General features: G+C 44.9%; 6 protein-coding genes and 1 pseudogene across 8 annotated transcripts in view; 4 read left to right on the top strand and 3 right to left on the bottom strand.

Moving 5' to 3' along the window:
• Positions 1 to 17171, top strand: part of LOC119446328 (probable ATP-dependent RNA helicase DHX37) — a 27712-nt gene extending 10541 nt beyond the window's left edge. The window contains exons 10-26 of the mRNA XM_037710739.2: positions 948 to 1180; positions 3235 to 3421; positions 3957 to 4064; positions 5081 to 5205; positions 5329 to 5425; positions 6552 to 6617; positions 6702 to 6780; positions 7207 to 7400; positions 8549 to 8596; positions 9819 to 9975; positions 10307 to 10427; positions 10830 to 10893; positions 11406 to 11520; positions 12818 to 12955; positions 14417 to 14585; positions 15504 to 15601; positions 17019 to 17171. Coding sequence (XP_037566667.1) covers positions 948 to 1180; positions 3235 to 3421; positions 3957 to 4064; positions 5081 to 5205; positions 5329 to 5425; positions 6552 to 6617; positions 6702 to 6780; positions 7207 to 7400; positions 8549 to 8596; positions 9819 to 9975; positions 10307 to 10427; positions 10830 to 10893; positions 11406 to 11520; positions 12818 to 12955; positions 14417 to 14585; positions 15504 to 15601; positions 17019 to 17101 — 2082 coding nt within the window. The 3' untranslated portion in view covers positions 17102 to 17171. The remainder of the gene's footprint in view (positions 1 to 947; positions 1181 to 3234; positions 3422 to 3956; positions 4065 to 5080; positions 5206 to 5328; positions 5426 to 6551; positions 6618 to 6701; positions 6781 to 7206; positions 7401 to 8548; positions 8597 to 9818; positions 9976 to 10306; positions 10428 to 10829; positions 10894 to 11405; positions 11521 to 12817; positions 12956 to 14416; positions 14586 to 15503; positions 15602 to 17018) is intronic.
• An 880-nt stretch (positions 17172 to 18051) lies between these two features.
• On the bottom strand, positions 18052 to 32874 carry LOC119446327 (fructose-bisphosphate aldolase). 2 transcript variants are annotated; one of them, XM_037710736.2, is made up of 7 exons: positions 32716 to 32874; positions 30449 to 30573; positions 28061 to 28327; positions 25329 to 25489; positions 23448 to 23706; positions 22283 to 22482; positions 18052 to 19706 (listed from the first exon to the last, which is right to left on the bottom strand). In XM_037710736.2, the coding sequence occupies exons 2-7, from the start codon at positions 30558 to 30560 to the stop codon at positions 19611 to 19613; spliced, it is 1095 nt and encodes a 364-aa protein (XP_037566664.1). In that variant the 5' UTR covers positions 30561 to 30573; positions 32716 to 32874; the 3' UTR covers positions 18052 to 19610. The 2 variants fall into 2 exon arrangements, with proteins under 2 accessions (XP_037566664.1, XP_037566665.1); XM_037710737.2 differs by having other exon boundaries at positions 18052 to 18386.
• A 14-nt stretch (positions 32875 to 32888) lies between these two features.
• On the top strand, positions 32889 to 38762 carry LOC119446326 (rRNA methyltransferase 3, mitochondrial). 2 transcript variants are annotated; one of them, XM_037710735.2, is made up of 5 exons: positions 32889 to 33486; positions 33580 to 33824; positions 34097 to 34258; positions 35822 to 36025; positions 36986 to 38762. In XM_037710735.2, exons 1-5 carry the CDS (start codon positions 33263 to 33265, stop codon positions 37414 to 37416), a joined length of 1266 nt encoding a protein of 421 aa, XP_037566663.1. In that variant the 5' UTR covers positions 32889 to 33262; the 3' UTR covers positions 37417 to 38762. The 2 variants fall into 2 exon arrangements, with proteins under 2 accessions (XP_037566663.1, XP_037566662.1); XM_037710734.2 differs by having other exon boundaries at positions 36983 to 38762.
• An 8091-nt stretch (positions 38763 to 46853) lies between these two features.
• On the bottom strand, positions 46854 to 85745 carry LOC119446324 (piwi-like protein Siwi; annotated as a pseudogene).
• A 4745-nt stretch (positions 85746 to 90490) lies between these two features.
• Positions 90491 to 102399, bottom strand: LOC119446323 (malectin-B-like). Its single transcript, XM_037710732.2, has 4 exons — positions 101822 to 102399; positions 100489 to 100668; positions 96569 to 96626; positions 90491 to 92968 (listed from the first exon to the last, which is right to left on the bottom strand). The coding sequence occupies exons 1-4, from the start codon at positions 102173 to 102175 to the stop codon at positions 92727 to 92729; spliced, it is 834 nt and encodes a 277-aa protein (XP_037566660.1). The 5' UTR covers positions 102176 to 102399; the 3' UTR covers positions 90491 to 92726.
• Positions 102400 to 102633: 234 nt separating this feature from the next.
• LOC119446320 (protein phosphatase PTC7 homolog) lies at positions 102634 to 118990 on the top strand. Its single transcript, XM_037710730.2, has 6 exons — positions 102634 to 103087; positions 103416 to 103595; positions 108473 to 108671; positions 112542 to 112665; positions 113205 to 113334; positions 118660 to 118990. The coding sequence occupies exons 1-6, from the start codon at positions 102844 to 102846 to the stop codon at positions 118773 to 118775; spliced, it is 993 nt and encodes a 330-aa protein (XP_037566658.1). The 5' UTR covers positions 102634 to 102843; the 3' UTR covers positions 118776 to 118990.
• Positions 118991 to 121436: 2446 nt separating this feature from the next.
• On the top strand, positions 121437 to 139620 carry LOC119446321 (14-3-3 protein epsilon). The gene is made up of 5 exons (XM_037710731.2): positions 121437 to 121685; positions 128449 to 128648; positions 131740 to 131846; positions 132873 to 133216; positions 136895 to 139620. Exons 1-5 carry the CDS (start codon positions 121622 to 121624, stop codon positions 136948 to 136950), a joined length of 771 nt encoding a protein of 256 aa, XP_037566659.1. The 5' UTR covers positions 121437 to 121621; the 3' UTR covers positions 136951 to 139620.
• The last annotated feature ends 3646 nt before the right edge of the window (positions 139621 to 143266 follow it).

Raw genomic sequence — 143266 nt, 5'->3', positions numbered from 1 at the left:
CTCTCTGCGCATTAACAAGCATGGTGTCACGCACTGCACAAGCAAACATGAACACATCTCACTCGATGACCGTGGAAACTTGCTGTCAGAACCCTATGGTGAGGAAGTGCGGCAGCAGCAGTGAGCGAATTGACCTTCGTGCTGCCGCTCGCATCAAAGTGAACTATGCTGCGAAAACACAGTGCACGGTGGACTGTGCCCTCGTCATAGATGGCTTTCAAGATACCGCGGCCCCTGTGGGCAGGCATGCGCGCTCAGAGTAAACGCACCTCTCCCCCTCGAGCCTTACGCGACTGAAGACAGTGCGCTTCCTTCCCGCTTTCCTCCCTTGCATGTGCGAGATTGAGACGCAATCACCGGCTCACCCTCGCACGCTTTCACTCGCACATATAGCATACAGCGCGCGGCGACGATTTTATTGCCCTTGGACTTTATACAGAAGCTCACGGCAACAGCTACGGCAGCTAGAAATGCACCTGGAGTGTCCAGATAATTCCTATCGCAATAAAATTGTTGTTTTAGTTATAGTGCGGTACCGCTTATAGTGCGGATATTCGCGACTCAGGTGACTTACGTTATAAGCAGTAATCCTTTATACACTGTAATCCTTTATTAATGGTGGCTTTTAGTTAAAGATAAAGGTAATGTGGTCATGCAAACTATTAACAATTTTAAATGAGTCAATGAACTGTTGGTAAAATATGCAATGGGAGAAACAAGAGCAGTGAGCAAAACATTTTTCGTTGTTTATGTGTTCAGATTTTTAAGTGATAGGTTTTGTCGAGCAGCATTTTATACACTTGCCAGACTTTTTCATGGAATGCGTCCTCTGAATATTGATTTGATTGACACTGAGCAATCGCTCACTTGTGACTGGAAATGTATAAATTTGTTTCTTCAAAAAGAAAATTAAAAAGAAAGACTGTTTATACTCTTTTCTTTTGTAGGTGTGCAAGATCCACCAACAGTTACCCGAAGGAGGCATCCTAGTCTTTGTCACAGGACAGCAAGAGGTCCTGACATTGTGCCGGAAGCTGAAGAAACGGTTTCCTGAAAATCATGGGTTTCACGGTCAGGATGGGGGAGATCCAAACCAAGGTTTCAGTGAGGTCAAGAAAGCTGGAGGCAGTGAAGCTCCTCCAAAGGCTGAGGCAAAGACCAAGGGTGTCAACCTGGATGAGTGAGTGCCCGCTTGCTCTAATCAAAGTCGGAGCACCTGTTGTCCTGATGTTTCTGGGTGTACCGAGATGTCATTGAAAGGGCCCCTCACCCAGGCCGCGTAGGAAATTTTGGTTGTACACTGGACGTTGTAAAGCGCTACGCAGGGAGCATTCTGCGGTGAGAATTTTCAAAGATGGTTTAGTAGTAGCCGAGCTAAAAGCAAATCAAATGTCGTGAGGCCATGGTGCGAGGAGGTGTGCTTCCCTCATCACAGCAGAGGCTCTCTCCCATTGCCTTAACCATCACCTTCAAGTGACACTCCCCTTCCTGTCTTCTTCATACTGGAGCCGATGGCTCAACTCTGTTTTAAAGCCACGCTTTCTAGGTGAACCCTCCTGGACTTTGCTGACCGTGGCTGCTTCTGCTGGGTGCTGCTGTCTTGCCGAACAGCTTGTCTTGCCGCTCTATTGCCGAATTGCCTTGCACAGCTCTATTTGTAATACCGCTACAGATGTGCCGGTGACTGGCCTCATTCTCTACAGAATTCCACATTGAAAGAACAAACGGTTCCTAAACATTTTCACTGCAACAGATGTACGCCTTCAAGCGCATTTCTTTGTTAAAGTGAAGCTTTCTCTGCCTTCTTTTCTGGGGTTTGGCACGTCTGCTCGGTTAGCTTCTTGCCGAGTAAGGTGTGCTGGTACCATAGAATCATAGATAGTTCAACAGTAACCAGGGGACGTATTCTGCGACAATCACTTTCGGCTATAGTATCGCCGTCAGGCAGGCACTGATTGGCTGGCTGAGCACTGCGTCACGTAAAGGCGATAGTATCGCCTAGGCAATCCTCACAGAATACGACCCCTGGACTCATTCCAGAGAGGAAAAGTTGGTTGATCCCAGAGACGTTGTAATCCGCGGTCGGGTAGATAATGTGGGTCGCTGAAGGGGTTTCCACATCATGCTGATTTTCTGGGAACGTATGCAGTTTTATTGTCCTGCTTCTTGCATGGAACATTAAGAAGATGGTTTACACAAAACCATCTCAGCATTTCAAGGGAATCCACAAGTCCGCACTGCTGCTGGCTGTTTGTGCACTATGAGCATGTGATGCTGAAGTGCCACGCATGTAAAATCATCTGGTGAGCTGAACACTCAGCTCTTTTGTAAAAAAATGGTGCATGGGCTTCTTTATTTTTTAAATTTCAGCTGTTTTTGCATCATACGTAAGTGCAATACTTTTCAGGTATGATCATCACTGCCTGGTCTATCGTATGTCCCAGCTAACGTTATCCAAGCTGTTCAAGGAAAAAAATTGAAATAATAAAGAAACACGGTGCAAGATACGATCTTAAGACCTACGGTGTTCAGTCGTCAGACCTCTGACGATCGAACACTGCAGGTCTTCAAATATATTTATATATATATATATATAGAACACTTAACAGTTTCCAATGCCCATATCAGGTGAGGGGAATACTCTAAAATAAATGGAAACATTCTTTTGGCAGAATTGTCCTAGTAGGTTTGTGCAATCTCTTAGCTCATGAAAGTGTGTTGCATAAAGCTTTTGGAACATGACGTGACTGACACTAGTAAGGTATATGTCGTTTCAAGTTACTTTTTCTTCAGGCAAAACATCTGAAGTTCAGTTTTCCAAGCTTTAAAAGCATAGTTCAGCCTAATTATATTTTATTGCCATCAGAACTACAGTTCCTGTTGAGCAGTGGCAAATGCTGAAACCTACTTAATAATGTTACCATTGAATGGTTTATTCATGCCTCCAAGTCATTTCACTAAAGTGGCTGTTTGGGCATGTTGGTGTGACATGATTAAGCTTCTAGCACACACGACGAGGCCGAGAAGCAGACATGAAACGCACACAGCTGCGCTCGTGTTTTTCAAGTCTACTTCTGGTCCTCGTCTAGTGCGCTGAAAGCTTCAGTCAATCCAAGCAAGTGCCTGGCATTAGTCCATTCGTATGACATATTCATCCACGGCGAATATGCAACTCAAACAGGGTGTCATGAACTTGTCTGTAATGCCATATCTCGCTTGTTGTTATCATTGCAGCTATTCTGTGGTACCCCTAGATGAAGGGCAATTGGAAGAACTTGTAAAAGACAATGATCAGGAGGATGGTGACCTCTCCTCCTCTGAAGAGGATGACCTCATGGAGGAAGTTGCTCCAAATAAGAATGTTCAGCCGCTTACTGTTCTTCCGCTGTTCTCCTTGCTTCCCTCAGAAAAGCAGGCCAAGGTTTGTTCCTTACTTTTTCCTTAATTAAATTTCTAACAGTTTTCACCAATGTCATTATGCTTGGGATGTTGAAAAATAGGGGGAACCTACTTGGACTTACGAACAGCTGTTTCTTTGTGTTTAAGATAAACAGCAGCCTCTTTAATTGTAGTGTTTATTGTATTAGAGATGGGGTGCATGCAGTTTAAAGTATACTTGAGGCTCTGCTTTCACTTTGAAAGCATCATCAGCAATCTCGTGCTCTGAACTTGTTTTCGATACAGTATGTGGTAGTTTTCATACTTGTGATACCTTGCTTTACTACTATAAAAGCTGTTCTTATCACTTTTTCATGTCTAACTAATGACAGTCAGGAAGGCAAATATTTTTTGTGCAAACTGAAAGAAATCAGGATTGTGAAAAGAAGCGAAGGCATTTGTAATATTCCTGCGGCCATTCATCCGCGTTTGCCATTTCCTCAAGCAAATATTGATTTGCTCTTGTGAGGTTCTCATTGTCGTGGTGTTATTGACAATAGCACTTCTGATGCTTGCAGGTGTTTCAAGCCCCACCAGAAGGCACCCGGCTATGTGTTGTTGCAACCAACGTTGGTGAAACATCCCTGACCATTCCAAACGTTAAATATGTCGTGGACTCTGGCAAGGCAAGATATTGGAAATTATTGTCTGCTAATTTTTCTTTTGCTAGCAGTTCTTTCTGTCTTCAGTTATTTAAATATCCTTTCACGGATAAACAAACAAAGCTGTATAGCTTTGTTTGTTTGTTTGTTTGTTTGTTTATATGTACATTCCGATTTTATTATTTCTCTTTCTTTCTTTGTCTCTGAGCATACTAGTCAACATATTCAACTTCGTCTCAGATCGACAAGGTTCTTCTTAGTCACTGTTGGCAGCTTTTTCTGTCATGAAAACTTTCCTCATACAGTTGTGGAAAGCTCAAATGTATAGATTAATTTCATAGTCATTGTGCCTGCCACGCATGGCCTTTTTTTCTAAGATCATTTGGCTGCATGAATCTTTGTTTCATTAAAAATATTCTGTGACTATCTTAGTGTTTGACTCCTCCACAGGGACGAGCGATTCGGTTGAAGTCTGCCTGTGTGGGAAACTGCTTAGCCTTGCATCCAGTATTTCTGCCTTGTAGCTACTTCTTTTTATACAAAACTGCAGGCACTGTTTTGCATGCGCTTCTCCTTTCTTGTTGTTCACTGTTAGTGACACAGTGTTCACCGACACATGTATCTCTGGTTTCGTATCACAGTGGTTTATTTGGGGTGTATTCTGCTGCTTGCCCGCTAGATCCTAAGTTTATGATGCACAGTGGTTATGGCTAATGGTGTCCATGCCTCAGAATCAAGCTTTTATTCTTTTTTTTTTTTTATTGTTGCTACAAAAGCTCTCTAGCTCTTCTGTGTTTTAAGAAGACGTCATCATCGACTGCGTATAGGCTTTCCTAGACCTAGGTGCCATTCATAAACTATGAAAATGAAGTTTCAAATGAATTGTTCTGAGAGTAATTGAGCTCGTGGGGGTTTCTCCTTACATTGCAAAGATGAACTTAATTAGTCTTGCTTTTCAGAAGACAGTCACATTGTTGGTGCTTGTCTTGCTTGTAGAATCGTGACACTCACATAAATCGAGGGTGCAATACTTTTTCCAGGTGAAAATGCGTGTCTACGACAAGGTGACCGGAATATCTGCTTTCCTCATATCTTGGGTCTCCAAAGCGTCTGCCGACCAAAGGGCTGGCCGAGCGGGCAGAACGTGCCCTGGCCATTGTTACAGGTCAGCAAACCCGTACCCCCCTCTCGTCCTTGTGCGTGTTTCTAGTTTGTCACAGCCAGATCACAAAAGCTGAAAGAGCTTCGTCTCTCACTCTTTTTCTCTCTCCTTCTCTTTTCACCCAAGGTTGTACTCATCAGCGGTGTTCAACGATGAATTCCAGAAGTTCACACCACCTGAAATAACGCGAAGACACGTCGAGGACCTAGTCCTACAAATGAAGGTTCGTTTTTACGCCTTTCTCCGAATTGGTTGGTCATGGCTCTTTATGGATGAGGGTTGGCTACAGGCAACCAACAAAAAAAAGATGTATATATATATATATATATATATATATATATATATTTAATTTTTTTTCTTGCTGAGTTTCATTCGTAAGTTAAAATTCTTTGGCTAAAGGTCTTTGGCGAACGCTGAATGACAGGCAGTGAGGGTCATTTATTGGACTAGGCCAGGAATGCAGGGCATGTAGGAAGAAGTTTGGTGGACGACAAATTTTTTTGAAAACGCAGTCAAAGAAGAAAGACAGATGCAAAATCCCTGGCTGCACTGGTATCACACAGTTAATGTAGAGGAAATGCAATGTGCATGTCTGTTTCACCTGGATGAGAACTGTCTGTACAAGTTCTTCACAAAGCCATAGGTAGTTTGGGGCAAAGCTCAATTTCAAAGCTAACTTTTGTGCTTCAGTGCATAAAACAGTGTTTTCTTAAAAGAAGTAACTGGAACACCAATGCATTTCGTCGGACACTTTGAAAATTAATATCTCGAAACTGGTGCAGTCCTGAGAATTCCTTCCAAGTGGATATGCCTTGCGAACTCACCGGCTATAATTTGTAGATTGAAATGTGTGCTGTAAAGTAATTTAATTAAACAGATCATTAGCATAATTATGTTACTTAATGAAGTATTTAGATTTCTCATAGAACTAAGGGTTGTCTCATGGAGTAATTTTGACCCCGCCGTGGTTGCTCAGTGGCTATGGTGTTGGGCTGCTGAGCACGAGGTCGCGGGATCAAATCCCGGCCACGGCGGCCGCATTTCGATGGGGGCGAAATGCGAAAACACCCGTGTACTTAGATTTAGGTGCACGTTAAAGAACCCCAGGTGGTTCAAATTTCCGGAGTCCCCCACTACAGCGTGCCTCATAATCAGAACTGGTTTTGGCACGTAAAACCCCATAATTTAATTTTAATGGAGTAATTTTGATGAAGGGTTAGAATTGTGCTATGTGCCACAGGCAAACATTTCAAAAACACCCGGCATAGTCACCATGTGCTATTGCGTGAAATATGGGTTTGCACATATGGTATAACTGATTTCATAATGCCTGCTCCTTACATTGACAGGCGATGAACATAGACAAGGTCGTGAATTTTCCCTACCCCTCACCGCCTGATAAGGAAGCTCTCAAGGTAAACTGTCATAATCAGTTACATTTTGCTGTGCTTTTCTTTATGCTTGAGGTGTATTCACAATGGCACTCTCCTGTTTTTCAGGCCGCTGAAAAGAAGCTCATCCTCATGGGCGCTCTGGAAGAGCTTCCCAAGCCAACGCGTTTCAAGGATCTGCCAAATTGTATGCTTGTTTCATTTCCTTCTTGCAGCAGAAATGCTTGGTAGTGTTTCTTCTGGGATTACACACGACTTTGCACTCTTCCCGGTGAAATGGCAAACATGGGATCTACACGGGCCCTGTTTCCTATGAACTGTGTCACACTACGACTCATCTCACGCCTGCAGTAGGGCAGGAAAGGAGACTGTTGGCATGTTTTGGCATTGCCCATGAAGAAGGCATGGAGCGTTTCAGTTATTCGTTGTAGAAGTCCCTGAAAGCTGTGTGAACCTTCAAGCATTTATCGTGGTTCCTTAGTTGCCCTTGCTGATGTCCACTTCCTATCTTCTCCGTCTTCCTCCCCTCATTGCCTTGGCAACCCGCTCCAGCGCTTCCAGATTCCAATTGATTTGGGTCATTTCTGACTCCTACATTTGTTGTGCCTTCCAGGGGAGTGGAGTGCACGAATTACACCCCTGGGGCGCGCCATGTCGTGCTTTCCTGTGAGCCCCCGCTATGCCAAGATGCTGGCCCTGTCGCACCAACATGGTCTGCTGCCTTACATCATCGCTGTGGTGGCTGCCATGACTGTACAGGAAGTGTTCATCTCTATGGGGTTCTCCTCTACGGAAGGCGACAAGCAGGTACTATATTGTTTGTATTGCAATAGCAATTACATGGACACTCCAGATGCGTTTCCGCCGCATGCGTCATAATGTTCCCTATAAAGTCCAGGTACGATAACATCACAGTCGCACGCCATATGTTGGTGCGAATGAAAGCGTGCGAAGGTGAGCTGAGAAACATGGTAGCTCAATCTCGCACGTGCAGGGGAGGAAGCGCACCCTCTTCCATCGTGCAAGACGGGGAAGGGAGGGAAAGGGGGCAGCAGCATGTGGCACGGCTGAGCGTGGCCATGTGGGACCTATCTCGAAAGCGATCTGCGGTGGGTACGGATTCTGGGAGTGCCAAGAACTGATGGCTTGGTGTGAACTGTGTTCTTGCTGCTTAGTTCGCAGTGAGGCGAGAGGCAGCACAGAGTGCAGTTCACTTGCTGCTGCTTCTGCTCTTTCTCACGCCAGCGTAACGACAGTGAGTGTCCGCAGTCATCAAGTGAGATGTGTTCATGTTTGCCTGTGCATGCGTGACACCATGCTTGTTAATTTTAGTAAGTGAATGTTTATAAGTTTATACGGCTGATAAAACTACTATCCTTACTTCATGCAGCTGTCTAATAATTTGCCATCGCAATCGATACTTTGCCTTTCGGGCGAAACTGCAGCTTTTTGCTGTTGTTGGTGGTAGTATTGTGTTTGTTTCCATGGGGTTTTCCTCTACAGAAGGCAACAAGCAAGTATGTTGTTGTTTGACAACAGGGTGCTAGAGGGCTTGTTTTGCTACGACTTTTCTTTTTTTCTCTAGCTTCTTGAATTTGACCTCTGAATTGCCTTGATTCAATTGTAGTCCTATAAATAAGACAAACATTGCGTTGTGTTTTTTCTCTTGACTTGCCGCCTGGCACTGCTTGTTTGGACCCAGAGTCTGTATTCACAAATAAATTAACAAACTAATAAATTTCATACTGCTCTTTATTCAAATGGAAGCTGCGTTGCTGTATCATTTAACACATGCACAAACTGAAACACAACCAACAATATTCCGAGTGAAATTGCATATGTGCCTGGTAGAAAAAATGGATGAAACTTTCATGCGTGGACCATTGTCAGTAAGCTTACAAGATTAAATAGCAGAATGATGTATACACCCTGAGCTTTTTCTTTTTTCTTCACAGGATAAACAAGCAAGGTGGAAGAAAGTTCGAGAAATGTGGGCAGGACAGGTAAGCACATTTTGCCACACCCGCGTTTGCCAGCTGAATTGCCCGTAATGCTAACTGGGTTTAAGATTAATGTGGCATGTTCTATTGCGTAAATGATGTTGAACCTTGTGATTCTGGTATGGTAGCTCCTGATTGGCAAGAGTTCTTCCTTTTGTTGTCAACAGTGTTGCATTGATAACTGTGTTGCCCATCGGTATTCGTACATTCTAACATTCCACTGGTGTATGTGCATGAACACGCACATATTCATAATGCATACCTACCAACTCTCCCAAGCTTTTCCCTGAGCTTTACGAATTTGGGCTCGTTCTCCGATTTTACTAATGTTGCATAGTTTTACGAAAAAGTTTCTATTTGTGAAAATGTTTTATAGGCTAAGGCATAGCAAAATGTTTTTTAATTTCAGTTCACACATGCCTAAAAATGTATATTCTGGCAGGAAAAATGTCAAACGAGGTTGTCAATTGGATTTTTAAGACGGCTGATTTTTTTTGGACCTGCACAATTCCTGTGGTGCCACTGCCTACCCCTACTGCTATTCTGTGACGACAATAACCTAAATTTAGGGGTGCAGGGCGTCCAAAATTCACTCCGAGATCTCACTCAAGCCAAAGGGGATGGTGGCTTGATGTGTACGCCCAATGTTGGAGGTCACGTGACAAAGTGCGCTCTCGGAGAGTAGAGCGTGCGTCTTCACTTCTAAGCCCAGCTGTGCTCTGCATGGCTGGCTGCGCGGCTGAGCACATATGTGGCCTGCATGCCATATCTTGGAGGTAGTCTGTGGGCTGGTGCAAAGTTTAAGGGTGAGCCGAGATGGCTGGTGGCTTCATGTGTGCTGTATTACACTCACCTAGTATTGGAGATTACGTAATCTCAAGTTTCCAAGACACGGTAAAGTAAGACACAGCTCGAAGTGTTCGTTCCCTGCTGATGGTGCTTTTCATCATGCCAATGTTGTGACAGCGAGTGTTCAATGTTGTCGAGTGAGATCTGTTCATGTTTGCCTGTGGCTGCGTTACATCATTTTTGGTAATTTAATTAAGCAAATGGTTACTGCAATTTATAGAGCCGATTATTCTTGTAGTTTAATGCTTTCCTATTGCTTTGCCTTTCAGGTGAAACTGTGACTTTTTTTTGTACAGTTGAGACTAACAAGAAATTGAGCCCCTTGGGTCCTCTTATTCTTCTGGCTCACTGCAAGTAATCTGTTGTCTTTGCACAGGGTCATTCTCTGGCACTTGGGGATGTCATGGTGTTGCTCAAAGCAGTTGGTGCATCCGAGTTTGTCGGCTGCACGGCTGGGTTCTGTGAAAGCCACGGTCTGCGTTACAAGGCGATGGTGGAGATCAGGAAGCTTCGCATCCAGCTCACAAACGAGTGTATGTTTCTTACTCTCACCATAATTGTTTTTCTGATAAAACACTGTTATGTCCTTGCAAACTGTTGTAGGTAGTAGTAGTACTAGTAGTAGTAGTAGTATCAGTAGTCGTAGTAGTAGTACTTGTACTTTCTTTTTGTAATTTGGCACATACCTAGTGTGCAGGACCAGCGAAGAAGCAGGTAGTACAAAGAGAATAAATTAAGATAAGGAAAGATAAAAAATAAGAAGGAAAACAACTTAAGCTTAGGCAAGTTGATGTCAACGAAAGCAACCGGGGATCGTGGATTTATAGCAGTGTCTGCTTTTTTGTTCTTTTGTGGTTTCTTCAGTGAACCTACTCATTCCCAACCTGAACCTGTCAGTCGACCCAGCCATGGAGCCACCAACAGACCTGCAGGCGAAACTCATTCGTCAGGTTCTGGTCATGGGCTTCAGTGACCACATTGCCAAGTATGTGGTATGACTATCGCTGGACCCTTCAGCTTAAAACTTTGATGAGAAAAGAAACGTTTTTATTGTTGCTACAGATTATTTGGATTCGAGCAATGTTTCTGACCTACGCTCAAGTGACAAATAATTTTGATTCGAGCAGTGTTTCTGACCTACGCTCAAGCTGCCTTAGCCAAACTTATTTCGTAAATCAATAACTGTGAAAAGCTCTTAGTGACCTTTCACTCCTAGTGCACAGTAGTGTAAATGCATTTTGAAGATGCTGTATAATGAAAAGCTATTGTGGGAATTTGTTACCAAAGGAAAAGGGATCACTTCACTTTCTCAAGTTACCTCGACATTTTGTCTGTCTGCATATTTGAGCTCTTCTTTGTCCCCTCCCTCCCTCCTTTTTTCATATAGGAAAATGACGGACGAAGAGAGGTGCAGTCAGACAGAAAACATCATTGCAAAGAATGCCTATAAGGTGAGACATGCAAATTGTGTGCAAGCAGCTGTGTGCGTAGCTGTAGAGTTTTGCGAGTGGCTCAGTGAGTTCTGCGCACATGCGTTGTTTCATTACTAACTTGAGCCCCGTGTAAATACTTCAAGTGTGCTTCTCTGCAATAGACATTTGCCCATCTAGAGGAGGCACTGGCCGTGGTGCAAATGAAGACGAAATGCTGGCTGCAGATGCCGGGGCTTGTCTCTTCCGCGAGGTTTCAACACAAGAACCACATCTACATTTTCGATGTTACGAGACAAGAAAACTTTACTCGTACCCGTTATTGCGAAGATGGCTATGCTACCATTAGTTCGGCAAACTGCCTTGCAGGAAGGTTAGCTCTACAATTATGAAAATGGTCAATTGAGCGCAAACAAAAGTTTTCGCAGGTTACGGCTACCGTTGGTGCCCTGTGTAGGAATAATATCTGCAGGCAGGCATTGTTTGTTGTGCTTTCTGTCTTTGTTTCTTAACGCTGTACTTTCACCACGCAGAGCATGGAAGTAGATGGCCCCGTGTTCATCCATCCCAACTCTGTGCTGAGCAGCAAGCAGCCGCCATTTGTTCTCTACCAGGAGATCTTTGAGACAACCAAGATGTTTATGCGAGGTGAGCACGGCAACATGTGGAAGCACCTTCAACCAAATGTTTGCGCTACTTCACATGGCTTGTAGGGATAGGAACAAGCCGTGAGGGAAACGCATATGTGAAATCATAAAAGCGAGGAAACAGCTCTCTTTGATCAACTCTTTTGGTCGTTCTGAGTGTTCATGTTATTTTTGCCTAATTCATTGCATTTTGCTTAGGTTAGGCTACTGTACTGCACATTTCGTGCAGGAGACTTGCTCCAAAAGTCTACCTTGGGACCTCTTCTGTTATCTCCGACTAGTAGTACATTATAACGAAGTGGAAGGGGCAGCCAGAATTACTTCATTATATCCATTATTGCATCTACTGCAATAGGAATCTGCAATAGATGAGGATTTCGAGGGGTATTTTACTTACTTCATTATAGCCTGTTTCATTATAATCATGTTTGCCTGTACATGCTTTTGTAAAAGCTCAGTTGATGCAAACCTTAAAGGGGCCCTGAAACACTTTAGTAACTAATCATAAAATGGCTCACAATTAAAGTATGTTGTCCCATAAATCTCACGACGCAAATATTTTTCGAATCCTTCAGCTATAAGTGGAGTTAACGCACCCATACCCGGCTTCTTCTTTCTTTTAATCTTTGCTAGCACGCTGGAAGCTACACAGTGGAGAAGCTAAGAGGGCAAAGCCCCGGACAAAAGTCGAATGTCATGGCAACGAAAGGGCTCGTCGCGGCCCCCCGTGGCAGCCATGGTAGTCTACGCTACGCGGCCCGCCGCTGCAATCTTGGAGGCCACATGCAGCAGACGTGGCTACACGCAGTGCAAAGATGAAATTGTTTTTCTGTCTTTTTGATATCGCAGACATACATATTTTTTCATTTGTTTAACTCAAAATAATAATTGTGTTACTGAGAATGTTCTCGTGATCACGAAATCAGCCAATAGTGTTGGTCAGCCAACTGCTTTCGATGATGACATTGCTGATTTGAGAGCAAGCGTATGTTCCCTGCTTTTGACACGAGATTGTAAATTCCCTGCTGCATGTAGTGCAATAATATTTGGCTCACATGTTCACAGGAGCCTCGGTTAACAGATCGGCAATGTTCTTTTGATATGTTCAAAAAGTGTTTCAGGGCCCCCTTAACATTCGGCTTAGTACATGCACAGTTGTATGGAGCTGATAGGGGCTGCCAATTGCTGCATCTGTGCACCTTGATACACTCCAATAGGTGGCTGCACCAGACTCCACGTGTAGTCCTCACATGCATTAGGGAGATGCATTCTTATTTCTCAATTATTACATCTTCCAGTGGTCGCAGAAGTGGAACCCGAGTGGCTGCCTGTTTACGCCCCAAAGTACTGCACATTCTCGTCTCCTTTGGAAGATCCACCGCCACGCTATGACCGCAAGAAAGACAAGCTCCTCTGCTCTGTGACATCAACGTTCGGTGAGAAGTCGAGCCTTGGCTCTTTTCTCATGTTGCCAACTTTGTATAAGCAATCACTGCTGTGCTTAGTCCATGGACTTTCATTACTGCTCCAAGTGGCACTTGTCATATGTGGAAATAAAAGAGAGCTAGAAATAAATCAGTCGAACTTCAATTGGTAAACGTGTTTGTATGTTAAATGTAGGATTGCAGATGCGCCATACTCTGTAATAGTAGTAATTTGACCTTATTGGTTCAAAATTTTGTGAGGAATAGGACAAATAAAACACGAACTGAGGAATGCCTCTTACGTGTGTCACAGGCATTGTGTCCTTCCTCAGTCCATGTTTTATTTGCGCTATTCCTTGCAATATGTCTACTTACAAGCTTTGTCTACCTCTGTGATCTAAGACAGTGTCTTTGTGAGAGTATGCATACAAAACAAACCAGTTTTACACTAGTTTCTCATTTTGTTATGAAAGTTGCTTTAATTTTGTTGCTCTTTGTTTACCACATAAGTATTACAGGTGGTCTCACACAATGCCTCAAGCAAACCTTATTGTTTAAAGTGGAAGTCAATGGCACTACACTGCTAGTATCTACCAGCTTAAAAGATTTTGCGCTTTATTGATATTGCAGTCAGAAATGAAACTGGGTGATCTTAATGATATTTATTTTTATCTTCAACCTTGTTACAGCTGCTATTTCAAACAGTATCGTGCTGTTGCTGATTGGGCCACAAATTTTGTTAAAACGCACATCAGTGTGAAAAATATTCCATTTGTATCATAATTATACATCTTTAGGTCATTTCTGTCCCCTTTGATTTAGGTGTTGTGCCTAGGAAACCTGTTGCTCATTGCTCTGTAAACCTTTCCTGATAATTCGTTCTGTGGCAGTGAGTGGCAAAAAGAAATGTCTTGCAATTAAAAGCTACGCCCCTGCCCAGCTATTGACCACCGGTGAACAACACAGAATAGCTATATCAAGGATTATGAAAGAGGCTTAGCAAAGGAGGAGTTCTGCTTAATTCAAGCAGCTTATCTGCCTTACATAATTATCATATAATAATCTAATAGATGTCACCCAGCTATTGTAAATGGCCTTTTATTGATTATCTTGATAATGGACGTTTCAATCGCTTCCTTACTTCGAACACTAATCGTGGGCGCTAGATTTGGCAATGTAAATGAGCCTGATGTAAGACAAACACGTCGTTGGAATTTATTTGAGGCGATTAATTATATGCTGTGCAGCTACGAGTGATGTGTAAATTTTAGTAATTTTCATCCTATGCAATGTATAATCTAATGCAAATATATATTGTTTTGAGCAAGACATACGCCATGCAAATTACCGCAGTATTACATCATTAGTGCAATGGCGTGTGCAAAACAGGCTGTACCTGCCTGCAGTGCAACACTCTTCCTTTACTGCTTCCTAAGCACCAGCGTTGAATGGCTGCCTGCGTGCTCCTTACAGGGCCCCACACATGGCAGATGGAGGCCGTGGAACAGGAATTCCCCGAAGGCCTTGACAAGTTCCGGTGGTTCGCACGGTTCCTGCTTCAAGGAGACGTACTTCCCTTTTTCAAAAAGTACAACAAGCTACTCCTGTCGCCGCCCATCACCATGATCAAGAGTTGGGCACGGTCAGTTCAGTCAGCAATAGGTTGCCGTGTTATTCAGCAGTGAGAGGGTGCCATGCTGAACCTCGCGGCTAGGTTTTGCAAGAATAGAACAACCCCTAGACCATTTTATTTTTGATCTATTGGTGCTACCACTAGTGCATATAAAACACATGATCAGAAACAGTTGCATATATGGACAACACAGCATACCAGACATTTGAGAATAGCTTGCTCTTTGTTGAATTGGTTTATCTAATTGGAGCACCCTGTGCATCTGCGCTGAATAAAAGCTAATCAATTTCACTTACAGGTCGCACACTAGACAAACTGCTGTAATGAGGATGATTAGTGTTCGACATCGTAACAGGCAAGCTGTGAATAGCTTGAGAAATTATTCATCACCATTTTCAAGGAGCCAAGCTAGATGATGCATAACAGACACAGAGGACGTGGAGCAGCCACAGAACATTTCCCAGCTCACTTCATTAGTGTTTGTCTTATATCTCCTAAAATCTTCAGGGTAGTGATGGTTGAATGACTAATCTCGTATTCAACTCTGCCGAACAGCAAAGCTTGATGATGTACATACCCTGTGATCAAATTTCCTCCATCATGTTGCTACCACTGCTGTTTTGACTCCATTAACCTCGGAGCAGGTGGCCCATTTCAGAGGCCTGGCGTTCTTTTTTTTTTTTCACTCTTTTTTTCTTTTATTTAGAGTGCTGTCTCAAATAGGTGCCCTTCTCAGCTGTCACTGATTCATACGACAAAAGCCAGGACAGCTCTTGCACTCTGAAGGTGACCTTTGCACATGTGCCAGGCGTGCGTTCGTGTTTCCGCATTTGCCACAGGGAAGGGTCCCACATCTAAGAATAGTGTGATCAGCACTACTGTGTGTATTGTTGAATTGTTGACTCCCGTCCTTGGGTTTGTCTCTAGGTTGCAGCCCCGAACCGAACACCTTCTGCAGGCCTTGGTTTCCCAGTCTGCTGACTCGAGACAGAAGTTGTGCGACTTGTGGGACAGAGAGCCGAAGTGTGAGCACCCCTTCGTTTACCTACTATCTCCTTCATCATTGAGTATGCCTCAGTGATAATTACAATCATACTGACCCTCAAAACATACTACCAGTGCGACCCTCGAAACACATTTTCTTTAGCTTATCTTACACCTTTGTCACGTTGACAAATTTAAGCATGATTGAGTTATAGCAAAGCAAGCTCGGTGAGGATACAGTATTGATGGCAGATGGTCATTCAAGTGTGTTTGCCTGTTGTTATACAATGTACTTGTGCTTCAGTCATGCTTGAAAATTTTGAACTGCATGTGTGACATTGCATCCAACATATAGTAGGACGGCTGCATAGCATTAAAAAATGCATAAGGGGCATATTTGAGCACTTCTGAACTCTTTGCAAGAGATATCTCTACCACATTTTAACTTCAGCTCTCCATTTGATAGCTGTTAAATCCTCTAGGTTGCACCAGTGTGTCTAGTTCATGACATGCCACAAGTTATTGGAACAATTCTTCCCGCTTGCCAGCTTCCTCGCTCACATGATCCGCTTTCCATTTGTGCATAGGGTTGCTGTTTTTGGCAGCGTTCTTTTACTGCATCCTCAGTTCCTGGGCTGCAAGACCTTTCTCAGTATTGCCAGACCTCCTTTTCATATGCCATTTTCTCTTGCCACTGAAACGGCTTCATCAGTTACTCCTCCTTGGAAATTTAGTTCGTCTCTTCGCACTACATGGCTGAGGCATCCCATTCTTTCCTCTTGAACCATGGCTGCGGTCCCCGTCGCCCTCACCAACCTTTCATGATCTCTTTCCTTGTTGGGGTTGCATACGTGGTTTAGAATGGCACATAGGTCTATGTGCACATCTGTTAAAATACATATGTAGTAACTTTGTAAGCTGGCTTTTTTTTTTTTTCAGCAGGCAGACATAGCAAACCTGATTTTGAGCTTTCAACTGCTATGCAGTAAAATGGTTGCCGCTATTGCCAGGGGGCAATGCAGCCCTTCAGATTTCAGGCGAGGTGTCAAGCAAAGTAACTTTACATATTCTCGCAAACTTTGTGCAGGGAAGCAAGAGCTAGGGCTTGCATCAGCCAATCGGTAACAAGAGCCAGTTGTGCATTCAGAGAAAGGACTGCAGGGGCTTGCCTATTGTATGCCAGTGATCCTTCTGTTCATTCAGTGTTGTGCGGAGGGTGATCAGACAAACAGTGGGGAGTGCTGCTTCTGGTTGGTTGACGAAACCTGTAGCTTCTCCTGCAGTGTGCATAGCTGGTGGAACGGAGTATAGTTTTGTGCATGTGCAAATTTCATTGTGTGTATCCCAGACAGTTCGGAGTTCTTTGGATTGCTGCGATTTAATGCCGATTCAGAGTCTGTGGTAAATCCGATGTTTAGCAGTAACCATTCTTTTTCTCTTTGCATGGAAATTGAGCAGACCTGCTGAAAGAATACCTGGAGTGGATACAAGAGAGTCTTCACAATGAAGTCGCTCTAGCATGGCCTCCAAAGCCAAAGTGAACTTGCTCATGATCTACCTTCACGTTTCATGTACATAAAGAAATAAATTTTAAGTTATTGTTTCGAAAAACATGATGCAAGCAGTTTTCTTCTCATGGGCATTAACCAAAGCTTTGCAAATGCTGGTGCATGGCATGGTTCTTGGAAAAACCCACAACAGGAAAGCCCAGTACTGGTGCAGTATGTGCACACTGAGTGGTAACCAGAAGCCATTTAAGTGAATGGTTCACTTGAACCAAGACCAGTGCACTGACTATTTCAGGACTACGTGTTAATGGACCTTGCAAGGGGCCTTTTAGTGAAGCTATACCTAACGAGTCGGGATTGGAGTCTCCATTAAGTAAGGCAATTTCATGTCGACCAGATTCATGTCGACCAGTTCATCCCCGTAAGAGCCAATATCAGGATCGAAATAATGAATCTTGGCCCATAGAAAAGTATGGATGCCACCTGGGGCCATTGTTGAGAATTAAGTTAACAAAAATCAAATTAGCCAGAGTCTAAATAGAAGTTACTGTTTTATCACCTTCGGTTCTATGGAGACAGCCAAGCTGCCAGGGGCTTGAAAGTGCAGAAATGAAATGAGCACTGCTAAGCTGGTTGTAATGCAAACGAAAGAAAACTGGCAATTTCCTAATGTATTTATTTTTCAGGGCACATGCACTTGTGTGAATTCTGTTGCAGTGCACAAGTGTCAGCAATAAAGAAAGTGCACAGCAATAAATCTGCACACAGATAACACCATCTGCCCTTTGTCTAGGGCGCCAAATAGTGTTAGGCTTTTCTGCTCAACCAGCGGTGTTCACACTTTTGTAAATGTGCCAACACATTTGCAACATGGAACACTTGTTGTGGAGCTCTGTACACTGAATTGGTCTGCTCCGACAACAAAACCCCGTGCATTTTTTGTAATAGACCGCCTGCAGATGGTCCATAAGAAGAGAAAAATGTGAGGACAACAACTCAACTTTTATTGTGCACAGCACATCAGCTGTTTTGGCAAACACCAAATGGCACTAATATTAGGGCAATGTCCAAACCACACAGGGGGGAAACAATTTAGATACGTCTAAAATTGGGAGCACGGAAGAGGAGACGGGACTACATACTACAGCTAGCCAAGAGAGAGAAGAGACTTCCGTCGAGTTTGTTACACCGACACCGGACATGATTGAATGGGAGAGGGGAGCGCTCAGTACTCGTGGTTTTTGATAAAGAGGATCTCTGAGGCAGCCGCTCCAGTAACACCGCCGCCGTACTTTCCTAGAGCAGCTTCACTGCAGGCCTGTGTCGAAGACAGAAGACATCACAGCAGCTTATAAAACACTGTCACTGTCACTCTTCAAAGCATACTTGGTGTAACTTCATATAAAATCACTATCACCGGCAGGCACTCCACGCTACACAGAGAAGACTGCACACTTCTCACAACAGCATATTCTGGAAGTATACCGTAAGTACGCAGATGGCAAAACAATTCCGTCACATACTCCAGGTGATTTGCTTGGCACGAAGCTCATAGAATATGTACTCTATAACATTAATGAAGACAGGAGCAGAGGCTAAAAAAATCAGTTTCTGTACACAATTTCCTTTTTAAACAAAGGACCTCAAAAATCGAGGTATGGCAAGAAAATGCAAAATAAAGTTCTCAAGAGGAAAACGATGCCAAAAATGGTTCAAGAGCTCGTAAGTAAACAAATATTGCACACATCAATAACATCTTTTTAAAAGTGCATGAATACATATTGGTCCGCTTTGGTGCAATAAACAAGGCATTGCAAAACAAGCATACGGCAATCAAAAAAGAGCGGCGCCTAGAATGAGCATGCAGCACATGCAAATATCAAGCTTATTATAATGCTGCGAAAAACATGCCGACAGTGTTGGACATGCCAAATTCTCACAATCACAGAAACAAATTTCTAAAACAGTTTTAAAAAAACTGGGCAGGAGAACTTTTTGGATAGTATGCAATAGACAATGCTGTCGAGAGGAACAAACTGCATTTAGAAGCAAGGCCTCCATTGCACACTAGGTTAACAAAATAGTAGCACAAATGCATGTAATATGTCAGTAGACTATGAAACACCATAAAATGTACACAAATCTGAAAACAAGGAGTGCAATTTGCTTTGCGGTGACAAAGGGCTCCATGCATCAAGTACAAAACATACCATACTAGTCACAAAAGTAACATATCATTTAAAGATGCATCAACTTTATCAATAAGCCATGCAACTCTACTAACAGTTGTTCATTCTATTTAGCAAAATGGTGCTCAGGGAAGCAGTGCAGCTACAGAAAGGGTGGGCTCGCGTGCATAAAAAAAAAAAAAAAGGAAGGTCGTACAGCAGGTAAAGTTGCAGACGTCAAGAACTAAAGTTAACAGAAAAATACAGAGTGCTTCCCCAACCAGAACAGGGAACAAAGAACAAATTCAGGTAGGCAAAAAGTAAACAGTGCCGTCACTCCAAAGATTTGAGGCCGTGCCAGAAAAAAAGCGAAATCAGTAGGAGTGGGTGGGGACAAAGTTGGAGCGATCGGCGACCAGGCTCTGAATGGAACCAGGGGTGTACAGCCCTTGGCAAGCCAAGTGGTTAGCCTAAAATAAATTGAAAATAAAAAAAAGGAGGGGGGAGGGTGTGGGGCAGGGAATGTGGTGAATAAGAGGAAAGAAAAACGTGCATTACTAAGACATTCCTTTGCATTTCAATGAAGTTGGACAGCCAAGGCTTTAGTAGCCATCCCACTAAATTAGCTGGTTGTGGTGAACCTTCCCAATTGACATTGTTTTTACGGCTAAATGTGCACATATGACTCCAAAGTTGTGGAAATTCACCTGTCCCGTTTGTATTAAGCCTTCACTTTGTTCTCATACCATTGAACCTAGTTTATAACGTCACACCTAACACTAAAATGTCTTCATTACATCCTATATTTATAATTGCACATACCAACATTACATACATCCAGAATGTGCCGTTTCTCTTGCTGTGTATCTGACATTTTGCCTACCGCAAGACATTTTGAGCTGTGAGTGAACTATTCGCTTTGCTGTAACCAATGTTTCCAGGAGCTTGTATTTTTGGTTTTCTTATAGCAGTAGAATGCTTATCCAAATAAAGCATGGACAAGCAAACTTTAGGTTTACTCCATTATATCTCATAATTCTTCATATTCGTTTTTGTTAGAGTTTTAACTGTAAACTGCAGCAAGGCATACAGGCAACTGCCTAAGCATGACCTGCACGTTTTTATACAGCTTACTACCGAGCACGCACGCTGAAATGCAAACATGCAGCATGCGAGACTACCGTGCAACTGTCACGCTATACTGCTTGCAGCACACCAACATGCTACATTTGGGCTGAAAACTACGCCAAACAGATACAATGGTTTTAGAATTTCTATGCTACTGATAAAGCCATGACTTTTGCATAAGTCTAGGCAATCATGAGCTATAAGTTACGAAACTGATAAAAATGATAGAAAATGTTCACGAAAAAAAAAAAAAAGCTAGCAGTACGATAGCAATAACTGCAGCACAGCAATTAGCGATTAATAAGGAGTGCTGCTATTTTTATACAGTCGCCGACCGATAAATCGGACACCTATAATCCGGACATGCTCGGTAATGGCCCCGTAGACTTAATGTAAAGACGACTGATATTTCGGACAGCCGCCAGCTCTACATTCGATTATACGGCCGTGTCTTGGTCGCAGCACTACGCCTCACATTAAATTACAAATGCTGATCGTGGAGGCTTTGCCTTAATTGTGAGGTCGCATCAACACCACGATCATCACATCCTATCCCAGCGCATGGCTCGCTCTCGCCGTGCTGTTTGTTTAGTTGGCGTTCCAGACAGCGCTCTGCTGGCTTCAAGAAGTCTTTATCGTAAAGTTATCGACAGGCTGCAACAAATGGCACCAACGGTCTCCTCGCAATCTGGCTCTGAATGAGTTAAGTCGCAGTCCGAATGACCCTGACTCCGTAACTGAAGCGCCTGAACTGTCGCCTTCCACAACGAGCTCAAATGCGGACATCATTGATGACCTGCTAGGCTGCGGTGTGCCGAACTGAACGGTGACGAAATAATTGAGCAAGTTCTCCCACCGTGAAACAGCGACTAACTCGGATGATGTCCCGCGCGGATCTCACTCGAGCTTTTGCAGTCCTTGCATCAGCGTACAGCGACAACAGAAAACTGGCAGAAATGTAGGTGCACTTAGTTGCACGTAAGCGAAAGTGTGTGCAGCAACGAATCGACCACTTATTCCTTGCACAGGGGCATTAAAAAGTAAATAAATTATCTTTTTTTGGGCATATTCGTTTTTTCGGACATTCGATAGTTCGGACTAATTTACGTTTCCCGTGAAGTCCGAATTATCGGTCGTCGACTGTATAGCGCTATTTGCGCTAATTTTCTCTCACATGTGTACCGAAATCTAAAAGCTCTATTATGCAAGTTCACCTGCAAAGTCTATATGACTTGAAAGATTTCAAAGGTGGTCTCAACAACTGAAAGCCCACCCACATTTAAACAGCTCTCATGCCATCAGAACAAGTCAGCATCCTGTTGAAATATTGTATGAAATACAAGAGATGCTGTGAAGCCAGTTTTCGTAATACACCAAGAAATTAGGCTTCTCTATTACAATCCTAAAATTTTTTTCTTCGAAGTTTCCCCCTCAGATGAAATTGTTACACTAATGTCCACTAATATGCATTACACCAGGGTAAGTTTTATATTTTCAGAGATGTCAAGACAGCCTTTGGGGAAACTTACTGCTAAATTATCAAACATAATTAAGCTTATACATAATAATTTCAACAGGAACAGCAGGAAATCACTATGACTGCAGCAGACTGAAGTTTACCATTCATAAGCAATGTTGCTTTAGGAAATATGAACTCATTCTAACCAAATGGCCATTAAATGATATGATAAAATACCTTTAACAGTTTGAAACGGCTGTTTCTAGCATTCTTTGATTAGCCACAGTCTCTGGCTGTTGTCCAGCACACTTAACACATCTAAATTGTTTTTCATGTGTATGTAGCTAGTTACCTAAACTTTTTGAAGATTTGTGTCACTGCTGTCGAAAAACTTGCAAAGCGGGCAATGTCATACCATGCAACAGAGAGTGGCATGCGACACCAACATGCTCGACTCACCTTGGCACGCTTCAGGAACTCTTCCTGGCCTTGCTTGACGTTGCCAGTCTTGCCAGCCCAGGCTTTCAGGGCACTGGCTTGCAGGGCACGGCCATAGCTGAAGGTCAGGGCCCAGGGCTTCTTGCCGGGGTACTTGTTGATGGCATCCAGGTTGACGGATGCCTCCTCCTCAGACTGGCCTCCAGAGAGGAACGTGATGCCTGTGCACCCAAGGCAATGAGATTGTTTACTACGAGTTTCGCTGCATGACTTAACTGAAGCCACATTTAGACTCGCGGTGGAAAAACGGCACGAAAAGTGGGACCAGAGAACATAACTAGGTGCCGACTATATATGCTGAGCAAAAGAAGAAAGAGGGCGCTAGAAACTAACCATAAACCACATTATATGTTCTTGACGAAAAACAAGAATGTTCAATCATTGCATCGCAAAGATAGCTAAACCCTTTTTCAAGTAAGATGACCGATGGCAAGCTGACACAAAGGCCCCTTGCAAAGCACCATATAGATTTCACTAGCGCACCTCGCGAAACCTGCGTAAAATATGCATCTGGTTGACGAGGTTCACATCCACATTTGATGTAATGAATGGCCAAATTGCTGTCCGTTGTCAACTTTATTATTAGCATGCAATTTCAGACCCTCTTGCAGTGCATCTAGGTTCATCATCAGCCTGTTTTTGTGTCTCCCGCAAGACGAAGGCCTCTCCGTATCTCTCGTCTTGTGCTAGTCGATTACAAGTTGTTCCTGCAAATCACCACCCCTTCTAAATTTCTGGCGTCCTCGACTGCACTGCCTCCCTTGGAACCCATTCTGCAACGCTAATGGACCACCAGTTATCTGCCCTATGCATTACACGGCCTGCACAGCTCCACTGTTTCCTCTTGATGTCAACCAGAATATCGGCTACCCCCGTTTGCTCTCATCTATGCCGCCCCTCTTTCCGTCTCTAGTTACACTTAACGTTTTTCGTTCCAACACTCGTTGCGCGATTTATAACTGTTTTTCAAGCTTCTTTAGTAACATCCAAGTTCTTACCCCACATGTTAATCCATTCATTGGGCACTTTTCTTAAATGATAGCGGTAAGCTCCCTATCATGATTTGGTAATGCCTGCCATATGCCATGAAAGTGGAAGCTGCCATGCAAGTGAAAGCTGTACACACCGGGAACGGCAGCTGGCACAGTCCTCTGCAGGGTGGTGACGGTGGCACGGGCCACGTCAGCCGGCGTGTACTTCTTGGTGCAGCTCTGCCCGGCGGTAACCATGTTGGGCTTCAGCAGAGTGCCCTCCAGGTAGACGTGGTGGTCGTTCAGGGCCTTATACACTGCGGCCAGCACCTGCTCGGTGACCTTCTGCGCCCGGTCAAGGTCATGGTCTCCGTCGGGAAGCACCTCAGGCTCCACAATGGGCACAATGCCCGCCTGCAGCCAAAACAGAACCCATGCTATACAACTCGGCACACAACGAAACTTTGCTTTAGCACAGCAAATTCTGGTGCTGACTCGCAACTCGGGTCCTTTGCTTTCTACGCAAAGTGCACCGGTGATCTTGCTGCCACATCGCCAAGCCCAGTGGCGACACGAACATGCGAGATGAAGACGCTATACAGCGCCGTTGAAGTAAGCCACTAATCTCCAAGAATTTCCCTTGAAGTCAGAAGTACTACCACAAAATCTGCACAACCAAGTATGTTATTGTGTGGAGTGTCTAACAAATCAAATCTGACAAACAAGCTTTACTGCAAAGCACCAAACAATGAGGAAGAGGTTTACCATAGCACGATTAAAAGACAGGACAAAAGAAGACACACAGGAACACACATGGCACTGTGTCTTTTGTCCTGCCTTTTAATATAGTGCTACGGTAAACCTATTTAAGATGCGTTACCAACAAGCCCACACTGCAACCTATGAGGAAGAGGCAGTTTGCCAATTGTCAGAAAAGGAGAGCCTCAAAGCAGTAGCGCACCCAGGATCTGTGCCAGGCGGAAGGGGGGGGGGGGGGGGTTGACAGTGTGCTAATACCATCTAAACAGCACTAATTTAAATTTCTTCACGGGAAATTGTCAAAAAATTCGCTTTTTGCGAGTGTGTAGACGATTGCGCGTCTTGCATCTTAGTTGCAGTACTCAAATGCGCAAGGAAAGAAAAGGGGTTAAACAAAAGAGGGGGTTAAATTGGCCTCAGGGGGGGGTTACAACCCCCGCTGTGGTCGATTACAAGGGGTTACAACCCCCCTTTATAATAAGTAGGGAACTGTAGCTTCCACAGATGGTGCCGGCAGCCCGTAATACTAGCTGGATTATCAAACCCCCAAATTCGTTTTATAGCCCACCTTCCAAAATAACTTTATGCAGGCAAACATTAAAAGCAATTTGATAAACATACAGGTATGCATTTCTTTCATACATCAAGCAGTGTTTCTTCCCATGTAGTAGTGAGAGGCAACATGATCTATAGGGAACTTGCACAAAACCATATTACAGACATCGAAGAATGGTCTTGTGTTTTGACAACCAAGCTCATAATGTCACACTCCACATATCATTAAGTGCACTTCCTCATCTACAACGCACTCTATGGTAAAGCTACTTCATATATTACAGCTCTGGGCCCAACCGCGCTGCCAAACAACTCTTGCTATGTGTGTAGTGGCCTGTATTCCTTAAAGTTGCGCATTTAGTCTTCGTTCATTTAGGTCTGTTCTGGTCAACACCATGCAGTGCCAAAGGCTTCTTTCTGGGGTTTTACATGTCAAAACCAGTCGTGTCAAATCAAGTGTTCTTTGTGAAATCTTTGCGTTTTCAGTATATGACATACTATATTTTTCACACGAGCACAGGCAGTGTGCTGTGGTTTGCTGGTTTCAGAAAGGGGTCATCCGCTTGGTGGTAAATAGATTGGGGTCTTTCAAACGTGTTTCACCATTATTTTTTTGGCCCCGAATGCAAGCAAAGATAGAAGTCTTTTATATCACTGCCAATGTACGATTCGAGTATAATAGCAATCTCGGAGGAAATAGTGAAACAAGTGAAGAACTGAACCTGTTGGCAGCAGACGGCGTAGCGGGCCAGGACATTGGCATTCTCCAAGATGGAGAGGGGCGACGGGCAGTGCGGGCGAATCTTGAGCACACAGCGCCACTTGGCGAAACGGCAACCATCCTTGCGGTACTGGACGCACCTCTTGGTCAGGTCATCAAGGCCTGCAGCAAAATTGCAGAAGCATAATTCCTCACCAGTGCACTATATTCTCGATATTGTTATACATTTGTTTAGCAAGAATCTGCGCAGTCTTTTTTTTTTTTGCACATCATCGACAGTATCACATTTTTGCAGTGTATAATTTCAGTACTTTAAGTATTTGTATTTTGCATGTTTTACTTTCATATTAGCACTGTGTAAAAACTATGTTCCTTGCCCCACTCTCTATGCAATACCCTCCGAGAGCATAAACAAAAATGAAACGTGCAGGCACCATAGATGCTCAGTCACTCAAAAGTGGGGGGTTGAAACCCAGAGGAAATTTATGCTTTCACTTAGACTGCAATTAAGATAAAATGACCTTATAAATTATTAAAACTCATTCTGGGGAGAAGATGCCTCTAGAAACTGCTACAAGAGGTGGTGGAGTACAATAGAGTCTGTACCGAAGCAGCTATCTATGCCAGACGCTGATGATAGGACTACCACAAGGGTAAGAGGCGATGGGCATTATCTACGATAAGGAAAAGCACACAAACACTGCCGTCTGTAGCACCTCACTCTGCCATCTGGATGGCCTCTAGATAAGATGAGGACACAGTGGTTTCTAGGAGAGCCCACGGATATCAAGTTGTACTAAAGCCATCAGCACTCTAGGCTCCTCCTCTGAAATGTCTCAAGGTCTGGTCTGGTCGACATCATGCAGTACCGAAGGCTTCTTTCTGGGGTTTTACGTGCCAAAACCAGTTCGGATTATGAGGCACGCCGTAGTGGAAGCCTCCGAATTAATTTTTCAATCAGAGATGTAGATTACAACAAGACATCTGCTCGTGCCAGGAAGAATAGAACAAAGACTAAATGCACAACTTTAAGGTATACAGGCCACTACACACATAGCAAGAGCTGTTTGGCAGTGCGATTGGGCCCCTGTGACAACTCTACAGAGACCAATACGTAAGCAAGACAGTTCTTCCAGAACACATTATAGTGCTCTAGAAGATACCCCAACAAACCTGCAGACCATTTCATCCACTCATATGCGGCATGCATTTCTCAGCAGTGGGCGTACATACTACTAGGACAGTCGCAGCAAGGAGCTTCCATGAGCATTATATTCCTCAGCACATTCAGCCAACAAGTAGTGAAAGTTGCTTGTTAACGATCCAGCAATTGGGTAGCAGATGACATACAACTGCAAGCAAGCAAGCTGCTGTCTGGAAGACTTCGAAGTGTCAGTGGTGACAGGTGCAAGTGTGCAGGATTTACATAGCCTGCCTCTTTACTGACCTCTTTTCACAAGTGCCCATGTCACTTAAGGATGCAAGACTGAGTTGTTATAAGGACACACTTTCTGAATGATTTAGAAGCCTGTTTCCTTGCCTCTTCCTATTTTTTTTTTATTTTTTTTTATAATTGCACTGTTGGCACTTTGCCACCTTTCACAAAATAGCCACAAATAACCTCCTACAGTGATCTGTCACCCGCAAAGCATTTACACAGCAGCTAGTAGATTCAAAACACTACCTACACGAACTACTGAATGAATTAAACAAATCTCATGTGCAGCAGCCAGTCCGACTTTTTTTTTTTTGCTGTGGCACAGTACAAAATGTTCAAAATGACTGCAAGACATGGCTGAAATTAATTACTCTAAGGTTTTTAAGCGCCAAAACCACGATCTGATTATGAGGCACGGTGTAGTATGGGATTTCGGACTAATTTTGACACACTTGGGCTTCTTTAACCTTCTTTCATGTACACCTAAATATACGCACATGAGCGTGTTTGCATTTCGCCCCTGTTGAAATGTCGCAGGGATCAAACCCGCGACCTCAAGCTCAGCAAATAAAACATTGCTTTACCACAAAAAAGTTCTGTGCATCACACAATGCTAAACAGAATTTTAAAAAAAAGTTCACCAGCCCTTCCCCCGTCAAGAAAATGGAGGTAAGCGAAGCTTCTGGTGTCTGTACCTGACGTACTACTTTTCCTTCCCTTTCGTGCAACTTTTCCTTCCCTTTCCTGCAACTTTTCCTTCCATTGCATTGTACAATTTTCTGCTCGTCGCCGTTGTCGCTTGTATTCGATGTCTACAGTTTGCTTGGCGGCATGCTGCATTCGCCCGGCATTGCCGCTTGCATATCTTTGAAATTAAATTGCTTTAATATTAAATCTGTCTATCACGTAAGACAATGAATTGCTCATACCCCCGTGAACGCGGCCTCCCCATTAAGACGACAGAAGAGAAGTGAACGCTGGAATGATGAGCTGCAACAGCGCCAGCTGTGGCAGAAGACTACGAAGAACGCGGGAACAAGGGCACGAGCACGTGCCGAGCTTGAGCGCAACCTGAGGGGCACCAACAAACCAGCTGCGGACGAAGACGACAATGCTCGAGCCTATGCTGATGATACCGCATACGTGTACACCGACCCCAATGCAAGTGAGTCTATAAAGCTTCGCTTAAAAGAAAGAAAAACTTTACGTGCATTTAGCATCATGCAAGACCGACTTGTGTACGGACATCTGCACAAAACAACAAACACGGACTGAATGCAAGATAATGTACACACCCTGTGTGGTGCTCTCATCGTCAGTGCCCATCAGGGGCACGACACCTTTGTCCACCTTGATGCCGGGGATGATGCCGCGGTTTTCAAGGATCTTGACAAACGGAGTTCCATTGTCTGCCTGCTGGTAGAGTGTTTCGTGAAACAGGATCACACCGCTGATGGCACTGTTCATCTGCTCATTAGAGGTGAACAGCAGCTGCCTGTACTGGCGCCGGTTCTCCTCGGTGTTCTCGACACCGATCCCCTGCAGCCGCTTGCCCATGGTGGCTGTTTGTGGGTACAACGAGCATGCCAGAATGAGAACTGGTAATGCTGAAGACTGAACACGGTGTAAACAAATTACAGTGAACTCAGATTATGCCACCCCCTGTTCAGTCAAACCATTCCTTTTTTTCCAAATTGAAGCAAACCATTTATAAGATCCGTTTCTTTTGACAACACAATTCTACTGGCAAGCATTTGTAAGGCTGACTGAGTAAAAAGTACAAATATGTGAAGGTATGTAAAACTAGAGTTTAAAAAGAAATACAAGTGTTAATTAAAAATTGGGGAAAATAAAAAGACGGGAGAAAAAGGTGAAAAAGAAAATAATAGACCGATCCCACCGGCCAGTTTCAGGACGCCACCGCTGCCGCGGTGCATGCTGGTACTTGTAGTCATCCGGCCGCTCCAGCCGCCCGGAGTGCCTGTGCGCCCTGTTTCCGAACGCTTTTTGGCAATTTTTATGGTTCGTACTTGAGCCATCGTGCGATGGGAGAATTGACCTGTACGTTCCTGGGTGCTACAACAACCACACAAGGGACAAAGGCTTCGGATTCTATGTGTTTTCTAAAGAGCGAAAGCTTCGAGAGACGTGGATCCAACGGATTAATAGGTGGTACTGGTAATACACAGCGCGAGAAAAAACACGGGGACGAATAGCGGCCGCATTTCGATGGGGCAAAATGCTAAAACATCCGTGTACTTAGATTTCCCGGAATTTATAGATTTGTCGATTATCGATTAGCTATTGATTGGCTATCGATTACCTATCGCAAGTTATTGGCCACGTATTTGGGCTAGACTAAGCATTACCAAGCCATCCCCAGCATTTCTCGAATTTATTGATTATTGATCGATTATCGATTAGCTATTGATTGCTTATCGCAAGGTATTGGCCACGTATGTGGCTAATCTAAACACTACCAAGTCATCCCCAGCATTTCCGGAATTTATTGATTATTGATCGATTATCAATTAGCTATTGATTGGCTATCGCAAGGTATTGTCCGCGTATTTGGGCTAGGCAAGCACCACCAAGTCATCCCCAGCATCCCCTGAAATTTATTGATTATTAATCGATTAGCTATTGATTGCTTATCGCAAGGTATTGGTCACGTATTTGGGCTAGGCTAAGAACTACCAAGTCATCCCCTGTATTTTCCGGAATTTATTGATTATTAATCGATTATCGATTAGCTATTGATTGGCTATCGCAAGGTATTGGCTACATATTTGGGCTAGGCTAAGCACTACCATGTAATCCCCAGAATTTTCCAGAATTTATGATTATTGATCAATTATTGATTAACAATTGATTGGATATTGATGACTCCGCGATCATTGGCTATTGGCATTTTTATGTTAAAAACGCCGCCTAGCTTACCCAAGAGCTTCTAGATATCGCTGTTACCGAAGTCTGCAAGTCGTGCGCGAAACCCCTGTAGGTAAGCATCATTAGGGCACGAAGGTTTCGGCGCCGCATTTCAAACCTGTCTCCAACAGGTATACAAATCCTATTATGTCCGTCGCTAAGCAAACATAACGTTGCAGTCACCAAGATGTACGTGTGCAAAAATAGTAACGCAAAACGACCGCGTACAACAAACAGCATATACTACACACAAAGCTTGAACAAATACGATACTCAACACGTAATTAATCAGCGGGTAACAACCGAAATGAAAGAGCAGCAGGCACTTTTCAACGTTCGCCTCGCATGCTACAATGAACAGCCGATGTCATTTCCTAAAATACATGAATTTTTCTCGGTGGAATTTTTCTCGGAGTCGCAGAGATGTCTGCGAAGCTCGTGCGCTGTACTCAACGAGCGCGGACAGCGGTTACAGTGGCTGTACCGCGGTGGTGTGGGTGACCAGTTGACTACAACCAAGATGGTGACAGTGCTACTTCCGGAAAACCGGCGCATGCGCAGATCGGTTGGTGGGATCGGTCTATTAGAGGCCTGTAACGTTATTGATCAGAAATTAAAACAAGAGAACTGCAATACCAGTTCATGACTTAACAAATCGTAAGCAGAAGGAAGCAAGGCAACCGTTTTACAATGCACTGCAGGTACAGGGACTATCTTACGGGTAATCTAATCTCAATGTGCCATGATTCACTCACATGTGCTCTCGTCAGCAGCTAAGATGCCCTTGCCAGGTGCTACTATGGCCTCGGCAGTGGCCTTGAGTTCCTTCATCATCTCGGGAGGAGGGTAAGTGAAGTGGCCAGCCATCTTGTGCTCTTAACTGCAGGAAAATGTGGGCATTACAGGTCAACACAACATATAAGAAACTCTGTAGAGACAAACTCGCAAGAACATTCCTACCAGTAATGTTGCCAGTGAGTGAGTGCAACTCCTTGGTATATTAAAGCTACAACCGTAGACATAAGGTTACATCAAATCACATTTATCACATTTTCGAATGCGAGCACAGTGCTACTTTGGCTGCTGTGTGCCACTCCTTACGTTCGGTGGCAAATAGGTTCACATACACCGCCTTCTGTGTAACAATTGCATCATATTTTGCGACATAAAAATAGAAGGACTAATCTTAAGTCGAATAGCACGGTGCGTAATTAGTTCGTTTTCTATATGATGCACCATTTTTCTGTCATGAATGCAAGCAGTGAAAGTATTCCTAGCCTTTGTAGAGTTGCCTTCTGGGCATGAAACGGAGTGCAGTACCACTATTTGACTAAAGAAAAGAAACTGGGTAGCTGTATGCAATGCACAGTGATTGTTGTTGTAGCAGAGTATGATAAATGCATACAACAGAAGGAAAAGAACTGCTGCATTCATTATACTGGACTTCCGTTCTTTTTTTTCTTTTTCCTGGAATGCTTTCACACCAAAATTAGTACATTCTAGATAGTCCCCTCATAAGAGGGCACGTGGTGCATTTCAGACTTTTCAACAGTGATTATAATCACTGTTGGGGAGCTATTCATTTCAGAATAACTTTTTGCTCAGAAATCTGCACAGATAGCTTCAAGACTCTCGAAGCAGAGTTGGCAAGGTCAGTGCCCTACTGCAGTCTGAAGCACGGCATCAGTTAATGCCAAAGTCCTCGGTGGAAAAATAAAATAGATGTCAACAATAGAAACACGGCCTATGCCAAGAGAAGTGAATCCTTGAGCCAGAGATCCCTGTCAAGCCTTAAAATAGAAGGCCTTAGGAAAAAGCCTTCACATTAACACCGCTGTTAACTTCCTGCCCTTCCGCGGGTATCAGACGAAAAAAAAAAAAAAAAAAGTTTAGAAATGAATGCAGCGTACTCCAGGTTAGAATAAACGTAAATAAATGTTCACCACAACCATCACATTAATCTGAAGCGCTGAAACAGCTTCAGTCCACCTTCGCTCTCCGGAATGCGCTCGCACCAGTCGCGCAAACAGGCGCCGAGGCGCGTAATTCGAGGTGAAACTGAAAACGCAAACCTCCTCAACAGCTAGGCGCATCAGTTACGCGCCCACTTGTAGTCGAGATCGTAAACAAGATAAACTAAGTTCCCTCAAGGTCACCTTGGACGTCAACTCAAATGGCCTTTGGCCCTTGCGCAAGCTATCGTCGCCTTACAACAATCGTAAAATGGACGAGACGCAACAGCTTGAAACTCTGCCAAGCCAAGCGCGGCCACGTCTAGTACGCGAGCAACGACCTGGACTAGCTAAGTAAAACACTGCCGTTATGCAAAAGCACAAGCCAAAAAGGCGCGCGCCCGCTAAGCTTACCGAGCGATGGTTGGCTAGAGCCAAATGAACCAGACTGGTTTTAAACCAGCTCGGGGCAGCTGGTTATCTGCGCACTGAACCTTGATGTTTTATTTATTGAAGTCATTTTATTTATTAGCTAGACATAAGCGCTAGTTCCGTGGCAATGCATATGCAATGAAACGCATCCTGTTGCACATACAGTAGCAAACGTACCTTTATTCGGAACACCTAAATTTTTGATACGATCAAGGAATAAAGCGTCCAGATCTAGTGTGTTTTATGACTGAGGAAAACCTGGAGGTTTGTTTCGGCGCACGTACTCACGTCATCTAATGTGAATTCGAAATGCCGCAATGTTGCACAAGATCGAAAAACAGCTATGCCAAACAGTCCGATATCACGCGCATGTCGCGCGTAAAGAAACAGAAAATGCGCGCACTCTGGAAATTCCACAAAACGCGTGTCGAGCTTTCATTTCGCAAATTAAGCAAGCCTGCGAGTCGTCAAGGTCTCGTGTTTGGTAACACTAGAGGGAAGTGTCATTTCCGAGAGGCAGAACGGCCGATCGGCTCGCGAGATCGCGTGCGTCGGATTCGAATTCCCCTAGCCGCTCGCAGTAAAAATCGCCCGCAGATGCGAAAATCGGGACCCGAACGGCACCGTCTACCACTCACCCGACGTCGAAGCTCGCGAAAGCACTTCACGGGTTGAAAGGAGTCTCGGCGAGCTGTCGAAGTTCGGCTGGCTGTAGCTGCTGCCGCGGAAGCCCGTTCGCCAGATGCCCAAGGTGACCTGTGCGAGCTGCACTAGTACCGCAGGCGAGGCGAAGAGATAGGGGGGCGGGGCACCAATCACGCGCCACCACGCGCTGATCCCGTCGCTTTCTTCCTCAACCGAACGGTGTGATCATTCAACCGACAAAAAATGGTCATCAACTCTGGCGTTTTTCAGGAGGAACACGTGCTGAGTCGCGCTTCGTAAACTGTATTTCTGACCCGACACAAGAAAGCGCGCTGTAGCTTTCTAGTTTCGGTTTCAGTTCTGCTTTCCATTCAGTAGTCAGCCAGATCCACTATAATCCAAAATGGCCGCGCTCATTCATGTGCTTAGCAGCATGCATACACTGTGAACTGCGTAAACTTCAGTTACGCGAGTCATACAAGTCGCCACTCTTGACAGAGACCGTATAAATTATTTTCACGAACGAGCATTTCTTCAATCATGGGGTCCCTTGGAAGAAGCGTGTCTACCTTTATTACGATCTGTACTCAAGTTCGGTCGGGACCCTCCGTCCAGTCGGTGCGATTTCGTCGAAGGGGTTTTGTAAGAACGGCTCAGAAGGTCATCTATCCGACTTCGAAAACAGAAGATACAAGTAAACCGGCAAGCGAACCTATCTGTGGGCCACGATACATCAAGTTAGGCAGCGACGACGACGAATTCGCGTAAGTACCGCAGTCGACTCTTGAAGGCGCGCGATGGCGTGCCACTTTGCCTCGGTTCAAAGAACAGACTGTTTTGACGTAATGCTGTTACAGGAACACCATGATGCAGCTGAAGATGAAGCGCAGGAGGGAGAAGCTAAACAAGGTCCTCCTGGAAGGAAAGAGATTAATCGCCGATGCGCTGAAGGCCGGCGTTGAGTGCGAAAGCATTTACTTCACACTTCCGGAAAACATAGAAGGACTGCCCTTGGAAACTCTAAGGGAAGACCAAATAAAGAAGGTATTCTACAAGAAGATGAAAATTTGGTCCGACATGACAACTTGCCCTGGAATAATGGGTACGGCATTTACCCTGTCTCTAACCGCGTTGTTTGGGAGTTGGAACAGGGCGCGCTGCACACTACGTGATTAAACTGGAGACGGTCGACCAAGCTCTGATACCTATTCAAACAATCCTCTTCGACACCGTTAAGTCTGAAAGTTAGAATTACCCAAAAGTACTTTGCTGGTCCTAAAAGTACATTTTGTGAGCGCGCTCAGCCGAATGAAGCACAGCTTTCCTGAACTGTGTTAATGCGTGTACGTATGTACAATCGTTCTCTTATTCCAGGTGTGTTCAAAAAGCCGTCCATGGACCAAATCGAGATTCAAAGAACAGGAGATACAATCCCTGTAAGCGTGATTTTGGACAATGTTAGAGATCCTGGAAACATGGGAACACTGATCCGAACTGCTGCAGCTGCGGGATGTAGCCAGTTACTGCTTTCGAAAGGTAAGTGGTTATTAGGGCAGAAGTTGGGCTAGCTGGACTGTGATTTGCTGGGAAACTGTAGCAGTGTAAAGAGTTAAGGGCAAAGACACAATGTGTTTACACATTACACTTATCGAGGAAGGGGCTGATGAACTGCAAGTGAAAAGCAGAAATGCACGGAGGTGCCTATTTTACACAAACACACCGGAACAAAGCATTTCATGGTCTGGTGAAATGTTTAATGAAATAGACGTTTTGGCCGACAGTCCAGCCTTCATCAGAATACAATTCATGGCATCAGTGCAGTTAATATGCATATGCACACTGTTACACAAATTTCATGTCACGGTTTTCAGATCATTTCCTTGTGTTTGGGCCGTTCTCTATGGAAAGTTATTAAAACTTGCTATGTTGAGTCTTGGGTTCCATTGCAATTTCTTTATACCCGAACAAATGCTTTCAAAATTCATGAGATAACAGGTGACCACCTAAGAATGCAGTGGCAAATGCACCGCTGTCGAACTCGACATAATTTTTATAGCTCCACTAGCCAATTACATTTACTCATTTCGGTGACATTCCAGTGAGGTCAAAGTTCTTGCAAAATCAGTGTCCCCTTGGGAAATACTACATTTTCGAGCACGGAGGCATGGAAGACACAGCACAACAGTTTTTTTCATGAAGCTAGTGCTGAATTCTTAGGTTGTCGCCAACCAATATATTGGTTCATTCAAGGTAGATGAGCAACACTCACAATATGCACCTTTTCTGTTGCATATTACAGAGAAATACTGAGGAACCTTTGAATGGAACACTGCAAAAAAAATCTTTCAAAGTGAATTTACCATGTCATTTTCATTATTATGGAGGCTGTGGAAGCAGTGGTGCATTTACTTATGTTTTCAAGCGCAGTAATAACTTTGTGTTGCTTGCAGTAAGAGTACTTCATTTTGGGTAATATTGGAAATATTCATGTACAAAAATCCCATCACCATTGAAGCTTTCCCTCCCAAGTTGTGTAATTCACACTACTGGTGGGTCTCTATACTTAGTTCATATATACCGGGCAATGCTACGAAAATTAGTGCGACGTTTCTCACTGCTCACATGTCTGACCAAGAAATAGTGCTTCTAACATGAAAGATAAAGGTATGTGTCATGTAATTGGATGTAAAATTAAGTCTAATGCTTTTTTTTTTGTTTAAAATTACGACTTAATTATTACATGCAAGACATCACTGATCTGAATATATTTACCACAGAACAAGAGGAGCGAAACATTTCTGCAACCGGCGACCACAGCTCACCGCTTGCACTCGCAACCAAAACATATCGTCACATAATGGAAGCGCAGAAGTGCACAAATAATGCGTAATTTCATATAACATTACATCTAGAATTTGTAGTTGTAATATGTAGAGTAGTTAATTTGCAGAGCATTGTGGGTACAAAACAATTGCACTGTGTACACCTTTCACTGCACAACCTACGTAGCATGTTGGCTGCTATGCTGAGTTACATGTATTTATAGTCTTTGGCGTGCATAATTTCAACTTGTGCATTACTCTGTCATAACTTCTGCAGGCTGCGTGGACCCATGGGAGTTGAAAGTGCTACGTGCTGGTGCCGGGTCACATTTTCGAATACCAATATACAGCGGCATAGCTTGGGAACACATGCCAAGCTACGTGACCCCCGAGACGCCAGTTTACCTAGCGGACCACCGCAGTTTTGAACCTGCTGGGGCACGCAGACTATTTGCAGAGAATGACGACGAGCTGAACGAAGGTAGGTCTTGTACAGTCACTGTCATACTTGTGCCAAACACACCTTAATAGGAAACTTTAGCTTGGGGGCTCCTATCTATATACATTGGAACAGTTATCTTGTAATCAAGAGCGCGGCTGGCCATGACTGTGACTAAGGCCTGCTGGTGTGAACTGCAGGACCGCACTGTTACCACAATATACACCTAACAGTGAATGCACCCCACTTACCATTTGTGTGCTTGTGATCACTACTTTCACCTAACACCTGTCCAGGGTAGCATGCCAGGCCGACCCGCCGTGGTTGCTCAGTGGCTATGGTGTTGGGCTGCTGAGCATGAGGTTGCGGGATTGAATCCCGACCACGGCGGCTGCATTTCGATGGGCGCAAAATACGAAAACACCCGTACTTAGATTTAGGTGCACGTTAAAGAACCCCAGGTGGTCTAAATTTCCGTAGTCCCCCACTACGGCGTGCCTCATAATCAGATAGTGGATTTGGCATGTAAAACCCCATAATTAAATTAATAATTAATTAAGCATGCCAGGCCATCAGTTTTCCAGCTTTCATTAAATGATGGCATCTCTCCCTCTCCTATTTGCCGTCGGACTGCAGGTCAAAAATGAGTTCCCAACTGCCTGCAGCAGGTTCTATAATCCAGTTGTTGCGACTTGGGAGACTTCCTGCTCGTTGTAAATGACGCAGAACCTGCAGCGTGCTGCGCCTGGGCACGACTTCAGAGATTGGGTGGCGGCTGCAGCATGCTGACAATCTCCGAGGCCACGTTTTGAAACTGGCATCATGTCTGCTAACCATTAGGTTCACGCATTATCTGCTTAGGTGCTATAAAGCAAATTTGTCTTTGCCTCTTCCTTCCACTTTCCGGGTGCTGTCTTGCTGAGTAGACTACTTGCACCACTGGGTGTGTGCAACTTCATTGCAGTTGACCTTTAATTACTACTTCGCTCCATTATGCAGAAGAAGCCTCTGACAGCAAAGAGGAGGAAGATGACGACGAGGGGTCTAGGTACAGGATTGAGACTGCAGACGGACGGAGGCTGACAGTGGATAAGTCGTATCGAGACGTGGACGAGCTGGAAGATTGCTCGGAGGTCGGAGTGCCCCATTACGAGTACACCGCTGCGAAGTACACCAACGTGCCGAGTGTTCTTGTGGTGGGAGGAGAAACGCAGGGACTCAGCCTCCAGGCTCACAAGCTGGCCGTGGACTGTATTGGTGCGAGAGTACACGTGCCAGCGAACAACGGCATTGACAGCCTGAACACAGCGATTGCAGCGTCGATCATTCTGTACGAGATGCGGAGACAAATGCTGTTTTCATCGTCTGGCTCCGACCATAGTAGCAAGGAGGAAGAAACAAACAGGAGCCAAAGCGCCCATGGACATCTGTAAAAGTCATGTTTATTGTAGTGGTTGCATATGCCATTGTTAGAGCAAAATCATGTACTTTCGTAGCTACCTAAACGCATTATCGTTAACAGCCTTTTCAGGCTATCAAAGCAAAGCCAGGGAACTGAAACGTTTCTGCTAAAAACATTCATTTATTTTGTTTAACGTGAGAATTGGAGTGTTGCGATAAAAGGAGGGGGGGGGGGGGCAATATTCTTGTGTCGGTAGGGACAGTTTGTACATAGTAGTTTTTAGTTTGCGCTTATGTTCTGGTACAGTACATGCAACATTGTTGCACATTATACGCATCCGTCAAAACATATTCTAGTGACTGTTTCTTGTATGTTGGCCCACTGCAACTTTGTAGGCTTGTTAGTGCAGCAATACATGTGTGGAAGTCCCACCCCTGAAGCCACACAAGTTTCATAAATACAGTCAAACCTCGATATAAAGAACACAGATATAAAAATTATGGGATGCAACTTAGTAAGTATAAAGTGTCTTGCCGACATCAGCAGCTTGTAGCAAGTACTGTATATAGCAAATGTATGTTCTTGTTGGATGCAACTTGTTATAACTACAGTTCAGTGTTTTTGTTTTTTATTATACCGAAATTCGACTTGCATTGTTTTTTTTATTTCCACCAGGAAATTTTTGTTATTTTCAGCGATTACAGTTGTCTAAATTAACTTTAACCAGCTGTTCTCAATGGATATTATTTTGCATTGAGCTTCCTTTTTTTTTTAATCTGGTTTCACCAATTTCATTGACACTGAAATGTGCCGCATGGCTGCACATCCTGCTCTACGGCACTGTGGTTAGGTCCAATCTGCAGAACAACAAAACCATATGGCAATATGAAACTATGCAGGAATTAAGAGAATGCATTAGATATTTGAGCACAAATAAAATGAGGCCTCATATTATATTATTACTTGGGCAGCAGGCTGAAGCTTCAGAACTGACCTGGCCAGGCTTCTTTAATTGAAGCTTGTGTAGGTTTGCAGCTGCAATCTGATCGCCCTTTTAGCTCTCAGTTAAACCGAATTTTGGTTAAAAAAAAATTTGGCAACGAACCAAAAATGTTGAACCCTAGTTATAGAAAGGTTCTACTGTATAATGAAAAATGCAGCAGCTACCTTTGTTCCTTGGCCCCAGGGTTGCCTCCAACGGACAGGGAAACATGTGGCTGGCCATAGAGGCTGTACACATTGTGCCATGTCCTATGGAAGCACTTCAACATTGCTGTATCACAACACATACCACGTATAGTACCTACTTTCCGAATCAATTGCATTTTTTTAGTACGGCATCACCATTATGAAATGGCATGCATGAAATCCTTTTGCCTAATAAAATTAAATGCATGTGAAAGATTGCATGTTTTGCCTTCATTTGCAGCTACTGCTGCTTTGCCAGACAAGAGACCCAGGTAAACAAGCAGCCCTACTGAAGAAAAAACAACAAACACTATTGTGGCAATCTAAGAATGCAGCGGCAAGTACACCGCTTTTCAGGTTGTGTAGATATGCCATCTAATTGTTTGCTCACTTCAGTGCATGATCTCATGGCATAGGTGAAGATCTTTAAATATTCATGTCCATTTAGGGACTGTTTTTGCAGCATCGAGACACGGAGGGTAGCATGTAGTGTGGCCTTGTGCATGGAGCACATAGAGTTTTTAGGCTGTCACTATGTGTATAAAGGCCTCTACAGAAAGTAGCATTCCATGGAATGACTACTTGAAGTGCAGCTAGACTAGGTTTCGAGTCTTGCTGACATTCAAATGTCTGAATGGAAATGTACATAGCTATCTGTGCAACTTGGAATTTGCACTGTACACAATTTAGGCTGCACCTTTGCACACTTGTTTGATCTTTGGTTTGGGGATACCAGCTTTCATAAGATTTTAATGACTAGAGTTAGATGCGCTGGCGTGTACGAGATACAGCATTCTTGGCAGTGCTATGAACGTTGGCATCCATCAATGGATGCCAATACATCCGGCAATAGTCAAGCGAAACGCTGCAGAAGGATCCCCAAAAGTGATTGAGATTATTGTCGCCCCTGTGCGTCAGTCACTGCATGGGCAGTGCTTCACCTTCAAACATTAGGCCACATGCACTGTGTGACCTGGCAAAGCGCGCACTGGTCTTTTTTTTCTGCGACTCCCTTTTAACTACTTTACACACCCAACTCGGCTGCAAAGGGTGCTATTATTTGGTTAAAACTTAAGGGCAAGAATTCTTGATGAACGTGTCTATGAATGCTTGGCAGCCTCCTCCAACATCACTCTCTTTCACTCGCCAAATGCGCACATGGGGCACAACTCCAGTTCGTGGTAGTTGTTAGGACTGCTGGCCACTGTAGTTGCTGCGACTTTCTTCAGCCTGTGTTATTCACTTGCTGCTCACCACATTTGGGGCATTTAGTTCTCGGCCTGGATACCTGGAAGCATTCCCACCATTGCAATGGAAACACTTGCTCCCGAGTGCTTGTACGATTAACTGCGCATTACAACTTGCAACAACACTTGCAATACAGTCGCCAACCAATAATTCGGACTTTATAGGCACTGCATAATAGACCGAAGAATCAGAAGTATCGGATTCATCACAAAATTAGCCACTTATCCAAAAGTGGCCAAAAAAAAAAGCTTGTCAACGCATTGCTGCACGCACATGTGACCATGCATGCCTGTGACCTGGACAGTTTGCATTTAGCCCATTTTCATGCACACATATATGAAAGTACAGTTGATGCATTCGCCAAATCTGTATCCCCTGGCAACCTAAACAGAGGTTGATCGCACCACAATAGCAGAATAATCACGTTTCTTTGCACCAGTTGTCCTATATTTTCTGCACTTAGTCGCCGCCATCAGTGACACAGACACGGGGGTTGGCACCATTTGAAGCTGTCCAAACAAAAATTAGTTGCCCAGGACCATGTCGCTATTTGCGGAAGATGCTATAAACGCTTGACGCACGAAACTCTCGTTGCTCTCACAAAAAATTGCAAATGCAGCCAATTGAGTGGTTAGCAGCTTGGCTTGGATTATCCCATAGTTTGGGAGGAGGCACCAGCAACATGGCTCAAGACCATGCCGATGACGCATCAAAACAGAAACGACATTCTGCTTGACTCTGTGGCCGAATTAACTTGCGGTAGTGCATGCAGAGTCCGAACTACCGAACTGTGCGCCATAATGTGTCCAGCATTTTGGTTATCCTTATACATTAATACATTAGGTGGTGGTGCCAAGGCAGGCAACTGTATTCAGTTTGACCCACTTTCAATGCCAAGAAAGTTCCATTGTTGTATAATCAATAATTGTAATTACCGGGTTACATGCAAGCAAGAAGTTCAGTTGCACTCACTTGGAACATACCGGGAATACTCGGACGTAACAACAGCTGTGCCACCGTGAGAAGATTGTGGGTGTTCTATGGTAAAATGAACTACTTACGTACTACAATGTTACCATGCTGCATAATTGGTTATAACGAATAAATCTGGCTACTGGGTGTCTGCGCCAAAAGGAAATTGAATAAGAAGAAAAAACTTGGGCTCCAATCCACGTTGTGAAGGTGGTTGACCTATTGTTGGCCAGTGAAGCTGTAGCATCACCTGATCCGATAGACCAATGTGACGTAGCCTTGAACTGGGTCCTGCCGAGCCTGAGCATGATGCCGTTGTGCATACCGACGTTGCTGCTCCTTTCGTCGCTCATCGTAATTGCGCTAGAGCAGGGGTTCTCAAGCATGTTGGTCCCAGGGAACCCTGCCAAGCTCCATGAAGTGCCAAGAAACCCCCATGCATAATAATAGAGAGGCTAGGCTTAGCGCGCAACATCTTTGGGACCAACGGTAGTGTTCGGCAGGATACTTCGACAGCGACGTGCAACACACGTGGTCCAAACTGGGTGCAATCGATACAAACCAAGCCAAGACAGCATCGCAACCAAGATATATGCCAAAAAAGAATGACAGTTTTTAGTGCTTATCGCACAGGAGCACTAAATTATAACATTTCATCACCTGAAAAGTTCGGAGCTGGAAGACCAGCTCTAGGCCGTCCGGCAAGCCGAAGATGCCGCCCGAGTCGACACCCGAGCCGACACCCGAGGCCACTAAAAGCAAAGTGCCAGCTCTTTAAATAAAGTTTGTTTCTTCTTCATCATAAGAGATATTAGAATAGTGCCAACTTCACTTGGACTACAGTAAAACCTCGTTAATTCGGATTCCACGGGACCGAAAAAAAAAAAAAAAAAATGACCGAATTAGCCGAATGTTGAATTATCGAGGGTATCAAGAAAAATGCTTACGTCAACAGCTTTTATTTACCGAATGAATCAGCAAATCATGTTCCTATTTTGCACAAGAGCAGTGCGGAAGCTGTAATTCTCGTCATCCTCGCGACTCGTTATATAACGCTTTTCACTACCACGCACACATCCTGATTATTTTGTCGCCTGTGAGCTGGTCGCCAACAAATGTTGCCTCAAAACATGGCTCGTACCAATAGGGGGGATTGGCCACATTAGGTTGCTTGAAATTTAACAGGAAGCAATAGTCATATCAATGCCAACAGAAACATTGAGAGGCCTTATTCATAAATTTAGGAAAAAGAAAATAAGGTGAAGTGTCCCACGGTCGGTACCCTAGCAGTGAAGCCTTCCCGGCGCTTCAATAATCTTGTGGATAGCAGTGATGGCTTGTGCCTAATAGACCGATCCCACCGACCCATCTGCGCATGCGCCGATTTTTCGGAAGTAGCATTGCCACCATCTTGGTTGCAGCATGGTCCCTCAATACTTTTCGAAAAAGCTATTAAGGAGAGAGGCGGGTCAAAAAACGGCGATTTTCATTAAAGAAATAGGTTTTGTGTTTTTGCTTCAGCAACATTGACCTCTCCTATTTCACATGAAGAAATCAGAGCCAGAAATGATCGGAAAAAGTATAATAAACTTGGTTAAAGCATTGGAGGTGGCAAGGCACAGATATGACACATTTTCAAGCGCACGATGCGTCAAACCGCGGTGTCGCACGCCATTGGGCTCGTGCAAGGTGGTAGACCTAAGCTTTTTCCATCCAAGGTTAGCTTTGCTGCATCACAATCTTCCCGGGAATAATAATTAACAGAAGTAAACAACTTTTATAACTTTCAATCGCATTTTTCTCAATATCATATTTTGGGCAAAACAAGGCGTTTGTGTACAACATTTTATGTACTTATTGTGGTCTAATCAAGACCACATTTGATGTGCGTAATTTTTAGGATATGTAGAATGCACTTATCTAGGATTTAATGCAATCACTTGATTTTTATAAGGATGAAAATTTTTTAATGTACTCGCGCACCAGCCACTGAATATGAAGCACCAGATACGAAATTCTCTTAAAATGATGCCTGTAAAGGGAATCACATTATCTTGCTTATTAGTACTCAGTGGAGTGTTAGGGATAAGAAAAATAATTTTGCACTGCTCTATCATGCTAACTGCTAAGTCCAGCAGCTGCACAAACATGCACTGCTTCTCACTTATGCATGTCACTTAGGCCATGAAAGCATCGAGATATCCTAAATCTAAAAGTAGATTTCGAATGAAGAGATCAAGCTCTTTAAGTGGTAGAATTTTCATTCGCCCAGCATCACTATTTAAAAAGAAATGTTTCTGAGGAGCATCTCCCCCCCTTAAGGGACTATGGTTGTAGTCGGCAACACCACCGCAGTCCCCGCTCGTTGAGTACTGCGCATTAGCTTCCCAGACATCTCTGCGACTCCACCAGCGAGAAAAATTCATGTATTTAAAAAAATTATATCGGCTCTTGACTGCAGCATGCGAGGCGAACATTGAAAAGTGCCTGCTGCTCTTTCATGTCGGTTGCCCACTGATTACGCGTTGAGTATCGTTTTTGTTCGACCTTTGTATGTAGTACATGCTGATATACGCAGTCGTTTTGCATTACTATTTTTTGCACATGTGCATCTCAGTGACTGCAACATTGTTTGCTTAGTGACGGGCATAATAGGATTTGTATACCTATTAAGGACAGGTTTGAAATGAGGTGCCGAAACCTTCGTGCCCTAATGATGCTTACCTACATGGGTTTCAAGCACGACTCGCAGACTTCAGTAACAGCGATATCAAGTTCTCAAGCAAGCTAGGCAGCGTTTTTAACAGCGGAGCTGTTTAAGCCGGCCGTTAGCCTGTCCGTCGCGGACAAAAATTGGGGGCCGATCCTGGCGGTAGTGAAGAAAGAGTCCAAGCGCAATGGAACATACCCCTGTGAACTAGCGAAACTAGCTAAGCATGGTTGGGACTACTTAAGCTTAGTCACCGATAGCCAATCAACAGCTAATCAATAATTGATCAATAATAAATTCCCGAAAATGCTGGGGATGACTTGGTAGTGCTTAGCCTACGTCTAATGCGCAGCCAATACCTTGCGATAGCCAATTAATAGCTAATCAATCAATCAATAAATTCCAGAAAATGCTTGGGATGACTCGATAGTGCTTAGCCTAGCCCAAACACATGGCCAATACCTCGCGATAGCCAGTGAATAGCTAATTGATCAATAAATTCCGGAAAATGCTGGGGATGACTTTGTAGTGCTAAGCCTAGCCCAAATGCGTGGTCAATGCCTTGCAATAGCTAATCGATCAATGATCAATATATTCCGGAAAATGCTGGGGATGACTTTGTAGTGCATAGCCTAGCACAAATATGTGGCCAATACCTTGCGATAGCCAATCAATAGCTAATGGATAATCAATTAATAAATTCCGGGAAATGATGGGGATAACTTGGTAGTGCTTAGCCTAGCCCAAAAGCCACGGGCCAAGTAAAAAAAAGCCATGTGTTTTAGTCTAATATCACTATTTACAATACCCTCACAGCTCAAGGGCATTACAGGGGGGAGTTGGTTTTGATTACAAAAAAACAAAAAACATAAACAGCAGTAAAAATGCATATTATAAACGCAAGACAGGCTTTAAGGGCACAATTGCACAAAGCGTTCCAGCATTGCTGTCAGACACGTTTCGCGTACGATTTCCACTGACTACAAATGATGCGGACTCAGCCGCTTTGGTTTGGTTAGACGCTTGCGCTGTTTTTCGTCACGCATTTATTTTGTAATCCGCCGACGAGTACATCAGCGCGCACGGTATCAGCCCCGATCTACAAACGGGAGAAATGCGCATGCTAGTAAGTTACAGCTACAAAGAGTTAAGTGCAAAAACTTAGGCGCGCGGCCAGTTTTCAGAGGCTGGGTGGCTACAAGCTGCTGGAGGATTTATTGCGCATGCGCAGTTCGCGCGTTTCTGTTACGCACTGCAATAGTGCTTTTTGACACTCGGGAATGGGTAATGGAGGTTCTTTGGATCGAGCGCTGCTTGCGTTCGGTGTCTTAGCCACTTGGCCAGCGTGGAACCAGGGAAAATTTACCAGTGGCTCGGAGAACCTCGAGGAGTACCCACTTTGAGAACCCATGCGCTAGAGGACACATCTGTGGTGCAGCGGCTGCTCGTAGTTATACAGTCGAACCTCTATACACCGAAAAAAATATATATATAGTATTCAATCACAAATTTCATTAATTTGAGACTGAAGTTTCAGCAGTAAAAATCTCTTCATGAATTCCGCGAACATTCCTGGTAGATAGTATCCCGTCAGTAATCAGTTATAAACAAATCGCAAGAAGGTAGTGCCAATAGCATGAGCACCAGCACGAGCAGTGTAGATCACGCCTAAAGCAATGCATCGGCGTGGCTCGTGGAGTCAGATTAGAGTGCTGCGTCGCGCAGCAGCCACAGAACACCTATATAACCTATAGATATATAAATCTTGGACGCCATGGGTCACCGCACTTAGTGCCTGTAGCTGTCATCAGATGGCGCCCCTCAAATTAAAAACAAGTGCAAGAGAATAAAAGTATTCGTCCGAGAAAAACAATGTCGCAGTTTCATCAGAAAGGATTGATGGCGATAGCAAAGTGTACTGTGGGGATGCGAGACTCTCGCGCGTACCCTGATGCTGTTTGGACTGCGTCTCCCGTTGTCCGGCTTCGCCTCGTGGCTTTACAGCGGTGGTGGTCGGTATGGTTCCCGCATATTGCAAGAGATGGTGCAGGTGTAGCGCTGCTAATGGTATTCTAGCACACTCTAGACGTGGGTAACGTGGGATCGGCAAGCATCGTGGACGCTTCACACATGCACAGACCCGCTTCACGGCACCGTCCCGAGAAGACCTAGGAGCAAAACACCGGAATGGACGAACACTGATCATTCGAACGCGTGACCATACACATGAACGACTAGGTGTTGGTGTCTAGCATGCGGGCGAACATATTCGCTTGCTATCCAGTCGCGGTGAGTGGAGACTTTCTCGATTTGGCGTGCGCCCATCGGCGTAGTAATTCGGCTAGCAGGCATTGGTGTATGAAAGGTGCAATAAATGTCCTTTTGACTGTTCGCACTGTTTTGTTATTCCTTTGTCCCAAGAGCACGAGTGAGACCCCACACTACACAAAGTAAGGTTCGTAGATTTATCAGTGTCGCGAGCTCAGGAAAAGATGTCACTTGATGGCCATGAACACTCGCTACGAGTGAAAGCTTCGCACCGTGCCCTATCTCTGAAACTTGAGATTCCGCGACCGCCAACACTAGACATGCGGGAACAAAATGCGCATCAAGGCACCATCTTGGCCCAACCGTTGCACTTGCCAAAGATGAGCTCCCAAATACAGAGCATGGCCTACATAAGGACAGCCATGAGCAACGACGGCAAGGGCACAGAGGAAGCGTGCAATGGGGGAAGTAGGCCGATAGGCGCACGTGCTTTGACATTTTCGCTGTACAAGCTTTTCAAGCGGAAGGACGCTTGCAAATAACCTTTTCCTTGGACGACTTTTTTTTTTGCTACATTTGCCAGTCATACGGCCAAGTACATGCTTGAAATGGTCAAAAAACTTCTTTAATCAAAACCGCGTCACGAAATCACTTCATTAAATTAAGTAAAGAAATACATGGTTTCTAATGTCCATCGCGAATTTAGTTAGATCGAGGTTTGACTGTTCAAATATATTTTTAAAACCAGTATTGTTAGTGGGTTCGACTGTATCTCGGAACTAATCGGCGATCAAGTAAAGAATCAGCAGTCCTTAAATTCCAGATGCCATTAGCAAATATCCTGATGTTATGCACTATTCCATGCCATACACAGCGTAGTGGGTGCACTTTCGTCGCCATGTAATACAGGCAACTAGTACAAGCAACATTCACTGGGAGTAACAACAAAGCGAGCCATATAGCAAAGAACTATTTATTAAATGTTATGAACTTTTAACAATGAAATGATAATGTGCAAGGCACTTTCACTTCCGCCAAAATTATGCTTTCCTTGGCAAAAGAAACTACAAGATGGATTGTATCAACAATGCGCAAAATAAATGTGACTGGCACTGAACTATCGAAATAAGAATAAGTGGCAGGAGTATTGTCCCCAACAACAAAATGGGAGGTAGTGTGTTTGTGTGTTCTGCCATAGAACAACAAAGTGCAAGATATCAAGCTGATTGGTATCCAATGCCCATTTGAATAAAAAAGAATTGCAAGTTTTCATCCAACAATTTGATCCCAACCTCTGGTTAAGCTGTATCCCGAAAACTAGGAAACAAGGTAGTCTAGGTTATGTGAAAATCGAGCTTTGCATTTAGCTTTGCCTAATGAAATGAATGTGAGGTCGGAATTGAAGATAATGCACAACTTTCGCCGTAGATTGCGACCGCTGTCATGACTTGGCAGTGGTTGAGACCTTCTTGGGGATGCGCATGGCATTTACAAGTAGAAAAGTGTGGTCGCAAGATTCTTGTGTGGCTCTGCGTGAAGACTCTGACCAGCCAGAAAAGCCAGTTTGTGGGCATACTGGCATGGGGCAGGGACGCGGATTGTGCCCTGTGGGAAAGAAAGAAAAGGTGCATTATGAAACTTTTCGAATGTAGCGTACAGGACACGAAAGTGAAATAGAAGTAATAATTGTTAAAGACAGTGTTAGTTCGTTTGAAATCAGTTGAAATATAGTTGAGTTGAGGCTTCAGCATGCATGTCCTCGTCTATCTTAGCAGGAGTATCTTCTTAGATAGGACTTTGCACTAAACCACCTAGAGCATGAAACAAGAAGCGCACAACACAACCATGAAGAGAGTGGCATGATGCATGGTGACTCGTGCACCTATGCACCTTATTTGATGTCTCCACCAATAACGACGCAGCGCAGTAGAGGTGTACATCCTCCTCTCCATAAGTTAACAAGTGATGCACTTGCTCCGGTCTCACACCACTTTCTACCTTGCATTCTTTCCCACAGCACTGATTACATTGTAGGACTGCATTATATAACCAAAACTTAAAGCCTGGTGGTGCTGCTGTACTACATTGAACAGCAACGTTAGTTTCTTGAGATATACGATTGAAATTTTCAGGTAGGTTCATAGCACGAACATTTGAAAAAGTGCGAAGTATTGCGGAGCTGTGCATGCTAGTTCTCTAGTTACAGGAGTATAGTATCAAAATATTTCACATGGGTCCCCAAGACAAGGTCTAGAGAATTTGCAAAATGTTCTGGCACTGGAATTCATTATGATCATGACAGAGCCCTTTTTCTAAATTTCTTTTGTAGAAAAGCTTTAGCAGAGCATTGAAATTAGTGTTGATTTAGACTTGCGTTTGTAAAACTTGTATCCTTGACACAATATGTTTGAAAAAAAAAAACTGCTTCTTCTTGCCCTCAGAAATATTTTTAAAAATGATGGAGATCAATAACAGGTACCAGGATATTGCTGGTGCGAACAACCACACCAAGCAAAAAATTTAGAAAACAACCCTTGAACATTGTGTGCACATTTCCAGGTTTAAAATGATTCGCAGAATAGTTAGAGAAGTCTTTGTGAACTTTTTATCCTCTGCTGCTGCTTCGACTGACTTCATTTTCTGGCCTAGATCACACCACAGGCTGTGATCCGTTGAACGAGGTTTGATTGCTCTCTGGACACCAGGCACATTTGCAAAGACTCGTTCTTGTACCGAATGGTGCATTAAAGACGCTACCCGCTTGTCCCACCCACCTTTGTGCCGTGCACCCCACACGGCACACCGTCGCATCAGATCGCTGGCCTCGTGCACACCTCTCCCGTCTCTCCCACCATCTCGCAAAGCTGCGAGGAATGAAGACAAGAGGGGAGAGACGAAGGCACGCCGTGTGGGGGCACTGCACAAGGCAAAGCAGCTGACGTTTTTTCTTTTTTTTTTTACATTCCTGGATTTTCGCGTTCCTTTCCTTCTTGTAGCAGACACCCAGTGGCAAGATTTAATTGTGGAACATTGCAGTAAGCGGTTTATTTGACCATAGAACACACACTAAATTACAGTGCAGCAGCTGCTCCTCTTTGTTACTTCTAAGTACAGTCGAACCAACTTATAACGATCCCCCATAGAATGATCTTTCGGTTATCACGACAACATAACTGCACTGATGATATGGCCTTCGAGACGAGCGTTCGAGAGCCCGCCTCGCGGGAATTTTGGAAGCCGCGAAGAAGGTCACGCGTTTTCAAGGCACACCTCCAGGGAGGATACGTGCCACGCACAGCAATGGCACAGCATAAACAGCACGACGCGGGGTGTGCGCTGGTCCGATATCGGATGTGACGACGGCGTCACTCGTTATTATAAAATTGTGCATGCGGCACCATGTGCATTATGCCTGTTCCAACGATTTGGCACGACCATCTATGTCTTTCCACCATGGGAACAATGGCCACTGAAGTGTTCCTGTTGACACGACTCTACGCAACACGAGTTGACGAAAACTCGCAGGCGCGAGGACAAGCAGGTGCTCACGCCTGCGAGAGAGAAACGATGGTATTCCTAAATAAATGCATCACTGTTTTGATGATCCAAATATAATCTCACTATCAGGGAGGGAGCAGTCTACCTGGTTTTTTTTATTTAGGGTGTTGCTACACTGCGCTCCGCAACACCCCAACGACCGGCGCTCAGCACCGCGATTTCCACCGCGGCACCGGTGTACAAATTCGAGCGGTATCTGCTTGCGCAAGAACGGACGCAATTTTCTCTCTTGCACTCGCTTGTCCTCGCGCCTGCAGACAAACGACTGGCAGTCCCTCCAAAGACCGTCTCGTGCCAGACCAGTGCCTCAAAAGTTCCTAAGCGATTACGTCCCTAGGCACCTAGGAGCTCCACGATTGCTATGACAACACGTGTTAAACGGAAATTACGTGACCCGCCGTGCCACGCCCCCGCTGTACCGACTGGCAATTGTAAAGTCGCGTCCCAGAGATGAGAGAGCCACGGTCAGTAACTAGCAGCTGACGCGGCTACGTAGTGACGTCAGCGTCCCGCCCTGACCGCAAACCACCCACGTGCGGAGCGCCACCGCTGGAACTGGTTGGGGCGGGCGGGCATAGGCGAGGGAATCCTGCGCAATGGCGCCAGCGAGGCTCCCTCAATCCCCACAAACCCAACCATAAAAATGGGTATTTTCTACGCAGTTGAGATGGAATCAAACCCACAACCTTGGAAGTATTTGAGCAGCAGGACATCATGGCCACTGAGGTACCACAGCAGATGTTACAACGCAAGTCTGACATTACAGTGCAGTCCACTTATAACGATATCGAGAAAACCAAAAAATATGATCGTTATAACCGATGATCGCTATATCTGGCTGCCATATTAAAAAAAAAAAAAAACGCTGAACGTACCTTTGCAGCTACGACTCGAATTCGCCGCTTGCTCTAAAGAATAGATTGTAGAAAGTAGGCTGTGAAAAAACAAACTTTAGAGCCAATGATCGTGTCAGCGTTAGGCGCGCCAAAATAGTCCGAAATTCGCACTTGTTTTTGCGGCAGCTTCAGCTTGACAACCGCGGTGTGCATGGATTCCAGCTGCTGCGCGAACACTGGCGGTAATCCTTTAGCATGCATAAAATCAATTAAGAGTCGATCGACGACAGTGCACTTTGCGTAGACATGGTCGGGTCAAGGAGCCACTGTCAATCTCGTTGTCACTGTCACTGCTTCCGTCGCCACCGTCGTACAACTTTGCCGTCTGTCGAGACAGCACATCTCGGATCGCTTCGTCGGTGATCTCATCGCAGAACGAGGCAGCACTGTCTGCAGTCAAAAGTCCTCCATCGACGCACCACCTGTGTCACCAGTAGGAACGAGCTCCCAGAGCTCGGTTATTTCCGCTTCTCCACCGTGTTCGTCTCACTATCAGTGGGTTGGGGAGTTCGTCCTGACGCACAAAGCCCGCCTTTTTGAAGCAGTTGTATATAGTTGACCGCTTTACTTCACGCACCATAAACGAAGCGCACGGCTTTCAAAAGGCTGATCTTCAGTCAGGGGGCCCGTCTGCGTGACCCGACGTGCCAAGAGCTGCGCGGTCATTACCAAGATTAGCCACTCCAGCATGCGCCGCCGATACAGGGCTTTAAAGTTGGCGATCACCCCAGCGTCCAACGGCTGTAGGCCTGCCGTAGTATTTGGAGGCAGAAACATCAATTCGACCGATGTTAGCTTCGGGCTAACGCTGTGTGCGCTACAGTTGTCCAGTAGCAACACTACTTTTCTTCCTTGGCCTTCAACGATACTGTCGAACTCGACGAGCCATTCTTCGAATAGGTCGCGGGTCATCCACGCCTTCTTATTATTGCGATAGCGGACCGGGATGTGCTGATTCTTAAAGCACGTTGGCTTTTTTGATCGCCCGATCACGAAAGGCTTGAGGCGATGGCTCCCGTCCATGCTAACGCACAGCAGCACGGTCACCCTAAGTTTCGAATGCTTCCCGCCGGGGCATCGATCTCCTTTTAGAGCGTGAGTCTTCGACGGCAACATTTGAAAAACAGGGCAGTTTCATCGCAATTATATATGTCTTTCTCGGCGTAGCGCTCCAGCACGCCAGGCAGCTTTGTCTGTAGCCACTGCTGCTTTGCCTGTGTGTCTAAAGACGCCGCTTCCCTACCACGTTTTTGTAAACGATTCTGTGCCGCTCTTTAAAGCGCTGGATCCAGCCTCCCCCAGGCTCAAAATTTGGGCGTCCCAGAAGAAAAGCGAAGTTTTTTGCTTTGGTGGCAAGTATTGGCCCACTAATCGGCACATTATGCGTGCGGGTTGTTACGAACCACTGGTAAAGCGCCTCTTCAACATCGGCGTACAAAGGGTCTCTAACCTTTTCCGCTGATCGGCATGGCCGCTAATAGCACCTGCCTTCACAATCGCGGTGCTTCCGGCTTTCAAAATGGTTGATATTGTCGACTGGGCGAGCTCATACTTCTTCACGAGGGCGCTCACCTTGAAGCCGCGTCGAGAATCCTGCAAAATATCCATCTTCGTGTCAAGCGACACAGCCTTGCGCTTTGTCGGCGCCATCTTCGAACTGCGTTGTCGCTGCTTCCGTGGCTGCAGCGGCGAAGCTGAGAGAAGAGACTGAAGAGACTGAGTGGGGACGGTCGCCACCGCGCCCTTTGCTTGGCGCTTTTTTTTTTTTTTTTCGTACTCTCTTTCGGAGCGATTGTGGCCGAAGCGCGCGAAGCAGCTAGCGCCATCTTGTGGCGTGTTGTGCCAACTCAGGTACACTCCGTGCGCAGGCGGCGCGGGCAGGGCGGGGCGGGGCGGGACGCGCGCGCGTAATGGCGGCAGATACGAACTTGCGGAGGTAAACATCGCCCGGTCTCGACATCGTTCGTTTCAGGAACTAAGCAACGCAAATGTTACGATTATTTGGCACGGAAGAAGCCGTCCAGACGGCAAAATTTTGATCGTTATATCCGATATGCGGTGAATAAGCTATCGTTATAAATGTTTTTTTTTCCCATAGACCTAATGCATAAAATGACACTCTCATGTCGACCCATCGTTATAACCGATATATCGTTATATGTGGTATCATTATAAGTGGACTGCACTGTATTAACGCAAAGTTTTCTTTGCGACTGCTCCCGAACTTTGCTGACCGTGTCGTACCGAATTTCTCAACACAAGAGAGCGCGAATCAGCTCTAACTTGCAAGCTGACTATGAACAAAGGACAGGTGCTTACTGGCCAGTTGAAGTACAAGTGGGTGAGCTTGTAGGAAAGCCGCTGCATGTGCTCGGGCTTCAGTGTCGTCGTGTCGTGGATGACGTTGAAGTGTGTGGGTGCCACCGTTCCCTGACGTACACTCTGGGAGATCAGATAGAAGTCATACCTGCAAGGTACAGATTACAAGCAAAGATTTTGTATACTTACTGCTCTGTTCAAGTGCAAGCAGCACATTATTTCTTAATCCAGTTAATGAATAACAAATAGACACTTCAGCCTTAACCACAAAAAAATTTCTTAATGTGAACCAGCAGCTTGAAGAGTAATACTTGCTCACAAGAGCTAGAGACGTTGACGGACCAATTTAATTTAGACATTTATTATGGCCACTGCTTCCTTTTTGAAAGGCAGGTACAGTACCTGACCGATAATTTGAACTTGGCAAATAAAAAACAGCTATTTCTGCTCAACATGGAGGCAAACGTGCTATTGGCGGGACCGGAGGCTGTCCACACAATGAGGCATGTTTGAATTACCGATGTCCAGATTATCCATCGGCGACTGCAGCAATACAAAACATGCACTGTGGCAAGCTTCATGAGCTGAAAGTTGCCTTGCTGCTCAGTGCAGCAACATTTGGAGCAATCAACATTACAGTTATCTTACAAATAAGAGGATCACCGTTTATATAACCAAAGATGAGCAGAAGACTTACCGTTCGGGCTGGTCACGTTGTTGTCAATGACAGTTCCTGGGGGAGGGTTCTGATATCCACCACCCTGTTGTCCATGCTGAAGAAACGGGCGGCAATCCTCTTGGTCACGACGACAAAGGCAAGCTGAGGCCTAGCGTGAGAACAGCACAGAGATTAGTCAAACATCATTCCGAGATAAACTTAACCTGCATGAAATTCAAGAAAGCCTTTTGGAAACGAGTTCACCATGCAAGTGCATCATGTATTTTACAAGATTTCTAGAAGACTTTACTTTTAGAAACAATTAGGGTACAATCAACGACCGATTTTTCGGAGACGCCTGATAATTCGGATGCCTCAGACATGGCTGTACCGATTTGAGCCCTTGAGGACACTAAAAGGCAAGCATTATTTTTTTCAGACAGCCCAACTTTACGGACGTCTTCACAGTCCCCAAGGAGACAGAAAGTCGGGACACCTGATGCAGCTTGTGTACAGTGTTGTTTACAAGTAGTATAGTCGATCCCAGATATACTGAACATTTAGTAGTACTTTCGCTTTTAGTAGTTAGCGAATAGTGCACGCTGGCAAATTCACACGTAATCAGTTTCCCCGACACTGCCTTGGTCTGCTGGTCAAACATGTGGACAAGCCATGCATCCACAATGAAGACTGTAAATGGTTTTACAAAGATTTGAGATGTGTTGTATACTGCAGTTATTTTCACTGGCTATACGCACAACTGTTTAAACTAGGCACCCGCCGCAGCAGCTTCACCACAATGCTCACTCGCCTGTCGAGCATGAAAGCACCAGCACGCATTCAGTTTTATTGCGGTACCAGCAAGTCTCTTCCCAGGTAACCGCACACAATATTGACAGCTATCGCTGCCAATTCTATTGCGATACATCTTGCCCATCTGTTTAACAGCACGTGAGGCGTAGTGGTGTTGGAACCAAACGCGCCGCCTTTCCCTGCTAACTGCTATCTGCTATAAAACTTATCTTTACTTCGTATAGCTGTCTACTAATTTGCTATCGCATTCGATGCGACTGCCTTTCAGGCGAAACTGCGACTTTTTATTCAGCGCAACTTCAGTGCATCGGGAGGAAATCTGTTTTTCCAAATGACAGAAAGTTGTATTTCTGTTTGAAAACATGATGTGCGTGGTACTGTAAAGGACTTTTTTGTCATCATGGAAAACGGGTGCGTGTTACAATCGAGGGCGCGTTAGAATCAAGTAAATACGGTAGTTGTGCGAGTCGTAGAGGCATCGCCAAACGTTCCAGCCAGGCGGGACTTCGGCATCTATAAGAAAAACGACCGTCGTTGGAGGGGGCCACGGAAGATGCTTTTTGCGTGCACCGCAATGAGGATGGGAGATATTGATCGTGCGCTCCCTTTCAAAAAGTGGAGCATCTCTAATGCGCTTGATGGTACTGATAATAGTGTACCGTTTGAAGATAGAAGATAGCGACGCGGCTAGCAGCGATGGTGACAATGAGCTCGGCATGTTTATATTTAATAAATGCTGTTTCATTTTGCTAATGCTGTCCTCGCTTTTTTGTTCGGCCTACATTCGAGGTAAGTTTTTTTTTTTTTCTGGCTTAGAACTTTTGGGGGGTCGGCTTAGAATCGGAGTCTGGCTAGATTCGAGTAAATACGGTAGTGTCGGGCGCTTCGTAGTTCGCGTTGAAGCGAGAGATAGCACACGCTCGTTGCTGCTGCGCGCTCCTCACTTCAGCGTTTTGAGAGCGAATTTCCGCGGTCATTGAGCGAGACGTGTTCATGTTTACCTGTGCTGTGTTACTCTGTACTTGTTAATTTAGTAAGCGGGCCTGGCTCGCCGCCTTTGGTTTCGAAGATGCTGCTGTTTTGGCAAGGCTGCCACGACGGCGGCATGATATAAAAATCAGATTTTTTGCTGCCTACCCACAAATAAAGCAGTGCGTGTGTTTGAGAGCATTGTGATGTAGTTCTTTTCCAGCTGGTAAGTAGCCACTAAGCTGGCATTGGTGGTTAATTTCTACATCGTTAGTATGTACCTAAATGTCGTTTCCGGCCGACTATGTATTAACGAGGTTTGACTGCACATTGCTCGCCATGCAGGTGCAATCCTTGCACTTGTTCCTGCGAGACCTGCGAATGTGGGCCTAATTTTGTGCCAGCCAAACAGACCACAATTTAGTATTGCGATTGAGCCAAACCACCACAGCAATGGCTGTTTATGTGGCCTCACTGTGCAGCACATTACACTCCTATTGTAACATCACTGCATAGAGCTGTGGGTGATCTGTTGGCCCGATATGTGCCCAAGAGGGACCCAAGACTTTCACAGATCCTGCGAGCAATAGATGGTCCGCGATGGGCAATACTAAAAGGCCTGTACCGATCGCACTACGCTAAAGGGCCATACAAGGACTAGTGCATTATGCATCCTTGGCACTGTGTTCAGTCATTTGGCACACATCCATGCTTTCAAGCATTGAAAGAGCAGGTGCACGGCAAACTTTTCCATCACGGCGACAGCTGCGCCCAACGTCTGCTATTTGCGCAAGCCGGGAAAGCACAACACGCAAGGAGGAATGCAAAGGAAGTTCAAGCAACCGAGAACTTACTCTCGCCCTGGGAACATTTCAGTCAGCAGGCTCTGTATCTGGCCCACTTCCCACTCCTGAACCTGCAGCAGCTGCCCATCCGAAACACCATCGCGGAAGAACAGGATGCGCTCGGGGACAGTTTTGTTCTCCTCCTGATACTGCTTCAATGATACTGCAGAGACGAGAGAAAGCAAACGTTGCAGGTGAAGCAACCGCAATGCATGACAATTTTAACAGCTCATCCATGCCAAGTCAACAATGAATTGGACGTGCGTAATGTCAAGTGCTAGCCTGCACGTATGGTGCCTTATCAAAACCAGCAACACTAACAGCTCAATGCAAGAAGGCAAACAAAATTAGAGGAAAAAAAGAAACGGATGTCGTTACAAAATGGAAATGCTTTGTTCTTGCAGGCATTCATGTGCCACATGGCTTGCATCATATTTCATTCAACTTGATTCGCAGAGAGTTCCTGTTCCCGCCAGACAAAATATAAATTATTGCACAGATCACACTTTTATTACGACATCTCTTCATAAAATGCCCTAAACCACTACGAATGATGGTGTCTAGCTGCAAGCAGTTTCTGGGCAGCTCACAAGCAGCCTCTCGTGGAAGCAAAATGAAACAAGTACCTGGAATACCAGCACTAAGTGCAGGCCTCATTAATATTGAGACAATTAACCGAGTGCTGTATGGAGCTGCTGCAATTATCACAGCTGCAGCAGGGCTTTGACTGAGAGAGCACTCACATGCCAGATGAGTCTTGAGGGCACTCCCCAGCTCCTGGTGTGTCTGGTGGAAGCTGACACGAGAATACCAACGTGTCAGGGTCTTGTTCAGGCTGGCTACGAAGCCACCAGCCGAGAGGCCCTTCTGACGGCAATCGTGGTACGTGTCGTACCCGATGCACATCACACCTTGGAGCTGCACGAGATCATGAACACACAAAAAATCACAGCATATCCACGGGGTCAATGATGATGAGTGGGCGAAGCTCCGGAGGGAATCATCGGATCTCCCGCTTAAGGGGACACTAGCACAAACGTTAGAAACGTGCAGTACTCTCTAGTAAGGCGGAGCGGCCACAGCGTCTTACGCAGCCATTTACACATGCCGGAACGTGCACCGCGTTTGCCGACGCCATCACATGACTGCTGAGAGAGTATACCCCCCGCATTCATAAACGCTCCTCGACTTGAACTTGACTTGCCACCGCCTTGGGCAGCGTGTTCGAAACGCGTTGAAGGTAAGGCAGAGAGGCCACAGCGTCTTACACCAGCTTCTTACACGGGCCGTAACGCGCTAGCACAAACGCATTAGAAACACGCTAGAAACGCGGCCTTTCGTTAATGTTGGGTATTTATTGCCATCGTGGTGCGTGTGTCTATGTGCGCTTCGTGGCGTAGTGGGCTAACGCCGCGCGCTCGGAAGCGAGGGGTCCCTGGTTCGATTCCGCGCTACGGACACAACTTCGGAATTTTTTTTTTCTCATTTTTCTCAGACTGGTTACACACTACTACTACTACTACTACTACGACGGGGACGGAACGGGTGCCGCTATAAGGAGCTTCGCTCCAAATACAGGAGGGAGTCGAGACGTGACAGTGTTAGCCAGTATCCAGAGTGAAATCTCCTTGCTACTAGCTTCGTATTAATGTTTTTTTTTTTTTAGAATAAATAGATTCGAAACATCCCAGCCATTCGCAACTTGCACAAGGCCATGAAGCATGTGCAAAACAAGTACCGTAATCGGCTGCAGCAGGTCTTTCTGAATGGCTATTCTGAATGCCCAGTCATAGCTACAATACGAGGGACAATGACACCATTTTCCAGATTTTTCACCACTGTGCGCGCAACTAATAGCAGAAAAATTAAGCGTGACACCGTATGGAATCCGAAACTTCGGTAACTGCAAATGGTTGGCAGCATGGTGGCGAACCGTTTTGCCACACTTGCCTTTGTGCGACAATCCACATGCACACCTTCGTGGCATCTCCGGCAGACATCGAAAAGGTGGAAGTGGTGGAAAGGAGACGGGAGAGGGGCCACAAAGGCGTGCCGTGTGGCGTGCACAGCACAAGGACGAGTGTGGCAAAGCCGCTCAGGACTTTTTTTTCCTGGTTATCACTTTTTTTTTTTTTTGGCGCAGAAACTTAGTAGCCAGTTAAGTGGCATAGGAGTGTTGTAGTAAGCCATTTACCATTGAACGCAAACAAAAGTTCCCAGTGCAAAGAGTAAAATATACTTCAGTACTCCTTTACAACCTCCATAATGTGATCACTGCTACTCCAGCACTGCATTTAATCCTAGCAAAGATGAAACATACTACGCACACAAGCGAGTGGCGACGCCACCTTGAAGTCCCCGCACCAGCTCACCGTGACGTCGTGGATTTTGACAGTGTCTTCTAGGTCTCAGTCAATTCTTTAGCGGTAAAGGTTGACTACATTGTGCTCTAAAAGACCCCAAGACTGAATATGGCAAAATTTCGCGAACTTTTACTGAGCCAACGTGGCCCAAATACGAAAAGTTACTTCAGAAGTCGTGACGTCACACTGAAGTGCTGACGTTGGGGTTTGCGCGCGAAATTCAAGAGAATTAACTTTGAGCTTCATTTTCTCTTCTAATATTTGACCTATTGCAGTGTCATCCATAGTTAACTATGGAAGAGTCATCGAAGAATACTTTATCAGTCTAAGTTGATTTATTGCTTTGCTTTGGTGTCTTAACAATGACCTTAGGCATAGAAACAACGGTGGCAACCTAGCAGGCTCAGTACCAGACACATGAAAGGTTATTATAAACACGGGTGTTCATCGATGGCTTGTCTTGGCACTTTTGGGGGGGGGGGGGGGGGGTAGAGACTAGGCACGCAGTTGGTAAAGCCACACCCACAGATGTGCAAATACACCAAACCCCGGTGATTCGATCACAGCTGGCACGTATTTCGGTGCGATATGAATTTGTTAACATTCCCCGGCAGAATACATTGCTCTTAATACGAAAAAAATCGACGTGTTGCCGCACCACTGCGGATCACACAAACGCGTGAGCAACCGGCCCAGACAAGCCGGCACAGCAGGATCTGGGCAGGATCCATAGTCGCCAAGCAACCGGCCACGTCACGCGGCTGTGCAATCTCTCATTGGACCCCACGTCGAGTGGACCGGACCACATCAAAGCCTAGCCGATGCTCTGACCAGCGAGAAACGACGTAGACCGCTACAGCAACGACGACGACGGCCAAAACGCTCCCTGCACTCAACGTGCGAGACGTTCAGCAGCATGCAAAAACATTCGCAAGATCACGTGCGTGCACTTGTATGCCTTCCAGAAGGCGATCGTTGACGATTTGAGAAGAAAGCACACAGGGATTGTATAACCCCGTTGATACGTCTTTCAAGGGACCACGAAAAAAGTCCCACTTTCGCCCGAAAGGCGAAGCAACGATTGCAATAGCAAATTAGGCAGCTGTATGAAGTAAGGATAGTATTTTGTAAGGATACTTTGTCAACATCGCAGATAGTTTTGAAGATGAGGCCTGCGCGGGCTTGCACTTTGCGCACGTCGCAGCACGCTTTCAAGATACGGCCATGTGATGCGGCAGACGCGCCGTATCGGTAATGTGCCGGTAGCTTGATGCAACGTACAAGCTGGCTGCAGCGCTAAATATACGTGACCGCCACACTCAAACGCAATCTAAGATGCAGGAAAATTGCAGATTGACGACGTATCAAGGGGAATTTAATACATGGAAGTCAATGTAGGGTTCAGGTCGGGACCGCGAAAACACGACGTAGCAGCCCGGAAAATGCAGCAGCATGGAAGAAAGCTATCAACAGGTGTTCCACTATAGGAATTCTTTTCTGGGTAAAATAAATTCATTGGATTTTGTGTATGTTTTGATGATATAGCACTGAACTAAACAAATGGTTGCCTACACAAGCACTGCTGCCGAGACCTTCGTTCTTACGAGGCCACGAAATCACCTACCTGCCCTGAAGCACTACACAAACGGCTTATTGCCTCCTAAAGCTGGGAACGCTAACATCACCTATGTGAACAGCAAGCACTTCCTTACTGAAGCAGAGAGTGAAGAATACAGCAGCAGCTCGGAGGGAAGGAAAGTGCTTACCGGAATCTCCACAGCCCAAGCTTCTCCACCAAGCTTGCAGTTCATCTGAATAGCCACCTTAGTTGCCACCGACTTCAGATTTTTCTTGTTGCTGATGGTCCTGCCAAGCATCACCTGTGTGTGCACTGCAACAGTAAAAGGGAAGCCCAGTGGTGAAGCTTAGTGAGCAACACAGCAAAAGACATGATGCAAGGAAAAGAACGAGTTGTGTCAAAGTCAAACCACTCACGTCCCATGTCGACACAAGCAACCTTCTTGAGACTGTCATAACGGTCTTTGCGATTGTTGGGGAACACTGCCATCAGCAGCTCAGTGCCCTGGGAATGTTCTTGAGGCCATTTATGTAGCTGCCTACACGGTCATCATCCAGAGCAACTCTGTAAGCAACAAACAAACAACAAAAAGTAAAATATATTGATCCACAACAGCAGCTCTACATTTGGCAGTTAAGAGACCACTGAGCACTAGTGCAGCCCAAATGAACATGCGCCCGCAAGAGTACACCCAAAGGTCACATCGCACCAGAGTTGCAAACACAGGACACAAACCGTGTTTCATGCCAACTATTGCACCTTTTGAGCACCACCTGACCCATGCTGGAGATCATCTGCGAAGCTAAAGGTGGCCTAGACTGCTGCTATACCCATCTTTTACTACATTTGCGCATCATAGCATCTTTGTATGCAGGCATTCAGCCTGTCAAAAACCAATGTTTATTCAATAATCATTTCTTTCGCCAACACAGGGTTGTGAGCGAACACAGTTTCAGCAAACTGACAATCGCGTGACGGGGGCTTTTTTGTGCTATTGTGCCGATACTGTTGGAGTTTCTCGATTATTTTGAACACCTGAAGTTCCTCAACGTGCACCGAAAGCTTGGTATACAAGCACTCTAGCATGCGGCTCTCATAAGTAAAAGTGATGGAAGGAAGAAAGGAATTCTGATCATCACCTTGGGAGTCGAAAAACCCACAAAATTTTGTGTTTCAACATGCCTTGCACCATGTCTGACACTACTAGTTCCTTGAGAGTTAAACCCCAAAAAGCACACTAGTTCTTTTCCATAACTGTCACACATACAACGTAAAACACGCAAACCACAATGAGTGGCAACACTTCCCAGTGGTCCCAAAATGCAGACTGTTATCAACAAATTGTGAATATGTTATCACGTGAAAAACTGCTATCAAGTGAAAACATGGCCCCTGGGTTCTTGTCAAACTGTTGCACAGCTTTGAGCCCAAGGAGCCATTCCAAACAGGATGAAATAAAAGCAACTCAATTCAGTTTAATGCAAATAATAAGAAATATCGATACGTACAATTGAGGCTGCTGCATGGTCACTCCCATCGGTGGCCCAACACACATCAGCTCGCGCACAAAGTCCTGAGCATTCTGCATGTCACGACGTGTGCACACAACCACCCACGAACGAATCTGGATTGCTTTGAACATAGTCTTGTCACGCATCTCCCTCGAGAAGTCAGCAGTCAGGGTTACATTGGACTGAAAGATGAGTGGGGAAAACATTTTTCAGAATAAAAAGTTGCTGCTATTGACTTTTTCTGCACAAATAGAGGAAGAAAAATGCCATAGAAGTGGGTTAAATAGTCACTGGCCTACAGTTGAACTCCTGTTCTAAAAAAGAAGTGCACTGATTCAGATTTCAGGAGACCGAAAAAAAAAAAAGGAAAAGGTCTGGACTACTTAAGGGGGACGCGGGTTCTAGAATGGTAAAAAACCGCCGAAAAAATTGATTTTGGAAAAAAGCATTTTAGGAATGGTTTGGGCCTTCAAGCAGCTGCCCTCAAATTATTAACCCTGAATTCAAATCGGTAAATAGGAAAAAATCGGCTTTCAAACGCATGGGAGACGCGAAAAGAACCTGCGGAAGGCAAAATTTGTTCAAACTTCCCGCGCGGCGCGGGCGCAGCCGCCATCCGACCGCCGGCTTCATTTGGCTTGTTTTGTAGCTGTTTCCTTTGTGACATTTTGCGCCAGCTCAAAATGGCGCCGCTCAAGCTGAACGACCGCTCTCGCCGCTTTCGAAGGGTGGTTCCGGGCCTCTGATTGGGCGGAGAGCGCGCGCGCGCAAGGCGAGCCCCCCGTCGCGCGCTCCCATTGGCTGGCGCGCCCACCGAGGCGGCCATATTGCTTTTTTTTTGTCTGTTTTGCGTGCGCCGCCGTATCTCCGTTGCTCCCGGTTTCTCGCGGTCGTCTGCTACGCTTGTGTTCACGCGGCTCGCGCACCGTCTTTTCGGTCTTGCGCTCGTCTGAAGATAACGCGCTAATCTTACGGAAAGAAACGAAGCATCCATCGAACGCACGGCTGAAGATCGCAGACGAAGGCGCGCTACCCGAACGGCCGGAACCACAGCGTCCTAAGCGGCGCATCTAACGTGGCCGTTCATTCTACTGGGCGTATTCTACGGCCCATCTGATGTCATCAGATCGTCAGCCAGCGCATCCAGCGCACCAAGACTGTGTTGACATGGCATACCATTCAGCGCAAGACCGCGTTGATACGGCGTACTATTCAGCGCGGTGCGCGAACCGTCGGCACGAGCGGAACGACCGGAACCACCTGTTGCGTCCGAAGCGGCCCATTAACGTCGCCGTCGATTCTACTGGGCATAGCTACGGCCCATCTGATGTCATTGGATCGTCAGCCAGCGCGTCCGCGGCATCCAAGACCGCGTTGAGTGGGCGAGTCGGCTGAGCGCGCGAGAAGTGCGGCGATCTTGGAAGGAGTCTCTGGCATCATAGTGCGCAACGGACCAGAAGTTCAAGTTGCTAGTCGCAAAAGCTTCGGAAGTCGCAAAATGAGCATCTAGACAGTAGTGATACCAAGGTTAGGCTTTCAAAAACGGCACAAGCCAGCAAAGAACCCTGCATATACAGCCCTGGCATGCTGTACGAGCGAAGTGTGTGTTGAATGACATAATCAATTTTGGTCATTCATAAATAGTCCATAAATGCGCGATTTTGACTTGAACATTGTGTAAGTTTATTTGTCTATGGAAAGGCTACTTTATTATACAATTTTTGTATTCATTTAGCTTGCAGGCCACTGGAACGGGCACATGAAGTGGTAAACGTAGTTTCTCATGCTGGTTTAGGGGCAGTACATGGCTTTATGACAAGCTTTTCCCAGTTTTCTGGCAGGGTACAGTCATATATTTAGTATAGTCATTCTCGTGAAGAATAGAGCTACAAATGATGTCATTAATATTGCTGTAGCTGGATTCTTAGAAAAGTTTCAGCTGTCTAAACTTCAAATGCGTTTTTCTCAGTTCGATGTTTTTACACACCGTACTCAGCCTTACGGGGCTTTTTTTCTATGATGTTGTTGAGTGACAATAACAAGTTTGGTATCAGTGTATCCGTAATGAAATGATCTAGGGGGGTGATGCTATTTATGTTACTCTAGCATCATTTTATAAATTACAATCAAAAGTAACAATGGAGTGAAAATAAGAAAAATATATTCACAGTCAATGTTGGTCTCCTTTCTTACCTTTATAATGCTTTCAAACAAATAAAAATAGCTTCACCCCCTAGAGCAAGTCTTTGGCATTAAAGTCATGCTCTTACTTTTTGTCTTTGACAAGGATAAATTGCCAAAAAGCCCCGTAAGAAGTACTCATGAAATTTATTTCCAGATTTTAATACTTTCTGAACTAGAGTAGCTATCAAAAAAACTAATTATAGATTTGAAATCAATGTGAAAAATTGATCTAAGCAGTGAAGTTTAGTTAAGATAGAACCAAAACTAAAGAAAATGTTTTAGAACCCACGTCCCCCCCTTATATGTCACATTATCAAACAGACATTCTTCTGGTGTAGACCTTAACTGTGTTCACGATTATATTACCTTCATATTCTCTGCATGAAATGACAATTTTCATCTTGTGCAAGTGGTAAGTTAAACCTCCTGCAGTGCACTTTTGTAAAACACCTGAAGCCTCTGAAGTGTAGTAGCAGCAGCAAGTATGCCATTAGCGATTCTTCATCCAGACAGGCATGCTTCTCATTATGACGCACATCATTATTTTCTCATGAAGGCGTAACCAAGAGGTTGAGCAATCACAGTCAAATTGCCTCGTATGGAGTCATACGAGGCAATTTCAATTTCAACTCTTTCACGCAACTGCAAGAGAGCAGATAAACTCATCGTGGTGCCTATGGGCATGCAGGCATGTGGCCAATGCAACATCACCCACGACACCAAACAAAAACTAACCACAAGGCATTACAGATTCCATCTGACATGTACAATATGGATTTTTCATTTATATTTAACAGATGCTACATGGATTTCAACTTAATTTAACAGGGGTTATACCAATTTACCTTTAGTGTAATGAACAACACTAACATCTTTCTTTTAATAAACAAGTGAAGAAAAAAGAAAGTTCAAGTTACCCTGATGTTGTTTCCGTGAATCACTCTTTCAGGCTGAACCTGGCGAGCATCAATTTCAACGAGGCTCTCCGAGAACTTCAGACCCCACTGGCCCATTTCCTTTACGACTTGCTGATTCCTGTAGAAAATCACAAGGTCAGCAAACAGAGAAACTGCAACAAAACTTCCCAAATATCCACATTGCATCTCAATACTTGACAGAGTTGTACAGCATGGGTTGGTAAAAGCAGTTTTTTTATGACTTCCAAGTGCTTACCACACAATGCCAAGAATTCTAGGACAGGGTTGACCACAACATTAGGGTCGCAACATTGTAAATTCCAACTTATTCAGCACCCGAAGCGTTCAGAGATTATGCCCCTCTTCCAACCTGCAGTTCTTTAACATGCATTTAAATACAGGTGCCCCCACCAAAATGCAGCCCTCTGTGGACAGGAATTTAACATGCAGTAGTTGTGGTCAGCGCCAGAACACCATGGCCATTTAACAGCCAATCAAACATGCAATAACACATCCAGAGAAACTGCTAGCATGTGTGCCTTACAAGATTCGTAAGCAATAAAGAATGACATATGCTCACTAAAGAGCCGGTCTAAGAAATATGAATGGCTTGTCACAGTGTTCAGAAATTAGGCACCTTTTCCCGCAATCTCAAACCTGGGAAAATTATGAAACGCTCATCCACACACCTGCTCATGTTCCGCATGAATTCCTGGAGGTTGGCCACACGCTTTGCAGGATCAAGCTTCATCTCGCTGGCCAAGTCCTTCATTATGCTAAAGTTTGAACGAATGTCGTCCGTCAGCCCTGCGATCAGACAGCAAAGAAGCAGGTGACTATTCTCCGCAAGAATGATGAACTGCACAAATCAGGTCATAGCACGTGCAGGCATGTTCAGAACTAGACCACTTTCAGCCGTGATCTGAGCAGGTATTCTCAGTCATTCACTTTTGGGACGCTATCACTCCCAAGATATTTCGCATGACTAGGCTCAGTCGTGCTGGTGTCTACGGGTGGCAGCGTTCCAGGTGCTGTGCTCTGATGGCATGCTTAGCTCAGTGCCATGAATGTCTCTTTCCATGTGTGTCAATGCATCCGTGGCTAATCAAGCAAAATCTTGAGAAGTGATTGCATCTTTGAACAAACGAGAATAGCAACCCCGATCTTTACCAAGCCCCATTGTTCAATCGGCACCCATTACACGGGGCTTAGTGCAGAACTGGTGCACAGGGCTTAGTGCAGTTTGTTACATCTTGTTACAATGTGCAGAAGGTAAGCTTTCCACACATGCAAAAGTAAAACTAGAAATGCAGCTCGATTCAAGTACTATTTTTCCACAATTTTGCTCCAACGACCCACGTCCCTCCCCTTTGTACAGGCGAATCAATGCCTGCCGCTCACCAGTGAGGAAGCACAGCTCTGGAATCAGGTAGAGGTTGTCGGTGCGGCCAACCCTGATGTCTCGCTCCCTCGGCCGGCACACAAGCAGAGGCTGGTTCAAATCCCTGATATCCTTCTGGTAGTGCTGCACACAGACGAGACTTGCATGAGGCAGACATGGCCTCTTGCATCAGCAAGCCTCACTTCACACAAAGGCACAGACATGCAAGTAAAGTCCAAAGGCTTGCCGGTTTTGTACAATGCTCATTGCTGTAAACAAGTTACAGGCAGTGTTGTCCACCACCAAATTTCGACCTATACTCCGTTTCATACATCAGTCTGTGGAAGTTACGCAAGAAATACGGCCACCAAAATGTATCACTCCACGCGTTCCGTCTATGCTTTGCTGCGCGTCAGCGGCGTTTGCTCGCGCAAGCTCGCATGTGAGGCTGCCGCGACGGGATGCAAATAAAAAAAAACGAAAGCAAATTGAACTAAAACAATGTGTTAGCAGCCGTACGAGTACATGGTTTGTTTGTTTCTAAGGGTAAATTCATTTCTTCGTTCAGAACTGAGCTTATATAAAGAACATTTTCACAAAAATCAGTCAATAAACACCGCACTACTGCTAAGTGGAAACACAGCGACTGCAAAAAGTATGTAGCCTCTACAGCGTTGCACCTGATGTATGAAACAGAGTATAATCTGCACGAAATTCTAATTAGATCATTTTTAACAATAAGAAAAGGTTCATTACATACCCTTAACCCTTTGAAGGTCACACTTATTTTTTTTACTACAGATTTAAGTTCTTCAGAGTGACTTCCTTGAAGATAAAACGAGCAAATACCGTATAAACTGGAATAGAGGTTGGCCCCCGACTGTCTTGCCCAGACAACTTGGTGTCCTAAAGACTGCTATGTAAGACGAGCAACTTCATGTTTTGTTTTTGTTTTTTATTCCCAGGAAAAAAAAATCTATATTCCAGTTTAGGTGGCACTTTAGGTGACAAAGCAACAAACATTTTGTATGGAATTCTGCACATGGATTATTGAATACACGAATAAATCAGCACAATTCATTCTTCTTTGCAAATATAATAAAATTCACACAACTTATTTTTATGTTTTAAATACGCAGCTGAACCACATCTTGAAATACCATATTTTCTCGCATATAACCCGCACCAAAAATTGAAAAAAATTGCTTAAAAAGTGGGAGTGCGGGTTATCTGCGAATATTCACGAAGGGATAGGCACGGCAATGCGCGGCCTGCCGTGTAGAGTCCGCGTGCAGAGTCCGCGTGTCTATCGACATCGACGTGTGTTAAGGCAATAAGAGGCCAACACATGTTACAGCCAGATCCACATCCATAGTCTGGTTAGACGCTTTTTGCACGGTTTTGCAATGAGTCGGGTGCCGTTTCTTGTACGCCCAGTTTGCACAGTTGGCCAGCCTTGTTAAGGCATCACGAGTGTCTCGGCGGCAGTCTTTCATAGTGCTTCAAAAAATGTGCCATAAGGAACAGCTTAGATGGTTCCGAAGACTATTTACATCTTTGAGAGCGGCGATGAACCCTCGGATGGCAGCAGTGAATCGGACAGCACTGACATTGCGGCGGTCGTTTTGAAATGAATGTGTTTTGAAAACGAAATCATGACTGCCCGCAGTTGTAACTTCCCAGTCCTAATTTTTTCAGATAAGCGTGCAGGTTACATGCGAGGTGATTTTTTTTCTTTTTCGTGGAGTTCAAAGTTAGGGGTGCGGGTTATATGCAAGGGCGGGTTATACGTGCGAAAATGCGGTACTTGCTATCATAATACACTTTCTATCATGTGTTCAAGAGATAGACAAGGGGGTTAGATCCCCGCAAAGATGGTGGTGCAGTGGCCTCTGAGCCCCATCCAAAGAAATGACGAAGGACCAAAGGAATGTAAATTGAAGTGGATCATGAGGAAATGCAGTACCGGGGATGCAGAGCCAGAGCAAAAGCAAGGCATGCCGCACAAGCTCCCACAAGTGAACATCAGCAAAAGAAAGCGGAGTGAGAAGTTGCTAGACAATATTTTCATTACAACCGATTTCATTGCCACAATGCCAACTCAGTACTGCGGATTCCCGCAAGGTGTAGGAAGGTTCATGAACGGGAAACACTCGTACACCCAAGTGCAGCATGAAGCTACAAAGGAAATCTATACGAGTGTCTCAGAATAAAAGCCAAGCATTAGAAGAAAATTTGTCCTGGCCCGAGGATCGAACGCAAGAATGGCTTTCTCGGGCGGTCGCCCTTCACCTGAGCCAACCAGGAGGCTACAAAATCGCAGAGCGAGGCCAAATTAACTCGAAGCACAGGGACACAGATATGTCCCGAACTTCTAGTTGTCATGGTTAGTTCAGATGATAAGCGACCACCCCAGAAAGGTGGAAAGGCGTTGGTCCTGGTTTGGATCCACGGACCGGGAAAATTCTTTAACTGTGAAGCTTTTTTTCTGAAACGCCCACACGGGTTTCCTTCACAGCTTCGTGCTACACTAGGGTGGATGACAATTTTTCCCTTTGAGGTTTAGCAATGTACGCCTTATAGGTGTTACACAGAACACGTGTTTACTTACGTCCTTGTAGTACTTGAGATAAGTGATGGGCCCCTCTTTCGTTTCGAACGTCTGCTGCGGGTTCTTTGTCCAGTCAATGTCATCAACACGGTAGGTCTTATTGTTGTACCTGCATAGGGACAAAACAAGCACCAGCAGCAGAGTGAGTACAATGCATGCAACCTCAAGTAACACTAGATGACCCAATGAAAATAAAGTTAAAAAAGGAGTCACCTGGTCATGACAATGCAGCCAACGACAGCCTTTACGGCTTCATCCTTGTAGTTGCCGCGAGCTGTCTGCTGCAGAGAGCCAAGAAGGTGGAGAACGTTCTCTGTTCGAAGCACCTTGTGCACTGTGTCCACCACCATCAGGACGCCGCCATCATGCTGACCGACAGCAGTTGTCAGGCCTTCCCAGATTTCTAGCCTGCACACAGCAGAGCCATAAGCACGAAGCAAATACCCATGCTTTGGTCTACTTTAACAAAGCTGCTTTCTGTTTTATGCCGTATTCTTTTTGACAAGACAGGGCCAAGAAATATTGGCGAGACCTTGCCTTTTTATTACTGTTCAGCTAAACATATTTCCCAAGAAATATTGGATACTGCAGACAGCTACACTCTGCGCAACACAACCTATACTAATGCTGTCGTGAAGTCAAGGTTGCATGTGTGACGTCTACACTACGTTGCGATATACGCTGGCATATGGGATGGTTGAACATGAAACGCACCCGCAGACTTGACTGTCACAATATTTAAATGAGGGCGCGCAACCTACATCGACTTTACTTCACAGAGGGTCACCAATTCACGCGACACATTGAGAACAAAATCCATTTATCTTGCCATCAAAACCACAGCTGTCCATCACAATAAAAACTGTCAACTTCCACTTAACTCTACTGCCACTTTCAGGCTTCAATGCAGTGTTGTCTCGCACCACACGCACCCTTTCACTAAACTTTACGTCAACACAACAGTCTAAACTCAAACCCACAATAACACAATCGGCAGGAAAAGCAAGAAAATGTGCTTTCGCGAGAATTTCATTGCTGTGAAACGAGACAGCACAGGCAGGGAACGCATCGCAAAGCGATACTTGACTGTAAAAATGGTGTTAGCCTACATTTTGCAAGCCGTGCTCGGGGCTGTAGAACCGCACTGCTGACAGCACAAAGTGCACCACATGCATGAATCAGCAATGGCAGAACTGCCATGGAGCGGTATTCTGTCGATTGCTTTCGGAGATATCACTTTCACGAGATTTCAGCTATCTCTACACCGGATGCAGCGCAAACTGCGTTCCACGCACGCAACAGCATTTCTCCAGTGCAGGCTATCGCCCATAGATGCCAGCGCTCCCGGTACAGAGCACAAAAGTGATTGTATCTCTTATCACCAAAACTAATCGACCGAGAATTCAGCCACTTCGTGCAATCTACACACAGCAGCACCGAATCTGCACGCAATGCCTGTTGGGGGGTACCGAAATCGGCGTTCTTGAAGTGGGGGACGGGTGTTCTCGGACAATCACTTTCGGAGTCACAATACTGCCCCAGTTCTCAATCATAGCCAGAGGCATGGCTGCCGACGCTGCGGCTGCCATCTCAAGCACCATAGCCCAGTGCATGTCATTGGGACAGATTCTTATTTTGCCACAGATTATACACTGTGCTAGGTATACAAAAAGTAATCAGATGTCAATAGAGGGATGCGGCCGCACCTTTTGGAATGGGCAATCAGCAAACTAGACAGTGGCCATGATGTGTATTCGGTGCACGCTATAGCTCCCGGTGCATTGATGTTCTTGTAAACAGAAATGGCAGCGGCTTTGCAAGTACATTGGGACAGCATTCTTGTAATTTAAGTGGAGAGAAAATGCAAGTTGAGCACTTTTTGTACTCTGTTAGCGTTACACACGCAAGCAATATGGGGGCTAATGTTCTGGCAGACTTCTTTGATGCAAGATATAGTGGAATCTCGTTGATACGATCTTCACTGGAATCTGAAAATAAAGCGCATCTGAAAATTGTATCATCCAACGCATTATCCAACCAAATCACATTAGCGGGGAAAGAAAAAGAAACTTATCCCGAAAAATGTATTATGCAGAATCGTATCAACGAGATTCCACTGTAGTGAAATTTTGTTGCCAAGAGATACAAAATGCATTGAATCCTATGGGTGTTCATCGGGGATCCAAAATTTTGTTATCTCGAGCCTTGGTTATTGCAGCGTTCAACTGTAAGTCAATACAATTTCAGTTTACCACTAACGTGATAAATTCAGATAAAGAATAATAGAGAAATATTGCTCAGAATCTCACCCGTGACGACTGATTGGCTTTGGACCAGTAGCGTTGAAGAACTGACGTCGGATCTGAACAAACTGCATGCTCTCCAGGTTCCTGCATAAGGGAGCAAAAATAGTATGTGCACTATTAATCGTAGAGCAGAACAAGTCCTACATGCATATCTATGTTTCGAGAGCTTATCCCTCCAATAACAACAAGAATAATAATAAAATAGAATCTTCACCTGCGCATCTGAGTGTTGAAGATTCTCAGCAGCTCTGGATTGTTGGGCGCAAGCTCCTGGACATGCTTCACGGTGATGCGAATTTGGGCACCATCAGTGCGACGCTGAGAGTACAGCTCTGTGACCTGAAATCAAGTTGGGATCGATATACCTTGGCAAATTTCTCTCGCATTCTATGCCGTTGCCTTGATTTGCAGCATGCACTGGCTGAAAGTGGCAGTAACAGCACTGCCACAGTAAGTAAACCTGTTGCAAATATTTAAAGAATAACAAAATTTGTGGCAAAGGCAGTTATTGAACTATCGATACACAATTAACTTGAACTGCAAACAATGCATGCAGATGACTGAGTTATTAAGGGAAGATGTGGGTTCTAAAATTAGTTTTGTTAATTTTGGTATGAATTGGATGATATTCAAGGGGAGACACAGGTCTTGAAATGGCAAAAAATCGTAAAAAAGGTACATTTTTGGCAAAGTGCCTTTTCACTACGTTTATACATTCAAGAATCCCTCCTTGAAATATAGAAGGTAAATTTAATCGGAAAATATAAAAAAACACGCGCTTATACGGGCCAGGGTGGACGCGAAATTAGCGAAAATTGGCCAAAAATGTTCGAACTTCGCGCAGTCGCCATTTGCGAACATGGTGGACGGCGGCCGCCATCTTGGGTTTGTTTAGAAGCTGTTTTCCTTGTGTGCATTTTGCGCCGTTTCAAAATGGCGTCTGCAAGAGGAAATGGATGCTACTGCGTCATTTCTGAAGGATGCATCCGTGCCGCTGGGTCATACCTGAAGTCATCAACCCTGTTCACGCTTGTTCGGCCGCTTGCACCTCAGTAACGTTTGATAAGGTGCCTTTATCGCAGCCCGAACGCTGGAGGGAACCGTCGTCTCAAGGTTACTATGCGCCAAGGGTTTAGCAAGTAAGCGGCAGTGAAATGCATGACGGAAAACGGCTAGGCCTCGCGTGCTCCCAGAGTTGCCGGTGTGCCTGGAGATTCTTCCGGATCGAGTGCCCGACGCAAAACCCAAACGCAACTTGCGTCTCGCGCATGCACAGTGACTTCGACGCTATTTCTTTGGGGCCCCTATTCTAAAACTCTCTAATGAAATTGATGATAACGAGTCTGAACTTTCAGCTCATTGTAACTTTTATTAGCCTAGCAATATGGCAATATGAATTGCATCAACATGTAGCACTGTCCTTCAGCAACAAGTTCATGATATATATGTGGCCACTATGCAAAAGTAACACAGATACTTGTTGTAACATCATGCACAGTCATTGAAAGCAATGCTAGAAAGCTAGCACCAGCCACTTCACATTTCTCTTCTAGATCCTTGTTGATCAGGAGGCACACAAATTGCATCCCTGTGCAAATAAAGTTGTGCAGAGTTCATATTAACAAGAAAATGTCCTTTGCACAAAGTTTATGACCAGAACACTCAATCAGGATCAAATCCCAGTGGTGGCTACATTTAAATGGAGGCGAAATGCAAGAAAGAAAGTTCGTGTACTTGTGTTGTAGTGCATACCAGGTGGTCAAAACTAATCCTGAATCGTATCGTGGTTTTGGCACGTAAAATCCCAGAATTCAAATTAACAAAAAATATTTCACACACTCGCACAATTGTGCATTCAGCACAGGTCACACCTAGACCTATAGTAGCCCAGGACTGTAGGCAGGGTCTGTTGCTGGCTTGTGCCTCTTTGCAAGCTTGCTCGTCACAGCATTTCTGCTTTTATGATCCTTGTTGCACATGTGAAACCACCAACGACCGTTTACAAGGCATCGATGCACCATTTGCACATGCCACATGTGGAGCACTCCAGCAAAGCTTGGCACAGAGCCCGAGAGCCCATACTCCTTGGCGGAGTCCCTTGAAAGCATCACCGCTTTCTTGCCACACCCGGGATACGACAGATAAATCCATGATGGCAAATTCAGTTCCGTGGTGGTTCACGTCCTCTTTCGTGTCGACGCCTAGCAGCTCAAACTTTTCACTCCGTCGCAGACTGAGAAGCCAGGCACGTTTTCACGTTACAGGCGCTCACTGCGCGCTCGCTACAGTGGAACCTCCCCCGGTTATGCGACGACACGCATTTTACGACGAATTGGTTTGGTCCCGCCAAAGCCCCCCGTAGAAATAATGCCTTAAAAACCTCAATTAAACGACGTAATTTTACGCCGACCCCGCCTCGCACGACGCCTCTGTTGGTACCAGCCATGGAAAAAAAAGAGAAAACGTTCGAAGCAGACGCAGGCTGGCACGTACGCACACTACAGGCAGCTGATAACAGGCGTGCAATACCGTATTTACCCGAATGGAACGCTACCGCGATTGTAACGAGAGAGGCAACTTTCCAGTCACGCGTAATAAACGAAATAAAACCACGAATGCAACGCAAGGTGAACGGAAAAAGAAATGGTACCTTTATTCAAGGAATTGCAATTCAAAAACTCGTTCTCTTCACTCATCGTCGTCGTCTGAAGAGGAGACGGGACTTTCCTTTAACGGTATTCTCGGGCCGATCACTTTCGTGGAAAGTTGCCACTTTCGCGAAATTTCGCGTGACTCGGCACTGAAAACGTCCCCACCAAGTGTTTCTGCCGCTGTCCTGAGCACACTATCAGCGCCAAGAGCGCTGTCGGCCTTATACTTTGAGGGGTTCGGTGCCGGGTCGAGCAGAGTCTCGCAAAACCGAAACTATCTCCAGAAGTGATCGCCCGAGAATCGTGTAATCTTCCGTGCCGTCGAGCTTGTTTGAGATTTACGTACTTCAAAGACCGCACAACATTTCATTCAGGGTCTGTACCAGGCCACTTCAGGTTCCACAGAGCCTTTCTGACTGGCCTCGCACTTAAGGAGGGCCTGCAGCTGGTCCCGCCATTCGCAATTTGTCAATGTTGAGACACAGAGCCGCGGCAGACTTTCCCAGCTCCTCGGCCATCAAAGCTGCTCGTCTCTGGAAGCGGACGTCATACCGAATGCGCTGCATCACCATAACGTCGCGAATGAATGGAGTCGTACAGCAAAAGGCCGTAGGGTATTGTGGCATCATAACCAGACACAAGCACAGCGAAAACGGCGTCTATTCCAATCAAAAACAAGTTCCGACTTCGCTAGACTTGTATATGGATTACATCGAGACGCAAGTTGCAGGTTGCCAACATAGCACTAGAAATCACGGGATTTAGAGCATTTGATTTAAAATAGCCAATTTTGCTGTTATTCGACTAACGCGAGGGTTTAGTTAAAGCAACGAAAATCATGAAAAATATGCGCGTTACATCAATACGGTGATTTCTTTATAATTTAATCTACCTTCCTTGGAGCAGTGCAGGTTCGTGCCATGGGCTTATTCAGGTGGTCTGTACCAGTTTTTTGGGCAAGACTGCGCGTCACTGCCTATATTCTTAGTTTTTCGATTATACGACGCCCAGATTATACGACGGTTTTGCGTGGTCCCCTGAAAGTCGTATAATCGGGGTTCCACTGTACTTTCATCATTCGTGAAGAAAACGGGTGTCTACATGGTCTGTGCCAACACGCGAGGCATAGGCAGCCCAAGTGTTGACTCTAGACGTGCTGGGTTGCAGCTCGGAACTCGATCCGGAAGAATCTCCAGGCAGACTGGCAACTCCGGGAGCATGCCAGGCCTAGCCGCCTTCCGTCGTGCATTTCACTGCCGATTACTTGCCAAACGCTTGGCGCGTAATAACCATGAGACTACGATACCCTCCAGTCTTCGGGCCGCTAGCGATAAGGGCACCTAATCAAACGTTGCAGAGGCGCAAGCGGCCAAACAAGCGTGAACAGGGCGCGATGAAACCACAGAGATAAACAAACGCAACGAAACGCGATATCGGTCGAGCACGCGGGAATCGTCACGCAACAAACAACGCTGGACCAATGGGAGCGAGGCGCGCGTGGGTGTGCGCGCTTTGGCCAATCAGCGGCACGGATGCATCCTTCAGAATTGATGCAACGCAATAGCGTCGGTTTCCCCTCGCCGACACCATTTTGAAACGGCGCAAAATGTGCATAAAGATAACAGCTTCCAAACAAGCCCAAGATGGCGGCCACGGTGTTAGAAAGTACAGGTGGAACAATGCAGCGCCGCCACAGTGCACTCGTTGCGTCGACTTCGGTACCTCCGCTCCATCACGCCGCAAGATGGCAGGAGCGGTTGCGTGGCCCCCTATTGCGCATTTGTGGACGAGCGGTCGCCATCTAGTCGAAGCAGTTGTCGCCACGTTGCGCCCTTGTTTTCAGTCTTTGTGTGCGATGACAAGCTGTGCTCTTCATGTGAGCAAGCCGTGAAATGGGCAAGAAGTGGTTTTTTTTTTTGGGGCCACGGTGCAAATCTGGCTACGAGACCTGCACTGAAAAAGTGTTGTCTTTTGCTGCACCCCAAGAAACGGACTGCCTGAAGATATGGCACCATGTGATTCCGCGCAAGGACTGCATGCTGCAGTCGACTGACTACATGTGCGAGAAGCACTTCGAACCGAGGTACGTGACGAAGATGTGGGAAGCAGTTTACAAAGGACTCGTTCTTGTGAGTGCACCGCGAAAGGCGGGTCTCGCAAAAGACGCCGTGCCGACGAAGTTTCCCGACTGCCTTGCTCATTTGACAAAGACAGAAGAAAAAAAAGGCGCCTGCGGACCGTTAACACCCTTCTGCCACCAAACGTAGCCGTGTCAGACTGGAAATTTCTCTCCGTGCGAGAGCTACGCTTGTAACAATGAGAATGTTTTGGGTTTATATTTGTCTAACTAGGTAAGCATTACTTCAACAAACAGAACTAACTTCTGTCATATATCAATGCGACGTCACTGTCATATGTTAATATTGACTCGTATGCATGTTTATCCTTTCACTGGTGAGTGCTTTTCACCGGCTGTTAAACATTATCACTAGGCACAGGACGCGCCTGCATGTATCGGAAGTTTCTCGAACGTTATCGATGCTTCTATCAGTTGTCTCTTATCACCGACGCTCATGTAATCTGATTGTATGAGCGACGCGAATTGTCGCGAACTTTCTGGAAGACACGAGGTTACCAGGGATTAATCTGGAACCTTCGATGACTCAGGTATAAAAGCCGATGCGTTTCGCCGCTGATCAGATTTCGACGATCGCCGACTGTGTTGGCCGCTTTCGTTGTGCTTCGAGTGTAGCTTGCTTTTGTGGGCACAGGTTCGCCCAATAAAGAATCGGTTTCGTCACTACTACGTGACGTCTGGTGTCTGGTGGAGGTGCACAATTTCACATGTGCGAATGCGAAGGCATCCTCCTATCGCGAACCTTCTAGGTGGGTAACTGAACATATTCAACAGATATCTACGATGATATCGTCAAAATGTCGTATTTGTTCCCCTTTTTTATTTTTTTGCACTCGTTATAGCGTGAAGGCTGACATTTTATTTATTTCGAGCGGCGTTCGCGGCCCCGTAGTGACCATGCATGATACCTTGCCTCTGCCACGGGTACTGTGGCGCCATCTCGGGCCCTCTGCACAAAACGCGGACCGAAGTTCTCCCTTCCCGGAGGCGCCGTTCGTACACCTAATATACTTCTAACACCATGATGGCGGCCGCCATCCGCCGTGTTCGCAAATGGCAAAGGGGCGAAGTTCGAACATTTTTGGCCAATTTTCGGTAATTTCGCGTTTGCTCTGGTCTGTACAAGCGTGATTTTTTCCATTTTCCGATTAAACTTACCTTCTATATTTCACTGAGGATTTTTTTTATGTATAAACATAGCAAAAATTCCCTTTTCCAAAAATGCACTTTTTGAGATTTTTTTTGCCAATTCAAGACCAAAGTCTCCCTTGACATAAAGCAAAGCACAGGCAATAAATGTGCCCCCATGGTGGAGAGTAAATGATTTTTCTTACCGAACGCTTAAACAACCAAAACAATCTCTGTTAAGCATTATAGTTGCCCACTAAATGCATCAATTCTTTACAAATAAATCGCACGTCACCGGTGCAGCCTACAGAATAACTAAGAGTTGCACAGGAATCGCCTTTTAACCATCAGAGACTTTCAAGGCTCCTGATCAATTAATTAATTATGGGGTTTTATGTGCCAAAACCACGATCTAATTATCAGGCACGTCGTAGTGGGGGACTCCGGAAATTTTGACCACCTTGGGTTCTTTGACGTGCACCTAAATCTAAGTACACGGGTGTTTTCGCATTTCACCCTCATCGAAATGCGGCCACCGTGGCCGGGATTCGATCCCGCGACCTCGTGCTCAGCAGCCCAACACCATAGCCACTGAGCAACCACGGTGGGTAAGCTCCTAATCAGCGAAACTTTACCGCAACAGAATTTTGTTTTCATAAAGTTTGACTAAGCCCTCATAAAAATGTGAAACGAGCCCGAGTTACAAAACTTTACAAAAAGTTGGGGCAGGTGTGGCTTCTTCCGCCCCCCCCCCCCTTTTTTTTTTTCACAGAGAAAGCCAGCAGAGAGCACACAGAATGACATCAAAACTTACTCATCATTGGCCACACACTTCCTGTGCAAAGAAATTATTGCACACCAAAGCACACTCAGGGGCAATCCTGAATCGCAAGATAAAACAGCAATAGTCGATGTCCTTACCTTATGCTCCAGTCGTGTTGCGCTCTTCAAATCAGACATGCCATCAAATATATAGCTCCCACCAAACCGATCCCGATGGTCTCGCAAAAGAGCCCCACGAAGACGAGACGACTCAATGTTTGGTGCAAATTCCACATGGTACTGCTGAATGGCCCAGTTGGGCATTGTGAGCAGACGGAAGTAGTTGGACATCAGCTTAACGGGGTTTCCAGTCGTACCTGAAACCAAGAAACAATGAGAAACATTACTAATTTCCAAAGACAAACAGCCCATAGAGGAAATGATGCACCAAGAACTTGTGTACGCATTACTGCACTTTGTTACCTACAATGCATGAGCACATACAAAGGCACAGTTACACTGCATTTCATATTGAGCACAACTACCCAAGTGCTCTAGGGGATTCCTGCATCCCCCAACATTCGTTTCCCCCACATAACTCGTCTTTTGGCTTTTGGATACCCCACATAACACGCACCCAGCGGAGGAAGTCTGTGTTGCAGCAACCATGACAAGTGTTCAAATGGTAGCACCACCTGACAGCGTGGATAACTAGGGCACAAGAGGAGCTTGCTTCCCTCTCTGTCATCAGGACGGCAATGCACGCAGTGTGCATGCTTGTTTGTCTTGGTTGCGTGACTAACTCACAGAAGGCTTCGCCGTCCAGCCTCAGAGTGGCACTGTCATGTGCAAACACAATCGCCCGGACACGCCTCCATTCGCAAGACGTGTTAACACCTGTGAACAACTCGGGCATAGGTGTTCAGCATGGGCAAACATTGTGCGCTCGGTATGCTAGTGTGGCAAGCAGAACTCGGTCAATTCCTCAGCGTGTCTCATTCATTGTATGTCTTATGGCCGACTTGTATTCCTGTGTAGAAGTTCACATTGTGTTGTCTTTTACTTCGTTAGGAGTACGCGAGGCCTCACATCACAGTGCAAGAAAACCAGACATCCCACGAACAAAAGTGCAGAGAGAGACTCTTAGAGGAGGGAAAGGCAGTATGAACAGGCCGCATCTTGTGGCACGGAATGGGAACATGCTAGGTTGCCATGGCAAATGTGGTTCTGGCACCGGTGTGCTTTTAGCCAACCTCTCATGCCAACATGTCCACAGCAATGCAAATGTTCTCTTGAAAACAGCCATGCATTCTTACCAGCAGACACTGGCACTTGCAAAAGAACTATCTGTCTGTACTACTGATTGGAGATGCCCTGGGTGGAGGTACAGTCGAAAAGAAACAGGGGGTAAGCAGGGGAGAAGCTACAACCCACCCTGCCCTGCTTAGTATCAACCACCATGGTGCTTTCGCGCACCTTTCTTGTCCGTGATGCGCTGGGGACGTGTGGCAAGAATGGCTATTTCATCACGGCGACCGCGTCGAGCACCTCGGCCAGCAGTGTCACCACCAGCCAAGCTCATGGCCCCCATCTGTTCGATGGGCGGTTGCGGAGGGACCACCTCCCCAGGCCTTGCCATCACTCCACCAGGACGATGGCCAGCACGTCCAGTCGGAGGCATCTGGGGCGGCGGCGCCTGCTGCTGTGGAAGACGGCCAGCCATGCCACCAGGCGGCTGCTGCTGGTATGCGGGAGGCTGCTGCTGGTAGGCAGGTGGCTGTTGATAACCAGGTTGCTGCTGCGGCTGATAGGCAGGTGGCTGCTGCTGGTAGCCAGGCCGCTGCTGATACCCAGGTTGCTGCTGGTAGCTTGGCTGTTGCGGTGGCTGCTGGTATCCTTGTGGCGGCTGCTAGTGAATACAATCAAACACAAAACTACAGGTAAATTTCCATCCCACAAATCTAATGTTTCTCGCAGCAAGCAAAGGAACTCTCGCATGGTACAATGGTAGGTTGACCAAACTCTAAAACCATTTTCACTAAATTCTCTTATATACACCCGATTAACTCAAATCGGCAACACATACGAGTGAAAGGCTTCTTTCAACGGCATGCATATATCTGCTGCTTGTGAGCTTTGCATTGCCGTGTTCATTAACACAGCGTGTGGCATCGATGATTGGCCAAACGACACAGCATGCTTTAAGGCAGGGGTTCTTAAGCATGTTCATTCCAGGGAACCCTGCTAAGCTCCATGAAGTGCCAAGGAACCCCCCCCCAGCGAATTAAAATGTCCAAATTAATCGAATGTCGAATTTTTTTTTTTGGTTTAAGGTTTCAAGAAAAAAAGAGTGCTTACTACATCAACACGCTTTTATTTACTGAATGAATCAGCAAATTTTGTTTCTATTTCGCACAAGAGCAGTGCAGAAGCTGACATTCTCATCTCGTGATTGATCAGCGCTCGCAGCGCTGCCGCCGCATCCGAGACGCGCTTTTCACTACCGCGCGCACATTCCAATTATGTGATGTCTATCATGATGTAGCCGGTACTCTTCATCTTCGATAGCTTTGCACCAAGTCAAAGCAAAACTGCTGCGTGCCGCAACCGCTGCGGACGAAACCGCGGTCGCTATCGACGCGAGCATGGACGGCGACCTTGAGGTTCCGAATTGGCAGGTGGCCGATGCATGCTCCAAATCGAAACGAAACTAGACGAAACTGCGGTCGCTATCGACATGATCATGGATTGTGACTACGCAGTTGTGAAGGTACGCAGCCGTCGCACGCACAGAGTCAAAGCGAAACTACTGTTTGCCGCAACCGCTGAGGTCGAAATGGTGGTGGCTATTGATGCGATCATGGATGGCGACTACGCACTTATGAAAGCACGCGGCTAGCTGCCAACGCGGTGTTATGTGCGGCAATAAATGCAAGAATAAGGGGCACAATTACGCACGAAACACGAACCGTTCCGGCTCACGTACTGCATACGATTGCAGCTGAGGACCATGGCGATGCGGACTGCGCTGCTTCGTTTTCGATTGGACGCTAGCGCCGTTTCTGCTCTTTTACGGGGCATGTACTTGTGGTACTCCGTGCTTTTCTTTTGACATTTTTCTATGTATACGTCAGTGCGCACGCTATCAGCACCTGCCTTATCTAAGAACTGGAGAAATGCGCATGGCGGTAAGTTACGGCCACCGAGATTTAAGTGCAAAAGCTTAGGCGCGCTGCCCGTTTTCAGAGGTTGGGTGGCTACAAGTTGCTCGCGGATTTATTGCGCAGTTTGCGCGTTGCTGTTTCATACTGTGATGTGCTTTTTGACACTCGGGCATGGGTAATGGAGGTTCTTCGCATCAAGCGCACCTCATGCTCACCATTTTTAGCCACTTGGAATGCGCAGGACCAGGGAAAATCTATCAGTGGCTCGCGGAACCCCGACCAGGGGCCTGTGGAACCCCTGTTCCCCGGAACTCACTTTGAGAACCGATGCTCTAAGGCCATTCCAAGCACCTAAGTTTGATGAGTCCACAACATACAACATGATGCTCACCTGGGATGGCCCTGCGCCTTCAAAGCCAGGCCTTCGCATTGCGGACTCCTGCTGCATCGGGGCCGTAGTGCCACGAGACTTGCCTCGCGACCGGCCTCTTGCTCGTCCTGTTGGCTCAGACATGTCTGCGAATGGCCATCACAATGCACTATGATGATGATGGTGACATCATATGCAAATGCATAGAAATAGCAATGTCATAAAATGCACAGCAGTCTAGCTAGTACTATTACATGCGTCGAACATTTCTACTAGTACTCCAATGTGTAGTTACATTTCCAGGTTAAGTTGTATTTGTAACAGTGGTCCAATTCAGATTCCAAAGAGTACATTTAGGACTACTCCATGGCTAGAAACCAGCAACAAAGTGATTATGTCATACTTCAATGTAATCACGCATAAAAGGCATTTGATCACTTATTTCTTCAGATTTCAATTTGCGCAAACTGTACATACACAAGTACTACTTGCCTCATGACAGCCCTACCTAAGCCCTGTTATCAACCACCACAGCATTGGTAGGCCAACATGGAATATGAACATGTGTAGCACGGCATGGCCAAGAAAATGCAATAATTTTTATTCTAATTTTTTTTCCTTCCCACGCTTCGTCACCGGTTCAAGAGTGCTCTGCCTACTTTAGCACTTCGATCAGCCGGTCATAAGCGGCAGGTAGGAAAAAAAAGAAAATTGCTACATTATACCAGCCTTTATCACCGCAACTAGAAATTTCACAGAGGTTGTTGAAAGAAAAGGTAACTTTCAAACACTAAACTGCAAAAAAAAAAAAAAAAAATCATGATCTCTTTGTGAAAAAATATCTCACAAACGAAAACAGTGAGACAAAGCTGATAACGGGCTAGTTCATAATGCGGTCTAACAGCAGAGCAATACAAACAAGGACAAGGACAGTGCCTGTCCCATTTGCTTTCTTATCCTCATTAGTGTGGCTCTCATGTTCCACACCTGCAATGCTTGGCAAAGGACAAGATGCCTGCTTGGAAGGCGGGTAACAGGTTTGAAGTGAAAATGTTGAACACGAATGGAATGCATGCGTGTAGCCGAAGTTTGCAGTATGAACACCCCAGTCTGATGCACCAACTTACTTTTACTTTAGGCGAGTGCGCTTCACCATTAGGTCATTTGCAGGCTGCCACACGAAAAGGTTTAGCAACACTTGCTGTAGAATGCAGTTGCCTACAAGTGCGAGCATCAAACTCCCTTCACTACAACAAAATGCATTAGCCTCAATGGCAGTGCTTGAAACAAAAAAAACTCAGTGGACTGTCGACAGTAGTTCAGAAAAACAAATTTTTTTTTTTGGCGATTTATACCTGTGTCACACGAGCACGCAAAAACTTTTTTACGCAAGCGGTCTTTTACCAAGTTGAAAGACTTTAACGAAGAGGTGTTGCGCAGCAGACACACGGCACCGACGATCTCAGTTTAGTTTTTCCTTCTGGACACACTATCGAAAGCATGGCGCTAGCGTTCGAAACAATATTGGCCAAAATACACTGATGGATCTCGAAATATAAAGTGAAAACTTACTGTATTACACGTTTTTAAAATAAATTTAATTCCAGATTAAGAAACATTCATGTAAAGATATGTTGTAGTAGTTTAGACAGCGTTTGTAGAACTAGCAAAGTGCACATGATTGTCTGGCAACATTGGGCTTTTTCTGGGGTTACTGGGTTTACTACACCTTCTGCAAACCATAAAATTATTTATGATGAGCCAAGACAACAGAAAAATACTTATTTGCTTATTTTCTTTAATATATAATAATTGCTAGCGCCCACTGGTTTTGAGATCGTCGGTGCCATGTGTCTGCCACGCAACACCTCTTCATTAAAAAGCCTCTCAACTTGGTAAAAAACCGCTTGCGTAAAAGTGTTTGTGTGCTCGTGTGACAGAGGTATTAGTCGTAAAGGAGATCGACGAACTCCACTTCCAGAAAAGACCGCTTCTGAAAAAGAGATCGCTCCCCGTCATGTGTCTGTGGGCCAAACTCCTTTTCGGGAGAAGTCTCTTTGCTGAAAACACTATCGGGTGCCCGTGTGACAGGGGTATGAAATTGCTTTAAGCATTTTTGCTCATGAAAACAGCCTGCCACCCTCTTTCAACGAAATCAGTGTTGTCTTTTAGGTGCCAACGCTTCGCCACTGCTCGGACTTCCTAAGGCAGTGTGTGTCACTTGGGTGCTGGATGCAATGTAGCCTGGTCTTCACTCGACAATTAGACTAACATTTTTTTGCAAATATTGGCTGAAACAAGTATAAAATGCTGGATAGTTTACCGGTCAACACTGCCATCAATTTCGAAGGACACTTTCCTGCATAGCAGCACACCACTAAAGCGACATTCACTGCAGTTAAGTGCACTTGCCTTAAGTGTAACTAAATTTGCCTGTCTGACTCTAGTATTAATGAAATATTGAGCAAGCGAATTTTATTTCAGTGAGTAATTAATACACCAGTCTATTAGGCAAATTTCGTGGCCTGTTGGGCAAGTTTACTTTGCCGCTTTGTCACTTTGGTGGCACCAAAGTGACAAAATGGGTAGGCAAAGTGGGTAGCCATAGAAATGCGTAGGCATTTCTATGCCTACCCAACGAGGAAACCCACGAGTCCGTCACATAAGAGGATCACTTTCAAGATAGGGCCCGCAGCAGCAAGCGAAATGACATTCCTCAAATGTGTTGACGAAAATGAACTCTATTTAAAAATGAGAATACAAAAACCTCATTGTTAATTTTTTTTCAAAATCTCGTAAACAGCTGTTCGCAGACACTGGAAAAAGAATATTAAAAAACGCATTGCATTATTTTGTTTGTAGTGACAATACAGGTGGTCGAAATAAGAGCTTTGCCAGGATGCAGCAAGGTGCTAAGAAAAAGGGCCATTGGGCTAAAAACAATGTGCATAAGCCTCCGACTTGCCTAAACTTGACGATTGTGACAGAAAGGCCATTTTATTATACTAGAATTATGATTTCAAGCGCATCTTTTTAGAAAGCCTAGCTTTCTGACATACTCGTACACTGATGCCACTACTCGGCGATCATGCGCGCTATATTTTGTTCGCGCTCACGAATGAAGCTGTTGTAAAAGTAGTCTCTTTTGATCGAGCTGGTAGACGGGAGGCGGTGGCAGGCGGAGCAAGTGAAGAGAAGCAAGTTGAAAGTTTCTGGCGGTGCAGAAGCTACATACACCCCAGAAGTTTCGGGTGCGCTGCCATCGCCTCAACAGCAGTCTTCTGTTTGACGACTTCGAGATCGGGCACCGCGTTCCCCATCTCGGAGGCGATGCTTTACAGCCTGCCACTGTCGTCAAGCGATTACTAATGACATAATCGACAGGGCACGACTTTTACGACAGCTTAGTAGGCAAACCGTGAATACTATTACGAGACGCAGCGTCTCTGCTACCTTCAAATAGAACGAACACACTGGCAATAAACACGTGTCTCCCATCCGTGTCTGCGCAGCTTCTACAGTAAAATATCAGCGTGCGGACGGACGCGTCGGTTTTAAATAACAACGAAACTAATTTGCATATGCGAACGAAGAACTACGCGAGGCACGTAATTCGTGCAACGCGTACGTACTACAGCAACGCGAACGTGCAGTTATCTAGCAACGCCGAACGCGGGTCATCAGAGAAACTCAGCGCGCGTTTACAGGTGCACGCGACACAGCTATGAAAACGACAAAGCACGAGCATAAAACAGCGCGACAACAAATAACTAATGACAGACATATGTCGCTTATGACAAGACATCGCTGTTCCAGCCACTCAACAGAGATGACACAGTTTAATTTGTGCAGCATATTCGAAAGCAAAAGGACGTACTGACGGCGAACAAACAATGGCGACCGAAGTGGTTACCATGCTGTTTTGCCGATAGACGCAACAGCACAACTAAGTTCATTTTATGGAAAATTAACAGCATGCGCTATAGCCTTCGAGAAGGAGCTTAGAGAACATCAGGAAAAATATACATCGGCCACTCAATATCAAGAATTTGGCAAGTCACTCGGAAGCTGAGAATCAGCGTTTAGGCCTAGTAACAGGAGTGCATCGCCATGTGGAATCGTAGGCTACGATGAAACGGTGTCAAGAGCAGCTGCTAAAATATTTCAGATGACTCCCCTAAAAAATTAGAAACGGTAATACGCCTGCATGCGACAGGGGACTATCACCTACTTGAATATGCAGAAATGAGAAGTCTCAATCAGGCACGAAAACTGCGCGGAACCTGACGCTTTGGCGGCTGTCCAAACGCGAAAGAGCGCGGAAACAGAAACACGCTTTACGCAATCCACACAAATTTTCTAAACAAGCATGTTTTACGAGCGCACTCGTTGGATGCTAAACAAATTATAAATTATTTGATAACGACGCGTTTACCTCAGAGACGACTTGCACATGCAGGGAGACGCACACTTGTTGGGAGCAGTGTCGTAGCGAATTTCTATCACATTTGTGCGTACCACTGTCCGATGCATATGTTGTTGGCTCAAAATCATGGCTCATTCACATCGACTAAATGCAGTGTATTTAGACCTTTGCAAACTTACAATAGCTGTGCAACGCGTCTGTCAATAAGCGGGAAACAAATACGTACCTTTTCAAATCTGCAAGGGATAACAAAATCTTCTTGAGACACAATTTAAGCAACCCACAAATATATCCAATACACAAAAGTCCTGTGTGAATATTCCACGGACACGAAGAACTACATTTAAACCAACCGCAGTATTTTTGTGCCGGTAAACGCACATGCAACCTCTCTGCGCCCTGCCAGACCTGAAAATGCCTGAGCAGTAGCACAAAATACCTATAAAAACAAGAGGCATTCAAGAGCGATGGCAGCAATCAACAGAGCGAAGCCGTAGGCAACCAAGAGGGCGCGCGCAACCACTCTCATTCGTCATAATTTATCTGTAATACCTCTACCGAATGTCCTGGCGGGAAATAAGATGTTAAATGCAATGGTTCTGAATGGTTCAGTTGTTACTGTTCCTCGTACTAAATAGATCTGCTACATAAAATTTCTCCATGCTTCGTTGCTTTACTTTATGCCAGCGCCAGTTTTCACTGCGTTAAGCATTATCATTATTGGCGAGTCATCGCTGTATGCGAAATTCTACAAACGACCACATGTCTAATCAGATTTTGAGCGCGTGTCACGCAGAGTGTTGTCCATTCTCAAATGCACCCAAGAACCAGCAATTATTGTGGAATTAACGGTGAAACATGCAGAAATAGGTGACGGACTTGATTTGCGATAATAGATTCGACGATCCGCTACCGCGCTGGTAGCGCCATCGACGTGATTCGATCGAGTATTGTAGTACAGCTAGTGCATACACTAAGAATTGTAGTTCGGCCGATAAAAGGGCATAAACTTTAACTCGCTCTTTTTGCACTGCTTCTGCTTCTTCACCGTCGCTAGAACGTGAAAATGCGAACATGCGTTGGCATTTCTTACACTCCATGACACAGCCGCTGGTATTTCCCGACGCATGTGTGAACGTACGTACGACGCATATATATATATATATATATATATATATATATATATATATATATATATCGTCTGCGCTGGTGACCTGCAACGCAATATCATCTCGGCTGAATTGGTTACGAGCGTACTAGTGAAGCAATCGCGGCAAAGCTGTAGGATCGACTGGTGTAATTGTATAATTTTCTAATTAGCAACATTTAGGGCACCTAAGCAGACGATGCATAAACTTCAGTTTATGACGCAATCTTGTGAGAATTCCGTGGAAACATGCAACGATTCAAGGGGACTGATGCGTAATTAATGATCCCGTGCCCAAAATTAACCATGCAACCCAGCGCATGTGTTCTAAACGCTTTGTGTTCCACTTTGTACAAGGCAGCTGCCTCAGTTCCAGGAAGTTTTTCTTTTATTTATTCATTTGTTTATTGTTTGTTGTTTGCATTGTATGACCACTTGGTGAACACTAAGATTTCAAAGCAATTGTTATTATTATTTATTAATTTTTTGCTGGCGTGCCAGTCGGGGATGCACAAGCTTCGGTCGTAGCAGCAGTGTACAACACTTACAACTAAGCGTAAAAAAAATGAAAAAGAAAAAAAAAATCGGACGCACAGGTGACTACAAGTCAGGAGAATTTTGTAGTGATTGATAATTATCTGCAATATGTAGCTAAAGTTAATATATTGTTTCCATCGAGTCCGTCCGGGTGCTTCATTCGCAGTTTATGCCATTGTATCTAACTTTGTTTTGTTATACAATATTGCACAAATTTATTTATAGTATTTATAGAAAGAAATTTACAGAACAATAAAATTGGGTTGGAGTGCATACATACGGCAGGCATTAGCACATCCTGAATGAGAGCCATATAATGCGCAGGATGGATATCCAGTGGACCGTTATTAGTGTTACAGAATGTATACAAAGAGAACAGAAGCGCAGTCGAGGACGGCAGAAAAGTAGGTGGGGTGATGAAGTTAGGAAATTTGCAGGTGCAATTACGTTGGAATCAGCTAGCGCAAGACAAGGGTAAGTGGAGATCGCAGGGAGAGGCCTTCGTCCTGCAGTGGACATAAATATAGGCTGATGACGTACATGATTTATAGTATGGATTTTGATCGAATTAAGAGAGGCTTTTCCTCCACCTGCATGCATTCCGGCAAGTGGAAAATACACAACAATTAAAATGAACATATATATGGAAGTGTCACGACAGGACAAATTGTATTTCAAAAATATACAGTACTATAATTATCATCCACTCATTTAAAAGAATACCACCTCAAGCTTGGTATCTTCTATCTGCATTGAGAAGAAACTTCGCGGCTCAGTGACGGTCAAGACAATTAAATATCGAATGTACGCGCAACGACATCGCAATCCAGTGCAAAATACAAGAGAGGGGATCCCGTGCCTGGGTACCGCCATGCTAGCGTAATGACCTTCTGGCCCGCGTGTGCGCGGTGGCCCGCGAGCCAGAATCAAAGTGATTTCTTTCGAACGTCTCAGTGCGAAAAGCTCGCGCCAACTTCTATTAAAGCGTTCAAGGATTTTTCGCGTTCTTTGGTATTATACATAGTGTTTTGCAAAAGCATGCTGGCGCAGTGGACGGAATTAAGCCATCACAGCTGCGCAGAGTGATGGAAGCTGATAGTGAGGTTTGGCTTCCTCGCAACACGAGACTTTCTGGGGGGAAGCCTGCTTTACAAGTTTCCCTCGCGTTTCCGTTATTATGCGTGTAACCGACGGTATATATAATTACCATCGAGTATCCCAACCGACATTGTGACAATTTCGTCTCGTTTCAGAACAGGGGGTGATCGCTTTTTGTTGGCTTGATTTGTCGGCACTGACAATTGAGTAACGGCAAATGTGTCAAACGCTAAGCTTCTATGCAATTACGAAAACGTTTCTAATTAACTAAACTTATTTTGTCGCTTTCTCCAAATTGTATTATTATTGCGATAGCAATTATATGGACACTCAAAAGCAGATTTCTGCCGTCGGCGTCGCCGTTGCCGTCGCCGTGAGGTTCCGTATGACGTCAATGGAGATGAAATCGTCGCCGCGCGCCGCCGAACGCTGTATGTGCGAGTGAAAGGGCGCGAGGGACGCGCTCTTTCACGGGGAGTGAACGCACGGCGGAGAACAAACGCGCGTTCTGCGCCGTGCTTACTTAAGGGCTGCAGAAGTAGGCGTATCTTTCCTCCTTTACAATCACCATATATGTAGAGCAAACGCGCCTTCTTCTCACGCACGAAAGGTCGCGGGGGAGGGGGGGGGGAAGGGAGGCGACGTTTAGCTGCGGCACCAAGTGCCTATTTATATCAGAGGCTCCGGCAACAGTCACCAACGCCGCAGGCATTTTGAGCGAACGCGGGCAAAACGCCGACGGCGTCGACAACAGTTCTGCGCGTTGCCGGTTCTGCTGCATGTCCAAGTTTATACAGCTGATAAAGCTAATATCATTACTCCGTATAGCTCTCTCCAAATTTGCTATCGCAATTGATGCTTCGCCTTTCAGGTGAAACTGCGACAACTTTTTATTAATACATACTCACTTAGTTTGTTTATAATTTGTGTGAACAACCCAGGATGTTACGTATCAGCGGCGGCCGAAGTCTTTTACGTCATTTGCAGCGAAGCAAGCAGAAATGCGGCTTTATTTTTTTCTTTTCTTTTTTACTTACGACGCTCCAAGAATTCAGTACGAGTTCGACCGTCCACAAAACCGCATGCAGTGCTCTGTGGCTCCGCAAGACACATGCATGTAGCTACAGCTGAAGGGTGCCGATATGCAGTTCGCATTTACCGCGGCACGCCACAGAAGTGCCTAATCACCAGAAAAGACCAATAAACATTCTGAGCAATAAACACACACACACAAAGAAAGCGGCTTTTCCTGTCCATTGCTAGAACAGTTTTTCTCCCATAAAACGAGGTTTAAATACATCTGCATGTTTCTGTAGAAATTTCATGGGGGGATTACAATAGCTTCCTTATATCCATGATTAATTCGTTATGGCGACCTTTGCAGTATATTGCGTAAACAACCACAATTAAGGAAACATCCCCGGCATATGTGCTTGGCCGACCAAAATTTCATATTTTCCACTCACTCAAGGCTTTTCCTGCAAATTTAATTAACAGCCAAATGCTGGCTGTATGAGGTTAGCCCTATATATGTTGGTGGCTGATCATTGGCCATTAATTATTGGCTTATCTAACTTCGGGCCAACCTTGGCAAAGTTGGCCACAAATAAGGAAACATCTCCTGTCTTGGGGATGCCATCCCAAGCTTTGATCATAAAGTGTCCAAGGTACTACCAGACTCGGTTGCCAAAAATAATTATTTGGTTTCCCCGCAACACGAGACTTTCTGGGGGAAAGCCTGCTTTACAAGTTTCCCTCGCGTCCAGTAAAAGCTTAATTGTGTGCAAGTTATTATAACACAACTTACCTCTTATACACATGGAGGAAGCAGCACACGATTTGACTGCAAATCATTTTCAATGCAACTAGTACTTGGGACTGTTTTTCCGGGACTCCTATTTCCTATGTCGAGGTACACAATTGAGTGATTCAATCATAAAGTGTCTAAATACTAAGAGACTCAGTTGACAAAAAGAATACACCTGTTTCTATGTAAATTTCATGGGAGATTACAATTGCTTCATATCCGTTACTTCGTCATAATGCCCTTTGCAGTATATTGCGTAAACAACAACAATTAAGGAAATATCTCTCGTCTTGGAAATGCCATCCTGAGCTTTGATATAAAGTGTCTAAGTGCTAAAGACATGAAGAAGGAAGCAGCCCACCATTTGATTGCAAATAATTTGCAATGCAACTAGTACTTCAGGCTGTTTTTTCAGGACTCCTTTCTCCTATGTTGAGTTACGCAACCAAACGATTTGGGACACTTTATTTTCGAACTTTAGGAGCTACTGTTTTCCTCCAAAACGCCACTTACTTACCGACCCAATTTGTCGGTAAGATAACAGCTGAATTTGTAAGACCCAGCTTCATGACAGACTGCAGGTTTGGATGCAAAAGCTTTTAATGTAGAACATACATATGTATGTGATGTGTACATATAATATAAATTCCTATGTGCCCCTCTCCCTTAAAGCATCTCAATTATGCAATGTATCATTCACAGTTAGGAAAAGTCATGCCGATGAAATAACAAAGAAGGTGAAAACAAGCGCATTTCAGCTTTCCTGGAACGGAAAACTCGGGTCACGTCCACTTCGGCGAACACGGCAGCAAAAAACCGGCGGTCCTTTGAAGCAGCAACAAGCAGATGTACATTTCATAATCCCGCACCGGAGAAAATAAGCTAAGCAACAATTTAACAAAAGGAAAAGTCCTGCACGAAAAAAAAAAAAAGAAAGGAAGGTAGAAAAGATTCAGAAGAACAACAAGCGCATCATCTTCAAAATGAAACAACAAGAAAGCAGTTGAGGGAAGCAACCTTGAAAAACAAAGCCTTCACTCCTTTCACAACAAAGCAAAACTTCACCCTCTCACCAACCTACGAAGAAAAAAAACAAAAACAAAAAACACATGCACACAAAGAAACAGATGATTTTTTCAATACTGTGCAAAATGTCTGCATGTCAGTTCGCTTGCAAAGTGATTCTCTGGCCTGCTTGTAAGGTAAACTTGTCTCACATATCATGCATCACACGGGGCTTTGTTGTAGCAATAAGCAATTTCATTGGTAGAGGCAATCTCCTAGGGCTGCATTCAGCCTGCGCGTGCAAACAGTTGGCCTAAGTCAAAATGCTAACCCTCTCACATGTTTCGCCCTTTGGCACAGGGCAAAAGTTTCGCAAGTTCTTTTCACAAAATAGCATTAATGAAAAAGGGTGCCACACTCTGCTCTGAGGAATGGCGTGTTGCAGATTTGCGGTTCGTCAAAAAGCAATGGTTTAAGATCTTACTTCCGCGGTGCACCTTTTTCTCTAATGTAAACTTAGTCTGCACTTCACTGTTCTCGGGATGCACAAAGTACGCGTTTGCAGCAGAGAAAATATGCTACCGAGACGGACAACTGCCAGTAAATGCCATTTCTTACATTACTATTCTGATTATGACCCCGCTATCAAAGGTGTTTGGTTCAACGTGCAAACTGAGACACTTGATCTTTCAAGGCTAAGTTACATGCTATCATTTTGCGAGGGAAGGAAATGCTGTGACGTCGTGCCTCAAAAAGTGCCCCTTTGGGAAATGGACCTGTACAATGCAATCGTCGATGTAGAAACGTCGAGTGAGAAAATGCACTGATAGATAACGCATCCTGTACAGCACAATGACACAAATGGCCTACACTTATCATGCCGCCACTCAGTTTAGTTAGCAGAAGAATAAACAAAACTATTTTTCTTGTAAACCAACCATGCCGAATGCATAACTACTCTGTGTTGAGAAAATTGCTTTTTCTGCTACCTAGCCCAGCTACATGCACACACAATCACACAAGAAAAAAAAAAGGGTGTGGGGGGAGTGGTCTCAACCACTTGCACAAACCACACCACAGGCCACAATCACAACGCAACAACCCCGGCCACAAATGCAGACTAAGAGCACAAGCGCGGCTCGCAGATTCCCACCGGAGCCAAACCGTACGTCGGATGATGAATGGAATGGAACACAACGTGCCAAAGTACTATTCCACGCCACGTGTAGAGCAAAAAAATTATGACACTTTCAAACTACAGACCAGGAGGGTCAGGTCACTGTCAACACCCGACTCTTCGACTAGAATGTTTCAGCGCATCGTTACCATCTCGCCGCTATCATAGCCGATGCTGCTAGTCGGTGCAATTCACGCACGTGACCCACGTGTTCACAGGTGCGGCAGTGGAAGTGGTAAGACAACAACGGTGCACTGAGACATCCCACCGACTTCCTCGTTCCTGGACTTCAAAATGAAGCGCTGTGACACTGTTGCTTCGCGAAAGTGCTTGCATCAGTGCGACTGCCAACGCACGCAACCACACAATGAGACCGCGGATCCTTTTGAGCCTCAAACTGCAGCACAGGCCGATGCTAGTGCTTTCGGCGGCTCACCCCACTTTTGGCCATGTGCAAAACGAGACCAAGCCGCAGATGTGAATGCAAAGGCAAAAGCTTCAACTGCAGTCTAAGGATAACACAAAAATGTGTCCCTCCCCAAATCACAAGCCCACCCGACAGCCCCAATCTCCCTTTCCCCATCACCTCTCAAAGAAAGTGGGAACAACACGGCCCACACAACACATAGGGCACACTCAAAGTTTGCAGAGGCAGAACAGCAGTGGGATGAAGGCTCCGATGGCGACGAAGATGGGCAGGAGGGCACTGCTGTCGTCTCCCGTGTAGGGGTTTGGACTGCGAGGTCCCGAGGGCCTGCGTGGCTGGTGCTGAGATCCAGGAGTAGCGGAGTCACCGGAAGCGTGCCTTGTAGGCACCTCCTCCTCTTCTTCCTCTTCCTCCTCTTCGAACTCTTGCAAGGGGGGCATCTCGGGTACATCTGATCGGCGAAAAAGCACAAAGGTAAGAGAGGACACTCCCCTAACAACTGCTTGTCCCACATTTCAGTTTCCAAAGATGCAGAGTGGGCCATGAGAAATGCCACTCTGGATCGACTGTGACTAGGATTAAAACGTATGGCTGGAGCAATAACAGAACCAGACGCGTGCAGAAACAGACATGCAGTGTTTAGACAGGGCTAGAGAGGGCCTCCGTTGACAACCCTGTAGAACACATGTTATGTATTGCTATTGAAGCAATTATTACAAAACTGGAGGCCTGGTAATTGTTTAATTTTCTTACTAATAGATTTTAAGTAGCACCTAAGCAGACAATGCGGGCACTTCCTAACCTCGGAGGTCCTGCCTAGTTGCCGTGCCGATTCTCAACATTCTGGGTTCTACATCCTTCCTGGTGAGCATTAATGGCTTCTTTAAATTTTGATATGAAAAACATATATATATTTAGCTTTTTATGCCCCGTCCACTCGCATTTCAAAGGTAAAATTCAGCACGAATGGCCTGCGCCATATCTACACTACCCTAAACTAGGCCTCTTATGCAGTCTAAAATTTTGTTGCGGTTGGAATTTAAGTGCCTTATACATGTATTCAGACCGATTAACGAGGAAACTCAAAGAAAAAAAATGTTGCAGTTTTGCCCGAAAGGCAAAGCATCGATGGCGATAGCAAATTAGTAGAGAGCCATTCGGAGTAGGGATAGTAGTTTTATCGGCTGCATAAACTTGGACACATTGGCTTACTAACTGAATTAACAATCGTGGTGTCAGCGCGCACAAGCGAACATGAATAGAGCACACTGAATGACCGCAGACAACGACTGTCAAAACGCTGGCAGCAAGCGCAGGTTCGCGTGGTCTATCGCTTCAACGGAAACTGAGCAGCGAATGCACAGCGCATACAAAGGTCAGAGCCGTGTGGAGATAACAGACGGTGCGGGCGACCGGCACCGCCGGGCAAAGTGCAGAGGAGAAGTTGTTGGCAGAGGAGAAGCTGCCCCCCCTCCCTCCCTCCCGCGCTGCCTTGCCACTTTCATGCTTTCGCGTGGGAGATTGAGTGGCCAGTTCCCCTTGCACCCGGTTGCAAGATAAGCATTTGGTGAAGCAGCACAGCGTCGCCCCGCCTCCCTCCCTCCCTCCCATACCCCCACGGCCTTTCGCGCGACGGTCGCGTTTGCTTTCCATCGTGCGTTCGCTCTCCGTGATAGCGCGCCTCCCCCGCGAGCTTTCGCTCGCGCATACGGCGTGCGGCGACAATTTTATCGCCCTTGGAATCTATACGGAACCTCACGGTGACGCCGATGGCTGGAATCGGTTGAAGTGTCCATATAATTGCTATCGCAATAAAAGAATCATGCGTCAGCCTTAAGCTCTCTGCACAAAAGGTTGCCCGCATGTTTTCACTTTATGCTACCCTAAAGCAAAACGAGACAACAATAATGTTAATGACACTTCTAGGCTATCAACAAAATAGGCTATCATTAGAACCTGCAATAATGGCAGAAGGTTCACAACCTTATTCGTTAATGTTGCACGAAGAAAAGTCACACGCAAAGCGTGTGCACAGCTAAACTTTGATTTGCAGGAGCTGCATGCTTGCACCCAAAAAGAAATTGACTGATTCATGGGGTTTAACGTCCCAAGGGAACACACAGGAAACACCGCGGCTATGAGAACTGCCACAGTGGAGGGCTCTGGATTAATTTTGATCGCGCTGAACTTTCTAATGTGCATCTGCATTTAGGTACACAATTTCATTCATTTTGGCCCCATCAAAATGCAGACCTGTCAACATTAAGCTATGAAAAATAATACAGTTGAAGACCAAAAATATTAAACTTTGGTAAGAAACACTAATAATTGGTTCAGTACTCAAGATGTGAACTGTTTATTCAAATAATTCACAGCATTTCTTCCTAGGAACGCTATAAACAGGCACATTCCTCTATATTCACAACCAGAATGATCTGTGTCACATATGGAAATATTTGTTAAATTTATTCACATAACAGCGAGAGAAAATATTACTGCTATTATACACGGGTTCAGTGAAGTGGGTGGCGCTGCTGTAGGAACGTGTCAGTATAATCGAGCGGGTCCGAAAAATCTGGGTCTGAAAATCAGTTGGCGACTGAATTTGTATTTTTGAATATAAATTCTGCCCTAAGCTTTGATGCAAATGAGAAATTGTAGAACGATTAGTGCTTATACAACAGCAAATGAGCTCTAAAATCCTGGCATTTTATGATAAAATTGTAAACATTGGCAGCTATGGAAATGTGGCCAGACATGAAACCAGTCACCTTGTCCTCAGTAGCTGCCATGGCAACTGCCGAAAATAAAATAGAGAAGTCTTAACGGAGACACTTTGTGAAATTGAAGTTGTCATGCATTAACTACCAGCACAATTAATTCTGTGTGTTGTCGTACCAGTTCTACAAGTTGGCGTAAGAATGCGCACCTTTACTGAAACAAGCTTAAGTCTCAGCCCATCATTACGTGCAGTCCCAACAGCACAAGTCATGTGGGCGTGTGCACTTGAAGCACAAAAAAGCAGCAGTAACACAGCATAAGTCTGCGGCCTCCCATGTTTATGGCTTGGCGAGATACCTACTATCTCGAAAGCCATCGCCTCAGACAAAGCGAGCTGTGATAACGCTGGACAACGTGGAGGCATTTTTCGCATTTGAAGATGTGCCTTGCATGAACTGCATGACGAATGTGCCACATTCTGGTGGGTGAGCGAAGCAGGTGGCAACTTCAAAAAGTTTTTCAGGCGATGCAGGATACCCAGTGCAATTTAAGATGCCATTGTTTTTCGTGAACCATGCTAGAGATATTGCAAATATGATTATACAACTGCACCACATATCCTAAATGCATGTACAAAGTTTGATCATAATGAAATTACTGCAAGTATGCAAAAGTGCAACAGAACCTGCAAACCGGCCAAACTTGCAGTAAAGGACACGCATGAAAGTTGAAAATTTGCACTCAAACGACTGCAGCAGATGCAGAAATGTCTTCAATCTGTGACACTATAAAAGAATGCGAAACAGGGGGCTATTCTTTCAAAAAGAATTTGACTTCCTTTTATAAACCTGGCCAACTCGTGTTACTCACATGCGGACAAGCGCCATGAGCTTGTCATGAGCTTAAGCTCGACCAATATGCATGCGATTTCGTGAGCCACACTGCACCCATGTGAGGCACATCTGTTGCTATTTCCTAGTTAAAACTTTCCTCAACTACGTTATACTTGGAAGTAGAATGTGTGAGCTTAATTTTACAAACTAACAATTCAGAAGAAATATTCCTTCGGGGAAAACGGTGATTTCTCATCTCTCGTTTACGAACACCTCGATTAGTGGAGCAGTAGTTTTCATAACTGCTCGATGGCCTCAGAGGGCCCAATTCAAACCCTCCCTTCCTAGAATTATTAAACAAAAATGCACCTAGAATACACTCCTCTCTTACATGTGCACGCATGGACATGTACACACTAGTACCAGCATGACACAGGCCTAAATATGACACACGTGATGCAAATAAGAAGTAGAACACGTGTGTTAAAGCTGCTTACCATCAAGTGTCCCCCTCATCACATAGATGGCATTAACTTTTGGGTTATCCCGGTAGCCCTGGAAGACAAAGTGCATACAACATGAACATAATGTAACGTACTGAAATTATCAATGACTAAACTTGGCAGTTTTGTACAACATTTAAACACAGCTGGCTGTTCATTACTGCCCAAGCTCGGATTAGGGTAGCAAACAAGCCTGCTCTGCTAGAAAACTTCTCCCCAGTAAACCTTAGTCTTTGAAACAAACAAACAAACCCTCAGAAACCAAGCTGACAGCCAAAGATGTCCATAAGAGCACTGAATCATCAATTTTATTAACATCGGTTCTGTAATTCCCACACACTTTATGGCTGCTAACTAAGTCACTGTCCTCTTGATGCTATTCTGTTATGTTCAAACTGCTTCCATTACAATGTTAATTAAATAGCAAGTCATAACTACCAAACCGAATCAACATGTGGCTCCAATTTTAAGAAATTTAATGAACTTTGTTATATCATTTTGATTTGGAGGCCGCACCAGAGAGAATGCTGGCCTCACTAGCATCTTCATAATGAAGCCGCAAATATAACATGAGGGCTAACCTTCTCACATCTTGAGGTATTAAATACTACTCTATTACCATCACACACTGTGACATGAATGCCAGCCAACGGCTAAGAGGTAAAAAAAAAATACTAAAGAAAAGGTAATAAAAAAAAAAGCTGTCTGTAAACTCTCCTATTCACTAACTGTGCTTGGCCCCTCTTTGCCGGGTGTTTTTGTTGAAAGGTCCAACAATATTTAAAAATTGCCTAAGGCAGATAGCACAATTCTAACCCTTGATCTAAATTACTCAATGAGGCAGCCAATAGTTCTATGAGAAATCAAAATGCTTTATTAAATATTTAACATAAATATGCTAATTAACTGTATAATTAATTAAGTTACAACACACATTTAAACCGACGAATTATAGCCGGTGAGTTCGCAAGGCCTATCCAATTGGAACGAATTCTCAGAGCTGCACCAGTTTCGAGATAATAATTTTTAAAATGTCCTACGAAATGCATTGGTGTTCCAGTTACTTCTTTTAAGGAAACGCTGTTTTATGCACTGAAACACAAAAGTAACTGGAGCACAAATGCATTTCATCGGACACTTTGAAAATCAATATCTCGAAACTGGCACAGTCATGAGAATTCGTTCCAAGTGGATACACCTTGCAAACTCCCCGGCTATAATTCGTAGATTTAAATATGTGCTGCAAGATAATTAACTAAAAAGTTAAGTAACATAATTAAGTTAATTATTTAATGAAGCATTCTGAATTCTCGTAGAACTAATGGCCACCCCATCGAGTAATTTAGATCAAAGGTTATAGAATTGCACTATCTGCCACACGCAATTCTTAAAAATTGTGGACCGTTAATAAAAATAAACACCCAGAATGCATAATGCTATATAATGTTATATAATAGAGAAATTGTGTCCTTGCCTATGTTGCTCTGCTCTTGCTATCACACTTCTGTGCGCTCCCTAGTGGTGCGGGGGAAGTCCACGTACAGAATGACATGAGACCTAGGGCTGGATTTCTTGCATAGCTAAGGTGTTTTGTGGTAGACCCAGCATGTGAATAAGTTACATGCATAGTATGGTTGCAAGTGTGCTATATGCTGAGCCTCAAGACAATAAAGCATGCAAAGAGAAAAAAAAAAGAAAAATGTTGTGCTATAATTGCACAAGTATAATATGTCCCAATTGTCTATGTCGGTCATTGTACAGATAGCTGGCCCGTAACATGAATGATATCTATGACTGAGAATGGCCCCAGCATGCAGGTCAGATAACTCCGACCTGATAAGGTCGGAGTTATCTGATGACGGTCAGAAGGAGAAAACACAAACGCTCAACCCACCTTGTGCTTTCACTTCACATTGTACAAAAGTCTGGGACTAGGGCCTGCTTTATCAATCAACTTCAATACTTTCACTACTATGCAATAAAGCATCTAATGCGAGGCCTCAATCTATCAATGGGCATTCTCACTGCTGGCCTTGCTAACTAACAAAGTGTACAATTAACCCAAAGTGATCTCACCAAACGTGATTGATTCATTTTTATTTAGGCCATAAATTTTTGTAGAAATGTCGTTGAAAAGTAAAAAGCATTGAGTCTACAACTTCTACTCAGCAATAAAAGAACAATATCACAATTCTGCAATCTGCATCTATTGATCCAAATCTATTGGAACATGGTGCTGAGAAAAATGGTGCGTGTCTAGGCAAGACTTAGGCATGCCTTTTTTTTTGACCAGGCTGCATGTTGCTGTCGTGGAGACAAAGTGCAAAAAAGCACTAATTCTATACACAACTCTACAACAGCAGAATTTTCATGGCCCAAGGCTACCCCATGGCTTATTGCGAGAACTATGGCTAGAGCGTTTACTAGGGGCCTTTGGATGTGTTCTTGGTTCTGTTATGGGTCATTCAATGTGCTCAAAAATCTCGCCTAAGCATATTTGTCTTCCTGTTCCAATAAAACAGAGCTCTTGTAGCAAACAACATGTGACTGCATGTTTAATCAGAGCACACATTAGGTGCCTGACCACTTGTGGTTTATACAGTGGAACCTCGCTGGTATAGGGAACCGGAAAATAAAGGAACCGGAAAATAAAGCGTATCATCCGAAAATTGTATCATTCAACGCATTATCCAACTAATTTGTATTATCGGGAAAAGAAGAAAAAATGTGTCATCAGGGATGATACGTTTACGAAGAAACGTATTATGAAGAATTGTGTCAACGAGGTTCCACTGTACAATGTGCTTAAATGAATTCCGATACAAGTATACCTGTATGTATCAACTATATATGTCACAGAGCTCGGTGTATTATCGCACTTCTGCTCAAAACACAGAAACAAGTGAAACAAAGGATGGCTGTTTAAGAGAAGTTACAAGATGATGACGACAGAACCAACACAAGACTTCAGCCAACACCGATTAACAGCAGCTATTTTATTTAAATTGAAGCTGCATTCAACAAAATGTTGTGCACCATCAGGTGCCTTGATTATTTCATTGGGTTACATCATCATCATCATCACCATCAGCGACTGTGTTGCCAACAGCCACTGCCGATTTCCTCATTCAAATACATGTGAAAGGTAGGAATGCGCTCATAAGTGAAAAAATGAATCAATTTGAACGAAACTTGCTGCATTTAAGGGAGAAAGCTTAATTCTACAAACTGTTGGAAGTTGATTCAGAACCTAAAATTTATATGAAAAACTGCTGAAGATAGGTAAGCACTAAGTATGCAAATTTGTAATTTAGCACCAACAAGAGAGATTGTGGTTCTGTAAAAAATGCCATATGACACAGCCATATGAAGTGGACAAAGTATATCAGTTATCTGTTTATGTGAAATTTAACAATAGTTATGAGGGTTTTGCAGAAGTCACAAATTAGTGGTGCATTTCAGAGCGGTGTATAACACAATTCTGCCCACTTTAGATGTCTCAGTGGGTGCTGCATGTATAACTGTGATTTTGTTTTGCATTGCCAAGTTAATATTGTAGACCTAATGCTACAGTTGTGTTTTTCTTTTTCCAAGAACATTTGTAAAAAATTTATGGCCTAAATAAACAAGCCCGCTCCCTACAGTCGCTAGATCTTACCTTCTTATCTAAGCAAGAAACATCAAAAAGTTCGGTGGCACGAATGCCAAGCAAAACAATTTTTCTGTTCTCGTGTACTGCATGTTGACGGTAACACGGAAACGTTGTGGAAATACGTTGACGGTCATATGAGCTCCTTAGCTTCCTCTTGACATCCGGATTGGCGGCACTCTCACAGAGTTTAATCTATGAATGCAATGAACAAAGCACATCTCCCGACCACTAAGTATAAACGAAACATGGATTGTCTACACACCTTGATAAATTCAACCTTGATCTTTCCATCATGGGTAGACTCCTCATCATTGATACGCAGCTTGTTGCCTTTGATGCTGAATGCAATGTACTCATCGTGAGCGACCCCTCGTCCTACCCTGGCATGGATGTCCAAGTCGGCCACCACAGTGTGCTGGCCATTTAAGACTACGTCGAAGACCTGCAAGGATATTTTTACCAAGCACGCTTACTCACAACCAATGTGCAGAACTTAAACTACAGTTACAAAATTCCAATGAACAAATTAAATGCTGTAGTTCCTCAGAAAAATTAGCTTCAGACTACGGCATAACAATGCACAATGTCTTGTATTAACTTTTCTTGTTTGCGAAGCTTTAGCACTGCATCAATGCATGTCTACACGGTTTACAGTATGCTTGTTACTATATCCACATTGCTCTTCTTTCATAACATTTCACGGACTCGCAGTACGTATTGAACTCACCTGTAAATCAGATCAAGATTCAAAGAACGCTAATGCTCTGTTTCCCCTTTGCCAAAGAAATCTAATTCCGAAACCCCCGTCATCGTAAGGGTAGAGCTCCCTGCCTTTGAATGGAATGTCTAGGAGAAATTGACATTAAAAAACAGATGTGGGAAATGAAATGTTAAAAGAATCTTGCGAGAAAAAAAAATAAGAAGAAGGATAGATAAATGCCATGAAGGGAGAGCAGATGTCAGCAAAATAGCGCGCATGGAACAATGCAAAAGAAAAAAAATAAGAGATGGTGAATATAAAAATGCCAGGCGTTGACGCGTGTTCCGAGTAATGTACACGTGTAAAAGACTGCAAACGTGTAAAAACACAGTGTGGGTGCCTCGTTGGCAGGGTAATCTGAGAATGAAACAGAAGAGAAGCACGGAAGTGTTATATTAAGCTCTCACCTGCGCAGCTGCGTGGCTCAAATACGAAAAAGGGGATACAAGTGCAAAAGAACAATCAACAGATTTTCTCTCGATCAATTTAACTACAAAGGTGGTGAGCGGGTGCGGAAAAATGTAAATGAAAGTCACATCGCATATTCCGCCGGAAAGCAGCAGATGGCAAACCGTATCACGGCATTGCGTGCAGTGAGCACACACACCGCAAGCGAAATTGGATCGAACGAACTGCAAACGAAACTGCGGGGCGGGCGCTGGAATCAATAAAAGGAGCAAAATTAACATCCAGCGACCTAGCGCAAAATCATGCAAGAGTCGGTGCACGACGTGCAGTTTAATCCACGCATGCTGTGGCGAATCAACGCGAAAGTGGCAATGGAACGCCACGCAAGCCGACCGGCCGGTCAGTCGATCGAGCCGCGCAAGCTCACCTTTCGGCCCGGAGAATCGAAGTACACCTCGCAGAACTTTAGCACCAGGACGTAGTCGCCGTCCTTGTTGACGGGGATGTCGTAGCCGAAAGTGGCCGTGTGATAACGCTCGGTCTGGTACAGGATGTGGTCCGGCCTGGGGGCCCGACCGATGACTAGAAGCTTGCCGTAATCGGAGGCCGTGCCGACTTTTCCGAACAGCGGATCGCGTTTGTACCTGATGCCGTGGATGTCCACATGTTCTTCGCCGCCGGCGTTGATCGCGTAGATGACTTCGCCTAGACTGAGCACGGGATCGCAAAAACGGAGCAGCAGAACGAGGAGAGGAAAAAGGGATGCTACGAAGCGCCGCATATCTAACCTATAGCCGGCCGCCGGAGTTCAATAAAGCCTAGCGTACGAAAGTTAAGGAAATTAGAAGACAGCGTTCGTCCAGAGACGACTTTCTACACCTTTCATGCATGAGCTAGTCTGCTTTCTACGCGCGATTTGAGTAGCAAGCGCGAACACATAGCGTCCACGGGCAAACCCCCCCGGCGGAACAGAAAATCCACGCGAAACGCCGCTCGCCGCGCCGCCGGTTGCGAAAAGCCACGCATCCTCGTTGTTAGATGCGTTAGATTCGTACCCCGATCGACAACTAAAATTCCGACAAAAAATAAAATTTTCTTTATATTTAAATTTATTAGTTTGTCTCAGCTATAGAACATAACGATATCATTCTGAAAAGTATTTTATATTTTGTGCTTTTACAGGCATTATTATCATCTCAAGTGGGCCGGATTTGACGCACGTCGTGCTCGCGTCTGCTGACCGTGTGTGATCGCCGAAGTGAAGGTCGCCAGAGGCGCTGTTCCTCTTGATCCAGCATGGTTTAATCATCGCGAGCTCAAAGTTTCTCCTCCGCAACTCGTCCACCGCGTAGCGAAAGAAAAAAAATTCCCCCCCGCTGAGAGCGCCAACAGCGTCTCCGGAACATGTAAGCCGCAAAGCGCCTGCTGTAAACACGCACACACACTGCCATGCAGTCGGTGTTGATGTATGGACGTATCCTCACGCGGGCCCTAGCGAACAGTGTTTTTAGCTACTCGACATGCGCGACGAGCTCCGACGCAAAGTACGCCTGGGCCAAAGGCGATCTCGGACTCCAAACGGTCACCTGCGGCTTCCCCAAGGAGAGAAATCGCTTCTCCATAGGTCTCGGAAGGGGCCAGTTTGGAGACGATGCCTGCTTCGCAGCGAAGTACAAGTCCTTCGATGTCCTAGGTGAGCGCCTTTTAAGCCTAAAGTACTTTCACTCCGGCCCGCAATCGTCGGCTTCTTCCAACACTCCAGCCGCATTCCAGGTCCGGCTGATCGTACTCTTCGACTGTTTGAAACGCCGGACAATTGTCTCCGTTACGAGTTCCGAAAGACCTGTCAGTGCAGTGTCACGGGATGAACTGAAAGTCATTCATTCCTGTCAGCAATCTCGGTTTGACTGTCTGTGCATTGCAAATGCCAAGTTCAACAAAGTTTCGGTCCAGTTCGACCTAGTTCATCGAAATGTTGACGGTTTTTCTTTTGTTTTCTTCCTCTGGCGCTCTCGATCCAGGCGTAGCGGACGGGGTCGGCGGCTGGCGGACGTACGGCGTAGACCCGTCTCTCTTCTCGACGGCATTGATGCGCAACTGCGAACGTGTCGTCCACTCCGGTAGGTTCAAGCCCAACTCGCCGGCGAGCATCATCGCGTCGAGTTACTACGAGCTCTTGGAGAACAAGAGGCACATTATTGGTAAGCTGTGCGGGACTCGTGGGACAAATGTCGCGCAATCTACTTACCGTTCGTAGCGCCGATCCGTTCCTCTTCTCGAAAACGTAATGAATGAGTGCCAGGCGAGGCTTCCTTTTCTTTTCTTCCACCTTTGCGACAGCCGTCTGAGGTGAACTCTCCACCGTCCTGAATTATGTATTGTCACGTTTTATTGCTTTGAGAATTATCGCGCACAAACAAAAACAAACAAACAAAAGCTCCCAGAAAGAAGCAGTGTGCATTTAGAGTGGGTAATTAATCACTTGCAGCTGACATTGCTCTTCTACTTAAAAGCAGTTAGGTTTTTACAGAGTGTTTTGTGTGTGATGGTAATCACTGCACTTGCAGTGTGTTGCGCTGTTGTTTACGTGATGTTAATACATGCATGCCAACGACCAATAAGCACAGTGCTTGTTTGTTTCATAATTCCTTTAGTTTGTAATCCTGTTAGGGCTGTAAGTGCATTGTTAAAGTAAAGCCCGTTTCAGCATGGTGCGATTTTGTCTGCGAATTTGCAGCTGTGGGAAATAGGCCGCCGGACCCTTCATGCGTGCGATTTTTCGATGTTCGGCGTGCTGAACTTCTCTGCGAAAACGCAGATGCGGTGGAGACAGACGACCAATAGGAGGCGGCTAGCTTTGTTTATTTTTTTTGTTTCATTAACTACATTAATAAAACTTTCAGGAGTTTAAATATATAGTTTAGAAACATTGCAGAGTCATTAATTTAGCAGAAGAAAAGTTGGTAAAGCATACACCGAACAATATATGAGTTTGCAAAACCGGTGCTACGAATATGCGAAAAATGCAGCTGCCGTGGATCCATGTCAAACGGGATTGCAAATTTTGCATCTGTGGAAATCGCAGCTGCGAAAAACGCACTGCAAGATCGCACCATGTGAAACGGGCGTAAAAGCCATTACTGGTGCACTCTTAAAGGGAAAGCCTAATTAGTATTCAAACCGACGTAAGTTGAACATGCCATCAGCCTCATAAGAAAGAAGTGCTTGGGACATTAGGTTACCTGTAATTGGAAAACATTACCACCAAGTCCTTCATGTCAAAACTGAACTTTACTCACTCCTGAAAAGCCATTTTGGTGTTCCCTTTAACAGTGGATGATACCATTCATACGCCTTATTAATATACACACATACCTGCTTAAAACAATGAACACATTTTATCCCTGCTGAACAGACATCACTTGAAAAGCATAAGCTGTGTGCTCTCTGGTTGCGATAATGTGGTGATGGTGATAATTTTGCTCACTAAAACCAGCGATGTTTGTATAGTTTGAACAAAGCTAAATGAAAGCCATGTAGCACAACATTAGGATGAGTCTGTGTTGGTAGGGTTTTGTTTCCTTGTCCAATGTAGTTCTTGGAAAGCTCCCTCAGGTTTTGTACCTGAACACGAACATTAACTTTGGCACATGACTTACTTTGAAATTGTTAGTAGTTTGGTGACCATTGGATAGGATGGCGCCAAACTTGCCAGAATATTCATGGGCTCCCAGAGCCTATGAATGGTAAATTGTAGCCAGTTATTGGCCAGCTGAAATGTTTGCAATCTTCGTACTTAATTTAGGTGCACGTTAAGGCACCCCAGGTGGTCCAAATTTCCGGAGTCCCCCACTACGGCGTGCCTCATAATCATATCGTGGTTTCGGCACGTAAAAACCCCATAATTCAGTTTCATTGCTTGGAAGATTAGTTTGTGGTGAGAGTGGCTTGCATATTTTAGAGCCTATACATTGTTGCCATATCACATGGAATGCAATCTGTTTGTAATTGTGGTATGTCTGGTTGAAGGACACCCTGGCATGCATCCTTGATGCATGAATTGTCTATCATTGGAACAGGAAAAAAAGTGTTCTACTCTGACAGGGGGATGAACCATGGTATTCAATGGTACATCAACTCATATGAAGCACTTTCAACACCTTGTGTCTGGTGCAGCATGGCCTAAGCACTGATAAGAACACGGGTACTTATTATTAGACGAGATGGTCCTGTTTCCTTTCATTGTAGTAAAGGATGGCCTTGGCATTATTTGTTTAGTTTGGTTTTTACTGCTGGGCCACATCCTGTTTGCTTTTGCTGTAGGCAACAGGAGTGCGTGCGTGCTTGTTATCACCTCTTGTCACTTGCACAATACTTGAAAGGCTGGAAATCCTAGTGCAACCACAGAGGAGACTCAAAATAATCTTTTTCAGGTAGTTCAGTATGAGCCTTGACTGACAGTTGTTTTTCATAGTTTTTAAACTGGATTATGCTTTGAAGTTTGCAGAATGCAACACTTTCAAGTTGTTGTTTTTTTAATGTTGTGACAAGTATAAGTTTCAAATAGGTGCCAAGGGAAGAGAAATATAATTGAGGGTGGCAGAGGATTAGATGGAGCGACGCTATCGGGAAATTTAGGCATATAGTTTCAGATTTGCTGATGCCAGGTAGTGGTAATTGCAGACCTCTGGGGGAGGCGATGATGACAAATTTTGGCAGCAAGAACGCTGACCAGGCTGGACATTATGCATAGTAGTTTTAAACAAGTTTTACGAACGAAAATAAAACAAGACACTTCACCAATAACCGAACAAAGCATAATTGGAGTACTGCTGCCATATTTGGCATGTTGAACGACAAAACTATGCATACATTGGTTAAAGGCTAATTGCAACCAAAGTTTTGGAATGCATAGAAAGCCTAGCTTCACATAATGTAGACATAGTGCAACATCTGTGAAAATTTTCGCATTTGAAGTATGGGAGGCTGGATGAAGTATGGGAGGCCCAGCCAACTTAACTGCTGGTTTAAATAAAAGTTTGTTCTTCCTCCTTGAAGTATGAATGAATGAATTATGAAAAGCTAGCAAGAATAAATGTTCTTGATATGGAGACTGAAAAAAAAAATTTACTGCTTGCTGGAAAGGATGCGGAACTCAGGATGAGAACCTGTGCAGCTCCTCGGTGTGAACTTGCCAAGCACTGCGGCTTGCCCTGTGTATTTCTTCGTCTTTGGTTCCTTCTGTGCTATCGAAGTTTATTGATTCTCGGCATGTCTGTCACTGGGTGCTGCCTTTCACATGCTGAAAATCTCTGAGGCCATGGTCTGGAATTTGTGTCTGTGATGGGAAACGACAACGACAAATTTGCCGGTTTCCAGTTGGGCCCAGGATCCTTTAATAATGACACGGCAGACGGGAGCTTGCTACACGAAACACAGACTTTAACAGACACGCTAGCACGATACAGACTATTTACATACAGACGATTTACATGTACGTGGACTAGAGTCCGCGAATCGTTTGTCCTATATAAACATGTGCCTAGCACTCATGCAACACCACTCGCCCGTGTGCCTCGTCGCTGCGGTGCCCGTGACGGTGGTTGTGATGGTGGAGCGTCGTTGTGGCTACGTCGCTGCTGTCGCGCCGCACCTTGTCGCGACGTGGCAGCAGGAAGAAAACAGCAGGCCGGTAGAACACCAGGCCACTGCTGTAGCTGGCCAGTAACGCCTGGCCTGTAACGCCTCGGCCGCTATAACGTCGGGCTCGGTCGGCGGACAGGTAGCTCAGGCGCCCCGGTGGCCAGTAGGAAGCACTGCACCAGGCCGCTATCACAGCAGGCCGCTGGTACACAGGAGAGCAGAGCCACGAGCGGGATCCACGACCAGGTCCGCATGGTAGCAGAACGCCCGGTCGCCAGTCCTCGGGCTCGCTCAGCAGGCTGGTAGCTCAGGCGTCCCGGTCCAAGCAGGAAGCACTGCACCAGGCCGCTATGACAGCAGGCCGCTGGTGCACAGGAAAGCCCAGCCACGAGCTGGATCTCCGACCAGGTCCGCACGGTAGCTGGACACCCGGTCGCCGGTACCCGAGCCTGGAGCCGCCGTTTTGCGAGCTTGCGTTCGAGGCTGCCGCTCGCTCTCACGCTCTGCGTGCTCTCGTCCACTTCTTTGTTCATGGCACGTGGTGGTCTTCTTCCATTATCATCATCACCAATGCCCTTCTTGGTGCTGCCATACAATCACCAACACTTCAAGCTGGCTTGTCACGCACTTTGTTTTGGCACCGCCGCACGCCACTATCCACATCATCACAAGTGTCATACCCCCTAACCACCTGATGCACGCATTGTCTGCTTAAGGCGTATTGACATGACGGACAGGAGCAGGAATTTCCACAGTGGGCAGTGTATCGCGCCACGCATGTGTCATCATAACTTGCTGCCCTCACCGAGTCCAGCGTTCCCTGCTTGCAGGCTGGATAGAAAATGCGGGACAGTATTTCTGTCTGTCCGTTTGGTGGTTGTCTGTCCAGCCCAGTGAGGGTCCAGTCTGTCAATGTGGGCTAGATTGATCTGATCATGTGACCTATATGGATTCACACCATGAGCAAGGTGGAGAGAATGCTCGCACCTCTGGTGCTTTGACAACGGGCATAAACGGAGTGGAGACTAAGCATGTGGATTCCGAGAGTGTGCTGTGGCTGTGTGAATGCGACTTTTCCAGTGGCACCTGCGCGAAGTGATCATGTAACTGCTTGACTGCGGTGCAGGCTGGACTTTGCTCTCCCGTGCGAGTCCAGCGCTAGGTGCAATTTAAAGGCTGTTGCTGAGAATCTTAAAACCATTACTAGCCCTGCAACTTTGGCACCATTTATTTTTCTCTATATAGTAATACCGGTAATTTATAATCAATTTAGCCTAAGTGAAATTTTGTTGCCGGTGGCCTTCAAACAAGCCTCACTCACAGAAATCAGGTCCTCCATCCTGTTCATGCTTTATTGTTTTGTTCGCACTGTTGTCTCAACTTACATTGTATTTGTGTTTGAATGTTGTGGAAACGTGAGTGACTTCCCGTGCAGGGAGCAGCACGGCGTGCGTGTTGGTGCTGAACTGTGTGGAGCGCATCCTGTACTCTGCCAACCTCGGCGACAGTGGGTTCCTGGTTGTGCGGCGGGGACAGGTGGTGCACCGGTCACAGGAGCAGCAGCACTACTTCAACACGCCCTTCCAGCTGTGCTTGCCCCCGCCAGGCGTCAGCCAGTTTGTTCTCAGCGACAGGTGCTGTGCCAGATTGTTCTCTCTGTGAGATGAACCGGCAGAACTGATAGGATCAATATTTTTTGGTTATAACAATCACATGAAGTCAACAGACAATGAGGTCAAGGAAAGCATAGGCGAAGTGTTTTTTAATTGGAATGTATAAATAATCAGAAAAGGGGGAGCTGAAAGTGGAAGAAAGGACAGCACTTTGCAGCTGGTAGCCAAACTCACAGACTCCACATGACGCGTTTAATGCTGTGCCTATTAAGCTACAGTGGAGGCTGTTCACTTTCCCCCTTTTTTAGGTATTTGTGTACGTGTACTAATGCTAGTCAAGGGAGCGTTGACCAGCACGACTTAAAGCCATGGTGGTGGATGTGGGACGTCAATTATGCTGCAGGTGTCATGTAAAAGCCTAGGTCATGCGATAGGTCAGTCCTATGGAGCAAAGTGCGTAAGAGTGATCATTTCCACTTGTGCCGGTGCTGTGCTCCAAAGACAGGAAGCCTTGTGCGGGATCGTCTCGTAAAGCGCTGTGACGAGCGGTGTGGTCTGTCTGCACGCAGCAGTGTTCCCAAGCTGAAAAGGAGGAAGAAACTCCCTGTCATGCCCAAACTATCCATGTCGCCGCTGCACTAACATAAGAATGCTCGCATGTTCTTGTCATAGCTGTGGGGAAGTCAAACAACAATATGCAAAAGTCATGTGGAGAAGACGAACATTGGGGGAACAAGAGTACAGTGTCACCATGCTTCTCTACTGGGCTTACCTCTGCAATGCTATTTACGCACAATAAATGCAGTTGACTTCTGTTAATTTGGCCTTGACGGCACTGGAGAAATTGATGAATTATCCGGCGGGTCGAATTAAACAAGATGCAGAAGAAAAAAATGACAGAACACATCACTGATTTATTTGGCAGTATTTGCCCGAATCAAACACGCACTCACTTTCTGTGTGTCCAAAGTATAAAACTAAACAAAGTAGTTTGATAGTGGCCTGTTTCGTAAAGTCAGCTTTGCCGCAATACATTTGTGTTATGTGGTAAAGCATATGAACGTCTCGACGGCGATTTTGGTTTTGTATCTGATTGCACTACGCAGCTAATCTTCAGCCAAATTTTTTTTTTGGGGAAAAAATGTGCACGTTAGGATCTGGTTCATACCGTAATCGGACAATGTGAGCTATGGTTATTGCTTAAAAAACTTCCTAGGGCTGGTTGAGAATACAGTCAACTTCCTTTAATTCAACCCTGACGAGATTGACGAAATTGATCAAATTATCCAGTGGGTCACATTGACCAAGATGCACAAAACATGCCAAAACACACCGCTGATTCATTTGGCAGTATTTGCCCTATGCTAACATGCCCCCATATCAGATGCATGCCTACTTTCTATGTGTAGGTAGAAAACTAATGTAGGAATTACATTAAAGCTCCCAAACAAAGTAGCAATCTATCACGCACTTGATTTTTTTACAAGAAAAATTCAGTATGTTGCACAATGGCGGCCAGTTTCCTAAAGCCAGCTTTGTCGCAGTACAGCCGTGTTATGCAGTAAAGCATACGAATGTCGCGAAGGCGATTTTGGTTTCGTGCCCAATTGAACTTTTGGGAGACTTTTTATGGAAAAAAAAATAAAGTGCATTAGGAATCGGGTAAATGCCGTAACTAGACATTATGATCAATGGCTATTGCTTGAAAATATTCCTAGGGCAGGTTCGAAATTGGTGTTTTCGATGGGAAATGACTTGTGTTCACGCATTCACCGTCCCCTAGACAGATGCTGCCACTAAAAGGGTTTCTATTAGGGTCACCATGGGAGTCAGGCGTGTGTGTGCTAACTGCTCAAGTTCGAATTATCCGGCAAAGGCTAATCTTAGGATCGAAATAACGAAAATGTGGGCCCATAGAAATGCATGGGCGACGGTTGAGATCCTATTAACCCGAGTCAAATTAGCGTCAGTCGATTGTACTGTGTGTTCTAGTGCATGGGTTGCACCGCCTTTTTCCCCATTTGTGCACCTCGTATTGATGAGGTACACAGATGCATATTGGTCTCCACTTTAATTATTTCCAGAGTTTTCGAGTAAGCGCCGGCGACATTTGTATCCCAGCACCCTTCAGGTTGTGTATTAGTGCTGTGCGTGCACATTTCTGCAGCGTATGTATGGCTTCGTCATGGGCTTCGTGCTACATACATACTGTGCACGTTAGTGCTGTGAGCTTTTGTCACTCATGTGCAAGTTGAAAGGTACACCCGTGAGAAAAAGTATACGGACCACGGGGTCGTATACTGAATTTATTCGTAATTAACAGGTTTAAACTGGAATTAATGGGTACACTGAAAAGTTCGCAATGCCAAGTTTGGACTGCAGTCCTCAATTTCAAGTTGCGTTCACAGGCAGAGGAAAGAATCGGCTTTATTGCGCAACCCCTGGTCCGTATACTTTTGCTCACGGGTGTACATGACTGCTATCGACCGTCGCAGTTTGTTCACATCTTGTGTGAAAACTCGTGCATTTATTTCATCGTACAACCTTACTGCGTTGCCACATCCCGGCCTGCATCCAAGGGCAGCTTCATCTTGTAACAGTGCACTTGTTGTGAACCACATTCCAACTACTACAGTTTCGCAGCTGTGACAGCAACAACAAATGGGGTAGCAAATGGAGCAAAGATGGAAGGCTTCCAAAGGTTGGCAAGCGTGTTGGTTTTACATGAGAATATACACGAGAATATACGCCATGTGCAGCTTTTCACTAAAAGAAGTAAAGGCCATTCATTCGACTTTTGTCAGCAGTGGCTGGCTGGTCTTTATCTTTTGTGTGGGTGTTTGATAGCATGTACCTTGTCAGCTGTTCGACAAAACTGTCATGAACGCCTTTGACATATGTATCTCCTGTACAAGCTGCAGGGACTCTGCTACTTCATCCTAAGCATTTCTCGTCCTTTCCTGTGACTTTCTCAAATCCATGCCACCTTTCATGCTTAATATCACAGAAAACAATCATTGGCTATCGGCTGGATATTTTGATACACTAGCAACTAATAGGGAATATACAAAATGCATAGTGATCTGGCAACATTGGCTGCGTCCGCCATCTTCCCTGAGTTGCAGCTGCGAGCGTCTGTATGTTGTGCAGCCTGTAGTGTGGCTCTGCGATCGTCGCTGTGTGGCTATTCAGGATCCTAAAATGCAACAGTCGTTTTCATCATCCAGCGAATAATGAGGAGCAAACGTCACTGTGCCCCCAAGAATCACCTAAGCCACGCCTACTGGTGTTAGTTCGGTACACCGTTTTCAGCCATTTCAGCCCGAGCGAGCAGTTTTGTTTTGCTGTGCCTTCTACAAAATGGCAGATGATGCTTTGCTGCAAATCAGTGAATGATGCTTGATATTTGGATATTACCTACTGCCAATAAGAGCATAATGTCCTCAGCAATGCCAGTGTTGTTCAGTGCGACATATTTAAATAAGAAGTGTGTATGGCCCTTAGCTTGAAGAAAGAAAAAAACGTAGGTAATGACAACTGATTTTGCAGTTCTAGCCTAAAGGGACAGGTAATTGCCCGAGTTGTGCTACCTCCTTCATGGGAAACAAAGCTGTCAACGCTTGGCTAAAGCAGTGCACCTGAAAAGCATGCAACGGACACTTAGTCGGGAATAATCATCAAGCTCATCACTACAAGTTAAGCTGTAATTGCTTACATTTATCATTTTGTCTGTTGTGATCATGCGTTTGTATTCTCTGTTGTCCCTTGTGCTTCATTGCACACCTGTACTTCCACGCACCCATGCACCTACTCACGGTTCCCACCTCGAGGCTCACCTCGTGCTGAATATGTGATCAGATGTGTGAGCCTTTCCTTCTGTCATTTTTGCAGCCCTGAGTCGGCAGATACCTCTTCCTTTCCCGTCCAAGAAGGGGACCTGATTTTGATGGCTACCGACGGCCTCTTCGACAACTTGCCGGAGAACATGATAGTCAACGAGCTTGCACAACTTAGGGTACTTTAATGACTCTTTTCTACCATTAGTGAAGGTCCACTGCAGTGAAAGAGCAAATACGACACATTTTCTAGTAACGGATTTGCTTTTTATATTGAATAGAAAAATTTGAATTGCGTAACGCTACTCTTAGATTGGCATAGTTCTAGATTATCTCTCTCTACTCATGCAGCCTATTGTTATGTTTCTTACCTTGCATTCCCGCATAAAAATGAAGGTAATGCCCGAAATATTAATTTGCATAATTGTACAAGATGCCAGGGGAAAAAAAAATGTTGTTGAAATGAAAAGGTACGTCTCATAAGCCTTAGAAAGCTCTTAGTGTGTAGAACGTTGCACAATAGAAAACTTGCAGACACGATAATCATTAGGAATGTGGCAAGTACCATAGTCAAACTTAATGTCTCTCACACTCTGCAGTATCTGCACTGCCAGCAGTGGCACTCGCGACTCTTTATTACCATGACATGCTAATAGAACTGTAACTCATTCATGCATTGTGCTCTTTTTTCTTTCTTTTTTATACCCTGTGTTCCTAGGACACAAGCTTAGACAGCATTCAGCAGACGGTGAACTCTCTAGCCTTGCAGGCCAGGCGGCTTGCGTTTGACGAGGCCCACCTGTCTCCGTTTTCCCTTCGGGCACGTGACAATGGCATCGATACCATCGGTGAGTTTGAAAGCCTCCTTTCGCTCTCCTTTGTGTGCTCACTTTGCTGCCATCATGTGTCCTTGCTTGTTGCTAGTTAGGCTATAGAGGTGTGCGCGGGCCAAAAAATGTTATGCGAAATAAATGAGGCAGTGGGTCCTGCCTGGAGCATCAGCTCAACAAACTTGCCTGCCTACGTAGGCACTCCATAGGCTGTCCTGGAAATAGGAAGTCTCTGGATTAAACTTGGGGATTATTATAAATTGCACTCCCGTAGGAATTTCTTAAAGTGTGGTGTATTTATATATATTTTTCTAAGAGAAATAAAGTAAAAAGTATCAGTCAGTGATTTCTCGTGTTCTGCACATCATCTTCGTCTGCTACAGTACTGCAGGCTGTGGCTTTTGAAGTACATTCACTGACGCCACTACTCTGTAAGGCTTTGTCATACACAAAACTGCACACGTACTGTTAAGTGCCGAAGTAGCTGTGAGAGCCGAGTGGTTAGAGTGTGTCCTGCTTCCAACTACACATTGCCACGGGGCCATGAGTTTGATTCCTAGTGGCAGTGGTGGGAGAAGTTTCGTTTCTTTGCCGTGTAATGAGGGTGAAGCTGAGGGCAAGGAGGTGGCCGGGCAACATAACGCAGTGTCAACAGTGCTGGCATGACGATGGGTGCAAGAGCTGCACTAATTGCGGGTTTTGATATACTTGCATATTTTTGAGTGAAGCTGCGTCAAAAGAGTGCAATTTGTTGGAATTGCCCCACACTGGTCACCAAAATGCCCCGACTAGCCGCAAAAGTTCTCAGTCGCTTGCTCACTCATTCGTCGTGGGAAGGCGATGGAAAGGGAGCATCACCCGCCGTGGTTGCTCAGTGGCTATGGTGTTGGGCTGCTGAACACGAGGTCGCGGGATCGAATCCCGGCCACAGCGGCCGCATTTCGATGGGGGCGAAATGCGATAACACCTGTGTACTTAGATTTAGGTGCACGTTAAAGAACCCCAGCTGGTCCAAATTTCCGGAGTCCCCCACTACAGCATGCCTCATAATCAGATTGTGGTTTTGGCACGTAAAGCCCCATAAGTCCCCCACTACGGCATGCCTCATAATCAGATCGTGGTTTTGGCACGTAAAACCTCATAATTTTTTTTTTATTTTTAAGGGCGCATGCTTTCGGGCAGGCGAGCGGTGGGGAGGAACTGGAAGAAGGAGGGGGGGAAGCTGTCACTCGCTCTTTTGTCACAGTATAACAGTATAAAGAAGTGGAATGGAAATACAGTAGAAACTCGGTAGATGAAAATCGGTTAAATGGAGTTACTGAACAGTAGCCGGTTAGGTTGGTTCTGCATTAAAGCAATGGAAAGTTTGTTAAACGGAGCCACATTTTTTCCGACTCCGGGTAAACAGAACTAGTAATGTTACCGAAAGCGAAACTGAGTGGCCAGTCTTAGTGGTAAAGTAAAACCTCGTTAATTTGACCCTCGTTAATTCGGAAAATCTGTTAATTCGGACTCTGTCCTTTGGTCCCGGCAGGCGTGTGCATTATTTAATGCAATGAAATTTAGCCGCACATCGGTTAATTCGGACAACTCTCTGAGCTCGGCAAGCACGGAGCACCACAAATGTGCTATGCAAACGAGCCATAACGGCGTTTTAGCGTCCTCCGAAACGAAGCGACGGAGTTCGCATCGCCATAGCGATCAGTGGAAATCGTACGGGAATGATAGCAACGCCAGAACGCTTTGTGCCTCTTTGAGCCAATAAAGCTTTTATCTTGCGTTTGCCGGCGCGCATAGCACCGCGTTGGCCACATGCCTTCATGACTGCGTAGTCACCATCCATGATCGCGTCGTTCGCAGTTGCATCCGCAGCGGTTGCGGCAAAAAGTAGTTATGTTTTGACTCTGTACGCCCGTCGGCTGCGTGCCATCAAAACTGCGTAGTCCCCATCTATGATTGCGTTGATAGCGACCGCAGTTTCGTCCGCAGCGGTTGCGGCAAAAAGTAGTTTCGTTATGACTCAGTGCGTGCGTCGGCCGCTCACATTCAGAACAGCAATGTTAGCCGTGCATGATCGCGTTGACAGCTGCAAACAATAGTTTCGTTTTTACTCAGTGCAAAGCTGTCGATGATGAAAAGCATAGTCGACATCGCGATGGGTGGCGACCTGGCGACACAACGAAAAAACGGAATGTGCGCGCGGTAGTGAAAAGCGTGTCTCGGATGAAGATGCATGCCGCGGGCCCTGCTGTGAAGGAAGTCGCTAAACCTTTGCTGCTGCGAGCTCTAATCAGTCACGAGATGACAAGAATTGCAGCTTCCGCATTGCGTTTGTGCAAAATAGAAACAAAATTTGCTGATTCATTCAGTAAATGAAAGCGTGTTGAAGTATAAATCATTTTGTTGTTTTCTTGATAGCCTCGATAATTCGACATTCGGTTAATTCGGACATTTTTTTTTCGGTCCTCGGAAATCCGAGTTAACGAGGTTTTACTGTATTGCTATAAGCATCGCTTTTTTTTTCGGGTTTTCTAAGCAGTTCTCCACGTTTTTTCTGAGGCAGCAAAGGTGGCTTTTCCTGGCTTTTTTGTTGGTGCTGCAGTTAGTGTGGTTCTACACTGGTCGGAGTTTGCTGTGGTTTCTTCGTTTCAGGAATGTCGGTGAGCTGTGAGTATGTGATTCCGATGGCAGCACAGAAACACCCCCACAATGTGCTCACGCTGGAGATGAAGATCAATGTTATTGATGACATTTACGGTGGTTGCTTGAACTAAAATGGTCATATTTTTTCTATAAGTTCCGTTGTCTTTTTTTTTTCTTTTTATATATGTTTTGGCCTGCTAATCCTAGTCACCGGCCACATGCAAGTAGGAACGTTGTACGAAGCAGCCTTGTAATCAGACCTGCTGCACCTATTAGTATCTGCTGTTGGCAATACAGTATCTGCCCTTTTCAAATAAACATTTTAGTGTGTACTCTTTTGGAAAATGGAGCTCCTGATAAATGGAACATATTTTCCTTGTCCCTTGAAGTTCCGTTTAACGAGTTCCGTTTAACCTCTGGTTTGCAGTAATATCCTAAATATACACAACTTTCAAAGGAAACAAAGTTTTCGTAATGCGAGTGCTAGGCTTAATGCAAGCCAGGACAAATACTTATGTAAATGTTCCATTGTGTCCAAGAACTTGGACATTGGTAAAAGTAATACTGCACCAAGTGATGTGTTCCACTAATCAGTGTAAGGTGGAAGTTCCAGTTTTTTTTCTCCACCGAGTGCATCTTGATTTGAACCAGAACAATGCTGCAGGGAAGAGCAGCACTGAAGAGACTAGGGCATTGGCTAGGTTAGATTGAACCACTGGTGCACCAGTGTTCATCTATCTGTCATTTTCATTACCTTTTCAGTAGAGATGTGCAAATATCAAAATTTGCAAATACGAATTCGAATACAAGTGCTTAGCTTCAAATATTGAATAATGTTATGAACAGGCATTTATTAGGAAGCTTGGCTATCTTAAGATGTTAGACTAATAACCTGTTATATTAAAAGATTGTGTACTGGACTCTGTTAACTTCGAAAATTGTGCAATTCCCTCTAGCTGTCAGTTCTCGCCAACCTGTGCATTATTATACAGGATATTGCTTGTCAAGCAATAAGCTCAGGATTGTGGATAGTGCTGCAAAAGTATCAAATGAGCAAGTCAAAAGCTGCTGCTACATCCAACCAAAACGAAGTGGTGCTTTCCTGTTTGCTATGACTGTTACTTAGAAAAGAACTGCAAGAACATTGTCTTTTCATTCTCCTATGCTTTGCAACACATGCAAGCAGGCCTTCCCCCACACATCTTGTGCAGCAAGCCCCGTCTGTTATTTTCCTTTAGATGGAGACATCTGACCGACTCAGTAGTTGAGGTACTGCATTTGCAAGAATATAGCGCAACGACCGATGTATTGTGAGGTATACTACGAGAAGAGAAAGGGCTCCTTCAATATAATGGGGAAAAAAATAGTTAACTCCAAGTGAGCACTTGTAACGCATCCCTACTCATTTAGAATAGCGCCCTTTAGCATAATGTGATGCGTTCAGGCATTGTTTCAGAATGCCCATCGCATGCGAGATCTATACTACACAACCCAGGTCTCGCTTGTGTGCGCATTGCAGTATTGGATCGGCCATCACTGTGTACTGGAATGTCGTAACAGCCATGTGATAACGGAAGCATGACCTGGGCATGCGGCAGGGAACTGGCATATTTGCTTAGTGAGGCCACATGATTGGCATCGCTACTGAGGATCAGTGCATCACACTTATACTCTTGGAAAGAGCTTTCTTGTTGTAGTTGGATTCTTTCCTTGCGCTTTAAGTGCACGCTTGCTGTCCGCAAACCCATTCCTCTTGCTACTGAGAGGGTGGCTTTCTCGCAAAGCTGAGACGTCCAGTGGCTGAGTGCACTTTACAGGCGAAATTTCACCAGCGGCACGAAATCAAATCGGACACGTTCTGAGATTAGAAATCGGACACATATTCTTAGATTAGATAGAAAAAAAAGACTAGGAACCATGTTTGATCCCTCACAGCCAGTAATATATTTGATTTGTTTCGAATATTCATATCCAACTGAATTTGCAAAAATTTTTGAATACCTTGTTTTCGAATCAAATATTAAAAATGTAATATGGTATTAAAAATTTTGAATGTTCGCACTCCGCTACTTTTCAATGAAGTAGTCTGGGTAAGACTTGACTGCTGAGCAGACGCGTGTCTTTAAACTCATTCTTCGTGGCAACTAGGTAGGAGGGACAAAGCCTGATTTAATACTGGCACTTCAGAGCATATGCCCAACAATACTTTTGTGGGTGATTTCCTCAACATCTTCCCATTCTTCACACAAGTAGTGCCATGAAAAATGGTGACATCAGGTGATACCAAAAATGGTGAATTCTGATGGACTTTCTTTCCTGGGAGCTGGCAGGCTGCTGGCTTCTAAGGCAGCTCTTGTCTGTGCACACTTCTGAACCAAAGTACTTAGCTTTGTGTTGTCCCTTATAGACCTTCTCTTAAAAATGGTAAGGTGGTTTTCCTGCAATGCCTTGTTCAAGCTGTGCTATTCGATGTGCACTGAAGCATTTCCATCTCGTTCACACGGCTGCACCATGTACGGCAGCACACGTCTTGAATGGTTGGTTTGTTTTGCCTTGAATCTGCGCACAGTGATGGGAAAATGCAAACCAGATGCATTTGTGCAGAATGTTGAACTTGTATTCGTGCAGAATCTTGTTGTTTCCGAATATTTTGCTGTGTCTCGCTTGTAACTGTGCGACTATTCCATCTTCTCTCTGCAGGAGGAAAACCGGATGATATAACAATTTTGTTAGCATCTGTGACTTCTAAGCAAGGCCACAGCAGGGAGACGCTGAAGACAAACGTAGCGCGCAACACATCTCTCGACCACGGATAACCTGTACCCCCGCTTTGCGTCTTTCTTGTATTGTGGACTGTGCGGCATCCAAAAGTCAACCCTGGTAGAGGAGGTGGTTGTGCCTGAGGTGACTACAGTCAAGAACTTAGTCTAGACAAGAGCTACAGCTGCGTCGCCATTTTCGCGGCCGTACGTGTAAATAAGTTTTAATTTGAATAAGCAAGCGAATAAAAGTGCTGATTTAGGAGCTCTCAGCGGTGGCGAACTTGTCTGGTTTTGTTTCTTTGGAGGACACTGTACACAACTAGGGTACTAGCTGGTGTGTATAGTCGGCAAACGTATATGGACCACAGATGCCAAGGAAATTGCAAATTTGGATGAAGCATTGCTCAAGTTTGCTCGAGATAGTTGGCAGTTCTCTGCGAATTACATTCATTGATGCGAAATGGATCTCTTTAATCATTGTAAAGCTGGCTTCTCTGCAAGGCAGATTGCCGAACTAATGGTGAAGTCATTTTTGTAATCGGTGCGTATAGAATCACTTTTTGTTTTAAGACTTGGAAAATTCAGACATGACTTTCTCAGTGAAACCATGTGCACCCAACTCTTCTTCATTTGAAGTGTGATCGGTGCAATCATAGTTGGGAAAATGTGCAACGCAGATAAGTGTACTTTCAAATTACGAAAAGAGTCTGTTAAGGGTAAAAACATATATCCCAAGAATATAACATGAGCGCAGACCCGTACACTTGCCTGCCTAGAAGAGTTGTACACTGCAAATAGCTCTTTTACTAAGCAGGCCTGTCTGTGTGCAGGCATGTACAGTGTTGTGAAAAATTAAAACTAATTCTGTGCAATCATTTGGGGAGCTAAAAGCATAGTGGTCTAGTGTGCTATGCTACAAAAGTATTTTTGCTGCCATTACATTTTTTCAGTACTTATTGTACACTTCTTAATAGGTACAAATGCAAATCTTGTCAAGGATAGAATCCATCACATGCTTGTATTCCCTTCCTGTGCACTCGCTGCAGGCAGTGCATTGGGCAGTTCCCAAAGGTGGTAATATGTGTCACACACGCGAAGAACTCGTAAAATGTGCAATGGATTTCTAACAGGTATTGTCTGTAAAAGTGGGCAGAAGATAGTGCATGTCTCATTACTGTCGTAAGGCACTGTGCACTATAAGAGAAATGTGTGCCCAGAAAATAAAGCTATCTCAAAAGACAATAAGTTGATCACGAAGAAGGGACAGTGGGGGCCTGCTGTTTCAACTTCACTTGATGTGGCGGGTCTCAGTCATTTTCCTGTCAGTTTTGTCCATACACTCGTGATTGAATTTGGCCTGGGTGAGCAGTGGATAGTGTCCATGCATATTGAGGTTATTGTGGCCATTATGTGATTACAAGCTGCACTTTAGGAGCGGCTGTGTCTTCTGAACAGACAAATTCTTAGTTGGGGGTGCATGCCCTGTGGTGTGCGCTTAGTTCTCATTCCTTTGACCGGTTTAACCAAGTTTAATTTGATGTTTTCTTGTAGCCTAGATACATGACTTAAGATCGACAATGCTTGTGCTGCTGTGCTCGCACATCCAAGCTCAGGTTGCATAAGACCTAAATTTTTCACGTCATGACCTGTGGTCAGTTGTATGCTTAGTAAAACGCTCATAGCATTTAAACTGCCTTATTTTAAATATTGCTTTTGTGCACAGCATTGTGCAGTCTTTCAAACTGCTGTTAGCAGCTTATTATACTAAAGCTGCCAAACTTGCTTACCACAGCTGTAGACTGCATATTTGGATTCTTCAGAGTGTCAATGGAGTAATTGCAAAAAATCTATCAACTTGCTTCAGGCAAAAATGCAGTGTTTGTACCAATGCTTTCGTTCACAGAGAATAAGTCTCCTATATAAAGATTTTTGCATGAAGATATTTGTAATTTTTGCGAGATGAAGTTGTATCGAAAAAAAACACTCGCACAACAGTTCTTGCTGGAAAGCGGCTAGAAAGGCGAAAAATATTTGTGCCATCTTTATCTTACTGTGCGCCCCCTTAAGCTAATAGCGAATATTTGCTATTGCAAACCTAGCGGTACCGTGTCGATAACGATGCCGAACTTATCGAACCAACCGACTAGCATGGGCGAACGTTCGCTCCATTTGCACGCGCGGCGCTAATGCAGTGTGCGTTTTAGTAGTCAAAGCGTGCAAGTCCGCGCAAAATAAAAAAAAAAAAAAGAAAGGGGGAGAGACACGTTTCCTGGCGTCGGGAATAACGGGAGTCCCGCTGAAAAACCAATTCGAAGAAGCACGGAATAAGCGCGCTAGCTACCGATCGACCCTTCCGAGAGAGCGTTGCGTTTGGCCAACGCCGGTCGGTCCGCGCTCGCAAGGAGAGAAGAAAAGGAAAGGAGAGTAAAAAATAAAAAAAATAAAAAAAGGAACGAAGTGACAGCTTCGGCGAGAAATTCCTCGCGTCCATGAACTTGGTGATCCCGCGTTGACAGTCTTTTTCGCATCTCCGGGGCGCATAAGTCTTGATTTGGTTCCTGACAAGCAGCGAAAAAGGGGGCTGGGTCCGGCTCGGAACTATTTCAGTGGCGGAGAGCGCGCGGATGCAGCTGCCGGAGGCACGCACGGCGGCAGCAGCAGCGGACCGGCTTGCTTTGCGGCGCGGCGCAGCGGTAGAGTGTAGCAGCGGCCTCTGTGCGTGCGTGCGGCGGCGGCGCGGAGTAACTTGTCGTTCGTGGCGGCAAAGTGTTGTTAGGCCTGGTGATACCGGGAGGTGGAGCAGACTTTTTTCGCTCCGAGTGGGTGCATTTGAAGAGCGTTCCAAGTTATTCAAGCTCGCACGTTCTGCACAAGTTGGTCCGCTCCTTTCCTAGTTCGCCATGGCCGAGAGAGAAGACAACGTGTACAAGGCCAAGCTAGCGGAACAAGCCGAGCGATACGACGGTGAGCGACGTTTGGTGCCCTCCCAAAAGCGGTCGAGTCCCTTTTTGGCGTATAACGTTAGGCCTATATGCCACCTTGCCTCGGCCCGTCGCAACTGTTCCGTTTTGGATTTCGCAACGAACCGCTAGGCCCCCGTGCAATGTTCGAGGCGGACGGTGCATGTTTTTCTGCGGTCCGCCGTAACACCGGATGGGAGCGCGTAGCTCGTTTTTCAGCGTTCGCGTTGGCTGACTAATGCCGGAGACGGGAGTCTCTCGTGTGCCCTGCCCACGCCAGGAGCGACTGCCTTCGGAAGCAAGGCGTTCCGTGCCGTGCGGATAAAATTGAGAACGCCTCGACCGAAGCCGTTTATTACAGAGAAATGCGCGATGGAACGCGTGCAGAACTATCCACCAGGCAGCAGCGGCTGCGGTGAGGTCACTGGCTGCTTTGTCCGGCGTTGGCGATATGCCCGGTTTTGACATTTGGCTGTGCGCTAGTGGCTGCTTGCATGGAGAGCGTCGTTATGCGAGTTCTGCTGCTTCGAAACTGCGCCGATCTTTCCTCCGGGGTGGCCTTTTGCGAGCCGTATTTCGACGATCAAAGTCGGTACGGCCTGTGCCGGCGCCCGGTCCACGCGCCCTACCCCTAGGACCGTGGGGGGAAGTGGAAAGTGTGCGCCTGTCACCAGCTCTGCAGCGGTTCCATTTTTTTCTTTCACTCGAATCTCGAGCGTGTGTAGGCATGCAGTGTACGTCGTTTCACTGATGTGCGCGCTGTGGGGCGGAGCTTTTGTACCGTCCGTGGTGAGCGGATAACGTGGTTGTTGGTAGTTAGCTGCGTTTATAAACAATTCAAAGCGTTTTGAGCAAAGAGGGTCCGGCGCTCGAGGTCTCGGCTGCGGTGAGTCGTTTATTTAGCAGTAGGAAGTTAGAGTGAGTAAATATTTGAGAGAAGGATTAGACGCCCGTGTAGTATCAGGTTTATACGTAATCACCAATCACGTTATTCGGAAAACGTCTGCTGGCGATAAATCTTTTTTCTGCGTCAGCGGGAGCAAGTTCGCTGAGGTGTGATAACACAGAAGTGGAATTCCATGCAGTAACTCCGTGTAAATGCCCTGAAACAGCGAATGTGATCACGGGGGTGAATGCGCCTCTAATGAGATCTGCGGTTGATGAGCGCCAGGTCGCAGGCAATGAACCCCGGACGCGGCTGCCACATTGCGATGGGCGCAGGATGCCAAACCCGACTTCTAATTGCATTTAACGTCACGTTAAAAAACTCCAGAAGCCCACAGTGTAGCTTTCGCATATGGAGCTCCGATTACTGACGTGGGATGCGTAGAGATATTCCATTACCGGCATCGGAGAAGCTCTAGTAAGGCTGAATGCGGAGGGCATAACTTAGAGCAGACAATGCCATTGTTATTGAATGCAGCTTGCCTTATCAGGCTGACGGTATGCAGTAGTAGTTGCAGCTGTCACCCTAGGTTTAATTGACATTGCCTAGCATTGTTTTACTAAATAATGGTTTGTGCCTTGTGGCATGGTTGTAGCACAGTAATGCGAGCCTTAATTCTCTGTGAGCTGCGTGCACCTAAGCAGTGTAAAATTTAATATTTATCAAGTTGACATTGGCATATCTGCCAACACACCCATATGTTTCGTGAAGTTTACGAATTTGGGCTTATTCTACGATTTTACAAATGTTGCATCGAGTTTTGCAAAATTTGGAGTTTGTCAACATGGAAACTCACTTTCATTGGACATTAAATGAACCAAGACGTAATGCACAGCGGGCACAAGTAAACATTCGATGTGTGGATGGATTGCTTAATTTCCAAAACAAGATCGAAATGATGTTGGGGATTTTGCCAATTCCTCATGGGGGGGTAATGCTGAATACAGAGTACAGCAAACAAGATCTGAATGGGTTACTGCTTGTCGGTCGTTGACCGTACCCTTGAAAGTCTTCCAATTGTGAAATGACACTAGATGGATTCTCACTTCAAACAAGTTTCTTCAGTCAACTCCCTGAATCGGATAGTCTGCAGCAGCCTAGTTGCTGAATAAGTTACTCGGATATAAAAGCAATGTATTGCATGACTGCTGTTACAAGTTTGCTGCTGCATGTGTGCTGCATCTTAGAGGTAAATCATTGAAAATTTGCGTATCACACAAAAAATGTCAGCTTAGTGCAAACATTAAAAAATTCTTATTTACCTGTCATTCAAAACCCACCGCGGTTGCTTAGTGGCTTTGACATTGCGCTGCTAAACAGGTCGTGGGTTCAAATCCCTGCCACTGTGACCTTATTTTGATGGGGGCGAAATGCAAGAAAACGCCCGTATACCGTGCTTTGGGTGTGCGTTAAAGAACCCCAGGTGGTCAAAATTTAACCGGAGTCCCCCCACTACAGTGTGCCTCATAATCAGATCGTGGTTTTGGCACGTGAAACCCCAGAATGTAATTCAGATAATTTTAACCTGCCATTCATGCCAGACAGGAATTTTTACAATTTTTAATGGTAAAGGTTGGCAGGTATACATCAGAAATTTGTTACGAAACTGAGTATGGCAATTATGAATATATGATGGACGGACGGAAAAATAACTTTACTTTATTAGGAAGGGGGGGGAGGGGGGCACCTGCGAGGTTGCCGGCTCGGGCCACCCGGCCATTATGTGCTGTGAGGCATAGCCTTTCCACTGCTGCCTGGGCTCGCTGGATTGCCCATAGTTGGTCATGTAGATCCGAGCTATTCAGAGCGCTTAGCCATCGCTCCTCAAGAAGGTCCGGTTCTATGTTGTCCTCTCTGTGTATTGCTCTGATCTCTGCATTTCCATAAAACATGTGCCATGTGTGCTTTTTCGTGCTTACAGAGCTTGCAGCTCGCTTTTGGGTATTGTCTGGAATTTACTCTAAGCTTACTGGAGCGTGCACATAACACCATTTTGGCAGGAAACTGGGTATGGTTAAAATGACTGAAGGGGGGGGGGGGGATTTCTTAACACATGTTGTCTTGCTTGGGCTCAGGGGCAGGGCCTCAGTATAGTAAATGAAAAGGAGTGCACCTATTTTGTATTAAAAAAAAAAAAAAAGAGGCTACCCGTCGCGGTAGCTTAGTAGTTATGGCAGTGTGCTGCTAGGTTCGAGGTTACGGGTTTGGTCCTGACTGTTGTGGCCAGGATGAAATTTTGGTGCACTCATCATCAGATTATCATTTTCACACGTAACACCCTAAAATTTAATTTAAAAAAGTTGCCTGTATGCCAGATATCTAAAGCTTTATGGGATGCATTAACCTGGCACTCGAAATTGGTCCCTGCGTCATCGTGTGATTAGGCATGTTTGCTGCTTCGATACAAATTGGAAATGGCTCCGTGTAACGTTGAATGCTTCATGTATGTACACAGTTTCGTATGGTGGCCTGCATTTTTATTCTGACTTTCAAAGATTTGTTGCCATGTAAATTTCACAATACAGTTGCATGTTTTCGTCCACTTCATTAAAAAGGAAACACATGGCATCAGTATCATCCTCGTTCATTTGAACTTGTAGTTGGCGAAAGGCAGCAGTACCAGTCTGTTTCAGCAAGCAGCTCTTCTGAACTTCAATATGCAATCTTTTTGCAAAATTTAAAGCTATTTGAATAATACAGGTTGCTGCACTGTCTCCATTCACAACTTAATGCTGCTGCCTGTCTGGGCTTTATGTTGATTTCAGGTCCAGTTCAGGACTGTTAAAACCCCTATTAGTGTAGCCCAGGACTAATTCCTAGTTCTTTCTATCAAGCTGGAGCATGACCCGCTGGGGTGGCTTAGCAGCTATAGTGTTGAGCTGCTAAGCACGAGGTCGCGGGATCAAATCCCGGCTGCGGTGGCTGTGTTTCGATGTGGGTGAAATGCACAAACGCCCGTGTCTCGCGCATTAGGGGCATGTTAAAGATCCCCTGGTGGTCAAAATTAATCTGAAGTCTCTCACTATGGCGTACCTGGTTCTGGCACGTAAAACCCCAGAATTCATTCATTCATTCAACCTGGAGCATGGGGAGAAACCAGGAATTGTCAAGGGGAATGGGTGTACCTGGGGGCTGTTGTGGAATCTTCAGCGAAACTCTCGAAAAATGACCAAGTGAAATGGACAGTTTTTCAACTTTTTTTTTATGGCTCATCTATCTGTTATCCCTCTTTAGCCATTAAATGGAGGAAGACCTTCTGATAGACTATATTTCCACCATGTACGTGGAGCACTTGGCAAGAAAATACTGGGAAAGTAGTGATCGGAGTTCACTAGTCTTAACCTCTTCCTTCTTTCGTACTAGGCAATAAATTTTTCATTGAAGTTCAACAAACAGTGCTCGTTAAGAGTTGGCCACTTTCTCCGTCATTCTGATATTGGAAGGTGAGGGGGACTTAAAAAAGATGAGAGCACTTCATCAAAAGGCTAATGTTTGTTGACTTGCATACAACTGCTGTGGAGACAGGGTCAGAGAATAAAGATGTTTTTTTATTCAACCCTTAAGGGGAGGGGTAGAAGGTTCCACTCTTCTCTCAAGGTCTACGCTAGAACGTTTCACATACAGTTAGCTAGCCACAGTCTTTGACCCCATGGTTGGACAGACTCCTTCCGAGATGTCATGAACATGCAACAGGTAACCCTCTCACTCAATGTTTTGTGCGAGCGATTGGAATGAATCATTTCCCTGCCCAGCAGCTGGCAACTGTTTCCTTGTACATAAGGAAATATGAAAGCTATAACATGCCCTTTTGTTTTCCTTAAGCAATGTGGGCGTTTTTCTGTTATGCAGTAGGTTTCAGATTCTTCCTCCTCTTTCTAAATATGTTTGTTGCAGATCTCGTGTCTCCACTTTGTAAAAAGTAGGGGGAATGCTGTAAAAGTTTGTACTAGTTCCAACGCTTAGTCTAAGCATCTTTGCTTACTGGAGCCCCAGAAGTTGGGACAAAGACTGTTTTCAGTATTGCAAAGAATGTGTTGCATGCAGTCTGTGTACATCAAAGAGCAATATACAGGTTGTCCCAGATAAATGTAGCCAAAAAATATTAGGAGTATGAAATAAATTTTTCTTTTTGCTTGCTTAATAGCCGGGATTGATTAAATGAGCCTCACAAGTTGGAAACTTCCAATGAAGAAATTGTAGAGCACTCTGCGAAATGCCGCTTTGGCAGTATTTGAATTCCTGCCTATTATGGAATAATTTTTTTTTTTTGTCATAAAGCCCACAAAATGAGAAAAGAAAACATGCGACAGGCTGCTTGTGTGCCGTGGTCAGTGTTCTCAGTTGTACACAAGCAGTGCGTCTAGGCTCGTGCGCTTCTACTGTGAAAGTGACAGGACAGTGACGATTTAAGTTCTTTACAACAAATAAAATATGATCATGCAATAGCTAGGAGGTTAAATACTGCTCATTTGGACATTACCTAGAACACTGTAGAGTTTTCTCATTGGATGTTCTTTCCCAACTAAGAACTCTGAAACTAATTCATCTTGACTAAATATGCAACTAAACAGAATGGAAAAAATTCTATGATTTGATGTATAAAACTGCAAATAACATGCTTTCGGTTGCATCCTACCATAGCACAACTGAATATTTTGAAACCTTGGTTGAAGTTGGCTGGGACATCCTGTAGATGCGTAATGCCATGTTCTGTAAAGCATTTCAAGCTGAGCTTCTACCTTCATGGAAGCAGTGCACCAGAAAACATATTCACACTGGTGATCTCATGTTTCCTCTCCCTCTCCCTGCATTGTTCACCTCTGTTGATCAGTGCTTTCGCTAGCTTACTGGTGAATCTTCATGCAAGTTTTCCTTTTTGAAGAGATGTAATGGCCAACTCTTTGACTTCTACATGCACTGGTTCTGATCTTCTTTTGTAGAATTTAGTGGTCACATGGGGCCTCATATCCACATGTAACTAATATATAAAGTTTTTTAAAGGCAACCTGGGGAACAAAATTTTGAGCTGCATAAAAAGCCTAGTAGTTTGATTGTGTAGATAGAAAGTGGCTGCTGTGCAGTCATCACTTGTGGCATAAATTTTAAAACCGTAGTCTGTTCATGATAGTATGTAGTCTGTTTCACACTTAGGGAAAAACTTCTTGCAAGGCACTCCGAGTTTTCCATGAAGTGTGAAACAGACTGTACATGTTCCACTTCGTGTGTAAGCCACTTGACAACAGCCTGCCAAGGCCTGGAGGAGCATGGAGCTTACTAATTTTTTGCAGATAAAAATTTATTTTGTGTTTGTAAGATCTGTCACTGTCTGCCTTCTCTTCGAGCATTCTGACAGTTCAACATGTAGCACTGAATTCAGATATGCAGCCTGAACTTGGTGTGCACATAGCAAAGAATTTGGTTTATTTCGTCGCACCCATGATTTACGATGTTGTCTCTAGCGTACCTAGTATTACATTCTATTTTGTAGGAGAGGAAGCAAGACATGTGTGCCTCTTCATTGTGGTCTGTGACAGGTCATGTTTTATTTTGTCTTGATTCAAACAAATGTCACATTAGATAAAAATCAGCTGAAACATGGCCGCCTTCAAAAATTGCGCTGTAACGTCTGCTCTTTCCTGGGCATAGCACAGCTGTGGCTAACCTGAGATTTGTCTGGTGGAAGTAACGGTATAATTTTTTTTGGCAATTTTTGCCAGGTTCGAGTCTTTTTAGATTATTATTATTTTTTTTTTGTGCGTGTGATGTTGGTTTTCTGGCCAGTTCCCATTCTGACCATGAGTGTGCACGTTTGTCTTTGCAGAGATGGTTGAGGCTATGAAGCGGGTGGCATCCCTGGACGTGGAGCTAACCGTTGAAGAGCGCAACCTTCTGTCAGTGGCATACAAGAATGTGATTGGTGCCCGGCGTGCCTCCTGGCGTATAATCAGTTCCATTGAGCAGAAGGAAGAGAACAAGGGATCCGAGAGCCGGCTCGACATGATCCGCCAGTACCGGATACAGGTACGTCTTATTGCCGAATTCCCATTGAATCCAGTGGGATGTGCATTTTCAACAACAATGTGAGCTACTTCCACATTGATCTTAGCAGTTTGTCGAGAAAATTGCATGCTTTATGTCAGATGGAGCTGGTGGGCGCAGCAGTTGCAGTAATAAAATTTTGACAAAATTTCTTGGAAGTGAAGCTGTATTATGTCTGTCTTGGTAAGCAGGTGTTACATCTATATGAAAGGCTGTTGTGGTTGAACCGCTGGTTCGTTTGCTTTTGGTGGAGTACTTGCCCGTTTTATCAAGACTAAATCAGAGATGCATCTTTGGTGATTGGGGGAAAAGATGCAATTTTTCGGTGGTTGGAACAGTCGCACCATCTCTTGCAGGTCAAAACCACAGCTTGCATTGCATTTACACTGGGTGGTTAGCCCTCCAAGGGCAAATTGCAGCATTGTTTTATTCATTGCAAGAAAATAAGCTACAGTGGAATTCCTGCATAATGAGTGAAATATTGGTTCAACGAAATTTGCAGCATATGACGAAGTTCTCTTCATTCTCTATCAGTGTCCCATGAATCTTGATGCATAAAAATTACCTCCATAACAAAGCTTGTGGCGAGTGCATTTTTGCTTCATTGAAGTTTTCATGAAGCAAGTCTGGATGCTGCCACCCCCGAAAAAGAAAACATAATGCTGAAAGCTACTCTTGAGAGTTACGACGCTTAGAAAATGTTGACGACCAAATAAAATGCGAGAAATCTCATTGTGATGAAAATGCAAGAGCTGCGTCACCTCGCTGCTTGCTAGCAAGCCAGTTACACTTCCGGAATTAAAATTGCTTCCTGGGCCACTAAACCACGTTACAGGGTTATTTGTAAATTTTTAAAATGTAAATTCACCAGTTTTATGGTGGTGGGATTCAACTGCAATTCGATTTGGTATCATCGCTGATGTGTATCCCAAACTTGCATTTAAGCTTATGAATTTGGGCTGGTCCTACGATTTTACGAATTTTGCATTCTTGAAGGCGTTAAAAAATTGGGTCGCAAGGGGTCGCACGAAATGCCTGTGAGAATGAGAATTGTGCTTGTACATGTGCTGCCCTCTAGTACCAGGGCAAGATGCCCTATACCAGAAGGGTAGCATAGTTCAAATCTAGGATGGCCTCGATTCTAGGTAAAACCCCAAAATTGAGACAGTGCAATCTTAGACAAATTGTAGGGCTGATGTTTCATTCAGACAACAAAAGCAAAACCTGAAAAAAAAAAGTTTTCCTACATAATACGACACATCTTCACTTGTTTTCAAATTTCAGAGTGATATTTTCTCATCTGTTGAACAAGTCCAAGGCGCAGTCCTTAATGGAACATTCATATTTTAAGCATATCTTGATAATGGCTTGATAATAATGCTGGAAATGCTAGCAGGAGCCACCAGACAGTTTTTACTTCTTTTGGGGCACTGTATACATCTTTTCCTTATTAGTCGGTTATTAAGCAGTTTCATCGTAGATTTTGAATTGTCTGCTCATCACGAAAGCTGATGTAGGAGCTTCAAGGCTGTGTTAATGTCATGTTTTCTGGCATATCAAGCTTCCACTTGCAATAAAGCTGAGAGCTGTTTGAAATTACAAAAGTGGAATATAATAACATTGACAGCCTGCATTTAAAGGAACAATGAAGAGTACCAAGTTAAACTAAATTCTTAAATTGCACCTCTGGCACACAAAAAATGAATGGTGGGTATCGACGCAACCTTGAGTTCCCAAACTGCTTGTGACACCTGATTTTAACAGCATCTGCTCATGACAAATAATTTGTTGAAAAATATTCAAGAGAAACCGAAGATTTGACATAGCAAGTCTTAAAAATATTCGTAGCACGGAAATGGCCCAAACATGCAAAAGTGCTCTGAAATTCACGATGCAATACTGGCATACAGGGCTTGCAATTAGCATGCAATATTAAAGAACTGACATTTTTAACTCACTTTTTTTTCTCTGTTGGATAGTTGCCAACTCCGGAATGACAATATGAGGTCTCAATTTCTCGAACGTGCAACAGCTAATGAACTATAACATCCTTTAAGGTGGCAAATTAAAAAAGTGCACCAAATTTCTTGGTGTAGTCTGTTTACAAGATATCTCTTGACTGTCACTGGAATAGGTGGGTGCAGTATCATGTATGGGACGGTGCTGTAGTCGAAGCTGCATTGTGACCACTTTGCCAAATGCTTTAGACGACGGGATAGTTTGGGAAAGAAGGTTGAAGGTTGCAGTGCACTCTGACAAAAGGGATGATAGGGGACCAAGGTCATTAGTCATTATCTCTTGTGAAATGCGGAGCACAGAGTGAGAGAACAGAATGGCATCCATCCAGTTCTTGGCGAGACACTGTCATGGTGTGGCTTGTAAGCACTGGTCCAGGCTGACCGGTGTGTACGTCACTTCGTTTATAATCACCACTTCAATTTTTGTGTTGTGCAGAAGTGTACTATTTGGCTTGTATATTGAAATGCTTACATTGAAAGAGGATATAAAAATTTTTATTGCGTGTTCAAGGAATTCCGCCACGACATTGGAGTTACGGAGCTCACAGCTGTCTGATCAAGCAAAAATAAAGTGGGATGCAAAATTTTTGTTGGCACCCCTTTAGAAGAACGAAGGATTGGGCTTTTTTTCTCTGCTAGTAACCACCCCCTACTCCACCAATAAATGGTCTTGAAAGTATGTTTCACAATTCTAAACTAGCTGACTTTTTGTTGCCCTTTAGTGTCCCTTTAACATTTTTTTTTGTGTCCGAAGGCTGAATGTAGTCACTCTTGGCAGTTTATTTTAGAAGCTGTTGTAGGCTTTTCATCTCGGTCAAATATACTGTGTGTGGGCCATAGTGTATGAGTGTAGGACTTGGGAACATTATGCTGTTGGAATGTAACACCAACCTTGCTCTTCAGAAGCACTGCAGCTAATTGTTTGTTGTAGCAGTCTCAATGCTGGGCACCAACTTTCATTTGTGTTCTTGAATCTGTGCTTTGCATTGCTGCCAGTTATTCCTGCATGTGTGTTGTATAGCATGTAACTGTTGATTCCTTTGTTTTGCTACCAGGTTGAGACAGAGTTGAAAGAAATCTGCCAGGACATTTTGGATGTCTTGGACAAGCACCTCATCCCCACTGCCTCTACTGGTGAATCCAAGGTGTTCTACTACAAGATGTGAGTACAGGCCATTACCTCCCCCCCCCCCCCCCCCCCCCCCCGTTTTTTTTTTTTTTGTGGTAAAATGGCTTTTGGTAGGGGTGTGCGAATACCGAATAGTGAATTCCGGATCGAATCAAGAAAAAAAAATGTTGAATATCGAATCGAATATCAACAAAATTTTCACAAAATTTAACGCGTACAAATTGTAGGTTCACTGTATACGACTTCGTAATGCACAGTGATAAAAAAAAGGCAGGTGATGTAAATGTCGCAGCTCCTTTGTGCCTTTATGGTAGAAGGAAGGGAAGGAATGGCATTTGCATTTGCTAGCTGAAGCAAAAGCAGAGTTCATGTTGGCAGTGAAACTCGCCTCCTGGAAGCATGGCAATGTCACATGTCAATTTCTTCTGTCACCAGTGGGGCCCTGGAATAGGGGCCCCAACCATCGTGCCTTTTATTTATTTTCAATAAAGCTTTTACTCACTCACTCACTCCTCTAATAACAGACCAATTTGAAAAATGTTTTAGAATACTCCCTAGATACAACTTCCAGTGTACGGCAAAATATCTGATGGGACCTGGAGAGGGTTTTTTAAAGAAGTGTATCAGATGGCACTACTTCACGAGTCCTTTCTACCAAAAATGTTTTTGAATGTACTTATGTGGTATTCTCTGGCACCTGATGTCGCCACTGCCTCACCACCCTAATTGGCCTTCAGCCATTAGCCATCTTTTTGGGGCGTCACAGTAAGCATGGAATGTAGTGGGGATTTCAGTAAGTTGAATGAAAGAACAGGCAGTTTTCTTCAACAGAATTGTAGGCTGCCTGCTGTGTGTACAGCGATAATTTGCTTGGGTGGTGATGGGAAGGAATGAGCTTGCTTGATGCAGGACTTTTTTAACCATGCTTTAATTATACACAGCAGCAAAAGAATGCAGCCTTGGTGCAAGAAACAGTGTGGCATGTTTGGGATGAACTGATTAGAGAAACTTGTTGAGCCTTTTGAAGTGGTTAAATGACTTCTACGGTTGGCCCTGCAGGAAGGGTGACTACCACCGCTACCTGGCCGAGTTTGCGACGGGCAACGATCGCAAGGAGGCGGCCGAGAACAGCCTGGTGGCGTACAAAGCGGCCAGCGACATCGCCATGACGGAGCTGCCACCCACGCACCCGATCCGGCTGGGCCTGGCGCTCAACTTCTCTGTCTTCTACTATGAGATCCTCAACTCCCCTGACCGGGCCTGTCGGCTGGCCAAGGCAGCATTCGACGATGCCATCGCTGAGCTGGACACCCTGAGTGAGGAGAGCTACAAGGACTCCACGCTCATCATGCAGCTGCTCAGGGATAACCTCACCCTCTGGACCTCCGACATGCAGCACGACGGTAGGTGCCTGCCTCGAGCTGTCCTTGAACTGGGGCCTCCCTAGAGTTCCTTATAAATACTTAAGGGGAAACCTTGGCACTGTCACGCTGTAGTATGCATGCATGCATGCATACCTGCCAACCATCCCAAGTGTTTATGAATATATGCTCACTGTATGATTTTATGGATGTTCCGTTGCGTTTCACAAAAAGTAAATTCTGTTTGCAAAAATGTTCTAAAGCGCTTGAAAGATAGCAAAAAAAAAAAAAAATGGACGCAAGAAATTGTGATACCTGCACTGTCCTCCTGTGGCCAGTTAGTGTATACAGACACGTTCTTGAGGCAGGTGAAATTGACAGCAGTGAAGTCGCTGGAAAAAGTCGTTCCGCTTGTCAGCATCTGTTGTTTGCGCTGCATGTGCGCTTCGTTTAAAGGTAAACGATTGTTAATGTTGTGCCTATGTATCCCACAAAAGGCAACTAACTGCTCAGGGAAAGTTTAAAAAAGTGTGCTATTCCTGCTATCCCATTTTGTTGAGTTTGTGGAATTTTTACAAAATTTGAGGGTCACAAGTTGGCTGGTATGTGAATGGGCATGCTGGGATGTGATGGCTCCGGATTGGCATCTTTCATAGAGTCACCGTGAAGACTTGTCTAGCTAGCATTGTGTAAACTGCTGATTTTTCTGTATTATGTAAAACAATCTTTTTTTACCTGTCGTGGTTGCTTTGGGGTTGCACTACTAAGCACGAGGTCACGTGATCAAATCCTGGCCACAGCGGCAGCATTTCGATGAGGTTGAAATGCAAAAATGCCTGTGTGCTGTGCATTGGGTGCACGTTAAATAATGCAAGGTGGTCAAAATTATTTCGGAGTCCCCCATTACGGCGTGCCTCATAATCACATTGTGGTTTTGGCACGTAAAACCCCACAATAAAAAAGAACAACAAACTTTATATTAAGCCATCAGAACTTGTGTTGGGTTTTGTAAATAACCATATTTACCCAAATCTAACGTGCACTTCTTTTACGAGAAAATGTCTGAAAATCGCATGTGCGTTACAATCGGATACGAAACTGAAACAGTGTTCACAGTGTTGGCAACAGCCTACTATCAGAGGCAGCATCATCACCATCAAAAATTTCATTCTGGGGCTCTACGTGCCGAAATCACAATGATTGATTTTTAGGCAGACGTGTCGAGGATTCCACAAGATGGCAACCGAGTAAATTTTCTTGAACGTTGCGTTGCGGCGGGTTCGTTTTGTGCTAGGCTACAGCCTGGAGTTCCATTTTCGGCCAATTACTTTTACAGATACTACAGTCGAAACCTGTAATAACAGGGACAGGGAAATGGCTTGCAAAACAAAAATTGATTGCCAAAAGTCAGTAAGCTTAGTTTGCTGAACCTTGCTCTGCAGCAACTTGACAGCTCTGCCTTTGTTCACACTTTAGAATGTGGTTCATTGCCAAGTCGTCGTTGTGCTCACGGAAAAAGACGAATTGTGGCGAATGCGTTTGACACATCCATTGGTTTCGTTGTCTTTTGATGTTTTGGTCCTTGGTGGTCATCAGCGTTGTCAGCTTTGCACATGTTACTTACGATGGCCTCGTCGGTCAACTCCTCGTGCACGTCATCATCCGTGCAAAGGAACTCGTCGACGCTCAGGCCGCCACCTGGAACTTTAGCCACTATGTTTAGCCACTATTTGAAATGGCTCAACCAGCAAGGGCTTGCCTTAAGATTATCGTGCCCGAGCATGTGCCTTATGTTGAAGTACTCTGCCTGACAACGGCACTTTGTTGGCACACTGTTCGCAAAACCAAGTAAACACCGCAACAGTCACTGATTTGTTCTTTGCCCTTGCACCATTTCAAAGTGCGCCAAGAATGTAGGCCTTGTTTTTCAAAATTGCACACAGCAAGCTGCATACAATTACGAATTCGTCAGGGATTTCCATCTTCCTGCGCTTTTCAACCTCGGCAATAATTGCTGCCTTATCTTGTAGCATCAAAAATTTCTGCTTCTTGGCTGGAGGCAGCATTTTGGCAGGTTGGCAAAGCAGATGGTCCGATCGCCACACACACAGCTGACGCACTCTAGCACACATGATCGTGTGCGCGGTACACAAAGCGTCATCAGCGTCTTCATGTGTAGATGTGGAATGGGCTAATCAGAAATTATGGATCAGCATGCCATGCAGGCATTCTGCACCGTTTCAGCCCACGCTTTAATGGCACACAGGATATAAATTTGCCTGCTGCGAGGGTGCGTCTGCTTTGTCTTTCTTTGGTATTTAAAATTTTATAACACATTTTCGGTTGGGACACCGTGCAGTACTCACTCATTGCAAAGGAATAAACCACGATCCTCATCATCATCGCTGTTGCCAGGTGCAGCTGCTCCACTGGCTTTCTTTCTTTTTTGAGCACGAATGGTGGCGGCCACACAAGCGTGCTGTGGCGGTAGCTTACAGCAATTTAAGGGCACAACCAATGATGCATTTGAGCAGTTTTTGGACGCTGTCAGCGTCACATGAGTAGATATATGCGAACTGCCGTTTCAGAAAATTTAGTTATTGCGGGATTGCTGTCAAAAAGTTTTCCTGTCGGAGATATTAACTCCTACGGGTGTTCAGCTGGGGCTCTTTAAATATTTCGTTGCCTCGGGGTTTCGACTGTATCACTTGTGTGAAATTTTGCGAAACCGCATGCGTTGGCGTATACAATCGCCAGCATTTCTGGCACTGCGCTAGGCTCGCTATCTGCGCACAGTGTCATGAACAGCTTTTGGCAGCATACTTAAATCTCGTGAAAGTGACAGTAGTATCGCTAAATGTGGTCACTCGAGAGTACCGCCCCTGTATGCTTGGTATCTGTGGCCAGTGAGGTGCAAATGGCGATGATGTGCCGCTTTTCTTGTGAAAGCTCATTAAAAAAAAGTCCCTTCTGTGAAGGTAAATTCTGCATGTCTCGTTTCTATTGATTGTGAACGTGGGTGGGTGCTGTATTTTTCTCTTATAAATCGGGGGTGCATGATCATTTAGGAGTATCTTTATTTTGTTACTTTAAGTCCGTGAAAATTGGGTGCGCGTTAAAATCTTGCTAATGCGGTAGTTCTGTGTGCTCTGGTTGACATCAGCATCACAAGGTGGTGCCACCAGCATTGCTTTACACGTGTTTCAGCACCATATGCCGTGATACATTTTTAGACGAACTAAAACTTTATTCTTTGAAAAAGATGTTTCTGCAGTGACCTCATTTTCTGAAAACATTTTTGATAACTCTGATTTTAAAACCATTATAAAAGTAAAAAAATAATGGATTTGCCAGAGAATAAGTGGCTATTTTACAAAGGGCCCATAAAGCTTGTCAAGCATACATACTTGTGCATGACCTGTATTCCAACCATTGTCGTCTTGTCACTACCGATTGTATGCACCAAATCTCCATCCCCTGGCATCTTAAACAGAGGTTGACTGTGCTTGGATAGCCAAATGATCGTGGGTTTCTTCGCACCAGTCATTGTTTGGCACTTCATTCACTTAATAATTGCCCTGATTGGCATAGACATTGACGATGGAATTGGCACCATTTGAAGCTGCATCCTATACATAATTTGTTGTGTCCTACCGTGTACCTTTTAGGCAGCGAGCGGTAGTATTTAATGCCTGCAACTGTTGCTTCTTTCTTCCACAGGTGAAGGTGAACAGAAGGAACAAGCGCCGGAGGTTGAAGACCAAGATGTTTCGTAAGAGTGGCGCTAGGCTTTCTCTACAAAGAATGTGAGCAGCAACAGCAGCAGCAGCAGCCGCAGATGAAGAAAGGGGGGGGAAACCAGTGGTGGATCGAGTGATCTGTCTTTGCGACTAGTACGTGCTTGTTAGTGACCTAAAATGCTGCAGGAGTCTGTCCCTTTCATTGTTTTTTTTTTTTCTTTCTTTTTTCAATTTTTTCCAGAAGGTTTTGAAGACACACATAAGCTTCTCCCGAAATCGCAACAAATTTCAGTGCATTTTAATAGATTTTTTGTTCTCATACAGTAGAGGAGGCTTTTCTCCCCTTTTCGGTCTCATTGCACACAGTCTCCCCTTTGGCCGCCGCCGTTGTCGGACCTGGCTTGGCCGCTGGGCATTTTACTTAGCGTAGCATTCTTGTAACCAGGCCTTGACCAAAACGCTTTGGACGGTGTGACAGCAGAGCAACCCGAATGACTGTGTGCAGCGTGCATGGCGGCCATTTCCCCTGCCGCCGTAATGGGCTTCGCCCAAGTTGCGTAGTCGCCCGGCAGTGAGGCAACCCCTGCTTTTTGGAACGCTGTCCGCGAAGCCACCTTCTTCTGTTACATTGTCTTCTCCACTGTGACATTCACAAGGTTCACACGTTTAGTGAGGTTTTGTTCCGTGTTCAGCTTGTTGAGGGGGTTTGGTATGGAGGAATCCTGGGGGCTTTTTTTTTTTTTATTGGAGTCACCGTAGCGAGTCTTGGTTGCTTTGTGGTTCCGGTCACCCAGCCCCCCTCCATTCTGGCTTTAGGAACTAAGCATGCATCGGGCGCAGCTGTTGGGACTCTTCGCCGACGCCATTTTTTTTTTTTTTTTCTGGGTGATGTGAACGAGAATCTCTACTAAGTTCCTTGGTCCGGAATGTTTGTTGAGACGTGTAAGACGTGTTTGTAAAGCGTGCCCTTTGTTTCGACACTGTTGCTTTCCAAACTAGTTTTGGTTGGAGTGAGATAAAAAAAAAAGCCTCCTTAGTGTCTGCAGTGTGTGTTTGTTACAGTGTCTGTTGGTCAGCTGTGCAACTTCCTTGCAGTACTCAAGTATACATATATTTTTTTCTTGTGTTTCGACAAGCAGACATTCCACGATGTACTCGAGATGCCTTGTACTTTAAAAGGGGTGGTCCTTCTGCAAAACCGAGGAAAAAAAAGCAAGCAATAGCATATACAGCGTCGGCCTTTTCTCGTGCGCTGGCGTTGTCCTCTGTTCCTTGCGTAGCTGAGGCAGTTGGTGTCGAGTGTCCAGGGCAATCCCCGCATCATCTGGGAAGGGGCGCGAAGGAGCGTAGTCATTCACTACTGAGTGCTTGCTTCTCGGCATTATCTTGATGTCGCCGTGGTTACAGCCGACAATTGTTCAAGATGTCTCTCCCCTCGTGCTTTTGCCAACAGCTCGCCAAGTTCAGCACAATTGGCCGAGCACTTTTTTTTCTTTACTCTTCTGTTCAGGTGGTGCCTTTCATTCACACTTCATGTGTTGCATGTGCCAGAACCGGGATATAGATTTGCGCCATCCAATTTTTTTTAGCCTTATTAGTGTTGCACATTCATGTTCCCCATACTCTCCCATTTTGAATGAGGATGTTAGGGAGGACAGTCAGATACTGTGTGTGAATGTCTTGTGTATGTGTGAGTGTCCCGTTTTGTCTTTTTTTTTTTCTTCTTTTTTTTTTGTCACTGTTTATTTCTGAAAGCGGTAGTTGTAGTGCCATTTCGGGCGCCACGATGTATACCTCTGAAGTGAAATTTCCCCCACTTTTGTTGAATGCCTGCAGCGGTTGTTGATGGGTGTCAGTTTATTTTTCCATTGCGGTCTTTCTCTTTGCTTTCACCTGCCTTTTGGGTGAGCAAGCCTTTCGTGGAGCACAGAGTCGCTGTTTTTCAGGCCTCCTGCATTAAGCATTCCGGTGTCTTCTTTTAAAATTTATTTTTCTGTTCAGTTTCTGTTTTTGCAAGTCGCTGCCAACCGGGCTTTTATACAGTTAACTTTTTCCCCCTGTTCAAGACCCTCTTTGTAACGGCGGATCTGTTGCGTTTGCTTTGGCCCAAGGCGTCCTCGGTGAAACCACGAGTCTTGACCCGAGGGCAAAAAAAAAAAAAAAGGCACCGCCGAAATGTCTTGGATGTTGCGCTCATTTTATGTAAAAATTCACACCCAAAGATGGCGAAATATTTCTCCAGAGAACAATTTTGACATGTGATGTTGTTGTGTAAGAACAGCTTTTTCAGCTGCTTTTCGTGCTGTGCACATTTTTTTTTAATAAGTTCTTGTCTTAGTGTTTGTGCAGCATTTGTGAAGCACTTATGTCTTTGCTGTGGACACACACACATGCCATGTCGGCCCTTCACCCCCCCCCCCCTTCTCCCTCCTGTTGTTCTTTGGCGCCTCGCTATCTCGGTGCAGCTGGAAATGTGGCCGCAGCGTTTTCAAAGGGGGCTCGTACGATTGTGTCCGAAGAGTGTGGTTACCCCTGACGTAGTCATTTGCGCCGCCTGCCACGCAACTCTTCCTTCCCCTTTGACCACTTTTCCACAGTTCTCCCCCCCCTTTGTGTGCTAGGATGCATGTACTACGACTTTATATCTCTGCATACTATGGCATCGTGTAAATTGGGTAATAAAAACTAAAAATTTCAGACAACCTACAGACTGCTTCGTTTCTCTCTTTCTCACTCCGTTTGTGGGAGCTGTGACTGTGTGTGCGCCTACAGTCATTTCCCCAACTCGGAAATGCATGTTATGAGGGCACTAAAAAGAAAAAGCTTGGTTTATGTAGACTTTTAAATGCGAAGCATTTCTTGGCGAACATTTGCTACTTTGACAGTATCTATCTATCTAGCCGTATACGTCTTTGTGTTCTCATGGTCGTTTCATTAACTTGGTATGTACCAAAATTGGCATACTATGACAAGAGTATGTGACGAACGTAAATATGTCGTGTAGGTCATGAAACAGCCGCCTATGTCTTGGTGCTCTCATGGTCGTCTCGTTCACTTGGTAGGTACCAAAATTGGCATAGTATGACAGGAATGTATGATGAGCATAAGTGATAGGTCTTGACATAAAAGCCAACAAACAGGTCATGACAATGACTCAGCAAAAAAGATTAACGCACAAAAACCACTGAAATGGGTCGGGACGTGGGTACTAAGTGAAGGTTTCGCTAAAGGATGGTTGTAGAAATCGGTCGTGAGCATGACTCGGCAAAAATGACAATGACTCGGTGAAAAACATTAATAATCCAAAGCCACTGAAATTGGTTCTGGCGTGGGTACGAAGTGAAGGAATCGCTAAAGAATGATGGTAGCAATCTTAGTCATGACCATGACTGACTGAGAAAAAAGATTGAACACAAAAAAACGCTGAAATGGGTTCGGACGTGTGTACTAAGTGAAGGAAACACTAAAGGATGCTGGTAGAAGTCATAGTCATGACCATGAGTAAGCAAAAATGAGAATGACTCGGCAAAAAAAAGATTAACACTCGAAAACCAATGGAATGGATTCGGATGCGAAGGAAAAAGCTTGATGGTTGAGGTCATAGTCATGAGCATGACTAAGGCTTTCGCCTTAAGGTCTCTTAGGTGTAGCTGAAGGGACTCTTGAGGACGCATGACATGCGTGTCATGTAGGTCATGAAAGAGCCGCCTACGTCTTGGTGCTCTCATGGTCGTTTGTTAACTTGGTAGGATCCCCCATACACTGCTTCACATAACATAGATTCCCACAGGGCATGGGATCGGCCGACTTTTTTTCAAAAGTTTCATTTCACTAGAGAGGTTGATTTGCTGCGGAAATTAATGGCCATACTTTACAAAATTTGTGCCTGAACTGCTCTATTGACATCAGCATGATTTCATACATTATTTCTGCGCATTCTGGCCCTCTTTGTGAGAAATGTAACAAAAGTAACTCTTGGAAGCGGCGTATTGACATTTGCTACTCTGCTTATTACATGCTTCATTACGTAACATGTAAAATTTGAAATTCTACTCCTAATGGTAAACATTCTGGCCATTTCACATTCATATAACCTTAGCTTATTCGAATATTCAGTTTGCGATCCATATAGTAAAACCTAATTAATTCAGACTTCAGGGGAACCGCGAAAGTGTCCCAATTAACCGAATGTTGAGTTATCGAGGGTGTAAAAAAAAGATGCTTGCATAAAGATGCTTTTATTTACTGAATGAATTGGCAAATCCCGTTTCTATTTCGCACGAAAGCAGTGGGGTAGCTGCATTTCTCGTCATCGTGTGACTGATTAGCATTCGCAGCGGCGTGCGTCTTCATCCGACACATGCTTTTCACTAAACCAGTTCTTGGCATGTCGGATCTACAATTTTCTTTTTTCACGAAGGGATCCCTCCTATAAGCTCTTGCTTCTCTGAAAGGCAATTTTTCCGTTCTGAAATATGCCTTTACATGCTCCAAACGCATGTTTTTCTGCTTCAAAATGGCCTCGACCAATTGGATCTCTGCTGAAGGAGCTAAAGACTGAAGTTGCATGAACGTTAACTGAACCACAATGGTCCAAATACAAAAAGTATTTCGAAATCAATGATATCCCTGACATACTAGTACTGGGGTTCCAGCGTGAAATTAGAAAAATGTAACTTGGACATTTTCTCATAATTGGCCCATTACTGTGATGCTAATGAAAATAGTGTTGAAAGAATACGATGCGTAAAAACAGATTTTTTGCGTCTCTTTGGTGTCCCTGTATGTGAGTGGAGCTGGGTAGCCGTCTAGGATGGGAGTGTGGCTGAAATTATGCAATCGGCTTACAAGTGGTGTCTGCAGCTTTTGCGTGCATGTTGGCCACCTTGGTTTTCACCAAATGAGCTTCATAGAGAAGTGCCCTTATAGAATGCTGCACATAGTTCATAATCCCTGGTGCTGAAAAATTTAGCTTGAGTCTTGATATCAAGCATTGGCAAGAACACGAGGCACACTTCCTTATCTGAGTCGCCCACAAAGCTTGTGTATTAAAGAATTTTACGTAAATCGAAGTTGACAGAGGTTAAGAGGATAGTTGGAATGAACTTTATTGATGGAGTTTTACACCCCAAGGTGAAACTTGGGCAGTGATTGATGTTATAGCGGAAGGCTCAGCATTATGTTTGACCAAACAAGAGTGGCAGCACAAATGTACAGAATGAACAGGCACTTTGTTCGGTCCTTCCATTTGACCTGTCCCCTGCACTGTTACTTTATTTAGCCATGGCATGTATACCAACAGGCCCTAATCGGCACTTTTCTGCAGCTCCCTGTGCTTTCTCAACGCACAGATTTGAATTAATGTTGATGGGCCCTGCAGTACTTTTTGAACATGGTAAGTAGACCTGTTTTACTCACTAATTGATCTGAGCACATCTGCGCCTATTGCACCTACTCGCAGCTGGGAACTGAAAAGTTTGTTCAAAAGACTGCTTGCACTATTTTCCAGCTCCTTTCCCCACCATTGCTGGGCACACGACGGCCATCGGCCTGATTTCCTTGGAGGCGATAACTAAGCCTTGCTTGTGGCAAAAGCAAGAGCAGACAAATTTCTCACCACTGATAAGGCAGGAGCGCCATTCCAATATAAAAACTCTGTGCAATGATTGGCAGAGCATTATGGGCATGTTTCCGTGTTGACATAGCTTTGAGCGCTGTTCAAACCCTTCAGACAACCAAAAAGAGGGTACGGTTGTGAAGCTCAGGCAGCAGCAGCAGCATTTGAATGTCAGTAACTTCTGTTCATATAAAGCGCACTTAAAAAATGGGAAAAATTTGTGAGAACAAATTTAGTGCCCTTCAACAGCTGACATATTTCTCATTTTCATAAATGATGTTGCAGGCACTAACACATGAACAGAATTTATCGATTACAGTGCCCTACTAGCACAATACTTGGAAGGGCTATTTGCATAAAAATAACTGAAAGAACTTGTGATAGCAAGTTCTTGAGAAGTATGTGGTCTTGCTGCCACTTCCAGCAGATGTCTGTGTTTGCTGCAGTACTGTGGCGCCATCTAGCACGCACTCGGAAAATGATGGCTGTTGCCTCTGAGATTTCAGTGCACATATTTGCATTTTGATTTTTTTACTTTTTGCATGCTTACACATAAGACAGACAAGAGGCTTCTTCACATGAGGTGATACAAACTGATGCAAATACTAACTTGTTATTGCAAGTAAATTGCAAGTAAAATATCTTTGAGGCGCACAAGATAAAAAAGAGGCTTCAGACAAAACATCAGGAACCTGTGCAAACACGAATTTGATATCGCAAGTAAAAGATTGTATA

Source organism: Dermacentor silvarum, chromosome 3 (genome assembly GCF_013339745.2).
Source record: "Dermacentor silvarum isolate Dsil-2018 chromosome 3, BIME_Dsil_1.4, whole genome shotgun sequence".
In the NCBI taxonomy this organism is placed as follows: Eukaryota; Metazoa; Arthropoda; class Arachnida; order Ixodida; family Ixodidae; genus Dermacentor; species Dermacentor silvarum.
Note: the sequence above shows the minus strand (reverse complement) of the source record. Positions and strands in the feature narration are given on the sequence as shown.

Excerpts from the sequence above, each read along its gene's own strand:
- LOC119446327 (XM_037710736.2), bottom strand. The coding sequence starts at position 30,560 with ATGGCTGGCCACTTCACTTACCCTCCTCCCGAGATGATGAAGGAACTC. Across the intron at positions 28,328-30,448 it reads AGCTGCTGACGAGAGCACAT|CCACCATGGGCAAGCGGCTG; the intron begins GTGAGTGAATCA and ends ACCCACAAACAG. Across the intron at positions 23,707-25,328 it reads ACGCCGTCTGCTGCCAACAG|GCGGGCATTGTGCCCATTGT; the intron begins GTTCAGTTCTTC and ends TTTTGGCTGCAG.
- LOC119446323 (XM_037710732.2), bottom strand. The coding sequence starts at position 102,175 with ATGCGGCGCTTCGTAGCATCCCTTTTTCCTCTCCTCGTTCTGCTGCTC. Across the intron at positions 96,627-100,488 it reads TCAAGGTTGAATTTATCAAG|GGCTACCGGGATAACCCAAA; the intron begins GTGTGTAGACAA and ends TTTGTCTTCCAG. Across the intron at positions 92,969-96,568 it reads GATGAGGGGGACACTTGATG|ATGTACCCGAGATGCCCCCC; the intron begins GTAAGCAGCTTT and ends TTCGCCGATCAG.
- LOC119446326 (XM_037710734.2), top strand. The coding sequence starts at position 33,263 with ATGGGGTCCCTTGGAAGAAGCGTGTCTACCTTTATTACGATCTGTACT. Across the intron at positions 33,825-34,096 it reads AACTTGCCCTGGAATAATGG|GTGTGTTCAAAAAGCCGTCC; the intron begins GTACGGCATTTA and ends CTCTTATTCCAG. Across the intron at positions 34,259-35,821 it reads CCAGTTACTGCTTTCGAAAG|GCTGCGTGGACCCATGGGAG; the intron begins GTAAGTGGTTAT and ends TAACTTCTGCAG.
- LOC119446321 (XM_037710731.2), top strand. The coding sequence starts at position 121,622 with ATGGCCGAGAGAGAAGACAACGTGTACAAGGCCAAGCTAGCGGAACAA. Across the intron at positions 121,686-128,448 it reads ACAAGCCGAGCGATACGACG|AGATGGTTGAGGCTATGAAG; the intron begins GTGAGCGACGTT and ends TTGTCTTTGCAG. Across the intron at positions 128,649-131,739 it reads TCCGCCAGTACCGGATACAG|GTTGAGACAGAGTTGAAAGA; the intron begins GTACGTCTTATT and ends TTTTGCTACCAG.
- LOC119446320 (XM_037710730.2), top strand. The coding sequence starts at position 102,844 with ATGCAGTCGGTGTTGATGTATGGACGTATCCTCACGCGGGCCCTAGCG. Across the intron at positions 108,672-112,541 it reads CAGTTTGTTCTCAGCGACAG|CCCTGAGTCGGCAGATACCT; the intron begins GTGCTGTGCCAG and ends TCATTTTTGCAG. Across the intron at positions 113,335-118,659 it reads CAATGGCATCGATACCATCG|GAGGAAAACCGGATGATATA; the intron begins GTGAGTTTGAAA and ends TTCTCTCTGCAG.